At 36.3% G+C, this 144,179-nt stretch overlaps 1 protein-coding gene across 2 annotated transcripts; it reads left to right on the top strand.

Moving 5' to 3' along the window:
• Positions 1-69,421: 69,421 nt before the first annotated feature.
• SPOPL (speckle type BTB/POZ protein like) lies at positions 69,422-134,555 on the top strand. Of its 2 annotated transcripts, none has more exons than XM_044242557.1 (11): positions 69,422-69,584; positions 108,938-109,074; positions 109,256-109,377; positions 109,625-109,776; positions 111,657-111,784; positions 117,757-117,847; positions 118,016-118,071; positions 119,466-119,588; positions 127,743-127,885; positions 127,975-128,028; positions 130,248-134,555. In XM_044242557.1, the coding sequence occupies exons 2-11, from the start codon at positions 108,997-108,999 to the stop codon at positions 130,390-130,392; spliced, it is 1,092 nt and encodes a 363-aa protein (XP_044098492.1). In that variant the 5' UTR covers positions 69,422-69,584; positions 108,938-108,996; the 3' UTR covers positions 130,393-134,555. The 2 variants fall into 2 exon arrangements, with proteins under 2 accessions (XP_044098492.1, XP_044098491.1); XM_044242556.1 differs by having other exon boundaries at positions 69,423-69,584; positions 117,757-117,934.
• Positions 134,556-144,179: the final 9,624 nt, after the last annotated feature.

Here is a 144,179-nt window from a genome sequence, read left to right as displayed (position 1 = left end):
ATACTTAGAGTAATCTTGTCTTTAATATCTCTAAATTGTAAGCGTCTAGGGTAGATTGTGTTTCCTGCCAGAATCCTGAGTTGTAACAACAAAATTGATCTTGGTGATTTTAAGAAAAATAAATAAATTCAGAAAAGCAAAAAAATTTTTAAAGGCTCTATTGAATATAGAACTGCTCTCAAAGAAAAGGCTAGAAATAATAATGATGCCCAAAAAAGGAAGAAAGGTATAAGAGATTAGAAAGAAGCTAATAGATATGAAAGATAGACAAAAAGAGTCAAACATAAAGGTATTAAATCATAAAAAAATCAGACAAATAAAGCAAAAAGAACATATTTGAAGATACGAAACAGGGGATGCCTGAGTGGCTCAGTCAGTTAAATTCCAACTCGATCTAAGCTCAGATCTTGATCTCACGGTCGTGAGTTCAAGCCCCACATTGGGCTAGGTAAAAGAAAAAAGAAAGAAAATATGAAACAGAAAAATTTCCCTGAAATGAAGAAAATAAAAGGAGTAGACTGGAGGAGTACACTATGTTCAAAGTAAACTTGATGCAGAGTCAACACCAATTTATATTCTAGTTGTGCTATTCTCTATAAGAGAGTTAGGTTATGAAAAAATATTCAAGCATAAAACAGTTATTATCATGAGGGAAAAAATCACCCTGGCCTTTTCTTTTCCTTCTTTCTTTTTTGTTTTGTTTTTCTTTGTTTTGTTTTAATACCAGAACTTGGTTCTACAAAGTTCTAAGGGAAAGAAAATCATCATTATAGTACATAATATAAAGTTTTTTTTTATTTATTTATGTGACAGAGAGAGATCACAAGTAGGCAGAGAGGCAGGCAGAGAGAGAGGGGAAGCAGGCTTACCACTAAGCAGAGAGCCCGATGCAGGGCTCAATCCCAGGACCCCGAGATCATGACCTGAACCGAAGGCAGAGGCTCAACCCACTGAGCCACCCAGGCGTCCCATATCTATATGCTAAAAAATAATGTTTAAGTAGGAAAGGGGATAAAGTGGGATGAGAGAAAATAGATGACTGCTAATATCGTTACAAATATAGCAGGAAATCAGTTTCTTTTATTAAAATTAAGATCTTAGGGGTGTCTGGGTGGCTCAGTGGGTTAAAGCCTCCACCTTCAGTTCGGATCATGATCCCAGGGTCCTGGAATCGAGCCCCGCATCGGGCTCTCTGCTTAAGGTGTGCTTGCTTCCCCGGCTCTCTCTGCCTGCGTCTCTACCTACTTGTGATCTCTGTCAAATAAATAAATAAAATCTTAAAAAAATAGATAAAATTAAGATCTTAAAAAAGCCAAATGACCCCAATTTCTTATTTTTTCCCAAATTTCTTTCATAAGCTTAGATTAGCCTCTTTTTTTTTAAGATTTCATTTATATATATATATGAGAGAGAGATTGAGAGCAAGAAAGAGAACATGAGAAGGGGGAGTAGCAGTGTCAGAGGCAGAAGCAGACGCCCCACTAAGCAGGGAGCCCAATGCAGGGCTAGATCTCAGGACCCTGGGATCATGACCTGAGCTGAAGGCAGAGGCTTAACTGAGCCACCCAGTCACCCTATAGATAAGCCTTTTAGGAAATATCTTATATGTAGAAAGAAGAAATATTTGTTTGAAATTTACACTTTCATCAGGATTTGGTGGGGTGGGAGTTCTTGTGTTGTTTTTTTTTCTTTTTTGGCCAAATAGAAGTCTTTTTTTTTTTCTTTAGAAAAACATCTGTAATATAATCACATATGACGATGAAGTTAATCTAATATTAACACAGTTTCTTTCTATGCATTGATAATTAACTGATATTTAAATCTTTGTGATTTTCTGCAGTATTTGAATTATTTTTTTAAATATTATTTATTTCAGGGGGTGGGGGAGGAGGTAACCCAGTGATGGACATTAAGAAGAGCACATGATATAATGAGTACTGGGTATTATATAAAACTGATGAATCACTGACCTCTACCTCTGAAACCAATAATGCATTATATGGTAATTAATTGAACTTAAATAAAATAAAATATTATCTATTTGAGAGAGAGTGTGAGAGAAGGTGCAGGGAGGGGAAGAGTGAGAGAATCTTTCAAGCGTACTCCCCACCAAGCACAGAGTCAGACAGATTGATCCTGAGATCCATGAGATCATGACCTGAGCCAAAACCAAGGGTTGTACACTCACCTGTCTGAGCCACCCAGGTGCCCCTTGAACTATTTGTATAATACATATACTTAGTATTTATAAGAAAGATAGAATAATTTATTTTATCAAAAATAAGCCTGGAGAGGTGCCTGGGTGGCTCGGTCATTAAGTGTCTGCCTTCAGCTCAGGTCATGATCCCAGCGTGCTGGGATCGAGCCCAACATTGGGCTCACTGCTCACCAGGAAGCCTGCTTTTCCCTCTTCCACTCCCCCTGCTGTGTCTCTCTCTGTCAAATAAATAAATAAAATCTTTTTTTTTTTTTTTAAATAAGCCTGGAAACAAGCCAAAATGTTAACAACTAGTAATCTAGTGTAGAGGGTAATAAATTGTTTTGGTGTTCTTTTCCTTTTTAATAAAAGTTACATATTTCATGTTTTTGCAAAACAACATGCAAGATTTCAGTAGAGGAGATATAGGAAGCCTCAATAATCTGAGACAGCATGTTGTAGGATAAAGAGTACTCCAGCTTTAGACTGAATGTAAATTAAATATCAATTACTACTGTTGCATGATAGAGTCACTACAAAGTTAGATGGTATAAAGTGACAATTGTTTGATTTACTTATGACTCTGTAGGTCAGACATTTACACAATGCACAGTGAGAATGACTTGCTTCTGCTACATGATGTGTAAGGCCTCAGCCGAGGTGGCTTAAATACCTGGGGGATGGCTAGAATAACTCCACTGAGGCTATATGTCTGGAATCCTGGTTTCTGAATCTCACCTGGGTACCTCAATTCTCCTCCACATGCTTTCTCTAGGGTCTCAGGGTTGCAAGAAGAAGCACAGCAGAGAAGACAAACAACCAAAGTGCAGATGCTTATTAAGCCTCTGCTTACATCAGGCTTGCTAATATTCCACTGGTCAAAGAAAATCACATGGTCAAGCCCCGACCCAATATGGAAAGGCATACAGACATACCTTGGAGATATTGCAGCTTTGGTTTCAGAAGACTACAATAAAGCAAATATTGCAATAAAGCAAGTAAAAAAAAATGTGTGTGTGTGTGTGTGTGCATATATACACACACACACATTTTTTATACATACCAAAAAAAAGTGTGTGTCTGTGTGTTTGTGTATATATATATTATATATGTGTGTGTATGTGTGTGTGTGTATGTATATATATATATATACTTTTTTTTGTGTTTCCCAGGGCATGTAAAAGTTATGTTTACACTTTACTATAGCCTATTAAGTGTGCAAAAATAGCATTGTGTCTAAGAAATTTGCACATACTTTAATTTAAAAATACATTATCCAAAAAATGCTACCCATCATTGAGCTTTCAGCCAGTTGTAATCACTGATAACAGATCACCATAACAAATTTAATAATGAAGAAAAAAAGGTGAAATACTGTGAGAGTTATTAGAATGACACAGAGACATGAAGTGAGCAAATGCTGTTAGAAAAATGGTGCCCATAGACTTGCCCAAAGGAGTTGCCACATTCAATTTATAAACACAGTATCTTTAAAATGCAATAAAGCAAAGTGCAATAAAATGAGACATGCCTGTACCCAAGGAATTTGAATCTCAACTCTATCATTTTTTACCTTGACAAGTAATTTAATTTCTAAGTCTCAGTTTCCTCCTCTATAAAATGAATACCCAGTTTACATCATTTGGGGGATTAAATGAGACAGTAAAAATATAGCTAACAGAGGCACTAAGAAATAGGTAGGTAGTTAATAGATAGTAATTCCCACTTACTATACACTTGTAAAATGTGCTTCTTGGTAAAAGGAAAATTGGTTGCTCTATTCATAAAATTGCCATTAGAAGAAGCCTCACATTTTTGTACAGTTGTGATTAGCATTGTTTTAAATCTGCTTTTCAGTTGTTTATTTATTTTGGGGCTCCCATGCAAATTATGTAAATCCTTCCATGTGGTGATTACATTACTTTCTATTTCTTTTGTTCATTATATGATCTTACTCTTATTTTTATGGGTTCCTAATTTGAAAGTACATTTCCTATAAATGTTTGTCACAATAAGGTTAATTATATATCCTTCACCCCACATAACCATTTTGTTGTTGCTGTTGTTATGGTGAGAACATTTAAAATCTATTCTCTTAGCAAATTTCAAGTATACAATAACTATTGATAACTACAGTCACAAAAGATCTCCAGAATTTACTCATCTTATAACTATGTTTGTGCCATTTAATCAATATCTCCCAATTCACCCAACCCTAAACCCCTGAAAATCACCATTCTACTCTGTCTCTATGAGTTCAATATTTTTAGATTCCATATATAAGTGAGGTCACACAGTATTTGTCTTTCTCTGTCTGACTTATTTCACTTAGCATAATGAGAAGAAATCTCATTTGATCTTCATACAACTTTGTGAGGTTGATAAAGAAATTATCAACTTCACTCCACTATTGGGAAAACTATGATCATGAAAAGTCAAATGAATATCAAAGTGACAGAGGCAATGACTGAGGCAAGACTAAGTCCAAATTCTTAGGCCTCATAGGCCTCATATTTCCAGACCATATATTTTTCAAGATTCTCTTAAGCCTCTTAAGGAATCTATGCTGACATTCCAAAAATGTTGTTATGATTACACTTCTACAATATTTTTAATATTACCTTGAAGAAAATTCATGGTAGTTAATAGAACTTAACTAGTTATAAGTTCTTTCTCCAGGTACCAAACACAACTCTGTTATGAAATTAGTGTCTCGCATTGTTTAATGAAATGAAAAGAGCTTTCCTCATCTCATTCAACCCTATTGTAAAATTAGGGCTTACAAACTCACCAATGAACCTGAGAAAATGCTTAAGGAGACTCCTTAGAATACACCTATTTTCTGTCTTGAGTCCAGTAATTTCCCCTAAGTAAGAAAGATGAAGATCTCATTAAGATGCTGGCGTATTCCTGGTGTTTTCTTATGTGTCTTACATACCGACACACATGTGCACAAGCATGTACACATATAAACACACATCGATGGAAGGGAGCAAAACTATTTCATATCTATATATTGATATAAAGTGTTAAATTCTGCATTATCCTTTAGAAAGATAACACAGATTGAGGAGAAGTAAGTTCTTGTGCATCTATCAGGGATCTTTAGATGCAATAGTCATGTCCAGCTTTGGAAAACTTGAGAAATAAAAAAGGACTTAGTAGAAGGATATGGGCGACTCAGAACAAGAGAAGCAACTGCAGGAGTGTGCTTAGCAAAGAGACCCAGTGATGCTGGTAGCAAGACTCACCTATTAGGAACCAGTCAGACTGACTTTATTTGGGTCCCCTTTATGAAGATAAATGGAATCTATTTTTTTTCTCTAGCATTCCTTTCAAGAGTCAAATCTTGGAAAAGAATGAACATCTGATAGGTTCATGGATTTACCCCTTAACCAGGGGAAGGTAGGGAAATTTGACCCTTAAGACCACAGAAAATGGGCAAGAAGAAATTCCCAAAAGGAAAGCATGGTGCTATAATCAGAAGGAAGAGAGAGATGCTAGACTGCTAAACATGAAAGGAAATAAAATAAAATGCCAAAATATCTTAGTTAGAATTACAACATTTTATAAGGGAAAGATCTGCCTTATGTAAACCCAATAAATTAAGGTGATATAAGATTGTCCCATTTAATCATTTCAGAGACTTATTCTAGAAAGTCCTCAGTACCTCAAGTTAGATGTTTTATATTCTTCTCTTAGTATGCTACTTACAGTTACCTGTTTTATTGTTATTAAACCTGTCATTTAAAAACATAAGCAGAACAATATAGTTCATTTTTAACTACACTTTCTTTCATCACATAATTACATTAGAAAACACTAAGCCTTCTGCTACAATGAGATAATACAATTCCTAGGTGTTCAAAGACACATGGCAAACAATGGCTAAAAGGGGAATGTTATCTTACAGTAAAATATGCTTAACTCTAAGGGCTTTGTTTTACCACTGCTAATGTGCTTTTGGAATTCTGACAGAGATGTACCTATAGGAATGCCATTGAATAACAAATCATTACATACAGAACACTCAAAGGAAAAAAAAAAAGACAGTAAGAATTCAAAATAAGACAGTGCATTTTGAAATTAATTTTGAAGGCATTTTACATGCAAATTAAAACCTTTTTTGCAAACTGCAATAACTGTTTTCCTTGATTATAATGAAGCATTTGGTAGAATTAAGTATTTGATATCTATAAATCATTTAAAAGATGGAATAAAGACCTGGGGTTATTGGTGTGTGATGTGTTGTTCCTGAATTTACTCACAGAATGAGTTATAGAGATGTGATTCTGTGAATTCTCCAGTAAATACGACTCAGCTTTCCATAAGGGTAGATAAAGACTCCGTGCGAAATCATAGAGTTAGAATTTTACAAAACTTAGAATTAGACAGCAAATCATCCAGTATAGACTTTTCATATAACAATTTCTCTTATCGTGTAGTTTATATGCAGTGTTCAAAGTTTGTAGCAATCCAAGTTTTACACTCTGGTTCACTCTCTTATTAACCACAGTAGGGAGGAAATTTTTAGCAGAATATCTGGGAAGAGTTTCAAATTGCTCTACCCCACCAGAGAGTCCCTGGGTTGAAGGAAAGAGAAAACTCATGATGATAATATGAGCCAGTCCTCAGTTTTTTTCAGGTCATTAAAAACAACTTAAATTACCTGCTGGTCGGTAGGAACCTAAAGAGATTACTTCTTGGAAAGCCTGGGTAGTTTGGTCAGCTGGGTGGCAAACTCTTAATTTCAGCTCAGGTCCTGATCTCAGGATTGTTAAGATTGAGCACCCCCACCAAGCCTCCCATTAAGCCCCTCAGTGAAGCCCTGCATGGGGCTCTATGGTCAGTGTAGTCTGCGTATCCCTCTCCCTTCCTCTCTGCCCTCCCCTGGCTCCACTCTCCACACCCCACCATGTGCTTGTGCTCTAATAAATAAATAAATAAATAAATAAATAAATCTTTTTAAAAAAGAAAAGAGATTATTGCTTTATACATTTCCTTCTTTGTTTCCAAATATAATTTAGGTGGCTTTAGAAGTCAGTTAACAAAACCTTATCTCCCAAACAGGAAATCTGTGCCATCTCAAACTAATGTTTTCTTTTTTGTTTTTCCTAGGACAAAACACATTTACAAGCAGCTTTCCCATCAAGCTAGTTATTAGAAAAACCTCGATTGTATGGACTCACAAACTAAGTGTAACATACACTTAGTTTGACCTAAGACAACCCATTTCTAAGACTTCTTCAAGATCATAATCTCTCCATAAACTTTCCACAAACATTACAAACATCTACCACTCCCACCTCTCGGAGCCACCATCTTCTCTCATCTGGATTATTACAACTGCCTCCTAACAATTGGTTTCCCAGGTTCTACGCTCATCTTACTCTAATCCATTCTCAACACAAAAACCCAGAGTGTTCGTTTAAAACTAATACCAAAGATATCACTCCACTGCTCACAATTCTCCAGTATCTCCTTATCACACTTAGAGTAAAAACCAAAATCCATGCCATGGCCTACAAGGCACTACACCTAGTTCCCCATGACCTCTAAAACTTTGTAACCCACTACTGTGAACCCTGCTTATTCTGCCCCAGCCACCTGGACATGGCCTCCCAAAGATGTCATCATGCTCCTGCTTAGGAGCTTTGCACAGGCTTTCCCCAGATATTCTCATTCTAACTCCTTTACCTTATTCATGTTATTGATCAAAAATGTCACCTTGTTAAGGAAAACCTCCCTGAATATCCTATTTAAAATTTACCCAGTGGCCCCAGAACTCATTACCCTCTTTCCTGCTGATGTGGTTTGAATATCCCTCCCCCACCTCACCCAAATTCATATGTTGAAATCCTAATGCTCGATGCAATATTATTGGAAGGTAGAGCCTTTTGAAGGTGCTAGGTCATGAGGATGGAACCCTGATGAATGGGATTAGTATCATGCTCTTATTAAAAAACAAGAAATCAACCATCAGAAAGGATGAATACCTACCATTTGCATCAATATAGTTGGAAATGGAGGGGATTATGCAAAGTGAAATAAGCCAAACAGAGAAAGACAATTATCATATGGTTTTACCCATCTGTGGAATGTAAGGAATAGTCCAGTGGATCACAGGGGAGGAAAGGAAAAGCTGAATGGGAAGAAATCAGAGAGGGACACAAACCATGAGAGACTCTGAACTATGGGAAACAAACTGAGGATTACAGAAGGGAGGGGGGTGAGGGACTGTGGTAACCAGATAATGTATATTAAAGAGGGCACATGTTGTAATGAGCACCGCATGTTATACACAACTAATGAATTGTTAAACACTACATCAAAAATTAATGATGTACTATATGCTGGCTTACTGAACATAATAAATAAATAACCCCACAGAGTTCCCTAGCCCCTTCTAGCATATAAAGACACAGTGAGAAGATGCCAACTATGAACCAGGAAGGGGCCTTCTCCAGAATGTGATCATGTTGGTGTTTTAATCTTGACTTCCACCCTCTAAAACTGTGACAAGTAAGTTTCTGTTATCCTTAAGTTGCCCAGTCTGTGATATTTTGTTGTAGCAGCCCAAACAGACTAAGACACCTGTAATATTTTTCTCTCATGTGTTGTCACCATTTTATAAAGTATGTGCATGTGTATGCATGTGTGTGTGTAAACAAACTCTACTGAAGCAATGATTTATGTGTTTCTTGCGCCACCACTGCCCTCCCCCACCCCCCGCCCCTGGCTTGTTGTATTTCCAGTACCCAGAATAGTTCCTGGAACAAAATAGGTTTTTCAAATAATTTTCTTTAATAAATCAGTTAATAATTAAGAAGACTAACTGACTCCATGGCCCTGATAGTACAGGTAACTCAAATTCACATCCTTTATCCTCATTTGTAAAATGTGATTCATGATCCTTAAGATTCACTCCATGCTTTAAAAGTAAAGTTATACTTTTACTTATACTTTTATCCCCTGTACCCCTGTGGATAAAAATATATGCTTATAAAAAAATAAAATAAAATAACAACAAAAAAAAATAAAAGTAAAGTTACAGTCATAGATCCACAGATATGGCAGGAACCCTGGTGAAGCTCTGAGACAGTCTCATTGTTCAATACTGTTGTAAAACCAAGCTGGAGTGACTGTGAGGAGGGTACCCAGTGGCCCCTGTGACCACGTTTCAACATAACCAGGTGTCAAGGTGGATCTGAAGTTGCACTGTCTTGTCTCAAAGAGTCATAAAGAAAATCTGTCTGATGGTTTTGTCCTTTCCTCCATTCAGCATGATTTTGTAAATGCTAGCCACAAGACAGAGTTTCAAGAGATGAAATATCTAATTAAAATGATATTTCTGGTGGGAGTAACTCTTGGGGAGTAATGATATGACTAGACAATATTAAACAAAAGAGTCTGAAACTAGGAGTCAGAGGAACTCAATCCTAAATCTAGTTCTGTCTCTATCTGTGTGACCTTGGTGAAGTTGCTTAATCTTTATGCCTCAGTTTCCTCATTTGTCCAAGGGATTTGGCACAATTTGTCACAGGAAATTGTGGGAATTGCAGAAGATAACAGACACAAAAATACTTCTAAAGTTTATAAATGCCCTATACCTACATATGTTATGGAATTGTTTCATATTTTTAATGCACTAACAATGTGTTAAATGCTGAAAATGACCGAGAATTAAATGTGCTCTTTGCTCATAAAACGATGAGATGCAGTCCTATAGACTCAAAATCTACCTAACAGGATATGACACACACACTGGGAGACACTCCAGAGAAGAAGCTGTTGACAAAGTGGAAAAGTCAGGCATATGCAATTATGATGTTGAATCCAATTATCATCAGGAGTTCAGGGTAGGTATTTACGTGTCATCACAGGGATTGGGAGAAATTCTGGGTGGGAAGTAAGACTGGATTTTCTTTAGGAAGGCTAAGTTATCAAAGACAAAGTCACTTCGAACTTGAGAATTAGAAACTTTACTGGTTGTACAGCTCATCTACTTAACAGGCCCTAATACTTGCTGCATTCAGAAACTGAGTTTGGTTGCCATGAGACCACAGTAGAGTGCCACACTTGGTACTAGCACAGCTGTAATCAGGACAGATTGCAATCAGGGCACTTTTCTCTGGCTCTATAGATACAGACAAAATCCATGTTTGCTTTTTCCAGGGCCCAGTTCAGAAATCAATGCTGGTCAAACACAGCACACATTCCCTTTGGCACTAAATTTGACTCGGCAGAGTGTGTATGGAGATCCTGGCAAGCAAAAGACTCATTTTTTTAAGCCATGGCCAGTCCTTGGAAGCAAATCTAATCCTAGTATGGTGTTCCAAGAAGAAAAGAGAGAAATTTTCCGAGATAACCAGAAAGGAAAATATAAGAATAACTGTAACAAGATCCTTGGGGGGGGGTTAGTGAGGAGGGGAGGATGCCATATTGGATTAAACTTTATATGCCCTATAGTACCTATACAATGCATAAGTCAAACTACATATTTTAATTAATGAAAAGATGAAAGCTTAGTCAGGATAGACTAAATACAACCAAATGATTGTATTCATTTGGTTGCAGAATCAAATCATTCAGCCTTTAGAATCACCAGGGACTAGCCCATCACAGTATGGAGATATAACTGTTATTTCTGAATGCTATCCTTGTGGCACAGCCACCAAATGGAAGCAACACTAGGAAGAAGCAAATGTATGATCTTTGCTATGCCCAGTCTGATTTGACAAAGGTCATTCAGATAGGACCTAGAAATGAAGCGTTAGTGCCATTAACAGATCTACTTTTGAAAAACAAAAGGCTTATAAATATTGAAAAATTAAAAATGTAATAAATTTAAGCCTATGTAAACAAAAGAATATATTTTTTTAAAAATTTAATTTAATTTTTAATTTTTTCAGCTTTATTGAGATATAATTGACAAATACCATTGTGTAAATCTAAGGTGTATAATATGGTAATTTGATACAAGTATAACTTTGTGAAATGATTACCACAATAAAGTTAAACAAATTTTTCACATTATACAGTTAGCAATGTGTGTGTGTGTGTGTGTGTGTGTGTGTGGTGATAACATTTAAGGCCTATTACCTCAGAAATTTCAAGTATACAATACAGAATTGTTAACTATAGTCACCATGCTGTACATGAAATTCCCCAAACTTAATTACCTTATAACTAATGCCTTCTTACTCTTTTTTTGCCAACCTTTGAACCTTTAAAGTTCACAGAACCTTCCTGTTTCATATCCTTGATATTGGTTCCTTCAATGACTTTAGCTGTTCTTTAGAAGTTGTACAAAGAACATCTCTCATATAATATAGTCGGCTAATAAAATATGCAGGACTACAAATATTCTAGTTATTGCAAAGTTATGCTTCTGACATACTATATAAGGTTTCCAACAGATTTCTAACAATAACAATACATAGCTGTATGTTTAATATATTACATTATATTATAATCATAACTATACCTCTGCTGGACATAATGTAATCATCTCTGGTTGACTCATAAAACACTTCAGGATCCTGGTGTGTCTGTTTATGCTCACAGCAAGCAAAACATCTGGGCTAGGGTGCTAGTGAGTGGAGTATTTGTTTAATAGATCTCTGGTAAGCACAACTTTATAATAAACGGTTGCTCAAAAACTGTTTCTTGTGTAAATAGCTCTTGGTAACTCTAGACATGTTCTGCCTACAAACTTACAAAGATTAGGTCTACTTAGTTCCCCATATTAAACAAGATCAGTTGTGTTTTATTTAGTATGTCTTAAATATTTTCTTGTGATTATATTCATTTGTGCTCCTTTTTTTTTTCCATAATAGTGTCCTTTTTAATTTTTTATTTCAGATTCTCTCTAGGCTTGAAGGTTTTGTTTTCCATGAAATTTTCCAATTTCTTCCCTCAGATGTTTACTTTAAGGCTATGTGCAATAAGTCCTCCAAAAGCTTTCTGGCTATATCTTTATATAGCAAAAATACACACACACAGACACACACACACACACACACAATTAAGCAAAATGTTATTGGAAATAATATAGACTTATGGTTTCTCTAATATGTTCTGCAAAGTTACAAGATTCTATAGATATGCTTTGCTGGCCACCATGATATGAAGAGAAAAATAGACCCACTTCTTTCTTTGCATCCCATACTCAACCTCAGCAATTCCATTCTTATCAGTTTTACATATTGGGATTCCACAGCATAAAAATAGTTTGCCAATAGTAATGTTTCCCCAACTACTGATTGTGACTATTTCATTTGGGTGATCTAGTTATGTCCTGACAAACTACCATTGAGTAGTAGCAGTGATGCTAACAAGTCTTTTATTTAGTGTATAAATAGTTTTGAATACTTACTAAGTAAGGGTAAAATGTTGACTTGACTAAAGCCAATATACTCCCAATGCTTACTATCCAGAGTAACATTATGCACAATATTTAACTGAGCTCCCACCCTACAATTGTAAAAGGTAAGCAAGATTATCTTATTACCTTAAAGATTTAGATTAGAAATTATTGGAAAAGCATGTTCATATGCAGTTTGACTCTTTTCCACACTAAAATAATTATCCAGCATTGTAGCTAGACTCATGGGATTTTGAATGTAGTAATAAATTATTGCAAACCTTCCAAAAAATACAGAATCATATGTCTCTGGGACTTGGTTGGAAGCTGAAGCTATAGGTAAGGATGTGGGAAGAAAATGTTAGTACTTCTAAAGCCAACTGTGTAAGGTTATGAATTGGAATTTGTTGTTATAATGGATGAAACTAGAATGAATTTCTCCCATGTTGTAGTAGGAAATTGGCAGCTAAACTTTATAATTTACCTTCTAATGATTAAAGAACAGAATGTCCAGATTCTTTGAATTTTCATTATGGAAGTTCAAATTTATATATGGTTTATATTACATGGATGGCTACAATGAGAAACTTTCAAAGTTTAGGTAAGATCAGAAAAAAGATAAAAATATGAAACTGAAAGTAATGAGAATTAAAACACTGTAGATGAAAGTATCCAGCTATAGAAGATATATTCTATCTACAGAGAACATATAGATCCATATTCAAGAGATTTTTTTTCCCAAGAAGATCTAAATCCAAGCAAAGAATCAAATGTAAATAAGAAAAGCAGTAACTTAATCGATCAATGAATTTATGGAAGCAAAGTCATTCAAACTGAGGCTTAAAAAAGGGGGAACAAAAAAATAAAGATTCATAAAAAATTATCCAACACTATCTAAGAAGAGATTATTATATCTAAGTCACCTGAGGTCAACTCTCATTGAACAAGGATGGCTTACCAAGCTTTTCTTATAGCCTTTAGACAACTTCCATGTTATCAAGAAAGAATGAAAAAACAGACATATATAATGAGTTGACCTTAAGTAAAATAAATTATTCTACACTAATGGGCCTGATCTAATCATTTGAAAGGCCTTAAGAACAGAACTGAGGGTGCCTGGGTAGCTCAGGTGGTTAAGCAACTGCCTTCAGCTCAGGTCATGATCCTGGAGTCCTGAGATCGAGTCCTACATCAGGCTCCCTGCTCACTAGGGACTCTGCTTCTCCCGCTGACCTGTCTCCTCTCATGCTTGCTCTCTCTCATTCTCTCTCTCTCTCTCTCAAATAAATAAATAAAATCTTAAAGAAAAAAAAAAAGAACAGAACTGAGTCTCCCTGCTTGACTTATTTCACTCAACATAATCCCCTCCAGTCCCATCCATGTTGATACATGTTGGGTATTCATCTTTTCTGATGGAGACATAACACTCCATTGTATATAAGACCATACCTTCTTTATCCATTATCATATTGGTTTCACTTAATTGTGGAGCATAAAGAATAACACGGAGCACAATGGGAGGTGGAGAGGAGAAGTGAGTTGGGGGAAATCAGAGGGGGAGACAAACCATGAGAGACTGTGGAATCTGATAAACAAACTGAGGGTTTTGGAGAGGAGGGGAATGAGGGGTTGGTTGAGTCTGGTGGTGGGTATTAAGGAGGCACGTATTGCATGGAGCACTGGGTGTGACGCATAAACAATGAATTTTGGAGCAGTGGAAAAAAAAAGAAAAAGAATAGAACTGAGGTGTCCTGGAAAAAGAAAAGAATTCCACCTGTCAATTGCAGCTTCACTTCTGAAACATCTATTCTGCCTTTCCTGACAGCCTATCCTATAGATTTTAGACTTGCTTAACTACCTACCACAATCGCATAAGTCAGTTCCTTGAAATAAATCCCCTTACTGTATATCTTCTATAAGTTCTGTTTTTTCCTAGTTGAACCTTGACTGATACATACCCACAAAACCTTTCTCAAGCAACTAAAGGAGACTATAGTTCATCAAAAAGGAAAAGGAACACTAGGATCAAGCACACAGGAAATTTAACAACAAAAAAAGAGAGATAGAGGTGCACCTGGGTGGCTCAGTGGGTTAAAGCCTTTGCCTTCAGCTCAGGTCATGATCCAGGGTCCTGGGATTGAGTCCCACATCGGCTGTCTGCTCAGTGGGAAGCCTGCTTCCTCCTCTCTCTCTCTGCCTGCCTCTTCACCTACTTGTAACCTCTGTATGTCAAATAAATAAATAAAATCTTTTAAAAAAGAGAGAGAGTTAGAGACAATTCCTGGATGATGGTGACAAAAATTCCCCAGAGGATAACAGCTATGAACCATGTTGAATAGCATGTCTTACAACCATTAGGGAAACAGGCATGAATATTTCTAAGGTGAAAATTACTAGTATGTCATAGATAAGCAGAGATTAATAGCTTAAGAGGAAGACAAAATCCAGATTTTAAAACAATATTGATAGGAGTTCTTGGTGACCAAGACAAAAATAAGTTGCCTGACTGATTATTGACCATAGAATTTTATAGTTCACTGTGATCACAGGAGTAGGAACACCAGTGAGATGCTTCCAGTGCTCTAGATGTGCATAATTTTGCTTTTGCCTGAGATTATTATCGATTTTGTGTTCTGTGTTCTGTGTTCTAAAGAAGAATATAATCTTCTTTACAAAGGACAAGGTTTAAAAAAAAAAGTCTGAGCAATGAATGCTTCTCTGACTTGATATTTTAGAGAAAATGAAAATTTCTGAATAGGGCTGAAGAAATTACCTGGAAAAGATACCAGGAAGGGAAAGAGTTCTAGGAGGCCAAGGAGAATTAAAACTTGTGTCCACAGAAAAATGTTTTTAGTAAATGGGAAGAAACTCAGTACTATTAAGGTTGTACTGTGGGAAATAAAACTCCAGTGCTAGAGTAACGACTTTGATACGTCTCAGCTGCCAGTCTGTAAAATAAAAACACATTGTTTAGATATCAGCATCATGATTTTGCTCAACTGGGTCAAAGGCAAAATTTAAAGCAACTTTAGGTATGAAATGGATTATTAGAAGGAATGCCTTCTGAAGTTATGGGCAGTCTGGAAACCATCAAGTGATGGAATATGAGCAGTCATTTCTATTAGCCTCAGGTGGATATATGAATTGTCATTCATTAGCCTCAGGTGGATATATGAATTGTCATTCAGGCATGTCATAGATCCAGAAGAGGAAGGACAAGTATAAACAATAAGTACAATAAGTAAAATTCTCTAGGTCAATTGAATAGTGGCTTCAAGGGCTTCAAAGGGCTTCAGACTACCTCCTACATTAGTATTTGAGGATTCCAGGGAAAGTTAGAGATATAATACTTCATCTTTACTGAGCCTATCTTAGAATACTGGAAACAAATGCATTTGTATGTCCATATAGAAATAAATGCCATGCTATCATAAATTTGGCAGATTAAGAAATGAGGCATACCTAGCAACATGTGTAACTGAGGGTTTCCTTCAGTCGGGGGAGAAGAACACTAGCAATCCATCTGAAGTTGATTATAACTCTCTTCACAGGAAGCCTCCTGTCAGGAGCCAGGGTCCAAAGAAAAGAGGCCGGATGCAAGCCAAATAAGGAATTGGAACTATAGCCAAGTAAACTTCAGTTCAGGGAGTTTCTCAAGTCCAGCAAAGAAAGCAGGGCAAATTCATGATCTAGACTAAGATTGTAACAGGGAGGGAAAAACCTGCAATAAAATATTCATATGCTTCAATCCAAGAGCTTCCAAGGATCAAGCCAATTATAAGCCAGGAAGACTATTTGTAGGCTCTACCTACAGTGGTGCTAACAAAACTGCTCTAACTTTTTGACCTGGTCAAGCTCTGCTATGGAACTGGGGTCAGCCTGGTCCAGCATAAGAAGGACACTACTATTTCTGGCATGGAGGAACTAGAGACAACGAAAGTAGGGAAAATGAGATCATTAAAGACAACAGGTAGATGTCTGTAGCTACATAAAAAGAAATGATGCTTGAGTCTTATTTCAAAGCTGTTATATATGCTGAGAGTCATGGAACCCTTGTCAGTGACATACCAGTTCGTAATGAATAGGGATATGGGAGTTCTATGTTATATATTTCTAAGAACTCTGCTCCTGAATAGGCCAATGAAAAGAAACTCAGCACACTTACTCAGGCAGATACTCGTTCAGAATGATAACAGAAATTGTTGTGTTTTGATCTTAGTATTAGTTTATGAAACTGACTAGAGAGTCATGGAAAGAATGATCAAAGCAAGGACAAAAATAACCTATACTTTCTTTTCCCCCATGAGCCTGAAAAATCTTTTTTACCCACCTTTCATTATCCTTTGAAATAACTTGTAGGAAAATAAAAGCAGATGTCTGGAAAAGTCATCGAGAAAAGCCACAAATCAAAAAGAGATTTCAAACATATGTTTTTAATGAACTGGCTTAAGGTTTGTTCTTTTTCCCCCCTGTTCCATCCCAACTGATCCCAGAGTGTTAGCGGCAAGGTGTTCTATCAATCAGTACTTTCCCAAAACTAAATGTACTGTCATTCTACTCTCTTTGGGAAGAGAAGACTTAAAGTGGATGGAAACTGCCTTAGAGTACGAAAACAGCTTTCCTTCTCAGTCTAGACCCACGGCTTTTCTTTTAGTCCACAGGTACAGCAACCTGCACCTGGAAAACTTGGAATAAGTCCTTACCCATACTTCTGTACCACATGCAAGGGAAAAATATGAAGTCATTCCTTATAATACCTGTCTGATTCACATTCATTTGCTTTTCTTCTTCTTTCTTTCCCAGAACCACAGTATTCACTAACAAAATGTAAAACATCTTTTGTTAGCTTGAGTACTTTTCTTAAAGGATCAGTAATTTTTTCTATCTAGCAAGGCATTTTGGATAGATAGACATGTTATATCTGGCCAAATAAATCTCCACCTGAAAGACAATTTCCAGTTCTTAATATGACCCTAAGTATAAGTCAGCTAATGGTTTTATTTTTAGATGAGGCCTGAAAAGATCATCTTGCCATAACCCGCATTCTAATCAGTAAGATGTAACTATACCTGTATCTTCATTTTATGGAGTGAAGTTCATTGTTATGCTGAGACTTACTATAGCTTAAGAGGCATGAGAATTCAGAACAGCAGCTTCTATAGAGATACTTGGTCTACCACCACACCATGCTGTTTCTTTTTTGGAATCATGGCTAATTTAAGACATATTATTATAAACCAGGCCATAGACATTACCTTAGTAATTGAGTTTATGAAATTTCCAAGCTAGATGATGATGATTAAAGAGTGTCTTCACAATAACAACTTCATAATTAAAACAAATGAAGGGTTTGTAGAATACTGTAGGCAATAAAACACACTTTTTTCTTTTTAATACAATGGTAAATAATAATAGAAGCCATTATTGGTAATCATTTAGGTTCTCTCACCAATATATATAATTATAGAATTCCTACATATCATAGTGAATATATTCTTGTCTGAGATAATTCAGGATCAAGAATTGTAAACAGAAAAATAAACTGCTATACAGAAAGATGTGGTAGCACATGTTGGTACAATATGGCAAAAAATTTGCCCTGGTCCTGTGTCTCTTGGTGAATGAATCTAGAAGCAATGGATATAGGATATAGGACTGGACATTTCCAAATGGAATGATGAGCTTTTCGCTATGCTACCTTTGCCTCAGAGAATGCCATCACTTCCCACTAACCATAGCTCAGTCAAAACTCTGGTTCTCCAAGGGAGCAGATTACTGTATAGCATGCACAAAGAAGAGGGAAGTAGCATTTCCACAAATAGTCTCAAACCAAACTTTGAGAAATCCTCATATTCAGTGGAAGATGGGAATATGGAAAATATAGTTTATTAGTAAAAATATATCTTGCTAAAAATGTTATTAAAGTAACTAAAGCAGGTATTTGTAGGACATGGTTTTAGCATATTTTATCAAAATGAAGATTTGATTCTTCACCCAGAGACACCTGGGTGGCTCAGTGGGTTAAAGCCTCTGCCTTCAGCAGCAGACCATGATTTTAGGGTCCTGGGATTGAGCCCTGAATCTTTGCTCAGCGGGAAGCCTGCTTCCCTGCCCCCTCTCTGCCTGCCTCTCTGCCTACTTGTGATTTCTGTCAAATAAATAAATGAAATCTTAAAAAAAAAAAAAGAGTATAGACAAATGCCTTCATCTGATAAATCAATACTCCTAACTTCAAGTGTATTCTTTTCATGTTTTAGAATAAAACAAGAAAAGTTTTTTTTAATATGTTTTTCATATTTTTTGCAAAAAATTGAGACATTTAAAAAATAAGATCTACAGGGGTGCCTGGGTGGCTCAGTGGGTTAAAGCCTCTGCCTTCAGCTCAGGTCATGATCCCAGGGTCCTGGGATAGAGCCCCACGTCTGGCTCTCTGCTCGGTGGGGAGCCTACTTCCTCCTCTCTCTCTCTGCCTGCCTCTCTGCCTACTTGTGATCTCTCTTTCTCTGTAAAGTAAATAAATAAAATCTTAAAAAAAAATAAGATCTACAGGCTGAGTTTTTAAATACTACGGTTATGATATTTTAAAACAAATTAGTATAAACTCTATATGATTGATAATATTAAGGAATTAATTTAATTTTCAAAAAAGTCATAGTTTTAAAATTTTATACTTATAGGTGAGTTATAGGTGAGGATATTTCTGAGCAGCATTTTCAGAGTTACTTATTTATATAAGCATTATTTTATACATTGCTTTGTCCTTAAAAGAATGTAGGGGAAATTGAAAAGATATAAACCGTGTGAATCTACCTTTAGATGGCTAGGCTGACTCAAGGTTATATTGTAGATAGTTGAATTTGTATAGCCTGTATTATACTTTGGTAAAAAAACAAAAACAGAAATAAAACCGTACCACCCCAAGTCTTCATAGCTTATAAAAACAAAAATTTTTTTCTTGTTTGTTATAAATTTATTTTGAGTCAAGCTAGCTCTTCTAGCAAATACGGTTCATAAGTAGACTCAAGAAATTGAGGCTTCTTTTATCATCTAATAGTTTTCAAAGCATATGATATTACTAAAATTATTTGAATGAGAGCATTTTAAAAATGTGTATAATGGTATCAACTATAATTTTTTAAAAAGATTTTGTTTATTTGACAGAGAGATCACAAGCAGTCAGAGAGGCAGACAGAGAGAGGAAGGGAAGCAGGCTCCCTGCTGAGCAGAGAGCCGGATGTGGGGCTCGATCCCAGGAGTCTGGGATCATGACCTGAGCCAAAGGCAGAGGCTTTAACCCACTGAGCCACCCAGGGGCCCCAACTATCATTTTTATTCTAAGATACAAGTATCTAGTCATTTATTAGGACAGGTTTTTAAAAATCTATCTCCACAATATTTGTACTTGTAACATTGCCTTTTTTTAAACTGACATGTGATTGATATACAATACCTATTAGTTTCAGGTGTACATCATAGCAATTCAATATTTTTATACAGTATGCAATGATCCCCATAAATCTAAATACCATCTGTCATCATACAAAGTTGTTGCATTATTATGGACTATATTCCTTATCCTGTACCTCACAACCCTATGACCTCTTTATTTTTAATTAAAAATTTGTATCTTTTGATTCCCTTTACCCATTTTACCTGCTCCCCTACATTGCTTTTTAAGTGATATTTGAGAGGCATGTTTCTGATTGACTTCATAGCTTTAAAGTCATAGCCTCCTCACACCAAAAAACTAAATCTGTTTACATTATTGTGTCTCCTCCACCCCCCCTTTAAAATAGTTCAGCCAAGTGACCTATATAAACATAGTTTTAAAACTTTTTTTTTAAAGATTTTATTTATTTATTTGACAGAGAGAGATCACAAGTAGGCAGAGAGGCAGGCAGAGAGAGAGAGAGGAGGAAGTAGGCTCCCTGCTGAGCAGAGAGCCCGATGCGGGACTCGATCCCAGGACCCTGAGATCATGACCTGAGCCGAAGGCAGCGGCTTAACCCACTGAGCCACCCAGGCGCCCCTAAACATAGTTTTAAAACTAGCACTGATTTTGGCCATTTCAACTTAATTGTATTCCCCATACAATTTTGTTTAAAATCATTTAGAAAATACCATAAATTATGAATGACTTATAAGAATCTGAATGTAAGAAATATCCTTTAATTCTGAGACATACTTTTGGGTAAAATATTAAGAGTCTATTACATTCTAGACATTACGCGAAGTACAACAACAAAGATAAAATATAGAGGTGGGGAGAGACCTGAAAACTGGAAGTTTGGTATAGGTGTGTGTGCCATTTTGACTCTTATGGGGTGGGTAGGCCCCTTTCAGGGGGTGATGTGCATGCTGATGGCCAAATAGGGAAGAAAGAGAACCATGTGTAGTTTGGAGAGAGAATATTCCAGCCACAAGGAATATTAAATACAAAGCACAAAAGCCATAAAGCATAAACAAATTCAGCTTGTTCCAGGGTCTAAAAGAAGGTCATTATTTGCACAGAGAGATGAAGATTAGTTCAAAGAGTAGGAAAGGTGTGAACCACACAGGGCCATGATGGCCATGGTGTAGGGTTTAGATTTATGTGTGCAGAGAAGTAGTCCTTCGGGTATTTTTAGTAGGGATATGGTACGATCTGATTCATATTTTATGAAGGCCATTCTGTTTTGTACAAAGAGAATAATATCCAGGAGGAGTAGAAATTTGGTAGTAGGCCAGAGCTCTAGCCCCAGTGGGAGCAATGGAGGCATGGACCAGTACTGGAGAGAGTAATAAACAGAATTCCATAAGGATTCACAATCAAGACACAAAATAAACTAGAAAAATATTTCCACCACATATCACAAATTCTGGTTTTCTACAGATCAATAAGAAAAAGACTGATAGACAAAAAAATATTATCTTGCAGAAAAGGAAATAAAAAGGCTTCTAAATATGTTAATCTCCCCAATCTCATAATAAGATAAATGAAAATTAAAATTACACTGAAATACTCATCTAACCAAACACTGGAAAAAGCAAAGAGTTTAACAGATTATAAGTTTGGGGAAGGCATGAAGAAATAAACATACATTTCGGTATGAATCTAAGTATATGCTATGTGATGAACAATTTGGAGATGTCTATCAAAATCACAAATGTACTTGTCCTCAGACCCTGCAATTCTGTTTATTATAATTTATTCTACAGATAAACCTTTATTATACATCTTTGATAGAGGTGGTTAATGCTTTGCCTATATCCCTCAACCAAGTATCTGTATCCTTCAACCAAGGACTCTCAGATGTTGGTGTGTATCTACTTCAGTCTCTCACGCTTGACACTGAATAATTGTGAGAAGTGTATTTTTCTCCTTTCTCAGTTTCCCCCATTTTTAACTTCCCATAATACTAAGCTACAGTTACTGACTTAGGTACCTGGCTTATAGTGCACCACTGGTTGATTTCTTTTCCCTATATCACTTTCTTCTTCCTTTACTAGTTTTCACAGCACCTCCAAATAAATTACTTTACAATCAATGTTGCTTCCTGGAGGAATCCAACTAAGAGAATCCTCCAGCTCCTCCTTAATATATGTTCTACCTTTAGATTCCTTATAGGGGATGTTATTGGCATTTGGGCAGATACAGCCAATGTTTTACAGGTCTGTCCCTACCTTCCAGTACTTTTAGCATTCCTCTTCCCTGCACACTAAACTTCTATAGCACTCTAGTTACTAGTCCTTGTGACAACTCAAACCTTACTCCTTGCATTTTCATGTTTCTTACGTCTCCTTCTCATCCGTGGGAACAAAGCTTCTCCTCTATCACCCTCATTAAAGTGCCACTTATTCCTTTCAGGTTCCTCAATCACCAGGTCGGGAAGTGGGCTAAGTGTCTTCTTATGGCTCTTTACTGCTTCTAGATCATTTTCCTACCCTCTTCCGGAAAAACTCCATCTTGAATCTCATATCTTTCCACCATAATACCACCATCTGTCATCCTAGGAGTGCCCCTTGAAGAATCTTCCTTATTCCTTAAAGATTTTGGCCATGAGCTCATTGTCATTCTATCCAACACTGATATTATAATTCTTGGTGATTATAGTATTTACCATGTCCTCTCAGTCCCTTGATCTCTCTTCTTTTATCTGTCTGTCAAAAGAGAATCTTGAGAACTTCCCACCACAGTATCTACCCATAATTTGGTATCTGTGCCACATGTTACCTTCCTTTTTGCTACAATGAATGCACTGTCCCTGCCCCTATCTAGACCAATATGTTGTCTAGTATTTTAATCCCATACTTTCTTTCCTATTCAAGGACATCACTCCAGCAATTTGTATCTCTCTTCCTGAATCATTAATGTTCCCATTTCCACTAGGTCATTACATTCAGGATTCAATTATACTGAAATTTCACCCATTTTAAAATGGTAATACACTCACTTGGTTTTTGTCCTTCTCCACTGAACATTTTATCACAGTCTTCCTTGTTGGTCCTTCTTTATCCCTCGGTCTAGCAATGATTGGAGGGCATCAGGACTCAGTGCATAGCCTTTCCTATATCCATGCTGCCTACATTGATGATTTCATCCAGTTTCAAGATTATAAATACCATTTATATACTGACAACTCCAAAGTTTATTTCTCTAACTAGGTCCTCCCTTCAAAATTCATAGTTCATATATCCAATATCCTACCTGATATATCTATCTGGATATCTGATACAAGATTTTAACTGGAAATGTTCAAACTTCTTATCTCCTATCCAAACATTCTTCTTCAATGGTCTTCCCCTACTCAGGAAATGGCATACCCCTCCTTCCAGTTGCTCAAAACATATACGAAGTACCATAATTAGATTTTTATCTTCCTCTCATGCTCCATATCTACTTTAGTAGGAAATTATTTTTGGCTTTACATTAAAAGTATATATAGAATTCAACCTACACCTTACACCTCCATTGTCAATACCTTTTAAGGTGTCGTTAAACAATAAAATTGTTTATTTAATGTAATTGTAATGTAATGTAATTGTAATTATGTAATTATTATTGTGTTAAAACACTAACACTTTAAAGACATTTTTTCAAGTTTTTATTTAAATTCCAGTCAGTTAACATACAGTGTAGTATTAGTTTCAGGTTGTAAAATATAGTGATTCAACCCTTCCATACATCACCTAGTGTTCATCACAACAAGTGCATGCCTTAATCTCCGTTGTCTACTTCACCCACCACAACCCACCTCCCTTCTGGGAACCATCAGTTTGTTCTCTGTACTGAAGAGTCTGTTTCTAGTTCATCTCTTTCTTTTTTTCTCCTCTTGCTTATTTGTTTCATTTCTTTAATTCCACATAAGAGTGATATATATGGTATTTGTCTTTCTTGGACTGACTTATTTTGTTTAGCATAACTCTCTAGTTGCACTCTCTAGTTGCACCCATGCCATTGCAAATGGTAAGATTTCATTCTTTTTTATAGTTGAGTAATATTCCAGTGTGTGTGTCTGTATCTGTGTATGTGTACACACACACCACATCTTCTTTATCCATTCATGAATTATCACATGCTGTATACTTGTATACTTGTATATTGTAGATAATGCTGCTATAAACATTTGAGTGTATGCATCCCTCTGAATTAGTATTTTTGTATTCATTCAATAAATACCTAGTAGTGCAATACCTAGATTATAGGGTAGTTCTATTTTTAAATTTTTGAGGAAGCCCCACACCGTTTTCCAGAGTGGTTGCATGAGTTTGCATTTCCACCAACAGTGCAAGAGGATTCCCTTTCTCTATATCCTCACCAATGCTTGTTGTTTCTTGTGTTGTTGATTTTAGCCATTCTGACAAGTGTGAGGTGATATGTCATGGTAGTTTTGATTTGCATTTCCCTGATGATCAGTGATGTTGAGCATCGTTTCATGTGTCTGTTGGTCGTCCACATGTCACCTTTGGAAAAATGTCTGTTCATGTCTTTTGCCCATTTTTGTTGGATTATTTAGTTTTGAGATGTTGAGTTTTATAAGATCTTTATACATTTTGAATATTAACCCCTTCCTGAATATATTATGTGCAAATATCTACTCCCATTTAATAGGTTGTCTTTTAGTTTTCTCAGTCATTTCCTTTGCAGTTCAGAGCTTTGTATTTTGATGTAGTCCTAACAGTTTACTTTTGCTTTTGTTTCCCCTGACATAGGAGACATATTTAGAAAGAACTTGCAATGGCTGATGTCAAAGTACTGCCTGTGTTCTCTTCTAGGATTTTTGTAGCTTCAGGTCTTAAATTTAGGTCTTTAATCCACTTTGAGTTTATTTTTATGTATGGTATAAGAAAGTGGTCCAGTTTCATTCTTTTGAATGTTGATGTTCAGTTTTCCCAACAACATCATTGGGAGACACTGTCTTTTTTCCCATTGGATAGTCATCCTGCTTTGTCAAAAATTAATTGACCATATAGTTATGGGTATATTTCTGGGGTTTCCACTCAGTTCCATTGACCTATGTGACTAATTCTGTGCTACTACCAAACTGTTTTGATTACTACAGCTTTATAAGGTAATTTGAGGTCTGGAATCGTAACGGCTTTACTTTGATTTTCTCTTTTGAGATTGCTTTGGCTATTTGAGGTCTTTTTTGGTTCCATACAAATCTTATGATTGTTTGTTCTCTGTGAAAAATGTTATAATTTTGATAGGGATTGCATTAAATGTGTAGATAGTATTGGGTACTGTTGGCATTTCAACAATAATTGTTCTTTTAACCCATGAACAGGGAGCAGACTCCCTGTGCTTCTTGGAGCCTGATGCAGGACTCAATCCCAGACTCCGGGATCATGACCCAAGCTGAAGGCAGTTGCTTAACTAACTGAGCCACCCAGGTGCCCCCAGTTTGCAAGTATTTTATTGAGGATTTTCATATCGATGTTCATCAGGGATATTGGCCTGCAGTACTCCAATTTAGTGGTGTCTTTATCTAGTTTTGATATTGGTAATATTGGCCTCATAAAATGAAAGTGGAAGTTTTCCTTCTTTTTCTATTTTTCAGAATAGTTTGAGAAGAACAGGTATTAACTCTTCTTTAAATGGTTGGTAGAATTTGCCTGTAAATCCATCTGATCCTGGACTTTTGTTGTTAGGAGTTTTTTGAGTACTGATTCAGTTTCTTTGCTGGTTATCAGTCTCTTCAACTTTTCTATTTATTCCTGTTTTAGTTTGGCAATTTATATGTTTATGGGAATTTATCCATTTTTTCTAGGTTGTCCAATTTGTTGGGCATATAATTTTTCATAATACTCTCATAATCATTTGTATTTCTATGGTGTTGGTTGTTAGGTCTTCTCTCTTTGTGATTTTATTTATTTGGGTCCTTTCTCCTTTCTTTTTTGATAAGTCTGGTTGGAGGTTTATCAATCCTATTAATTTTCCCCAACTCCTGATTTCATTGATCTGTTCTATTGGGTTTTGTTTGTTTGTTTTGTGTGTGTGTATTTTGTTTTTAGTTTCTATATCATTTATAGCTACTTTAATCTTTATTATTTCCTTCCTTCTGCTGGTTTTAGCCTTTGTTTGTTGTTCTTTGTCTAGCTCCTTGAAGTGAAAAGTTAGGTTATTTGAGATATTTCTTGCTTCTTAAGGTAGGTTTGTATAATTACTATATACTTCTGATCTCTTAGGACCAGGACTGATTTTGTTGCATCCCAAACGTTTTAGACCATAGTGTTTTCACTTTCATTTGTTTCATGTATTTTTTAAAATTTTCATCTCTGACTTCTTGGTTGACCCATCATTGTTTAATAACATGTTGTTTAACATCCTTGTTATTGTGGTCTTTCCAGATTTTTTTCTTGTGGTTGACTTGTAGTTTCATAGCATTGTGGTCAAAAATGGTGCTTGGTGATTTTAGTTTTCTTGTTTTTGTTAATGTCACTTTGTGGACTAATTTGATTATTCTGGAGAATGTCCTATGTGCACTTGAGAAGAATGTGTATTCTGCTCTTTCAGGATAAATATTATCTGTTAAGTTGACCTGGTCCACTGTGTCATTCAAAGCAATTGTTTCCTTATTGATTTTCTGTAGGTGATATGTCCCTTGATATAAGTAGGGTGTTAAAATACTCTACTACTATTGATTATTATCAATGGATTCCTTTATTTTTCTTTTTATTCTTGAACTTTTTAAATTAAATGACATTTATTAATTTTATTTTATAAATGAATTGTAAAGAATATGTATGTTGCCAAACATGCTTACTGAACTTTGTCATTTCTTTTTTTTTTTTTTTAATTTAAATTCAGTTAACTAACATATCATGTATTATTGGTTTCAGAGGTACAGGTCTGTGATTCTTCAGTCTTGTATAATACCCTGTGCTCTTTACATCACATGCCCTCCTTAATATCCATCACCCAGTTACACCATTCATCCACTCTTCACCCCTCCAGCAACCCTGTTTGTTTCCTTTGATTAAGAGTCTCTTAGGGTTTGTCTCCCTCTCTGGTTCACCTTGTTTTATTTTTTTCCCTCTTCCCCTATGATCCTCTGTTTTGTTTCTTAAATTTCATGTATCAGTGAGATCATATATAATTGTCTTTCTCTGATTGACTTACTTCATTTAGCATAATACCCTCTAGTTGCATCCATGCTGTTGCAAATGTCAAGATTTCATTTTTTTGGGGGGCGCCTGGGTGGCTCAGTGGGTTATGCCTCTGCCTTCGGCTCAGGTCATGTTCCCAGGTCCTGAAATCAAGCCCCGCATCGGGCTCTCTGCTCAGCAGGGAGCCCGCTTCCCCCGCTCTCTCTACCTGCCTCTCTGCCTACTTGTGATCTCTCTGTCAAATAAATAAATAAAATATTTTAAAAAAAAATAAGCCTGCTTCCCTCTCTCTCTCTCTGCCTGCCTCTTTGCCTGCTCGTGATTTCTCTCTGTCAAATAAATAAATAAAAATCTTTTAAAATAAATAAATAAAATAGATAAAAAAAAGATTTCATTTTTTTTGATGACTGAGTTATATATATATATGTGTGTGTGTGTACACATATATATACATATATATGGTCTTCAGATAATTGCATTTGTATCTTTGGGGTAAATACCCAGTAGTGCAATTTCTGAACTGTAGGGTAACTCTATTTTCAACTTTTTGAGGAATCACCATACTATTTTCCAGTGTGGTTGTACCAGCTTCCATTCCCACCAATAATGTAAGAGGGTTCTCCTTTCTCTACATCTTTGCCAATGTCTGTCATTTCCTGACTTATTAATTTTAGCCATTCTAACTGGTGTTAGGTGGTTATTTCATTGTGGTTTTGATTTGTATTTCCCTGATGCCAAGTTATGTTGAGCATTTTTTTCATGTGCCTGTTGGCCATTTAAGATGTCTTATTGGAGAAATATCTCATCATGTCTTCAGTCCATTTTGTTACTGGACTATTTGTTTTTTGGGGGGTGTTGAGTTTGATAAGTTTTTTATAGGTCATGGATACTAGCACTTTACCTGATTTAAAAAAAAAAAAATGTGAACATCTTCTTCCATTCTGTCACTTGTCTTTTGGTTTTGTCAACTGTTTCCCTTGTTGTGCAAGAGCTTTTCATGAAGTCCCAAGAGATGTATCCAGTAAGAAGTTGCTGAAGCTGAGTTCAAAGAGGTTGCTGTCTGTGTTCTCCTCTAGGATTTTGATGGATACCTGCTCATATTAGGTCTTTCATCCATTTTGAGTCTATTTTTGTGTATGGTGTAAAGAAATGGTCCAGTTTCATTCTTCTGCATGTGGCTGTCCAATTTTCCTAACACCATTTGTTGAAGAGACTGTCTTTTCCATTGGATAGTCCTTCCTGATTCATCAAAGATTAGTTGACCATAGAGTTTGGGTCCACTTCTGGGTTCTCTATTCTGTTCCATTGATCTATTTGTCTGTTTTTGTCCCAGTACCTTAAGTTCTTGATGATTACAGCTTTATAATAGAGCTTGAAGTCTGGAATTGTGATACCACCAGCTTTGGTTTTCTTTTTCAACATTCTTTTGGCTATTCGGGGTCTTCTAAGGTTCCATACAAATTTTAGGATTATTTGTCCCAATACTGTGAAAAAAGTTGATGGTATTTTGATAGGGATTGAATGTGTAGATTGGCCTGGGCAGCATAGACATTTTAACAATATTTGCTCTTCCAATCCATGAGCATGGAATGCTTTTCATTTCTTTGTGTCTTCCTCCATTTCTTTCATGAGGGTTATATAGTTTAATGAGTACAGATACTTTGCCTCTTTGGTTATGCTTATTCCTAGGTATATTATGGTTTTGAGTGCAGTGTAAATGGGATCAACTTCTTAATTTCTTTTTCTTTTGTCTCAATATTAGTGTATAGAAATGCAACTGATTTCTGTGCATTGATTTTATATCCTGGCACTTTGCTGAATTCCTGTAGGAGTTCTGGCAATTTTGGGGTGCAGTAATTTGGGTTTTTTACATAGAGTATCATGTAATCTGAAAAGAGTGAGAGTTGACTTCTTCTTTGTCTAATTTGGATGTCTTTTATTTCTTTGTGTTGTCTGCTGAAGCTAGGACTTCTAGTACTATGTTCAACAGCACTAGTGATAGAGGACATCCCTGCCATGTTCCTGACCCTAGAGGGAAAAGCTCTCAGTTTTTTCCCCATTGAGAATGATATTTTCTGTGGTTCTTTCCATATACAGCTTTTATGATATTGAGGTATATTCCTACTATCCTTACACTGCAAAGAATTTTAATCAAGAAATAATGCTGTATTTATTCAGATGTTTTTTCAGCATCTATTGAGTAGATGATATGGTTCTTGTCCTTTCTTCTATTTATGTACTTTATCACATTAATTGATTTGTGGGATGCTGAACCACCCTTGTAGCCCAGGAATAAATTCCACTTGGTTATGGTGAATAATCCTTTTAATGTACTGTTGGATCCTATTGGCTAGTATTTTGGTGAGAACTTTGGCATCCATGTTTATCAGGGATATTACTCTGTGATTCTCCTTTTTGGTGGGGTCTTTGTCTGGTTTTGGGGTCAAGGTTATACTGGCCTTATAGAAAGAGTTTGGAAGACTTTCTTCCATTCTGATGTTTTGAAACAGCTTCAGAAGAATAGGTTTTATTTTTTCTTTAAATGTTTAATAGGTGTATCTGTTTCCTCTAGCATCTTGGGTTGAGTCTGAAATGAAGAAGATTGTTGTCTTGTTTGGAGGGCTTATCATACTTTTCATGTTGATTCGTGGTTTTGAGGATGTGTCTGTTATCTATAGGCAGTGCTAGTTTCATGTCAGAATTAAACAAAAGCTTTATCTGTATTACCAGAAACCCCGAAATTATGAAATCTGTTTAGGAACTGGCTGTCCTGTATCTGGAGGGATGTTGGATTTCTTTGAGTTCCTTTACCATCTCTCTTTTGTGTAAACAGGTTGAAGACCATCCATGGGTCACTCTCATCGAAATTTCAATCCCTTATGTGCCAGCAAATTTGAATATAACTAGTTACCTCCTGATATCCTGCTACATTCAAAGAAATTTTGTATTCACTTTTGTTCAAAAAGAGAAAAAGAATAACAGCAGTAAACGTGGGGCAACATCCCAAAAGCCAGTGGGACAGGAAAAGTCAACATTACCTCAAATGGAAAATGTAAGGACTCATCCAGAAGTGTCTTTTGGAGCAGGAATTAACCTATAAATTCTGGATGGTGAGGCAATCTTGCTGACCTTGGCATGGTGATTGAGGACTGCACTGCCTACTAGAAGCTGACTGGTGTCCATGGATATCATCTTTTACAAATTCATAAATGATATTTTTAAATGAAGAACTTGCTCCAATGTTTATGTTAATGAACTCATTGGGTAGAGGGGAAAGGAACTTCCCTAGATTTTAAATGTGTAATGAAAGCATTTTTAAAAGAACAAAAATAATAAAATAAATAAATAAATGTTTGGTAGAATTTCCCTGGGAAGCCATCCAGCCCCAGGGAGGGGCTGGGAGATTTGGGAAGATTTTTTTGACTACTGCTTCAATTTCCTTGCTGGTTATGGGCCTGTTCAGATTTTCTATTTCTTGTTGATTCAGTTTTGGTAGTCTGTATATCTCTAGGATTGCGTCCATTTCTTCCAGATTGCCTAATTTGTTGGCGTGTAGTTGCTCATACTATATTCTTATAATTGTATTTCTTCAGTGTTGGTTTTGATCTCTACTCTTTCATTCATTATTTTTTTTAAGATTATATTTATTTATTTAACAGAGAGACACACAGTGAGAGAAGGAACACAAGCAGGGCAGCAGCAGAGGAGAAGGAGAAGCAGGCTTCCTGCCAAGCAGGGAACCTGATGGAGAGTTCGCTCCCAGGACTCTGGGATCATGACCTGAGCCGAGGGCAGATGTTTAACAACTGACTCACCCAGGTGCCCCTACTCTTTCATTCATGATTTTACTTTCATCCTTTATCTTTTATTTTTCAAAAGTCTGGTCAGGGGTTTACAATCTTATTAATTCTTTCAAAACACCAGCTCCAAGTTTTGTTGATCTGTTCTACTGTTCTCTTGGTTTCTATTTCATCAGTTTCTGCTCTTCTCTTTATTATTTCTCTTCTCTTGCTGGGTTTAGCCTTTATCTGCAGTCCTTTTTTCTGCTCCTTTGGGTGTAAGGTTGGGTTGTGTATTTGAGAACTTTCTTGTTTCTTGAGAAAAGCTTGTATTGCATATACTTCCCTCTTAGGACCACCTTTGTTGCATCCCAAAGGTTTTGAACAGCTGTGTTTTAATTTTCATTGGTTTCCATTTTTTAAAAATTCTTTCTTAATTTCCTGGTTGACCCATTCATTCATTCTTTAGCAGGATGCTCTTTAGCCTCCATGTATTTGAGTTCTTTCCAAATTTCATCTTGTGATTGATTACAGTTTCAAAGCATTGTGGTACAAAAATATGCAGGGAATAATCGCAGTCTTTTGGTAAAAGTTGAGACTTGATTTGTGACCCAGTATTTGTGATCCAGATCTATTCTGGAGAATGTTCCATGTGCAGTTGAGAAGAATGTGTATCCTGTTGCTTTAGGATAGAATGTTCTGAATAATCTCTATAAAGTCCATCTGGTCCACTGTGTCATTCAAAGCCCTTATTTCCTTATTGATATTTTTGCTTAAATGATCTATCCATGGCAGTGAGGTGGGTGTTAGAAGTCCGCTACTATTATTGTATTATTATCAATGTGTTTCTTTAATTTTGTTATTAATTGGCTGCTTCAATGTTAGAGGCATAAATGTTCACAATTGTAAGAACTTCTTATTGGATAGACCTTTTAACTACAATATAGTGTCCTTCCTCATCTCTTACTAGTCTTTGGTTTAAAATTGAATTTTTGTGATATAAGGATTGCCACCCCATCTTTCTTTTGATGTCCATTATTAGCATGATAAATGGTTTTCCACCCCCTTCTGTCAATCTGGAGGCATCTTTGGGTCTAAAATTATTCTCTTGCAGACAGCATATGAATCGGTCTTGTTTTTTTATCCAATTAGATACCCTGTGTCTTTGATTGGGGCATTTACCACATTTACATTCAGAGTAACTATTGAAAGACATGGAGAGGAGGGGCACAATGGTGGAGAAGTAGGAGATCTTGTTTCAACCCATTCCCTAAAGTGAACTAAATATCTACTAGAACACTCTGGCACCCATGAAATCAGCCTAAGATGTAGGATTATACACTTCTGGATTTCTGTGGGGGAGGAAGACACAGTGGAGAGGTAAAGCAGAGTGGGAATGCTTGGACTGATTGCAGAGAATAAACAGAAGAGGGAGGGAGCCACCAGAAGTGACACACCGGAAAGTAAGACTCCAATACAAAAGCACCCTATGATTGGGGACAAGCATTAAGTTGGAGTCTGGTGAAAAGCACTCAAAAAGAACAAAAGATTGTAAGGGGCAACTGGTGAAATCAGGCGGTCACAGGCACACACCTAAGCCCACAGACCCAGGACAGCCACTGCCAGCGACCACTGGTGCAGAGTGTGAGGGAGCCTCTAGCTTCTGGTCCCTGAGCACTCAGGGTTGCAAAGCTTGCAGCACTACTCAGTTGAGTGTACTCCCATCCCCGCATGAGGGAGTCTACTGTGGATACCAGCCTGCACTCTCTAGAACTACAGCCTTTTGTGCTCTGTGAGCACTGTGCGACCAGGGTCTGACCCACTCCCATCCCCGCCTGAGAAAGCTCCGTGCAAGTGCTAGCCAGCATTCCCTAGGACTGGCCAAGAGTTTGGATGCTTCTAGCCCGGGCCTGAAGGAACTAAGTGCAATCTCTGGTTGGGATCCCTTAGCAGTGGTCTATGCAACTGTGAGGTCTGGATCCCAGACAGCAGTCCTGGCAAAGTTAGCCACTGGAAGCAGGCTCCCTGTACCAATATTGCTCATTGTTTATGTGGCACAGGGGTGCAGAGACAAGCGGGCACTTGGGCAACCTCTGAGACAGTGGCTGTGGACATGCACTGCCTGTGGGAGGTTGCACAGTTCAGAGGAGTTTGCAGAGGGGGAGTGTGTTCTGGACCACCCAGAGGGGAGCTGCCTGAGGCTTCTCTCTGAGAAGGAGGTCTGGGAGCAGTTGGTTTTCCACTAAATCTCCAAAAAGCTGCTAAAGAATGAAAACTTCCAAAGAACAAAAGCCTGAAAAACCAGTTTCCACAGAGCCCAGCCCCTTGATAGTGGGCAAGAGGATTCAACCCAAGCAAGACTGACTGAAAAACAATGTGGCAGGCCCACTCCCCCAGAAAGCAAGCCAAAAGAATGAGAGAGGATAACCACCACAGGGTCCTCATGAAACTGTAAAACCCCAATAACGGGAAAACAATATATTAAGCTTCCAATATTGCTCTAAAACCTGTATATTTCATAGTTACAACTTTTATTTTTAATTTGTTCCACTATTCTTGTTCTTTTTTTTAAACCTACTTACCATTACAACTAGAAGTTTAATACAACACATTCCATAATAACTTTTAACTTGAACTTTTTTCATACATATACCTGTGTTTTTCTTTTTCTTTTCTATTTTTTTAATATACATATAAGCTTCATGGTAATCCTCTTTTCCTAATCAATACTACCCCTATATATAAAACAGTTTTAATCTCCCTTTAAATTTGGAAAGATGAGTCCTTTAAAAAAGATATCAAGATACACCCAGGAAGAATCAAAATAAACTTCCTCACCCCTATTGAGGATTTATAGCCACCCTCTCATCTTCTTCTTCTGTCATTGTTTCTGTGTATTTGTTTTTGTTCTGGTATTATATAAATCTTATACTTGGGGTTCATTTTGGCTGGGTTCTTTTTTTTTTTTTTCCTTCTCATTTACTTTTGTCAGTCTTTTTGTTTGTCCATTTTTGTTTGTATGCCTTATAAATCCTACTTTTAGGGCTCATTCTGGCTGGGTCTTCTCTTTTTCTTTCTCGCTCTCTCTTTTTTTTCTTTTCTCTTTCTTTGCTGGTGACTTCCGATTGCTTTGAAGCCTTCCAGGGTACACCTTGCCTGGATTGTGGTTGATATTTTCAGCTACACATGCCCTCAACCACCTCTCACCAAGTTAACTAAGAGAAGGAACACCCAATAGGGGAAAAATTCAGAGACTGTGCCCTCTCCATAAGAACTATTTGATATGGACATAAACAGTATGTCAGAAAGGGAATACAGGGTAACAATTATCCAGGCAATGGCTCAGTTGGAGAAAACCATTAATGACCACATAGAATCTCTAACAGCAGAAGTGAAAGCCACCCAGGAAGAAGTTAAAAATGCTATCAATGAGTTCCAATCTAATATAAATACTCTAACAGCTTGGGTAAAGGCAGAAGATAGAATTTGTGATCTAGAGGAAAAACTGATAGAGAAAAAGGATCAGGAGGCATGGAAGAAACAACTTACAAGCCACAAAAACAGAATTAGGGAAATAAATGACACCATGAAATGTTCCAATGTCAGAATTATTAGGATCTCTTGGGGTGGGGGGCGGTGGAGAAAGAGAGAAGACTAGAAGATATAGTTGAACAAATTCTGGATGAAAATTTTCCCAGTCTGGGGTATAGAATCAGCATTCATGTCCTAGAGCAGAAAGAACACTCCCCCAAGATCAAGAAATCTAGAAAGACCTCAAGACACTTGACTGTGACTCATGAATCATAATTTTAGACAAGAGGTTCTGAGGGCAGCTGGGGGAAGAGATTCCTTATGTACAGAGGACGGTACATCAGAATAACGTCAGACCTGTCCACAGAAACCTGACAAGCCAGAAAGGGCTGGCAAGATATATTCAGGGCACTAAATAAGAAGAACATATAGCCAAGAATACATTATCCAGCAAGGCTCACATTCAAAATGGATGGAGAGATAAAGAGCTTCCAAGACTGGAAAGGTTTAAAACAGTATGTGACCACCAAGCCAGCACTATAAGAAATATTAAGGGGGGTTCTATAAAAACAGAAAGAAACTAAGAGTGACATAGAACAGAAATTTACAGAGACTATAGAAATAAGGACTTCATAGGCAACATGATGTCCATAAAAATGAATCTTTCAATAATTACTCCCAATGTGAATGGCCTAAATGCGCCCATAAAATGGCATAGGGTTGCAGATTGGATAAAACAACAGGACCCATCCATATGTCATCTACAAGAGACCCATTTGGAAGGTAAAGATACAGTCAGACTGAAAGTGAAAGGACGGAGAAATATCTTTCATGCCAATGGGCCTCAAAAGAAAGCTGGGGTAGCAATTCTCATGTCAGATAAATTAGATTTTAAAGACTGTAGTCAGAGATAAAGAAGGACACTACATCATTCTTAAAGGGTCTATCCATGAAGAAGATCTAACAATTATAAATATGTATGCCCCCAATATGGGAGCTGCCAACTACATAAGCCAACTGTTAATCAAGATAAAGGGTCATATTGACAACTGAACCAGGAAGAAATAGAAAACCTGAACAGACCCATAACCAGTAAGGAGATTGAAAAGTCATCAAAAATCTCCAAACAAACAAAAGCCCAGGGCCAGATGGCTTCCCGGGGGAACTCTACCAAACATTTAAAGAAGAACTAATTCCTATTCTCCTGAAACTGTTCCAAAAAATAGAAATGGAAGGAAAACTTCCAAACTCATTTTATGAGGCCAGCATCACCTTGATCCCAAAACCAGACAAGGATCCCATCAAAAAAGAGAACTACAGACCAATATCCTTGATGAACACAGATGCAAAAATTCTCACCAAAATACTAGCCAATAGGATTCAACAGTACATTAAAAGGATTATTCACTACGACCAAGTGGGATTTGTTCCAGGGCTGCAAGGTTGGTTGAACACCCACAAATCAATCAATGTGATACAATACATTAATAAAAGAAAGAATAAGAACCATATGATACTCTCAATAGATGCTGAAAAAGGATTTGACAAAGCACAGCATCGCTTCCTGATCAAAACTCTTCAAAGTGTAGGGATAGAGGGCACATACCTCAATATTATCAAAGCCACCTATGAAAAACCCACCGCAAAAACCTTTCTCAATGGAGATAAACTGAAAGTTTTTCCGCTAAGGTCAGGAACACAGCAGAGATGTCCATTATCACCACTGTTATTCAACATAGTAATAGAAGTCCTAGCCTCAGCAATCAGACAACAAAAGGAAATTAAAGGATTCCAAATTGGCAAAGAAGAAGTCAAACTATCACTATTCACAGATGATATGATACTCTATGTGGAAAACCCAAAAGACTCCACTCCAAAACTGCTAGAACTTGTACAGGAATTCAGTAAAGTGTCAGGATATAAAATCAATGCACAGAAATCAGCTGCATTTCTCTACACCAACAACAAGACAGAAGAAAGAGAAATTAAGGAGTCAGTCCCATTTACAGTTGCACCCCAAACTATAAGATACCTAGGGATAAACCTAACCAAAGAGGCTAAGAACCTATACTCAGAAAACTATAAAGTACTCATGAAAGAAATTGAGGAAGACACAAAGAAATGGAAAAATGTTCCATGCTCCTGGATTGGAAGAATAAATATTGTGAAAATGTCTATGCTACCTAAAGCAATCTACATATTTAATGCTATTCCTATCAAAACACCATCCATTTATTTTCAAAGAAATGGAACAAATAATCCTAAAATTTATATGGAACCAGAAAAGACCTCGAATAGCCAAAGGAATATTGAAAAAGAAAGCCAAAGTTGGTGGCATCACAATTCCAGACTTCAAGCTCTATTACAAAGCTGTCATCATCAAGACAGCATGGTACTGGCACAAAAACAGACACATAGATCAATGGAACAGAATAGAGAGCCCAGAAATAGACTCTCAACTCTATGGTCAACTAATCTTTGACAAAGCAGGAAAAGAATATCCAATGGAAAAAAGACAGCCTCTTCAATAAATGGTGTTGGGAAAATTGGACAGCCACATGAGAAAAATGAAATTGGACCATTTCCTTACACCACACATGAAAAATAGACTTAAAACGGATGAAAGACCTCAATGTGAGAAAGGAATCCATCAAAATCCTTGAGGAGAACACAGGCAGCAACCTCTTCGACCTCAGCTGCTGCAACATCTTCCGAGGAACATTGCCAAAGGCAAGGGAAGCAAGGGCAAAAATCAATTATTGGGATTTCATTAAGATCAAAAGCTTTTGCTTTTGAAACAGTAAACAAAACCAAAAGACAACTGACAGAATGGGAGAAGATATTTGCAAATGACATATTAGATAAAGGGCTAGTGTCCAAAATCTATAAAGAACTTAGCAAACTCAACACCCAAAGAACAAATAATCCAATCAAGAAATGGGCAGAGGACATGAACAGACATTTCTGCTAAGAAGACAACCAGATGGCCAACAGACACATGAAAAAGTGCTCCACATCACTTGGCATCAGGGAAATACAAATCAAAACCACAATGAGATATCACCTCACACCAGTCAGAATGGCTAAAATTAACACGTCAGGAAATGACAGATGCTGGCGAGGATGTGGAGAAAGGGGAACCCTCCTACACTGTTGGTGGGAATGCAAGTTGGTGCAACCACTCTGGAAAACAGCATGGAGATTCCTCAAAATGTTGAAAATAGAACTACCCTATGACACAGCAATTGCACTACGGGGTATTTACCCTAAAGATACAAACGTAGTGATCCGAAGGGGCATGTGAACCCAAATGTTTATAGCAGCAATGTCTACAATAGCCAAACTATGGAAAGAAACTAGATGTCCATCAACAGATGAATGGATAAAGAAGATGTGGTATATATACACAATGGAATACTATGCAGCCATCAAAAGAAATGAAATCTTGCCACTTGCGACAACGTGGATGGAACTAGAGGTTATCATGCTTAGTGAAATAAGTCAATCGAAGAAAGACAACTGTCATATGATCTCCCTGATATGAGGAAGTGGAGATGCAACATGGGGGGTTAAGGGGGTAGGAGAAGAATAAATGAAACAAGATGGGATTGGGAGGAAGACAAACCATAAGTGACTCTTAATCTCACAAAACAAACTGAGAGTTGCTGAGAGGAGGGGGGTTGGGCGAAGGTGGGTGGGGTTATGGACATTGGGGAGGGTATGTGCTATGGTGAGTGCAGTGAAATGTGTAAACCTGGCTATTCACAGACTTGTACCCCTGGGGATAAAAATATATTATATGTTTATAAAAAATTTAAAAAATAAATAAATAAAAGAAATGGAGCTGAGCCTTCTGAAGTGATAAAGTAGGGCTAAGGAGAGGTCAGTTTATATACACACAAGACACACTATCTCTTAAAAGTAGGAATTAATAAAGGTTCATGCATTGTAACAATAATCAGATTTGGTATAAATCTGACCATCATTAAATCATCTTTATCTTTTTTTCCCTAATAAATTAAGAAGTGCCTTTCACATGGATCATATTTTATGGTTCACCACTCCTTTTATGAGTAAATGATTAGCATATGCATGAACCCCTAATAAAACCACACAACGAACTTATACTACAATAGTCTACAGTTCTCAACAAACAAAAGACAATCTCTGGGGACCAACATGGAAGTATGATTAGAGATTATACCTATTTGCTGTCTTTTTTTTTTTTCCTTTTTTTTTCCTATTTGCTGTCTAAACATTGTCTATAAACTGAGTAAAATATTCTTTATACAATTCTGTATTCTTTGCCATATATATAAAAATGACCTGGTGATTAATAAAATACATTCAAAATCCTTTAAAAAAAAAGAGTCATATTGATATGAACACATTAATAGAAGGGGATCTTAACACACCACTCAGCAACAGAGATCATCCAAGCAGAAAATCAATAAGGAAAAAAGAGCATTGAAGGACATATAGGACCACATGGACCTCATAGACATATACAGAACATTCCATCTTAAAACAACAGACTACTCATTCTTCTCGAGTCCACGTGGAACTTTCTCCAGAACAGACCACATATATGGTCATAAATAAAGGCTCAACTGATACCAAAAGACTGAAATTATTCCCTGCATATTCTCAGACCACAATGCTTTGAAACTGGCACTCAACCATAAGGAAAAGCTTGGACGGAATTCAAACACTTGGAAGCTAAAGACCACCCTGGTTAAGAATGTTTGGATCAACCAGAAAATCAAAGAAGAACCTAAACAATTCATGGATACCAGTGGGAATGAAGACACATTGGTCCAAAACCTATGTGATAATGGCAAAGGCGGTCTTAAAGGGGAAAAACATAGCCATCCAAACCTCACTCAAAAAAAGAAAAATCCAGAATACACCAGCTCTCATTACATCTTAAAGAACTGGAAAATCAACAACAAATTAAGCCAATCCCACTCACAAGAAGGGAAATCATCAAGATTAAAGCAGAGATCAATGAGATAGAAACTCAAGATACAGCAGAACACATCAATGAAACTAGAAGCAGGTTTTTTGAAAGAATCAATTAGATCAATAAACCACTGACCAAAGTAATCCAAAATAAAATAGGACCCAAATTAATAAAATTGTGAACGAAAAGGGAGAGATCAAGACTAACACCAAGGAATAGAAACAATCATCAGAAATTATTATCAACAGTTACATGCCAATAAGTTAAGCAACCCAGACAAAATGGATGCATTCCTGGAAACCTATAAACTTCCAAAACTGAATCAGGAAGAAATTGACAGCCTGAATAGATCAATATCTAGTAATGAGATTGAAGCAGTGATCAAAACAGTCTGAGGGGTTTGAAGTGGCGGAGGGGTGGGAGGTTAGGGTACCAGGTGGTGGGTATTATAGAGGGCACGGCTTGCATGGAGCACTGGGTGTGGTGAAAAAATAATGAATACTGTTTTTCTGAAAATAAATAAATTGGAAAAAAAAGAAATAAAAATTTTAAAAAATTAAAAAAAAAAATAAAAAAAACAAAACCTCCTCAAAAAACAAGAGCCCAGGATCTGATGGATTCCCTGGAGCACTCTACCAAACATTCAAAGAAGAATAATACCCATTTTCCTGAAGCTGTTTCAAAAAATAGAAACAGAAGGAAAACCTCAAGAGTCTTTCCATAAAGCTAGCATTACCCTGATCCCCAAACCAGGCAAAGACCCTATCAAAAAGGAGAATTTCAGACCAATATCCCTGATGAATATTGATGCCAAGATTCTCAACAAGATCCTTGCTAATAGGATCCAACACTACATTAAAAAGATTATCCACCTGGGATGCCTGGGTGGCTCAGTCAGTTAGCCGTCTGCCTTCGGCTCAGGTCATGATCCCAGGGTCCAGGGATCGAGCCCTATGTCGGGCTCTCTGCTCAGCAGGGAGTCTGCTTCTCCCTCTCCCTCTGCCCTTCTACCTGCTTGTGCTCGCTCACATTCTCTCTCTTTCAAATAAATAATAATAATAATAATAAAAGATTATTCACCATAATCAGCTGGGATTTACCCATAGGATGCAAGGACGGTTCAACATTTGCAAATCAATGTGATAGAACAAATCAGTAAGAGAAGAGAGAAGAACCACATGGTCCCCTAATTTAATGCAGAAAAATCATTTGACAAGATACAGCATCCCTTCCTGATTAAAATGATTCAAAGTATAGGGATAGAGAGAACATTCCTCAACTTCATAAAATCTATTATGAAAAACACATAGCAAATATCATTCTCAATGGGGAAAAGCTCACAGCCTTCTCTTTGAGATCAGGAACACAAGGATGTCCACTCTTGACACTGTTGTTCAACAGTACTAGATGTCCTAGCAACAGCAATCAGACAACAAAAAGAAAAAAAAGGTATTCATATTGGCATAGAAGAAGTCAAACTCTCTCTCTTCGAAAATGACAGGATACTTTATCTGGAAAACCCAAAGACTCCACCGCAAACTACTAGAACTCTTACAGCAATTCAGAAATGTGGCAGGATACAAAATCAATGTACAGAAATCAGTTGCCTTCTTATACAGTAACAATGAAAATATAGAAAAAGAAATTAGAGAATTGGTTCCATTTACTATAGCATCAAGAACCATAAGATATCTGGGAATAAACCTAATGAAAGAGGTAAATGTTATGTACTCAAGGAACTACAGAACACTCATGAAAGAAATCGAAGAAGACACAAAAAGATGGAAGACCATTCCATGCTCTTAGATCGGAAGAATAAACATTGTTAAAATGTCTATACTGCCTAGAGCAGTCTATACTTTCAATGGCATCCCAATCAACATTCTACTGGCATTTTTCAAAGAGCTGAAACAAACAATCCTAAAATTTGTATGGAACCAGAAGAGACCCCAAATTGCTAAGGAGATATTGAAAAGGAGAAAGAAAATTGGGGGCATCATGTTGCCTGTTTCAAGCTTTACTATAAAGCTGTGATCACCAAGACAGCATGGTACTGGCACAAAAACAGAAACATAGACCCAGTGGAACAGAGTAGAGAGCCCAGGTATGGACCCTCAACACTATGGTAAACTAATCTTTGACAAAGTAGGAAAAAATACACAGTGAAAAAAAAAAATCAGTCTCTTCAATAAATGGTTCAGGGAAAATTGAACAGCTATGTATAGAAGAATGAAACTCGAATGTTCTCTTACACCATACACAAGGATAAACCCAAAGTGGATAAAAAACCTCAAGTGGGCAGGAATCTATAAAAATCATAGAGGAGAACATAGGCAGTAACCTCTTTGACTTCAGCCACAGCATGTCTTCTTTCAAGACAAGTCTCCAAAGGCAAAGGAAACAAAACTGAAAATGAACGTTGGGGACTTAATCAAGATCAAAAGCTTCTGCCCAGCAAAGGAAACAGTCAACAACAACAAAAAAAAGGCAACCCAAGGAATGGGAGAAGATATTCGCAAATGACAGTGCAGACAAAGGGCTGATATCCAAGATCTCTAAAGAACTCCTCAATCTCAACACACACAAAACAGATAATCATGTAAAAAAAAAAAAAGAAAAATGCGCAGAAGACATGGACAGACACTTCTCCAAAGAAGATATATGAATGGATAACAGACACAGGAAAAAATGTTCATCATCATTGACCATCAGGGAGTTTCAAATCAAAACCCCTTTAAATACCACATTACACAAGTTAGAATGGCCAAAATCAACAAGACAGTAAGCAACAAGTGTTGGAAAGGATGTGGAGAAAGGGGAACTCTCTTACACTGTTGGGGAAATGCAAGTTGGAGCAGCCACTATGGAAAACGTATGGAGATTCCTTAAGAAATCAAAATAGAGCTACCCTAGGACCCTGCAATTGCACTACTGAGTATTTACCCCCAAAGATACAGACATAGTGAACAGAAGGGCCATCTGTACCCGAGTATCCATAGCAGCAATGACCATAATAACCAAACTGTAGAAAGAGCCAAGGTGCCCTTCAAAAGACAAATGGATAAGAAGATATGGTCCATATATACACTGAATTATGCTTCCATCAGAAAGGATGAATACTGTCCCCCTTTTATATCAACATAGACTGGACTCTAGGAGATTATGCTAAGTGAAATAAGTCAAGAGAGAGTCAACTATCATATGGTTTTACACTTGTGGAGCGTAAGGAATAACATGGAGGACATTAAGAGATGGAGAGAAGTGAGTTGGGGAAATCGGAAGGGGAGACAAACCATGAGAAACTGTGGACTCTGAGAAACAAAGAGGGTTTTAGAGGGGAGAGGGTGAGGTGTTGGGTGAGTCTGGTGGTCGGTATTAAGGAGAGCACATATTGCATGGAGAACTGGGTGTGGTGCATAAACAATGAATGTTGGAACATTGAAGAAAAATAAAATTAAATTAAACTTAAAAAGAAGGTGAAAAAAACTATTGAAAGATATGAATTTAGTGCCTTTGCATTACCTGTAAAGTGACTAGTGTATGTTGTCTTTGCTCCTTTCTGGTCTGTTACTTTTAGTCTCTCTCCTTGCTTAGAGGACCCGTTTTAATATTCTTGTAGGGTTGGTTGGTTGATCACAAGTTCTTTAGACTTTGTTTGTCGTGGAAGCTTTTTATCACTCCTTCTATTTTGAATGACATCCTAGCTGGGTAAAGTATTCTTGGCTGCACATTTTTTTTTCATTTTATACCCTCAATATATTATGCTAGTCCTTTCTGCCCTGCCAGGTCTCTGTGGATAGGTCTCCTGCTAATCTAATATTTCTACCTTCAGAGTTTACAGACCTCTTTTCTCTGAGCTGCTTTCAGGATTTTCTCTTTGTTTCTAAGATTTGCAGTTTTCACTATTATATGTTAGAGTGTTGATCTTTTTTTTTTTTTTAATCCTGGATTTTGATGCCTGTTTCCTTCCCCAGATTAGGGACATTCTCTGCTATAATTTCCTTCAATTTACCTTTCTGTCCCCCCCCCCTTTTCTTTCTTGTTCTGGGATCCCAACTATTCTAACCTCGTTTCCTGTTATGGTGTCAAGTATTTCTTGAATACTCCCTTCATGCTTCAGGAGTAGTTTACCTCTTTTTTCTCAGCTTCTTTATTCTCCATCATTTGGTCTTCTATATCACTCATTCCCTCTTCTGCCTCATTTTTCCTAGCAGTTAGTGAAACCATTTTTTAAAATTTATTTATTTTTTTCAGTGTAATAGTATTCATTGATTTTTGCACCACACCCAGTGCTCCATGCAATCCGTGCCCTCTCTAATACCCACCACCTGGTTCCCTCAACCTCCCACCCCCCATCCCTTCTAAACTCTCAGGTTGTTTTTCAGAGTCCATAGTCTCTCATGGTTCACCTCCCCTTCTAATTTCCCTCAACTCCCTTCTCCTCTCCATCTCCCTATGTCCTCCATGCTATTTGTTATGCTCCACAAATAAGTGAAACCATATGATAATTGATTCTCTCTGCTTGACTGATTTCACTCAGCATAATCTCTTTCAGTCCCGCCCATGTTGCTACAAAAGTTGGGTATTCATCCTTTCTGATGGAGGCATAATTCTCCATAGTGTATATGGACCACATCTTCCTTATCCATTTGTCCGTTGAAGGGCATCTTGGTTCTTTCCACAGTTTGGCGACTGTGGCCATTGCTGCTATAAGCATTGGGGTACAGATGGCCCCTCTTTTCACTACACCTGTATCTTTGGGGTAAATACCCAGTAGTGCAATTTCAGGGTCATAGGGAAGCTCTATTTTTAATTTCTTCAGGAATCTCCACACTGTTCTCCAAAGAGGCTGCACCAACTTGCATTCCCACCAACAGTGTAAGAGGGTTCCCCTTTCAACACATCCTCTCCAACATACGTTGTTTCCTGTCTTGCTAATTTTGGCCATTCAAACTGGTGTAAGGTGGTATCTCAATGTGGTTTTAATTTGAATCTCCCTGATGGCTAGTGATGATGAACATTTTTTTCATGTGCCTCCATTTTTTATTGCATCTCATTAACAGCCTTTTTTATTTTGACTTGATGAGATTTTTAGTTCTTTCATTTTTCCAGAAAGGAATTCTCTAGTGTCTTCTATCTTTTTCAAAGCCCAGCTTGTATCTTTATAATCATTATTCTCAAGTCTAGTTCTAACGTCTTACTTATGTCCCTACTAATGAGATCCCTGGTAGTCAGAATGTCCTCTTGTTCTCTTTTTGAGGTGAGTTTTTATGTCTTGCCATTCTGTCCAGAGTAGAATAGATGAATGAGAGAACCAAACACTAAAATGGCAGCAATAATCCCATACAATAAAAGGATAAAGTGTAACTGTAAAAACGGAAATTAAAAGACAAGGAAAAAAACAATAGAAAGACAACAACAAAGGCCAGTATATAAACAGGTGAACAGAACAAAGCAATACACTATCTCCTCAATGAGTGTGTTTTGATCAGTTTGTCAGAAGAAACTACATCTCAAAACTGTAAAGAAAGAAAAACTAATATATACAAAAATAAAATTAAATACATTTAAAGTATAGAATATAACTGTAAAGATTTAAAAACCTGTAAAGATGAAAAAACAACAAAAAAAAGAAAAAGGAAAAAAATGACCAAAAAAAAAAAAGAGAATATGATCAGACAGATGAATAGAACAGAGTCATAAACTAGATTTTGAGTGCATTTTGTTCTGTTAGAATAAGCTGCATCCCAAAATTGTAAAGAATGAAAAACATATATATACACACAAAAATAAGCTTAAATACAATGAAGGGATAGAATGAAATGGTAAGAATGAAAATTTAAAAAGATTTTTAAACAAAATGAGTTGATAAGAAATTGGTTGAAAAAAGAAAGAAAAAAATAACACCTATTTTCCTGAAGCTGTTTCAAAAAATTGAAGCAGAAGGAAAACTTCCAGATTCTTTTTATGAAGCCAGCATTACCCTGATCCCCAAACCAGGTGAAGACCACATCAAAAAGGAGAGTTTTAGACCAATATCCCTGATGAATATGGATGCTAAGATTCTCAACAAGATCCTAGCAAACAGGATCCAACAGCACATTAAAAAGATTATCCACCATGACCAGGTGGGATTCATCCCTGGTTTACAAGGATGGTTCAACATTCACAAATCAATCAATGTGATAGAACAAATCAATAAGAGAAGAGAAGAACCACATGGTCCTCTCAATTGTTGCAGAAAAAGCATTTGACAAAATCCAGCATCCATTTCTGATTAAAATGCTTCAAAGTATAGGGATAGAGGAAACATTCCTGAACTTCATAAAATCTATCTATGAAAGACCCACAGCAAATATCATCCTCAATGGGAAAAAGCTCACAGCCTTCCCGTTGAGATCAGGAATACAACAAGGATGCCCACTCTCACCACTCTTGTTCAACATAGTATTAGAAGTCCTAGCAACAGCAATCAGACAACAAAGAGAAATAAAAGGTATCCAAATTGGCAATGAAGAAGTCAAACTCTCTCTCTTCAAAGATGACATGATACTTTATATGGAAAACCCAAAAGACTCCACCCTCAAACTACTAGAACTCATACAGCAGTTCAGTAACGTGGTAGGATACAAAGTCAATGTACAGAAATCAGTTGCTTTCTTATACACTAACAATGAAAATACAGAAAGGGAAATTAGAGAATCGATTCCATTTACTATAGCACCAAGAACCATAGGATACCTGGGAATAAACCTACCCAAAGAGGTAAAGGATCTGTACTTGAGGAACTACTGAACACTCATGAAATAAACTGAAGAAGACACAAAAAGATGGAAGACCATTCCATGCTCTTAGATCGGAAGAATAAACATTGTTAAAATGTCTATACTGCCTAGAGCAATCTATACTTTTAATGCCATTCCAATCAAAATTTTACCGTATTTTTCAAGGAGCTGGAGCAAATGATCCTAAAATTTGTATGGAATCAGAAGAGACCCCGAATTGCTAAGGAGATGTTGAAAAACAAAAAGAAAACTGGTGTCATCACGTTACCTGATTTCAAGCTTTACTACAAAGCTGTGATCATGAAGACAGCATGGTACTGGCATAAAAACAAGACACATAGACCCAGTGGAACAGAGTAGAGAGCCCAGATATGGACCCTCAACTCTATGGGCAAATAATCTTTGACAAAGCAGGAAAAAATATACAGTGGGGGTGGGGGGAAAAAAGACAGTCTCTTCAATAAATAGTGCTGGAAAATTGGACAGCTATATGTAGAAGAATGAAACTCGACCATTCTCTTACACCGTGCACAAAGATAAACTCAAAATGGATAAAAGACCTCAACATGAGACAGGAATCCATCAGAATCCTAAAGGAGAACATGGGCAGTAACCTCTTCTATATCAGCCACAGCAACTTCTTTCAAAATATGTCTCCAAAGGCAAAGGAAACAAAAGCAAAAATAAACTTTCGGGACTTCATCAAGATCAAAAGCTTCTGCACAGCAAGGGAAACAGTCAACAACAACAACAAAAAAGAGGCAACCCATGGAATGGGAGAATATATTTGCAAATGACAGTACAGACAAAAGGTTGATATCCAGGATCTATAAGGAACTTTTCAAACACAACACTCACAAAACAGATAATCATATCAAAAAATAGGCAGAAGATATGAACAAACAGTTCTCCAATGAAGACATTCAAAAGGCTATCAGACACATGAAAAAATGTTCATCATCACTAGCCATCAGGGAGATTCAAATTAAAACCACATTGAGATACCACCTTACACCAGTTAGAATGGCCAAAATTAGCAAGACAGGAAACAACGTGTGTTGGAGAGGATGTGTTGAAAGGGGAACCCTCTTACACTGTTGGTGGGAATGCAAGTTGGTGCAGCCTCTTTGGAGAACAGTGTGGAGATTCCTGAAGAAATTAAAAATAGAGCTTCCCTATGACCCTGAAATTGCACTACTGGGTATTTACCCCAAAGATACAGGTGTAGTGAAAAGAGGGGCCATCTGTACCCCAATGCTTATAGCAGCAATGGCCACGATCGCCAAACTGTGGAAAGAACCAAGATGCCCTTCAACGGACAAATGGATAATGAAGATGTGGTCCATGTACACTATGGAGAATTATGCCTCCATCAGAAAGGATGAATACCCAACTTTTGTAGCAACATGGGCGGGACTGAAAGAGATTATGCTGAGTGAAATCAGTCAAGCAGAGAGAATCAATTATCATATGGTTTCACTTATTTGTGGAGCATAACAAATAGCATGGAGGACATAGGGAGATGGAGAGGAGAAGGGAGTTGAGGGAAATTAGAAGGGGAGGTGAACCATGAGAGACTATGGACTCTGAAAAACAATCTGAGGGTTTTGAAGGGGTGGGGGTTTGGAAGGTTGGGGGAGCCAGGTGGTGGGTATTAAGGAGGGCATGTATTGCATGGAGCACTGGGTGTGGTACAAAAACAATTAATTCTGTTACGCTGAAAAGAAATTTTTAAAAAAATAATTAATTAATTAATTAAAGAAAAGGAAAAGGGAAAGAAAAAAATTAAAATTGAAAGACTAAAGAATCAATGGAAAAAAGGCATGAGTTCTATGTTCTGTATTCCACTAGCAGTGGAGTTTTGCAGTTCTCATTCATGGGTAAACTTGGCTGGATGTTCCTGCAGATCTTGGGAGGGGCCTATTGCATTGAATCTCAAGTGTCTTTGCCTTAGGTGAAATTGTACTACCCTTGCTAGGGGCCGAAGCTAAGTAATCTGCTCTGATTTCTTCTCTGTGGCTTTTGTTCCCTGAATGTTTTAGAGGATGAGAATAAAAATGATGGCCCTCCTATCTCCCATCCCAGAGCTGAAAACTCAGGGCCCCACTCCTCAGTGCACTCCTAGAGAAAAGCAGGCCTGTCTTCTTGGTCTCTGACTGCACTCTCTTCAAACCTTGCAGACTCCTGTGGTGCACTCTTGCACTGCTCCCCCCACCCCAAGGGTGGAAAAGAGGTATCACCGTTTCTGCTGCTTGTTGGGGCCCTGCTCAGAGAGCAGTTGCCTGAATGTGCCGCAGTTTGTGGGTTACGCCAACCCCAAGCTAAGAGCCCACTGCTGGGCTTCCCCACTCCTATAGCTTTGAGCCCTGTCACCCTCAGGCACTACCAGTCTTCCTTGACCCCAAGGATCCTGAGACCACACTATTCCAGCTAGGATTTTGCCCCCGCTTAGACATTTGAATGACTTCCCTCACCAGAGCACACTTCTAAAAGTTCTGATTTTGTGCTCTGCTGCTATATCTCTTGCCAGTAGCCAGCTTATGGAGGCTCCCTGACCCTATGGCTTATCTTCCCATATATCACCTCAGATTCACTCCTTTGCATCTCCTCCCTTGAGGAAAGTGGTCACTTCACTATTTGTAGAGTTGCAGCTATTCTTTTCTTAGAGCTCCTGTTGAGTTTAGTGGTGTTCAGAATTATTAGATAGCTGAATGCCTGGGACCAGATGAAATTAAGGTCTCCTACTCCTCCATCATTGGATTCAGTCCTCTTTTATGTTTTTATTAATTGTTTTATTTATTTGGGTGCTTCCATGTTGGGTGTATAAATATTAATTTTTTTGTCTTCTTGTTGCATTGTCCCCTTTATTATAATATAGTGCCCTTCTTTGTGTCTTGTTGCAGTCTTTCTTTTAAAGTCTAGCTTGTCAGACTTTACTGAACCTGGGTGGCTCAGTCAGTTAAGCATCTGCCTTTGGCTCAGGTCATGAACCCAGTGTCCTGGGATCAAGTCCCATGTGGGGCTCCCTGCTCAGCAGAGAGTGTGTTTCTCCCTTTCCTCCCTGTTCATGCTCTCTCTTGCTATTTCTGTCTCTTTCTCTCAAATAAATAAATAATATCTTTTAAAAAGGCTTTTAAAAAGAAATAAAGATAATAAAAAAAAATAATAAAGTGCAGTTTGTCAGATATAAGTATTGCTTCTCTGGCTTCCTGTTGATATTCATTTGTAGGTTAATTTTCTCCATCCCCTCACTTTCAATCTGCAGGGTTTTTTAAATTTATTTTTTTTAAGATTTTATTTATTTATTTGATAGAGGGAAAGACAGCAAGAGAGGAAATACAAGCAGGGGAAGTGGGAGAGGGAGTAGCAGTTCCCTGCTGAGCAGGGAGCCCAACACCAGGCTCAATTGCAGGACCCTGGGACCATGACCTGAGCCGAAGGCAGATGCTTAACAACTGTGCCACCCAAAACACCCTGAAGGTGTTTTTAGATTAAAATGAGTGTCTTATGGGCAGCATATAGATGGCTCGGGTTTGTTTGTTTGTTTCTTTTTAATCCATTCTGACATTCTATGTCTTTTGATTGGAGCATTTAGTCTATTTATACTCAAAGTAATTACTGATAGCTCTGTATTTATTGCTGTTTTGTTACTTGTTCTGTCATATTTTCTGGAGATTTTTCTCTGTTCCTTTCTTGTCTTTGTTACTTTTGGGCTCTCCTTTGCAGAGTACCCTTTAATATTTTTTGCAAGGATTGGTTTAGTGGTTAAGAACTCCTTCAGTTTTGTTTTTCTGGGAAACTCTTTTTCTCTCCTGTTCTGAATGAAAGTCTTGCTGAATAGACTATTCGTGGCTGCAGATTTTTCCCATTCAGCATTTTGAATACCTCATACCACCCCCTCTGGCTTGCCACGTTTCTGTTGAGAAATCCCCAGCTAGCCTTATAGGACATCCCTTATAAGAACTTCATTTGTTTTGCTGCTTTTAAGAGTTTTTCTTTATCACTGTGTTTTGCAAATTTAATTACAATATGTCTTGGTTTTAGCCAGCTTTAGTTGATTTTGATGGGAGTTCTCTATGCCTCCTGGATCTGCAGGTCTGTTTCTTTCCCCAGATTAAGGAAATTTTTAGCTATTATTTCTTCAAGTAAATTTTTTGGCCATTTTGCTCCCTATTCTTCTTCTGGGATTCCTATAATAGGAATGTTATTACATTTGATGAATACACTGAATTCCCTGGTCTATTTTCATGTTATATAATTCTCTTTCATCCAGTTTCATTATTTTCCATTATTTTTGTCTTCTAGTTCACTAACCTGTTCCTCTGTTTCTTTCAACCTTCTGTTCATTGCATCATGCCTATTTCAGATCCTATTCATTGTAAACTTCATCTCTGATTCTTATTTTAATTCTTCTATCTAGCGGTAAGGGTCTCGCTAATTTCTTCCATTCTTTTCTCAAGTCCATTGAGTATCCTTAAGATCATTGCTTTAAATTCTCCATCAGGTATGTTACTTACATCTGTTTCACTTTGATCTCTGGCCATGACCTTATCTTGTTCTTGGATAATTTTCTCTGTCTTCTCACTTTGTCTAAGTCTGGGACTGCTTCTCTGTGTTAGAAAAGCCAGTTATGTCTCCTGTTCCTGAGAGTAATGGCCTAATGAAGAAGAGGTTATGTAGTGCCCAGGGCCTGGCACTTCCAAGGAGTCTCTCCAGTGTGTTTTGCATGCACTGTTGTGTTCTGGCTACTTTGTCCTTTAGGCCAGTTCTCCACAAGACTTTCCTTCTCTGCTAGAGAAAGTATTTCTTTTTTTTTTCTTTTTTCTTTTTTTTTTTAAATTTAATTTCATTTTTTTTCAGTGTTCCAAAATTCATTGTTTATGTACCACACCCAGTGCTCCATACAATACATGCCCTCCATAATACATACCACTAGGCTCGCCCAACCCCCCACCTCCCTCCCCTCCAAAATCCTTATTTTTCAGAGTCCACAGTCTCTCATGGTTTGTCTCTCCCTCCAATTTCCCCTATCTCACTTCTCCTCTCCATCTCCTAATTTTGGAGGCAGTGGTTTCATCCCTGATGTGACTATAGTGAGCTTTAACTAGGTGTGCTCTAGGTTGCTTGTAAAATGAAATCTGTCACCACCTCCACAAACTGAGGCCCTACAAAACTGTTTGGGAAACATAGTGTGGGCAATTTTTTATGCTGGGAAGGGGTCCACCCACTGGGACTAAAGTAACCATGACTGAGAAGGACACAGCAGCACAAGGGTGTGGGGGTTAGCAGTTAGGCAGCTACTGTCCACACTGCACTACTTCCCACAGGTGGCTCTGTGGTATGCTGAGGGTGAGGAAGGGAAATGGCACTGGCCAGGCAGTTCCTTTGTTCTCAAAAAGGTAACTCTGTGAATGCTGCCTCTTACTGACATGGTCTAAGAGAAAATAATCTCCTTACTATGTGCCCCCAGGTGTTCTTCAGTTCACTGTTTCTGCACTGTCCATCCCTAGGTAGTTGGCCTGCTTTCCATCCTGCAGCAGCACAGTGCCCTATCCCAGCCAAGACTGCTAACCTTTAAAACTCCACGCTTTAAGCTCTGCTGGTTACAAGACCTCACAATATTCAGCACCTCTCACTTTCCAAGCCAATAGCTATGGGGTGATGTTCTCCTCTGCATTCCCCCATATGCTCCTTTCTCTTGCCCTTATCCATGACCACAGTTGTTTCCCCTCAGCAGCAGTCAGGATCCCTTTCTTCCCTAAATCATGTCTCCACACTTTCTACCTTCTTCCATGTGGCCTCTTCTCCTTAGTTGTGGAGGTTGTTCTGTCAGTCTTCCGTCAGGTTAACTTCTGGGGTATTTAAGATGAGTTCACAGTTATATAGTTGTATTTATGGGACAAGGTGAGCTTACGGGCCTCCTACTCTGCTGCTGTCTTCCTGTCTCTTCAGCATTTTTCCACTAATTTTGCTTCAGAAGACTCTTAAGAATGAACTGGTAATTCTAAATAAGTGGAAAATTATTTCCTTCCATGATGTCAGGAGAGTTACACTTTATTATCTTCAGCAGAATACCCCCTCCACACACACCCTCAATATATACAAAATATACCGGTCTTCCACTTCTGGCACAGATTTAGTAGGAGCCAGGCCTGACTGCCAGAATACAGCCAGGCATGCACTCAGGCCAACCTGATGATCCGCACTTTCAACACTTGAAAAACCTTCCTCACCATGGTCCCTATTTTCATTTTTGCATTACCCCCATATAATTTAACTTCAAAACAGAAATCAGAGTATTCTTTAAAGATGTAAGCTGGATCATGTTACTCTTTGGGCAAAATCTTGAATTCCATTTGAACTAAAGGTAAGAGTCTTTACAGTGGCCCAGGGGACCACATAGAACCTAATATCCCAGGCACTGCTCCACATAGACTCTTTGACATCTTTGAATAAATGAGAGTTGGACAGATTCAGCAGATTCTATTTTGAGAGTAGCACTATTAAAATCTGCCAATGAATTTGCTGTGGTAAGATCAGGGAAAGGGAACAATCAAATGTGGTAAATGACTCCTTGATTTTTGGCCTGAGCACCTAGGTAAATGATTATGTGTTAACTTTTCATAAGAAAGACCAGGACTAATATACATATGTGGGGTTATAGGTAATAGGTAGGAATTCTATCACATACATTTGAAATTTTAGGAGCCTATTAGAAATCTAATAGAAGAGTAAAGGTATGCAGTTGGTTATACAAACCTGGTAAGAGAAAACTAGGTGAGTGTGATTTCACGGAACCCCAGAAAAAAAATGTTGTATCAAAAAGGATGCAGTGGCAATCTATTTTTGATGCTACCAAGGTTGAGTAAAATTATGGCGAGGTTAAAAATGGATTAAACAAATGCAGGCTATTGGTGATCTTGGGAAGATGGTGTCATTTGGTTGGTAAATGGATTAAGGAGAGAATGGGAGGAGTTAAATGGAGGAGAGCTTATACAACTGATTTGATGGTAGAAAGGTAAGTCAGTTCCCCCTTTATTATATCCATTTTTATTGTGAACAAGGAATAAGTTTAAACTTCAAAGTGTATAATTTAGTGATTTAGTGGCATGTACTATATCTAGAAGGCTGTACAACAATTACCACCATTGTGATTTTAGGACATTTTCAATATCTCCCACCCCCAAAAAACACCATATAATCATTAGCAGTCCCTTTCCATCTTCTCCAACCCATATCCTAACCTCCAACCCCTGGCAAGTACTAATTTATGTTTTATCTTTATGGGTTTGCCTATTCTGGACATTTCATGCAAATAAACTCTTCCAATATGCAGTCTTTTGTGTATGGTTTCTTTCAGTTAGTATTTTTTCAAGGTTCATCTATGTTATATATGTCAAGATTTAATTCTATTTTTTTAAAGATTTTAATTATTTGAGAGTGACAGTGAGAGCGAGCACGAGTTGAGGGGGATGGGCCGGGAGAGACGGAGAAGCAGGCTCCCCACTGAGCAGGGAACCAGACATGGGGTTCATTCCCAGGACCCCAGGATCATGACTTGAGTTAAAGGCAGATGTTTAACAGACTGACCACTCAGGTGCCCCTATTTCATTCTTTTTATGGCTGAATATTTTTCCACTATATGGTTTTACCACATTTTGTTTATTCATTCAACAGTATATAGACAATTGAAGTTGTTTCCACCTGTTAGCTATATGAGTAATGTTCATATAAACACCTATGTATGACTGTTTGTGTAGACATGTTTTCATTCCTTTGTTATACTTAGGAGTGGAATTGCTGGACCATACAGTAGTTGTAATTTTGGCAATTTGAGGAACTGCTAGACTGTTTTTGAAAAAGGCCATACAATTTTATATCCCTAACAGCATTGTACAAGGAATGTCTATTTCTCCACATCCTTATCAACATCTATTGTCATCTGACTTTATGATTACAGTCATGCTACTGAGTAGGACACGGTATCTTACTGTGGTTTTGATGTGTATTTCCCAGATAACCAATAATGTTAAACACCTTTTAACAGATTGTTTACTGACCATTTGTATATCTTTAAAGAAATGCATATTCAAATGATTTGTCCATTTACAAGACCAGTGCTCTAACCCCGGAGCTATGGAGCCTCTTTGTCCATTTAAAAAATATATATTAACTCATTTACTATTCACAAGAGCTATAAGATATGGGTGGTACAGTGGTCCCTATTTTACACATAAGGAAACTAAAGCAGTGTTTCAGTACCCTGCTCAGGAATGCATAGCCACTAAATCCTGGTTTGAGGTTTAATGCTTTGAACTACAATGCTAAACCCCAGTGTACAGACTCCTGATTCTAAATTCTATCCAATCTTCTTCAACAATATCTCTGTCTGCACCAACTCCATATTTCTACAATTGTATTTTCACATGTGTTTTAATTTCTAAAGAGAATTTTCTACCTTTCTTTTACTTCTGCATTTTCAGGATATTACTTTCTATTTTCTCTACCATTTGACCTATAGAATCAGCTTAACTTCCATAAATGATGATTAGGATTACATTTCTAAATTACCTTGGGGAGGATTTATATCTCAAAGGTAGTGTCTGTTAGGAAGAAGCTATGTATCTACATTTATTGGGTCTTTTATTGTTTCCAAAAATATGAATCATATTTTTGTTAGATATCTTACAGTTTTGTTGTTGTTGAGAATAGGTTCCTTTTTCTGTTTCACTCTTTAACATATTGCTGATAATACATAGGAAAATATTCATTTTTTAATACTAATTGTGTATTTAACCATCATACTGAACTATTCATTGATTCTAGTAATTTTTTCCTGGATTTTCAAGATAGTTGTTTTCAAATAATTATATAACTGTGTCATCTGTCCATTTTTAAATTGTTATTCATCTTTTTTTGTTTTAAAAGTTTTTTTTAATTTTAAAAGTTTTATTTTAAAAGTATTTTTTTATATTTTCTAGATCAAAGTTCCTTCCAAATATTCCCTTAGTATCCTTTCACTGTCTGTAGAATCTTTAGTGATGTCCACTCTTATTCTCTATATTGATATTATGTATCTTTCTCTTTTATTTCCTGAGCAGTCCAACTATAGTTATATCTGTCTACTGATCTCAAAGGATTATCTTTTGGTTTCATCGATCTTTCTCCATTGTTTTTTACTTTTTATTTCTGTTTTGATCTTCATTATTTCATGCTTACTGCTCACTTTGGTCTTAATTTCCTTTACTTTGTTTCTCATGGTGGAAGGTCAATCACTTCAAACCTTTTTTTTGTAAATATAGGTTTGATGGTATAAATTTCCAAGGGAAATATCCCACTGATTCTTTTTTATGTTTCTATTTTCATTTAATTCAAAGTAATTTTGACATCTTTGATTAATGGGTCATTTAAAAGTGCATTATTAATCTTGTAATATGTGGGAATTTTCAAGGATCTTTACATTATTGATTCCCAGTTTGATTCCATTGTGGTCAGAGAACAGATTCTGTATGACTAATTTTTTTTTTAATTTCTGAGATTGTATTATGGCACAAAATATGATCTATCTTGGTAAATGATTCCTATATACTTGAGAAGAATATGTATTCTACTCTTGTGTATAGGGTTTTATATAGGTCAATCAGATCAAGTCGGTCATGAATGTTGTTCAAGTCGTCAAGTTCATTTGTCTATTCCTCCTTGTGGTTCTATCAGTTTTTACCTCACTTTTTTTTAAGTACTGTTAATAGCTGCATAAATCTTTAGGATTACATCCTTTTTATGAGTTGACTACTTAATCCTTATGAAATGACCATTGTAATCATTACAAAATGAAAATTTTACAATAGAAATAAAAATCATTTCATAAGAATTATGAAGGATTGAGCCTGGTAATACTCTCCTCTCTGAAAATGTCTTTGTCTAATGGCCACCTCAGTGTTCTTTTGACTAGTTTTGGCTATGCTGTATCTTTTTCCTATCCTTCTAACATATTTCTGTCTTTATGTATGAAGCGTACTTCTTGGAGGCAGCATATAGTTGGATCATGCCTTCAAATCCAATCTGATAATTTTACTGTTTTAATAGCAATGTTTACACTATTTACATTTAATGTGATTATTTATATGGTTAGGTTTGTTTTCTATTTATCTTTGTTAAATATGTTCTTTGTTCCCCCTTTCCTTTTATCCTACCACCTTTTGTATTTTTTTATGAATTTGCTGCTTTGTTGGGTTATTCATTATGTCTTTCTTTACTTATTTTATTGATTGTTTTATCTTGTAATAGTCTATGTTCAAGTGATAGTATAACACGTAAGGTCTACAAAAACTTTAATTTCTACTCCCTGACCTTTATGCTAATGTTGCATGCATCTTACATATGATTATAAATCCCACAGTATACTGTTACCATTATTTAAACAGTAAGCTATCTTTTTTTATTATTACTATTATTAAAGAGAAAGAGAGGGAAATAACAGAGCAGGGGAGAGGGAGAAGCACAGCTGAGCAGGGATCCTGACCTCGCTCTCAATCCCAGGACCCTGACATCATGACTGGAGCCAAAGGCAGATGCCTAACTAACTGAACCACCCTGGTGCCCCTAAACAGTACGTTATCTTTTAAAGGATTTGAGTAGAAAAACAGATATATATTTACCTATATAGTCACCAATTATAGAGTTCTTTATTCCTTTGTGTGAATTTACATTTCCACCTGGTGGTGGAAATTATTTTGTGTTTGAGGTCTTTCTTATAACATTTCTTACAGTATGTGTCCACTGGTAATGAATTCTTCTAGTTTTTGTATGTCTGAAAATAGCTTTACTATTTATTTGAAAAATATTACTATTTATTTGAAAAATATTTTAGCAGGACATATAATTCTAGGCTGACAAGTTTTTTCATTACTGTAAATATGTTCCACTGTGTTCCCATTTGGATTATTCCCAATTTAAAAAAAAAAAATGTTTTCATTCTTATCTTTGTTGTTTTGTATGTGTCTTTTATTTTTGGTACTTGTAGGTTTTTCCTTTTTTATCACCATTTTTTTTAACAATTTAGTGATAATAGACCTTGCTGTAATTTTCTTCATGTTTCTTGCACTTGGGCTTCATTGAGCTTCTTGGATATGTGGGTTTATAAAGTTTGGAAAGGTTTTGAACATATTTCTTGAAAAAATTTTTCTGCTCCTCTCTCTCTTCTCTGGTAACTCTAGGCCACTTGAAGGTGTCCCACAACTCACTAATACTCTTTAATTTGGGAATTCCTTTTTCTCTGTGTGTTTTACTTTGGATAGTTCCAATTGCTATGCTTACAAACTCTTATCTTCTGTTATACCTAATTTGCTGTTAATCCCATCCACTATATTTTTGATCCTAGACATTGTAGATTTCAACTCTAGAAATCTGATTGGGGTCTTATTTTTTAAAATCTCTACTTATCTCTTTGAATATATAGAATGTAACCACAATTGTTTTGATGTCCATTGCTAGTAATTATATTATCTGTGTCAATTTGGAGATAGTTCTGACCAATTGGTTATTCTATTGTGGGTTGTATTTTCCTATCTCTGTGCAGGTGTGGTATTCTTTGATTGCACGCATACTTTGTGATTTTATTTTGTTGGGTGCTGGATACTTTTAATTCTCATAAATCTTGAGTTTTTCTCAGGAGTAATGCTATTATTGGAAACAGTTGATCTGTTCAGGTTTTGCTTTTATGGTTTTTTTGACAGATTGGGAGCAGTTCTGAGTCTAGAGCTAATTATTCTCTGCTAGTGAAGAAGACATTCTTGAGTAATCTACCCAGTATCTTATGAACTATGAGTGTTTGTAGTCAGGTTGGAGGGAACAGACACTATTTCTGGCCCTTTATGTGCTCCAGGTATAGTTGTCTTTATTCCTTCCAGATTCTTTCCTGGGCCTCAGGTAGCTTCCTTACAGCATGGGCTGATCAGGACTTCACTGAGCATTTTCACACCAGTACCCCTACACATTGCCATTTTCCTTTCTGTGTAGCTCTCTGCCCTTTTCCCCTCAACCTATCAATTCTCACTGCCCTAATGTCCCTGGACTTATACATCTGTCTCTTCAATTTTTGGTCTTAACTGGGCTTCACCTCAGCTTCCCTTCCATATGTTAGGGCCTGAAAACACTCTCAAGTTAATATCCTGGGGCAAAAGTAGGTCTCATCTCTTGTTTCTTGTCTTTCAAGAATCAATTTGTAATAAATTGTCCTTTATTACCTGGTCTCCAGTGTCCTAAAAGCCACTGTTTAATTTGTGTTGGTTTTGTTTTGTTGTTTGTTTTGGTTGTTACAGGTGGGAAGGCGAATTTAGACCCTGTAACCCCACCTGTGAGCTTTTCTTAAGCAGAGGTAGCAGGAAGCACTCTGAATGGCTCCTCATCAATGTCTTTTCTTCTTTATTTATGATGAGAATGAGAAATTTGGCCTACACACACAAACACACACACACACAGAAACACACACACACACACACACACATCCCATTTTTTTGTTTCTCAGATCTTTAAACACACACACACACACGGAGCAAACACTGATACCACAAACAACTTCCTTTTCCAGAAACAAGAGAATTCCACTGGGGAACACTCCTTTATGTTGTGGTATGCTAGCCCAAGCTTTATCCTGATAGTTTACAAATCCAAATTTCTCCCATAGATGGGAAGTTATAGGCCAGATATAATATACAATTTACTGGGGAAATCACAGTGAACGTAGAGGTAGGCCTGGCCCAAAGTCATTCAAATTCAGTAGTATGACAGCAAGTAAGAGAGCCTTAACTTTCTGGCCCAACTTTATTGCACATCTTCACCCTCAATTCTTACCACCTACCTCAATCATAAGACTTTTTACTGAAATACCCTATGGGGGAAAAAAATCCTTAAAAGAGGAGCACTATATAATATTAATAATTATAGTTGTATTATTATTAATGCTTATAAGTCCTTCAAAGAGGACCTCTAGCCCCCCAAAGAAAAGTTAATCAGGAGGATACAAAATCATAGATGAGGAAATGAATCTAGCTGCCCTGAAGCAGTAAGTATCCTTTTTACCAGTCTGGGAGAGGCTGTGTGTCCACAAAGTTTAGCAATACAGTCATGTTAAGGACAGTACATCTCTCTGTCTTCCCAGCGAAAGTACCCTATTACTACTATCCGTTTCTCCTGTTTTACAATCTGCTTTGGTCAATATTTCCTTAAGCTAGGAAGAATGCTAACCAACACAGAGATGAGAAACTGCTCTTAGAAACCTGTTGACAATATGAGCTTAAAAAGACAAGTTTGGTTAGAGAGGAGAAGGGAGTTGGGGTAAATTGGAAGGGGAGGTGAATCATGAGAGACTATGGACTCTGAAAAACAATCTAAGGGGTTTGAAGTGGCGGGGGGGTGGGAGGTTGGGATACCAGGTGGTGGGTATTATAGAGGGCACGGATTGCATGGAGCACTGGGTGTGGTGAAAAAATAATGAATACTGTTTTTCTGAAAATAAATAAATTAATTTTAAAAAAAAGACAAGTTTGGAAAGCTAGAATCAGTATTTTAAAAATAATAAATTCTATTTTTTAAATAGCTATGGTTTGCTTGCCAGTGGTAATTTAGTGATAACTAAGAATATCATATTAGGAATTATAATATGAAGGAGTCTACTGATTATGGGCTAGCCAGGATGCTCGTAAAACTCTAACTCCTATTGCTACTAAAGGTAGTCTACACAAGTACAGACCCAGAATATCGAGTCATATTATGACTGAAATATATGTTTCTACTAATATTCAATGATGTCTTAAAGGACATCAAAAGACAGCAACATATGGTATTCAGATATAACATATTAGTGTGTTTTTTAATACCTAATATAAGTAACAGAAGAAAATAATTTTATGAAGAAAGCCCATCTTGGTTAGGTAGTTCAATCACAATACTAAGCAGCAAGATTAGTCTCTCCAACGTAAATACTTAGTGAGACTCACCACTGCTGTTACAACAAACACTAACTTTCCCTGCAAGGTTTATTGATCTCTTAAGACAAGTTATGTTTCATGGCTGCATTTTTAAAAGTCCTTCCACATAGTCCTCATTTTTAAAAGTCCTTCCTCATAGTCTTCTTTAGAAAGCCAAACTCCATTTTTTTTTTAAACAAGTTAAATTAATAAGAGGTGACATTTTTTCCAAATAGGTTTGGTTTGATCAGTGATTTTGCTTCTCTTTTTCTCCCAGGGACATTTGCCAATGTTTACAGAAGTTCTGGTTGTCAAAACTGAAGGGGAGGGTGCTACTGGCATCTACCAGACAGATGCAAAGATTCTACTAAACCTTTTACAAAGTACAGAACATCCCCCTACAACAAAGAATTATCTAGTCCCAAATGTCAACAGAACTGAGATTAAGAAGTCATATGTTAGATGTAATGCTACTAAACTTCACTACAAATTCCAATTGGGGAATACCTTTGCTGCAACTTTTAAAGTTACATTTGTTTTAAGAAAAAATAACTAGTCTTACTCACAGTTTTTAAATAACCTCTTGCATTTGCTTCGCATTTTATTGCTTCCAAGATTTTTTCATACGTTTTAATCTCATTTGTTCCTCCCTCTGATGAAGTCATCTTTTCCCTGTTATACTACCAAGGACGTGCTGTATAAGAGGAGGCTTGGGGCGGGGAGGGGGACTGTGCCTGGGTGGCTCAGGTCATGATCCCAGGGTCCTGGGATCTAGCCCTGCATTGGGCTCCCTTGCTCAGCGAGGAGCATGTTTCTCCCTCATCCACTCTCCCTACTTGTGTTCTCTCTCTCTCTTTCAAATAAATAAATAAAATCATTAAAAAAAAAAAAAGAAGAAGAAGAAGAAGAAGAAAAGGGTTAGGCAAGTAAGGTCACACACACAGATTCAAATTCTGGATGAAAAATCCATGCCTTTTTTGCTTTCCTACAGTTGTGACACTTGTTAAGAACAGTATATAAAAATGAATTTAAAAATTTTAAAAAAGCAAATAAATCATCGGCATCCATGAGGGTATGACTCCAAAAGACAGATGTCATATGCTCTCAAAATGGAAAGTGGCAGAGAACAGTGAATGGTTGGGTGTTTTGGGAGGTGGGAAGCAAGTATGGGAGATAAGAAGCAAAAAGAACAAAGACATTAGTCAAGCCATGAGGATAAGCACAGATAGATCCCTAAATTTAAAATGAACTACTCTGTGAAAATCACTTTTCCCTTATAAATAGGATAAAATCCTTATGAAAACATAAAATGGACAAAAGTGCTGAATCCGACCAGTAAAAGAGAAACCACGTTCATTATTTCAGAGAATTTGATACAAGGAATCTATTGTACAGGTGATGGAAAATCTGAGAATAATCTAGAGATTAGTAACCACAGAAAGCCACAACAGTTTTAAATGGGCAGGAGAGTGGAAACAGTATTGCCAGGGCTCAGGGCCTGTCCAGTAGGAGATGGAACCTGAGAGGATAAACAGTTGTTGCTCCGAACAATGCCTAACGCAGAAAGAGAGGGGGAGAAATACACTGGTTTCTCCCTTCTTCCCACCCTCCAGGCGTCTGACGTGCTTCTAATTGGCCTAACTCAGCAGGAAGCCAGCTGACACAGGGCACAGGAAACAGCTGGGAGCTGGCTAAGATTGGGAGCACAGAAGAGCCAAGGGATGAATCTAAAGGAGACAAGCTTAGAGTCATCACATTGTCCTGTGGGCATTTTGCCAATGCAAGGACACCACAAGTTAGTTCAAGGCAATAAATGAATATTCCCATACTAAACTGTTTTCCTGCAAGGCAAGAAAAACAGGTCTTAAGTCTATTCTGGACCCAACAAATAAGTAAACTAAAAATCAAACTCAGAAAAGGAATCTGACAGATGAAGCACAGAATAATTTTTCATAAATATTTAGACCTAAGTAGTGACAACTGAGAAAAATAAAAATAGAGAAAAAATCCTGCTATAATAGATGCTCAGAAAGGAAGCTTGGATTTTGTCACACCTATTTTGCACACAGTAGGCTCCATATTCAAAACAGAAGCAATTTCTGAGCTCTTGACAACATGAAAATAAAAACATTCATCATCTTTCATCTTAAATTTGTAGACTGTAGCAGAACACGATTTTTAAAAGGCTAGCCTAATTTTTTTTTTGGAAAATAAAATACTCAGAAAGTAAACTAAAGAGGCAATACTGCATTACTGTAACGTCTCCCTTTTAACTGGTTCACCGTGTGTACTGAATGTGCATAATTCAATTTAAGAAGTAGGTTGAAAAAGACAAACCATAAGTGACTCTTAATCTCACGAAACAAACTGTGGGTTGCTGGGGGGAGGGGGGTTGGGAGAAGAGGGGTAGGGTTATGGACATTGGGGATGGTATGTGCTTTTGGGTAAATTGGAAGTGGAGATGAACCATGAGAGACTATGGACTCTGAAAAACAATCTGAGGGGTTTGAAGTGGCGGGGGGGTGGGAGGTTGGGGTACCAGGTGGTGGGTATTATAGAGGGCACAGCTTGCATGGAGCACTGGGTGTGGTGAAAAAATAATGAATACTGTTTTTCTGAAAATAAATAAATTGGAAAAAACAAAAAACAAAAAACAAAAAATCTAAAAAAAAATAATTAAAAATAAAATAAAATTTCAATTAAAAAAACTTTAAAAACAAAAAAAACAAAAAAAAACAAAACAAAAAAAAAAGAAGTAGGTTGAAATTGTAGAAACACTAGTATAAAACTAGAAATCATGAAAAGTAAAAGCCAAACTTCTAATGGTTATTTCAGCTAAGGAATGGTTAATATTTAAAAGAGATATTATCTAGGGTAATTCCTGGCCCATTTGGTTTCTTGTATATACTCTCAATCTGCAATAGCGAATGATCATTAAAACCTTCAGAAAAGTATAACAGTGATGCTGTTGGTAACTGAGGCATAAAAGTCCCCCTTTAGGGAAGGGGATACCTAAAGCAGATAAATATAAATAGGCACTGAAGTAAAAAAAAAAAATGTAAAGTGTGATTTCTGGTAGCTCTCCTGCCTCAGACACAAGTGGGCCTTCCTGGTCAGTCCCAGCAGACAGGGTAAGACTGAAGCATCCAAAATACAGCACTGGACCTGTCTCTTTGAGTGGAAGAGCCACCAGACAGCTGGATGCAGCTGCAGGCTTATGAGAGTTCAGTGTGTAGAGAACATCATCATAGCTGCAGGGTCAAGCAAACAGATGCCATAGTCCAAAGCTGCAGTTTCCTAGCAGGGAGGAGGCTTTAAGATTGTAATGGTGGGCCCACAGTGGTAGAAGCACTGTGAAAGCAAATCTAGGGTCTTGTGATGCTGTGAAATCCCAGGAGGCTATTTGGAATAAAGGGAGTGTCTATGTGAGCAGCGTGAATAAAAGGTGAGTGACCTAGGCAGGGACTCAAACAGAGAAGCCCAGTTATTAAAAACTAGAAAAGAAAAAGATTTAATTGATGATAGGAGGTAGAGGGGAGGGCTTGAACCTGAATCCAGTGTGGAAGAGTTTATATCCTTCCCTCCCAGAGCCATTTTTTAAATCCTTTTAGGGTTCAGGTTCTAACTATAGGCACAACCCATACAGTCCTTATGCTTTTCCAGGTTTTACCAAATGGAGAGCTGGAAAAGAAAATATCTTGGCTCTAAAAGCTACAGAAAACTGTGAGGTGAAATTAATATATATTTTAAGAGGAAAATTATATGAAACTTTCATTTTGCATGACTAAACATTGCATTTTTCATGTGGGATATGACTGTATTTTTGAGTTTCACAGAATAAGGAATAAGGCCTCTAAAAGAATATCCAGATATTATGGCAGCCCTTTAGTTGGCCCTTCTTTAGCTTGGCGTAGTTCAGGCAGGGAAGGTCAAGAGTGTGTCAGAACTTTGGCAAGGATGGACAGGCAAGAAGAGGAAGGCAGAAACCCAAATCACCAAGATCAGATCGGGGTAGGGAGAAACGGGAGGCTTGGGAGAGGGGTGTCTGAGACAGATGCAGAGGTTGGGCTTGAAGGGGAGCTGGGAGGGGCAGTGCACTGTCCCCGGAGATGGCACAGCTTGGTTTCTAATTTTGGAAATGGCCATACCAGGATTTCCAAACTGGCAGGCAGGCTGGCAGCAAAGGGCTCTGAATAGTAGAGAGAACCATCTGGAAGCAGGTGGCCACTCAGTGTTATGGAGGGGTATGATGCAGAATCAGTAACACCTGGACAGTAGGGCTTAGTTTCTAAAGGGGGTTAGAGGCAGAAGGGAAGTAAGGACTGAGCCAGAGAACTCAGTCCTTCTAAAGGAGCAGAGAAGTGAAAATCAATGAGTCAAGGAACACTGGGGCACAGAGGTTCCAAGGCTCCCAGGTTCACTTAGTTTGATTGGCTCCTGGGAAACTCCAGGAACACTGCCAGAGCTCAACCAATGGACCTCCAGGACTTCTAGTCTGGGAGTCTGGAGCAGGGCCCAATTCTATATGCTTTGCCCTTGAGAAGAGGGGTATCTTAGTCTAAGTGAAACAGGGGGTCATCAGAGATTACTCTGGAAGCAGGGCCCCTTAATGTGCCCAGAGAAAATAGCTATAAAGCTATTGCTCCTTGAATCAGGGTCAGAGGGAGTGAAGTGAAGTGATCTCAATTTTCAGGGAGAAAGCTAGAGACAGGAACCACCCAGCAGGCTTCGCAGGGGCAGATGTTTAAATAAACTCTTCTAGCCAGAAATTGCCCTGATAGGCAGACGGGTGTGTCTCTCTGGGAGGGGACCAAAGACCCTGACCCGGAGACATTGTGATGACTGAGCAGAGATAAAAGAGGAGGAGACTGAGCAGCTGTACCTCTACAGTCATTTGAGGCTGCTGCAGGGGCTGGTGACCTCTGGCTGGAGAGAACAGTGGAGAGCTCTAGGCTTCCACTGGGACGAACTCCAAGGTCCAGGATCAACCACAACTTCTCAGGTTACCTGACAGCAGAGCAGGGCCAGGGCACCAGCAAAGGAGAAAGAGCTTAGCTGGCCAACCTGAAGAAGAGAGAGGTCATCAGGGACTACTAGATCATGGCAGTAGCAATCACTTGGATCCTGGCACACTAAAAGATTTCCAGCAACTGTAAGTGACCCCGATGAGAGTGAGTTCTCAGGGCATGCCTGGAGGGATGGTTTAAGGGCTTTGGATAATGTTGTCAAGGAGATCATTTTTGTTGTTTTTGTCCTATTACGTTGTAAACAGGGAATTTGTAGATTAACCAAGATTTTTTTCCAAGCAATTTATTGCCTAGGTAAAAGTTTGCTGTTTCCCATTTATTGTGTATTAGTGATCCAAAATCTAGGGATAATTAATGTTTTAAGAGCCTCAAAAATGTTTCAAAACTGATTAAAATTAATATTTAATTGAATGGCTATAAAATTTAACAGTAAGCCAACTAGTGAACTGCAACTCAACACTTAACTCTTCACATGGTGATAGAACAAAAATAACAAAAATCACCTTTCTTGTAGTAGAGCCCACAGATTATCCAAAAGACCAAAGCATTAAATACATGAGTACATATTTAATTTGAAACGAGTATCTTGAAATATTTGACATAATGTGGCTGGGGACATGAAAATGAAGGTGCCAGAGGAGGACGTAAAGGACACAAAAATGATCCTGTTCTCAAGATTCTGGGTGGACCCTATCTCAGTTTTCTGGGAATGTCTTTTGAATAAAAAGTACATCAAGCTTTCTGGCTCTTTCTTGCTATAGGCATCACTACACAAAGGTTGTAGTACTTAATTCTAGAATTCTAAAGTTTTTGGATCCTTAATGAGTATCATATAATGCAAAAGTACTACAAAACTAGGAATTCACATGCAAGGTGAAAAGCCAGAGACCCAAGAAAGAAATGGAGGTATGGGAAAAGGAAATGAAATTACGTGTAAATAACTCACAAGTTATTAAAGAGTTTTAGTGTTTTCTTCCAAATAAAAGACCTAAAATTTATAACAGTGAAAAATAATTAGCAACCAAGTTGTTCTTTTCTTTCCACATAAGTTCCAAAACATAAATGTCAAATATTTGTCTGATCACAAGTATTAGTTTATGGAAGTAAAGCCTGAGTTTGGTTCCCTTGAAGAAAATTTAAGACAGAAAGGGATAATGGCTAGAAAACTATGAGGAAGCCAGCTCACCAGGAAAGAAGAGCTTGGTGGACATTGGGAAGGTTGGGTATGAGCAAAATGTCCAGGGAAGCACAGAGTACTTCACTTGGGATTCATGAAATATATCATGTTTACCAAAAAGCTTAATACCACTTTCTTGACTCTAAACAGAATAATGAATTTGGGAATTATTTGCAACTGCATGCTTTAGTTTTTGTTTTTTTAAGATTTTATTTATTTATTTGTCAGAGAAAACAAGCAGGGGGAGCAGCAAGCAGAGAGAGAAGCAGGTTTCCCACTGAGCAAGGATCCTGATACAGGACTTGATCCCAGGACCTGGGGATCATGATCTGAGCCAAAGGCAGATGCTTAACCAAATGAGCTGCTCAGGTGTCCCTGCTTTAGTTTTTTTCATAGCTAGAACTGGAAAATAATAGTACAAAACAGGTGATGGTATGGAAGGCAGTAGTGAGTCTATTGTGTGTACCCAGTCACGAAATGGGAGCATTTGTGATTTTAACTTAGAAAAGAAAAATAAAATGTTGCAGTCACTAAAATACCAAAGTGGGACGCATGGTTGGCTCTTCAGATGAGCCTCATAGGGTTAGGTCAAGAAGATCCAAAGTCTAGTCCTCATCTGTGCTCATGACGCTCAGAAAACAACTCTTCTGATTTTTACTAACTGCCAACCTATTAATTACAATGAGTAGAACTTTCAAGTCATCCACTGAGGAGTGTGAATGGTTTTCTACAGAAAACTAGCACTGGAGAGAAAAATGAGTATCAAAAGTTTCCTGGTATTTAAGGAGTTAGAACACCTTGCATTGCTTTGAGCAATGCAAACCTGATAAATGACTAGTGGAAGTACACTATGCACAATACCAGTGATAAAGCTGTTACTTATTTACATATTTATAAAAATCACTTATGGCAGTAATAAACCATAGCCTGTAACAGTTTAGTTTTCCAGTAGATATCCAGTAAGTTCGAAATCAAATCAACAAAGGTAGTTCTTTAGGGGATTGGTATAATAGCATCAAGAGCATCAAGCTTTAATCCAAGCTTATTGACCACTGTGTCATCTTTTACTTTGTCAAACCATAAGTTTTATTGGCATTAGTTATAAGCCATATTTACTCTTACTCTTTCCTATTACTTTATCAGTGGATAAAGTCATCAAAAAAAAAAAAAAAAAAAAAAAAGAACGGCATGTCCCATCACTGCAGAGAGAGCAAGCCTAGGGAAAGGACTTTATGAAAATACCCTGAGGAGCTATTTGACATTCTTGTGGTGAAACCACCTTCAACAAGAACCCAGTCAAGTGTCAAAGGTCACCCAAGTACCACTCATTCCTTAATTCCCAATTGAAAAATCTACTTCAAAGATTTATTATAATGATTGTTTGGGTGTATTACATGTATCAGTGCCTACCAATGACTGATAAGTGGAAGAGAGGGTGTGATATAATTTAAGGGGTTGAAAGAGCTAAAAGGGCTGGGCAGGAATCTTACACAATTTTCGGTGTTTCTGTCACATAACATAAAGTTAACACAGACCTACAACGAGTACAGCAAATAATTTAACTGTTCTTTGTGTTTGGAGAACACGAAATTTTGCACTAATATTTGCTTTCCCCACTCACAAGTCCCTAGCACACTAATGCTCACTTCCACTTTTGCTTTTTAACCCTTGACTACTTTTGAACTTTATGGTTATGGTGATCTTACCTTTTTTTTTTTTTTTTTTCCTGATACTCTTTGGCGCTGGTTGTAACCCTCGCATGTTTTGTGTGTTATATCGTGAATAACACAAAGTAGTATCAATTTGAAGTGAAGGAGATCTGCTTTCCTGGTATTCAAACTCCATTCACCCTTGAATGAATTACTTACTATTTCTGATCCTTAGCTCCTTTATCTGTAAGATGGGAATCATTTCTACCAGGAAACTGTAAAGTTGCTGAGAGGATTTTAAAAAGATCATCCAAGTCTGTGCTTACAGTGCTTGATACAGAGTAAAATAGTATTTTTCTCCCACCTCCCCTTTTCTTGGAAAAGCAGGTAAACAGTGGACTGATGCGCAGTTTTTAAAAAGTTAAAGAAACTGGGGGGGGGGGCTGGCTTTAAATGATATTCGTGCCTGCACTGTCCCTCAAAAGTCTTTAAATGAGTGCATTCTCGGCAGCTAGAGCAAGTTTTCGCTCACGAGTGCTGAAACAATGTTCTGTAGGGAGTCACCTTTCTTTGAACTCCATGAGGAAGTCTCCTCATGTCTTAAGACGTTTGCTTAGATACAGCATTATTTACCGACGTTTAGTCATGGGATGCCACCTGTTCTTTCTTTGGCAAGCAAGCTCAGTCGCCTTTAGGCGGACCCCTTCCTTCCTAGGCCTGAGACTTCCACTGCAGGCTCGCCTCCAACCAAAAACCGTTCCACTGTGGCATTTCATTTGCCGACCTGGAGTTGTCTTTATTTCTCCCTGGAGACTGTATATTGCTGTTTTCATTTTCGCACTTCACATAGTTAGGAGCTCGCAACAGGGGCTCCGTAAAAGTTGCACCTTGGCTTTCGTGTCTGGTGCAGCACCAAGGAAATCATACCGAGAAACGGTTGCCGCCTATAGCACCTACGTCTATCCATTTAAGAGACGTTATCAGCGGACTTTTTAGGCAAGGAAAGTTTTACGCTGGTCGAAGGGAGGTCCCGCAAGACAACCTGGGAACTCCTGGTTCCCAGTGCTGCGGGCGCGCACAGCCGAGGGCCCACCGCCTGGCGCAAGCCGCGGCAATAGCGGCTGCGGCGGCGGCTCCCAAAACCCGGCGGTGGATCCCGGCCGGCCCGGAAGTGCCCGGTGAGGGAGGGAGGAAGAACCTTGCGAGCCCACGCCGCCGCCGCGCGCACGCGCCCTCGCTGGCTGGGGCTGGGGCTGGAGTCGCAACTCGGAAGCCGGAGCCCGGACGGGCCCGGGGCGGGGAAGGGGGGGCTGCGCGGGGGCGGGAGCAGCCGAGGCAGCCGCCCCTGGCGGCGCGTTTGTTTATCCCGGGGAAGAAGTTTAGGAGCGGGAGACAGGGAAGGAAGGCGGGCCGGGGAGGAGGGATGCGGCTCGGTGGAGGCGGCCGCCACAGGGACTCGCCGCCATCACCTCCGCCGCCGCGGCCGCCGCAGCCGCCGCCTCAGCGGGAGAGAAGTCGCTGCCGGGACTGCCCGCCGCTGCTCCGCACGCCCGGGTAGGTGCCCCTCCCCCTCTGAGGTCCCCGCCGCACCTTGGTTGCTTGCTCTTCCAACTCCCAGCCCTTTCAGCTCGCTTGCGCTGGACCGGGGCGGCCTCCTCCTCACCCACTGCACCCCCATTCCTCCTGGCTCCGGACCCCCTGTTCCTGCGGCGTGCCTTCCCTTTCTCAGGGCTGCTTTTCGCCCCCGCCCCTAGCCCCACCCGCTACCTCCCCCCCCCCGCCCCCAGGCCTTCCCTTCGCCAGTCTTGGCTTGCCCCTGACGACCCCCCCCCCTTATCGATTTCCCAGCCTCCGCCTACCAGGATCCCCGAGACTTTCCTCCACGAACCTCGCCCCTTTTCCTTCTCCAGTCTCGCTCCTTTATACCTATGTATCTCCACGCCCGCCCCTTTATACCTGGTCTGTGTTCTTCCCCTCTTGGAGTAGTGCCCAAAGATGGAAGCCCCTTTGCCCTTCTTCTCCCCCCGCTCCCCAGCGTCCCCATCACCTCTCATCCCAAACGTGTGAAGTTATCCCTATAAGCCTATTTTAGCGTGAATTCTCTGCTCTCCAGCTAGACCACTCAGTGTTTACTGCGGTGTTCAGGCCCTCAGCCTACTTCCCTACCTCCAAGCACACCTAGCCCTCTCACAAATTCTGTCACGTTCACAAGGGAACATCAGACTAGCTCTGAGGTTCAGGGTTCCAATCTTCACTTTCCTCTTTTATTCCCTTGAGCTATCTTTTCCCCTGACTCCTCTTTCTTTGGAGTCCCTGTGTACTGAGTAAAGGGGAGAGGATGGTCGAGTTTTCTTCCTCAGGGCAGTAGATCCAGTAGAATTAAGATTTACCTTTTACTTATCTCAACTTTTGACCTCTTTTTCTGTGAATTGTGTCATTCAGCCATACTTTTGAGGCTGTTGCTGCTTTGTCTATACTTGAATGATCCTGGGCCTAGATTATTCCATTATAATACTTGTCTTCGCAGTTTTTCCTTATAGCTGAAGCCACTGTTTCTTAGGAAATTTAAGTAATAAAAGGTTTATACCTTGGAAAATTATATCTCTGCTGCTGTAATGGGAAAGCTGGAATATTTCAAATTATCATCCTGTTATTCTTAGGAGAAATGGTGCCTAGTGGTTAAGAGCTCAGATATGGCTGAACTGCCAGGATCTAAACCCCTGCTTTGCCATCTACCAGCTCTGGCCTTGGGCAAGTTATTTAATTTTTATGCTTCAGTATTCTTACACATCTAAAAGGGGATAGTGGTATTCTTGATAAGATGGTGGTGATAATTGTATAACTTATTGCAGGTAAAATACAACAGTTCCAGGCACCTGGTAAGCATTCAGCAAATGTTCTTTATCATCATCTCTTAGCTTGACTTCTCTTGTCTATTGGTAGGTGAATTTTGAGGAGGGAAGGTGGGAATGGAAGGCTGCTTTTTGCTCTTTTTCATTTAACACCTTTTTTGATGTAGTTATGATTCATATTTTGTTACTGTATAAATTAATTCCTTCTGGTGTGAAAAGTACAGAGTTTTAGCTCCTTGTTTAAGGGTAAGTTACTAGGCTACAAGCAAGTCAGTCCCAGCTTCAGGTGTCCTTAAAATGTTACATTTGTTTTGAGAATAGATGAAATGCATAGCAAATTTACAGTAGTGAAAAATGACGGTTTTACTGGTAAGTAAAACTGATTGTTCACACTTACCAGTTCTTTATGTTGAATTGGTACTCAAGAACTTGGCTTCACTCGAAAGACTTGTGGCTTTTCTCTCTTAACATATTATGTATGTATGTATGTTTGTTTGTTTGTTTGTTTTTGAAAGATTTTATATATTTACCTGACAGATCACAAGTAGGCAGAGAGGCAGGCAGGGGGGTGAGGGGGGGAAGCAGGCTCCCTGCTGAGCAGAGAGCCCAATGTGGGGCTGGATCCCAGGACCCTGACGTCATGACCCCAGCGGAAGGCAGAGGCTTTAACCCACTGAGCCACCCAGGTACCCCAACATATCATGTTTATTAATACAGCCATGCCTTGATGTTTCCCAGATTTTACTCACTCTTTAAAACCCTGATAGTTTTTGTCATATTTGCTTACATCCTGTGCATTATTTTCTTGATTTTTTTTTATAACAACTCAGTTAAAACCCAAATAGGTGCCGTTGGTATTGTTATAAATAGTGCCATATGTGCTATCAAAATAATGATGTTGCCCATGTATAGCTTAAAATCATATTTTATGTCATCAGTGGAATGTACTCCAAACCTTGAGTGACAGTGACTTTGCCTATGCTAGTCTCACCTAAAATAACCTCTGCTCTTTTCCCCACATACCCAGGTTCTACCTATCTTTCACATAGTTTTCTGCCAACACTGGTTTCTTTGTCTCTTGGTTTTCCTGCTGTCTGTATGCTGCATTTTTTTGGCTTTGAGTAATATAAGCCCTGGTTCAAGAAAAATGACTCCCTTAGAAGAAGACTTCAGAAGTTTATAGGAACTTTGAAGGGGTGGATGAAATGGACACTTAGCATCTACTTTGTGCTAAGCACTCTTGCTTTGGTTTTGTACATATTCATCCTTTCTAAAAATATTTAATGAGCACTTACTTCATGCCAGGCATTGAGGATATGCAAGAGCAGTCTTTCTTAATCAAGAGTTCTAGTGAGTATCAAGCGCTAATGCATACAGGGTATGTAATGAATTAACTCCTCTCCCATGTATCTAAAATGGTACTAGCTATGTACCTTGAGAGAGAGAACTGAGGAAATAATCACTTAAGTCGGTTTCTGTAGGGCTTAATTCTCACAGAACCCTGGCTGAGAAAAACCCTATCAGAGAATAATAACAGACTCTGCTTTTTTATAAGTTATTTTAATGTGGCACTGACAGAAAATAAGCAAGAAGGCAGATAAAATTACTTTATAAGAGACTAGTAATATTGAGGATGATGATAATCACTAATATTTACAAAACACTGTGCCAGGCACTGCTTAAAATAATATCTTTTTTAATCCTTATAACAGTCCTTTGAAGACTTTATTGTATCTCAGTTTCACAGATAAGGAAACTAAAAAAATTATTTAACAGCCACAAAATCACACAACTTTGTAAGCAGTGGAACCAGACGATATTGTTGTAGTCTATTACCTTTTGTTGCCTCTCAGATCTTTTAGTTCCTTGTTGGTTACTTTAGACAAAGTTCTTCACCTTTTGGGGGAAGAAAGAAAAAATAATTTCGACAGTGAGGTTTCCCTGTCTTTTTAGGTGGTTTAGGGAAGTAAAGGAGATATAACTTTTGTAAAGCAAGGGGTGCATAGACTTATCCAAGTCTTATACATGACTAGATACTGAAGGCATTTGCATTTTTGTGGTCCTGCTCACCATTATGTTTCTTGACATAGGTTTATTCACTTACCAAAAATTTATTGAATGACAGATAATGTGCCAGGCACTGTTCTAGGCTCTGATGATATATGTTAATGAAAGGAATGTACCTGTATTTATGGAGGCAAAAGCTATTGGGATAAAGAAGCTAAACAGCTAATTACAAAAATAATAATTACAATTATGATTACTGCCACAAAGGAAAATTATTTTAAGCATTGAAAGCCCACTAATGTTAATAGGGAATGCTTCTCTGAAGAAATGACTTTTAGGCTAAATCTGAAGGATTAACTGAAGTTACCCTAGTGTTGTTGGTAGTTTCAGCTTTCTAGAACTGAAAATCCTGTCCGTGCTAGACCTTAGCATATGAAGCTGATGATGGAAAATGACACCAGAGCAGATCACAATGGTCAATCATTGTTAAACATTTTGTACTTAAATTCTGGCAATGGGAAGCCACTGGATAATGTTAAAAACCTCAATAAGTTACTTAAATTTTTACTTTAAAAATATGACTTGACTGCTCTGCAGAGGACACACTGGAGAAAGGCAAGTGTAAAGGCAGGGATACCAGTTAGGCCAGTCCTTCTCAAACTTAATGTGGAGAAGGACCAGTTTTGGTTGGTTTGGTTTGGTTTGGTTTCTAATCTGTACTGGTACTTTAGTGACACAATAAAATGGATGTTGTGGCAGTTGTCAAATTGCTATAAAAATTTCTAAATACATCTTTCAGTTTCTGTATTTACCTTGTCTCAGACTAGTAACAGTAGTTCATGGATGACTGTTGGTCTACAGAACACACCTTTGAGTAGAATTGAGTTCAGCTATTATAGTAGATTAGGTAGGAGACGATGGAATCCTAGTCCAGGATGGCAGCAATAGAAAGTAGCTGGATTGGGGGAAAGTTAAATTGTTGGGATTTGGTGATGAGTTAGAGTAGTGGGTCTAGAGAGAGGAGAAGGCAGGTTTCCGGGGTTGGTGGTTCTTGTTGGTAACACAGGGAATAATACTAGGGAGAGGAGCAGTTTTTTGTTTGTTAGTTTTTGGGAAGTGAAGAGAGTATTGATCATAATTCAGCTCGAAATCTTCATTATATGGCTTACAGTTGATATCTTACGGTGGGAGCTGGTGAATGTGATTTCCCAGAGAGATGGTAAAGGGATATAATAATCCCCTGTGAATTTTCAGCATTTAAACATTGGGAAAAAGAAATGAAGCAAAGGAGACTGAGAAGGTGTAGCCAGAGTTGGGAAGAAAATTTCCTTGACATCGCTGAAGCCAAGGCAATAGACTGAAAAAGGAGTGGGTAATCAACTATTTCAACTATGTTGAATGAAGCTGAGAACTCAATTCAGTTGGCAACTAAAAAGTACTCTTTGGATTGAGCAACATGAAGGGAATTTAATTTTATTATTTATTTATTTATGGGGGGAGGGGCAGAAAGAGAATTTTTTTTTTTTTTAAGATTTTATTTATTTGATAGAGACACAGCAAGAGAGGGAACACAAACAGGGGGAGTGGGAGAGGGAGAAGCAGGCTTCCCATCAAGCAGGGAGCCCAACGTGGGGCTCAATCTCAGGACACTGGAATCATGACCTGAGCCGAAAGCAGCTGCTCAACCACAACCACCCAAGCACCCCCAGAGAGAGAGAGAGAATCTTAAGCAGGCTCCATCTCACAACCCTGAGATCATGAGCTGAAATCAAGAGTTGGATACTTACTCTAATGAGCTACCCACAACATCAAAATTTTTTATTTCTTAATAAATAGTCTGTCCATAAACTAGTTGGTGATGAATTTTGTTTTAACCTGCCAAAGCAACAATCCTAAATTTAGGATAAAATTATCGTATCTATAGTATGAGCCATCTTCATTCCTCAGTTTAGACCTCATGTTAGACCCATGTTTCTATTTATCACCATGTAGATGTTCTACAAGCATCTTAAATTCTTTCTACAACTCACACATCAGAACATATTCAAACAGTGTTTTTTAAGGTGTTTAATACTAAACTTGTAGAAATGTGATTAGACTTAAGAGACTAGGGTCACTGGACAGTTAAATATTGTTACAGTGTAATTAGTATTGTCACTGCAGCTTATTCAGGTTGCCTTGGAAGCACAGATAAGGCCTTAAGGAAGACTTGAGTAGTGTCTGAGAGGTGGAGAGGTGGAGCGGGTAGTACAGTGTAGTTAGTGGTAGAGGAGTTTAAAGAAATGATAAAGAAAGGCTACTAAAGAGGTGATACAAAATACAGGTATTTTGAAAGCATGCAAAGGCAAGGAATTGGGACACTAGCATGTGCATGATAGTTTGGAGAGGTTAGTGTGCCATTCAAAAGTTTTTCTCTTCAACTTATGTACCTCTTTCTGTTTGCTGTTTTGATTAATATCACTACCCATGTAAAGGCACCAAGCTTGGAGATAGCTACTGAATATTTTCAAAAGTTAAAGATAACTATGTTGTAGCATTTATTGTTCAAGGTGATAATTTATTTTTATTGGTTGGCTTTATATTTCATACATTAACACCCATACTTACAGAATCATTAAGTAATTTATAGCATAATTTAAAAATATTTGGTTATGCCTTGGGTTTTTTTTTTTTTTTAAGATTTTATTTTATTTATTTGCTAGAGAGAGAAATAGCACAAGCAGGGAAGTAACAGGCAGAGGGAGAAAGAACCAGGCTTCCCACTGGGCAAGGAAACAAATGTGAGACTCATCCCAGGTCCCTGGGATCATGACCTGAACTGAAGGCAGATGTTTAACCAACTGAGCCACCCAGGCATCCCTGCTTTGGTGACTTTTTAACGGGAGAAATTTAATACATATAACTTTTTTCAAACTTGGGAGAGTTGAAAATGAAGGCCTTGGTAAGGATTGCTAAGAGTTTACTACTAAACCTCAGGTTATGGTTAATGATGGTGTTTTTGGACAATGAAGAATAAGAAGAGGCCCCTGATACCGTAAACACTATTTTAGATAGTTGTCTAAATGTTCCTAGATTTACCCTCTTGCACCGTAGTAGAACACAGTTCATCTGCTGGGATTACTCTCTCAAGAATACTGTAGTTGGCAAAACCTTATTGGCATGATCAAAGGCTCATAGAAAATAGTGTGTTAAAAGGGAAAATTAAGTTAAATGTATTTTAAACTTTTAAAATAGTAAAGGTTCTAAAATTTATCTGCTTTAAAATAAAGGAAGAATGGGTTTTATCAAAATTTGCTTCTGAGTTCAGTGAGTTACTGTGGAAATGTTATTCTGATCTGCTAAGGTAGTCTCCTTTAAATTTTGTACTAGAAAATTGTAACTCTTAATTGTTTTTTTTTTTTAAAGATTTTATTTATTTATTTGACAGAAATCACAAGTAGATGGAGAGGCAGGCAGAGAGAGAGAGAGAGGGAAGCAGGCTCCCTGCTGAGCAGAGAGCCCGATGCGGGACTCGATCCCAGGACCCTGAGATCATGACCTAAGCCGAAGGCAGCGGCTTAACCCACTGAGCCACCCAGGCGCCCCTCTTAATTGTTTTTTAATATCTTTTGCTTTTGCCTTCTCCCTGGTTTTTAGTTCCTTAAATCTTGCTGAATTCTTGTGTAACAACTGTATATTTTTCATATGTTACCATGGTTCTTAGAGGCATACTTTTTCAGGCCTCTTTTTTATATACATATGTAGAGCTCTGATGTTTTCAGACTTGCCTACATGTTCTAAAGGAGGACAGAATAATTACTAGCATTATATTTTGAATTGTGCTCTGTAACTACTATATATGAAACAAAACTTTACATAGATAAAAGATAGCAGATTAAAAAAAATTATCAGCAGATAGAAAATTGTGTTACCTCAAACCATGATTGGGATAGGTTGTTTATACACTGAGAACAAACGTATGATGGAAATAATACATTTATACAATATGAACATGCTTACAAAATACTCCTTTGAACTTGTTGTATTTGCTTTCATTCTTAATTGGATATGAGAATAAATAAAATTAGGAATGACAATTTAAAAAGAGGTACTTTACACTCCTATTGAATAATGCGATATCTCAAGGGTTGTGGTATGATGCTTTTAAAATACTACTTGAGATTTATTAGTAAAGAAGAAACCACTGTTTCCTGTCTGGATATGTTTTTTGAAGCAAATTTAACAATTTTTTTATTATGTATAAATGCATTTGTACTTCTCCCACCACCCTGTTCCCCCAAGGTAAATTAAGTGACTTTAAGGTAAAGAGTGCAGTTGATACAAGGTGTTTTTTTTTCAGTTGTAATTTGGATACGATTTTTGGTATTTTAGTGGGAAATTCCCCTAAAGGTAAATAGTTTTCATCCTGTAAAATTGAAAACAAACACACAAAAAATCATTGAATATAAATTCATTCTGAAATCATCAAGGCAGATGTCAACACAAGATGCTTAAATTAATTGAATTTGTTTTAGTTATAATTTTTGGTGGCAATTCTTAGGATCAGTTTAAACCTTTTTTTAGTTATTCAGCATGGAGGTTGAGCTTCAAGTTTCATATGTCCAGTTTTGTTAGAGCTCGAGTGGGCACACAACTAAGCAGATTGGTCATTTCTGATTGCATTCAAAGTGTATTTTTTATTATGATGATCATTATTTATTTATTTATTTATTTATTTATAGAGAACATGAGCTGGGGAGAGAAAAAGAGAGTCTTAAGCAGGCTCCATGCCCAGTGTGGAGCATGTCGCAGGGCTCGCTCAATCTCATGACCCTGAGATCTTGACCTGAGCCAGAATCTAGTCAGACACTTAACCTACTGAGCCACCCAGATGCCCCTATACTGTATTTTTAAAACTTGAAATATTTTTTTTATGTGAGCATTTTATCCGTGGCTTGAGAACTGGCTTGAAGCAAGTGGGATTTGGGAGTATCCTAATTTATGCTTTATTCTTGATGATTTTAATTTTCTCAGATGTCTTATTTTTAATTGTTGTTTTGTCTGTCTGCTTCCCCCCATAGCATATCCCTTATCAAAGAAAATTTCCTCACCAAGTTATATAATGAAACCAGTATTTTTTCCTCACAAAGAATATAACATGGTCTTTCTACATATATAACATTTGCACATGGTCTGAGAAACTGACAGTACTGTAAAGGTATTTTCATAGAATTTTCTTAGAGATCATTATGGTTTAAAGGGAAGAACTGCCCTTTAAAACACTTGCACTGTATTTTTTATATTTTACTACCTTAGGTATAGATAATAGCATAATGTTTTGAAATGTACTTGCCTTCAATTACTGGATGCATCATTATACATGTACCCCAAAGAGAGCAAATAGTATCAGTTACAAATATAAAATGCCATCAATTTTAACCCATTTTTTTTTAACCCACTGAGCCACCCAGGTGCCCCTAAAACGCCATCAGTTTTAGAAATGTTAAAATATGATAGAAAACGGGTATCTTAGAATTAATGAAATGTGGCATTAATGTACCTCATTTTATGGTTATCACCCAAATTCCTCAAAATAACTAACGTCCCAACATGAAGTGAAATTTTATCCTGCTTTACCTTAGAGCTTTCTGAACTCTAAAATTCTGCTTTACTTCAGAGCTCTTTAAGCAACATAGCACAGAAATTAAGAGCATGTAACCAGACTGCTATTTAATAGCTTTGTGAATTTAAGCAGTTAGCATCTTTGTCTCAACATTCTCATCTGTGAAATGGAAATGGTAATAGTATTTACCTTGAGTGTTTGTTTTATAAGAACCAAATGAGTTATATTTACATTTGGAGTTGTGCTTTATACATAATTAAATGTTTTGTGTAAATATTATTTCTGTTTTAGGATATATAAGTATATATAGGATATATAAGTAAATGATGTGTTTAAAAGGGAGGGACAAGGGGCCTTATCAAATGGGTCATTGGTATTTTGGGCACCCAGTGAAGATTAAAGTATTTTGTTGATTTGTCTTCTTTTTTTGTTTTTCCTATGTCTTTTAACTAAATGTGAGATTGCAGTCTTGACAACTTTGATAACAAAGTTGCATTTTTATTTTCATGAAAATAATACTAAATAAAGATTCAGCTGAAACTTGCTTTTTTTCATCTGTATTAAAATAGTTAGAATTTGACATACTATGACAGATGTCTTGAAAATAGCTTGTGATACACTTATGATTCCTGTTAACCTCATAAGGAATTCATTCAGATATTTTTTAAAGCATTTCAAATTAAAGAACAATGTTTTAATTTTAGTTTAAAACATCATACTTTGACATTGTGAAATACATGGGGGAAAATAATGAGACAGTTTTTGTTTATTTTGATCGTATATTTTATATGTTCATGATTTTGTTGGTTCATTGGAGATTTAAAAATATTGTCATATGCTTTAATAGTAAAAGTAGATTAAGACTTTCCTTTGTACTTCCGGATTTTTTCCTCATTCTCACTTTTGCTTTGTTTTCATTTTTTCTGTTCTATTTTGAGCTCACATGATTCATTTATTCTGTAAGTGGTTATTGACCCAACTACTAAAGATCAGGTTCTGTGTTTACACCATTGTATTGGAAATAGCCCTTAACCTGAAAGCCTCATTATTTGGGATATAATACTGTCTACTCATTGAGTGCTTAAGCACAGTGCTGCAAATTGTATATGCACTCTTTGTTTTAATCCTTATAACTACCCTGCTAGGGCAGGTTATTACTTGTCAAGTGTTTCTTCTAAGTGATTGGCAGAAGAGTGAACTCTGCTGATGGAAGGAAGGTGAAGGTCTGAATGGTCAAGGTTATGGTGGAGGGGAGAGCTTTAGTGGTAAAATTTTTTTTCAAAAATTTTTAGTGTTTTCTTCTGGAAAGGATTTGGCTCTTGCATTCTATAACCTTAATACAACCTTCTTTGTTTTCATATAAAAATGGTTTTAAATTAGCAAGAGAGAAGATTCAAAAAAGTGTTCTCTCCCAATTTTAGACTGGAAGGAGCATGGCACTGGGAACATGATTTTATTACAGACATCCAGGCATCAAGCTGCTTATTTATTTATTAATTTTTTTTAGGTAACTTTTTATTGACATTTAATATTCAAAGACGTACATACTACATCATATAGCAAATACACCCTTGTGTCTGGCTTCTTACACAAAACATTTCTATTTTTTCTTATTTATTTATTTGCTTATTATTTATTTTTGAGAGGGAGAAAGTGTGGGTGTATGTGCAGGGGATGGTGGGGAGAGGAAGAGAGAATCTTAAGCAGGCCTCACGCCCAGTGTGAAGCCGGATGCAGGACTTAGTCCCACTGCCCTGAGATCATGACCTGAACTGAAATCAAGAGTCAGATGCCTAACCAACTGAGCCACCCAGGTGCCCCCCAAAACATTTATTTTTATATGGTCCATTCATGTAGTGTGTAGCAGCAGCTTATTCATTCTCACTGTTCTGTAGAATTGTTTGACTGTTTAGCTATATACCATAAATTACCCACTCTACTGTTAATGAACATTTAGGTTCTTTCCAGTTTTGAGCTACAGCGAATAGTGCTCCTGTAGAATATTCTTGTGTATGTAGTATACATTTTTGTAGTATATGTTCCTTGTAGTGCACTGTTGGGTCATGGTATGTGCTTGTATTCAGTTTTAGTATGTATTACTCAGTGTTTTCCAAAGTGGTTGTATCAGTTTATACTTTCATTAGTAGTGAATGAGAATTCCATTTGTCCCGACTCTGCAACATTTGCTTGATATTGTCTCGTTTATTTAGCCATTCTGGTGGGTGTAAAGTGGTACTGCATTGTGGATAGGCTAGGTTTTCAAAATAAACGTGATTTCCTTCCCCACTAATACCCACATACCCTCCCACATGTGCACCAAGGAAAAGTGGAATAGAGACATGTTTATTTTCACAAAACCCATCAGATGATTCTGGCTGCATTGTTAGTTGATAAGATGCAGGAATATAAAGCAAATTTAAGTATAGTTTAGGGAAAATGAGCAAAATGAGCATGTCATGAAAATGATAGTTTCATTGTATAGTTCACTGACTTTCTGACAGATGGCGCATTTCTGCCTAACTGTTGCTAAACGTGGGAAGGTTTTAAGATTTTGCAACCTGGTGAAAAGTTTTGTAGGCTAGTTTATTGAGTGTGTCTGTGACATTGGCTCAAAGCTTCCGTTACACAATGCTGGCATGCACTTGCTCTTAACTTGATTTCTACCCAGACTGCGGGTTGTGTAGGTTCATTTCTCTTGTGAGGTTCTGCTACCTCTTAAATAAGGGAAACGCTGTGTACGCAGCAGGATTTACTCAGTTTTCAGATCTTGAATGTTGAGAAAATTTTACCATATGCCCACAGCATGCTGTGTGCTGTTTTATATTTAATTTCTTGTTATATATGGAGTTTTTTCTTGTGTCAACAGAAGGTAGTGTTGCTAATATTATTTTTTTTCAAAGATTTTATTTTATTTATTTGACAGAGAGAAACCACAAGTAGACAGAGAGGCAGGCAGAGAGAGAGAGAGGGAAGCAGGCTCCCTGCTGAGCAGAGAGCCCGATGCGGGACTCGATCCCAGGACCCCGAGATCATGACCTGAGCCGAAGGCAGTGGCTTAACCCACTGAGCCACCCAGGCGCCCCGCTAATATATTTTTTGTCATCAGATTGTATAGTGAAAACCAGGGAATGCAAAAAATGTTCCTACCTGTGAATCCTTTTCAGTGTTAGGATTGTGGTTATTCCTTATTCTTCAGTGAATGGAGACCTTAGAATTGATGTAGGGAAGTGCCATTCCTGTACCTTTTATTCTTAATTAGTTGTTGACTTCTGCTATTAAAACACACATATAAATTCACAACAGCAGAAAAGATAGTTTAACCTTTTTAACATTCTCATATGCTTTTTCATAGCTAATATTTTAATGTCTGACTTCATTTCTTCTGCAAAATACCGTTCCTGGGTAGAGCAGCTGTTTGATAAATACTTGTATTTATATGTCTACATCATTATACCCTGCACGTACATCACCATTAAAATGACTTTATTTTCCTTAAAAATATTTTCTTGAAGAAGAACATTTCACATAGCTGCTTAGGTTACAGGAATAAAAGAAGGAAAAGAAAGAAAAATAAATCAAAAGGAAAAGAGAAAGAAATAAAGCAAAATGATCCATGAAGAACAATGTGTTAGGAGATCCTAAATTTTAAGCCAGTCTTTTCTGAAGTGACGTAGCACATCGTTCAACTGGACTTAATAAAAGGAGGTTATTGCCATCCACCTACCAGCCCTACCTCTCTCATAAGGAAATGCTTTGCAAAATAAACTGAATCGTTTTAATACCTCATGGGAACACTTTAAAGGACATGAATGCCATCTCAGCTCTTCTCATGAGCTAATAACTCCAAGATTCTTAGGACTAGCAATAATCAGTAACAATTTAAGAATATGTAGAGTACAGGTATTTATCAAACAGCTACTCTACCCAGGAACGGTATTTTGCAGAAGAAAGAAATGAAGTCAGACATAAAAATACTAGCTATGAAAAGGCATATGAGAATGTTAAAAAGGTTAAACTATCTTATCTGCAGTTATGAATTCATATGTGTGTTTTAATAGCAGAAGTCAACAACTAATTAAGAATAAAAGGTACAGGAATAGCACTTCCCTACATGAATTCTAAGGTCTACATTCTACATATAGACTACTACCCTTTATCCTAAAGCATACTATTTTGCCAGTTTATTCCCAGAGATTTTAATAACTGAAAGGTCCAGTTAGTGTAGTTTCTCTTATCTTTTTCAAGGATGATGGTTTATCCTACTTTTACTTAAGATAGTACTAATTTTAATTTACATCTTGTGTCCCAGTATCCTGGTCTTATTCAGCATTTGTAATGTTTAATTTTTAATAAAATACTATTAATAGTTGAATTAAAATAAGCCTGGGTTGGTTTGGCAGATTTTTTACTTCAGCTGCTGCCACGGTCTAGTGTAGTAGTATGTGAGATACATGTGTAGTAATGAGTTCTGTCTTGAACAGGTGGTAAAATCTGTAATCTACTAAGTATACCTCTCTTTTTCTAACCCTTCTAAGATACAGTGCAACCAACACCTTCCTTTAATAACCATATCAGGATGGGGATTTCCATGATTAGAAGTGGGCTGGGGTGCAAATGACTAGGAGCAACAAACTCCTTTTGGTCTCAGGTGATTGTAAGAGATAGGTGTGATGCCACTGCCCTTATTGACTACTTTAGGAACCATTTCTTCCGTGTCAGGTGCTAGAGCTTGAAGTCACAAGGAGGGCAATAGATAGTGGGAAATTACAGGTCATGTGAGCCAATATAGTGACTGAGTAGTCCTACAATGGAGTGTGTAGAGCAGCAGTATTTAATAAAACTTTGTGCAATGGTGGCAGTGTTCTATAATCTCCACTTTCCATTTTGGTAGCCACTAGCTGCTTGTGTCTATAGAACACTTAAAATGAGTCTAGTACAACTGAGGAGCTGAACTTCTAATTTAATTTAATTTAATTTGTTTTATTATTTAGTAAGATTTATTTTGCAACAAACCCTTTTGACAATAGTTACAAATAGAAATATGTACTTAATGAAAGCATCCACTTGAAACTACTCTTCTGCTTATAAAGATTTTTCACATGCTCAGAAACCTAAATAAAGGAGCAGACCTTGGGTAGTTAGGTTGACGAGGAGTAGAGGGGGTTTACAGAACGGTTGTAGTAGAAGAGAAAGGGAATGAAATGTGAAGCATGCTTGCTAGAGAGTATTTGGAGTGAGGCATTGTGGGTTTTGAGTTTGATAAAGAAGGAAATTAGCCCAGAATGGGCATAATGACTTAAGAATGGAGAGGGCTCAATGAAGTATTGGGAATAAGTATTGGGGGATTAAATTGGTGACAGATGGGAATAAGTTCTCTTATGAAACTGATATACTGAGGCTTAACTTTCATAGTTGGCTTAAGCTATTTTAGGTAATAAGTTCCAAGTCAGGATCTTTGAAAAAGATTGCTAAAATTTCAAGTGGGTGAAATCATTCAGGAAGGTGAAGGAGTTCTGATGCTGGTAGATTGGAAATCAACAGGAGTGCAGTCCTCCAGTGTGATGGCAGGAACTGCGAAGAAGACATGGAGACAGGTATTGATGTCTTCCACTGTAAAGGAGCCTATCTGGAAGAAAGGTGAGAAGAGGAGAGAAGGGAGAAGAGGGTAAGAGAATATAACATTGGAGTCAGCAGTTGCCATACAGTTTTGGCAGAAGATTAGAAAAGTGGTCTGGAAGCAACTCTGGTTGGAAGCAGAAGTGGTTGGAAGAGGGGTGCCTGGGTGACTCAGTTGGGTAAGTGGCTGCCTGCCTTTGGCTCAGGTCATGATCCCAGGGTCCTGGGATCAAGCCCCACATCAGGCTCCCTGCTCAGCAGAGAGCCTGCTTCTCCCTTTCCGTTGCCTGCTGCTCTGCCTGTTTGTGCACTCTTTATCTCTCTGTCAAATAAAATCTTAAATTAAAAAAAAAAAAAAAGTGGTTGGAAGAACTGTACTTCCAACTCCTTTTTCTAGATTCTTTGCAGGTATAAGGAAAGGACCTTATTTTAGCAATTCTATTTTATCTGCTTTAGTTAGGTATTTATTTCTCTGACCTTATATTTGTTTCTCCAGTGCCTGACCTATTTAGATACTTAATAATGTTTGTTCAGTAAATGCTAGATGAATGTGAAATTGTTCCAGTGTGCTGGAGTTCTAGAACAAAGAGCATTGCTTAGACACTTTCAGAAAATGATTTGAGGGTGCCTGGGTGGCTCAGTTGTTAAGCGTCTGCCTTTAGCTCCAGTCATGATCTCAGGGTCCTGGGATGGAGGCCCACATCCAGCTCCCTGCTTGGCGGTGGAAGGCCTGCTTCTTCCTCTCCCATTCCCCCTGCTTGTGTTCCTCTCTCTCTCTCTCTGTCAAATAAATAAACCTTAAAAAAACTGATTTGAAAACTAGTTAAAAGGAACTGTTACTTTTACACAATTACCCCAATTTAATTAGGTATGTTTGTATTTGAAAGGGCAATACCAGAAGTAAATTATGTAACTTTACATAAATCAATGGATGGTAGCTTCTTAATGGGTTATTAAGGGTAGTTAAAATATTTGGGGAACCATTCTTGATTTTTAAAGGTTGACAAGAGGATATTGCAAAATTGATATATGTCTTTCAGATCTTTAGACAATTATTAAAATTGTAATATCTGGCAATACGTTACTGTGTTGTTTTTGTTATTGGAACATTAAACTCTTGGAGAAAGGAATTGTAGCAAATTGATTAACTTTGCACAAGACAGGTAAAGAAGTCTTCACTTATTTAAGGTAAAAATTTTTGATCCTCGCTAAATGAGCAGGAGGAGAAGTATGAAAGCAAAAGATTCCATTATGACTTTGTAAACAAACAAAACACAATTGGGGGCAAAAACTTTAATGAAACAAAATGGGGAGAAAGTAGGAAAAGGGAAATACAGCTTTTATTTTAGATACATGTTTTAGGACTTAGGTAAATTTGAAAAATGTCTAGGGTTAATTTTAGTGGATCCAGAATTGGCAACTAATGGCAGAAACTACTGTAAGTACTTTTCTGACCTTCTCTCCTTCAGTACTAAAATCTTCCTGGGTGAGTAATTACTCCCTTTCTGAAGATGAGAATGCTAAGAAAAGGAAAGTAACTTGTTCAAAGGTTGTAAGTCCTAATTTTTTTTTAAATTTGCAGTGTTTTATATACAGGTCTTTCAGTTATATTTCACCAAGTTTTAAGAATATATTCACCTGTGTAACAACAGCCCAGTCAAGATATAGGTCATTTTCATTACTCTAGAAAGTTCCTTTGAATGTTACACAATCCCCAAGAGATATTTGGACATCAGTCTTATCTTTTTCCCTCTATGCTTCCGCATTACTTGCATTAAAAGGGAACTGAAACTGTTAGAAATAGCGATGTGAAAGCAACAGAGTTAATAGTTGATGTAATATTTATTGGAGAGCCAAGTGATAAAGGTTGAAAAACAAAAATAGAACCTGAAAATACACATTTAGGGAAGTTTCACTCTGCTTTTCTTAATAGTTCATGAGATTATTACTGTTTTGTAAACTACTACTATCTATGAGTTTCATATTGATATTCATATACATTAAACTAATTTATTGAGTGCTTTCTATGTACCAGACACTATCCTAGGTGTTTTATATACATTCCCACTCAACACAGTCATTTGAGGTAATTACCATTTATTATTCCATTTGTTGAGATATTACCATTTATTATTATTATTATTACTACTATTATATGAACAAGAAAACTGAGGCTGAGAACCCTCACACAGTTTTAGGATTTGAACTTAAGTCTAATAATCAGAAACCAAATTTTTAACCCTGATGGTAGTCCCTGGATCATTCTGTAGTACTAAATTATATTTGGTACTTTGCTTTTTAGGAGGCAATAAATTATACACTGCCTAGGAAATATATAATACTTTTCAAGTAACTAACTTCAGATCCAGTCAGTATGTCTTTGCTTACTATCTGCTGCCTTGTATATGAAGCAACGGTTACATAAATGTGAAAGTATAGTACTTAACACATTTGATTAATTAGAAAAATTGTATTATCAACGAAAACTCTTGGATATAATTTTTGACTAATAGGGGTTTTTTGTTGTTTCTTCACTATATGACCTTAGAGCACATTGCTTCTGTGTTTCAGTTTCCCTAACTATAAAATAGAAGTAAATATTTCAGAGGGTTGTTTATTTAGATGGTCCCATGAGATAATACATGTAAAAGTAAAGTTCTAAAGTGTGAAGTAAAATCTTACAGATAATTGTACTAATAGCTACAATAAGTTTGATTAATTATTTGAGAGAGAGCGCGCAAGCACAAGCAGGGGGAGAACCAGAGGGAGAGGGAGAAGCAGGCTTCCCACTGAGCCAGGGAACTTGACATGGGGCACCATTCCAGCACCCTGGGAAGATGACCTGAGCCAAGGGCAGATGCTTAGCCCACTGAGCCTACTACACACCCCTAAATTTGATTAATTCTGTGCAAGAGGCATTGGTTATAAAAGTACTTGAGTGGCTAGGGAATAATTCATTTTACTGAAAAAAATCGTATGGGGTTATAGATTGGTTAGTAAAAGTTTTACGAAAGAGGTGTCACTTAAGATGGGCAGATTAAAAGGTGTTGGTGCTTAAGGGTTAAGACTAAATTATCCTTTGTTAATTAAGATAATTTACTACTCTGAGTTGGGTAAAAGAGTGGTATGGTACTATAACAAATTAATGCTTGGAATAAATAAATTAACTTTAAATTTTTAAAATTGTATCAGAAGTTTATAACATCGTATATAGTGCCATGCTGTCACACATGTTTTAAATAAATTATGCATTGGTAATTTCTGATTAAGTGTCTTGTTTGGACCTTTAAGCCATTGCTAAAATTTTCAAAATTTAGGCTAATATCTAGGTAAACTTGCTTTTAGAGACTGTAATGAACTCAGAGTTACTGCTTTGGTATTAAGAGTATCTGGATGATCTTGTTCCCTTAATCATGTTTGTGCTGCTCAAAAATATTACGGGGGCACCTGGGTGGCTCAGTTGGTTAAGCGTCTGACTTTTGATCTTGGCTCAGGTCTTGATCTCAGGATCATGATGGGTTCAAGCTCTGTGTTGGGCTCCACACCCCTACTTTAAAAAGAAAAGAAAAAAAAAAGACACACACACATTTGGGTAACAACATTTAGTTTTAGTTTTCTGAAATTTTTACCAAAAAAGACATGATTAAGTTTTTACTTTGTTCTCTTAAGCACATTTATTACAGATTTTCCCTGGGAGACCTATAAGATCTCGTTCAAATGATGAGGTCAGGGGCTATCTGTCATCCTTCCTTGTTTCCACAGGCTCTAAGTGTACGTTCTTCAGTGGGTTAGTACATAAGAGAATGACTAAAGGAAGGAAGGAATGATTTAAAAAAAAAAAGATATCTTGTAATTTGGCCATATTGAATGAGTAGTCTCCTGACTGCTGGTCTCACCCCTTTTTAGTTTACCACAGTTTATACATTACTACAATTTAAAATCTTACCTTATGAGGTTATTATCCATACTTTAAAAAACTATCATGTTAACTGAAGCTGATTTTTGAAAACCCCAGTACCATCTTTATGAGATTTCTGGAAATAATCTCCTTTTAAAAAGTGAAATATTTATTTGTAGATAGACTTCTGTTTTTCTTATTGTGCCTTGTATATGATGTATCACATAAGTAATAAGAAAACAATTGAACTTGCAGCAACTAACAGGAAGTATAATTGTCGTTGTTTGCAAATGGTGATTTTTAAAAAGTGGCTTCCGAAGAGCCAGAGTGTCCTTATTATTTTATGCTGTAGGAAAAGCAGTCAGGTTCTGAAATGATCTATAGTTGATTTTTTTTTAAAAGACATACATTGCAGTTTGAGGAAGTTAATGTGATGATACCAAGTAAGTCTTAGTCTTAGTGTAGGGTATGAGACTTAATGATTCTTGCCTCAAACTCTTTGTGTAGCTAAAAGCTCAGTGCTGTGCAAAAGGGCATGTGGCCTAAAATCTAAAATGGCTGGGAATAGAATCCAGATCTCTCAACACATGGCCCTCAGAGATTCCCCACCCACCCACCCATTTTTACTATTCTTCAGGAAAATGACATATCTATCTCTAGAAATGCTGTTAAATGACTTCTTACTTTTAGTCTTTTCTTTGAAATTACAATAAAGAAACAGAAAATGGAGTGATTTGGGTGGAGTTACAGTGTATGTATACCCAGGGGTTGTGTAGTTTGTTCTTGGTTTTTGTTTTAAGGGAGAACTTTGGTGTTGAATGACAAGGCAACAGTAAACAGAGGCTTTAAATCTCTGTAGAAACCTTCACCAGCATGTATTAATGGCCTTTAGGAGTTACCAAATAGAAAAAGAGTTGACATTAAATGTCTATAAGTATTTTGCCTATCCTTGTAAAGTTTCTGTGAATGTCTTCAATTAAAATTACCTGCTTACTTTCAGTGTCTGATGTTGAGGATTTCAAAAGAGATTCCATAACATTGGAATAATGTTATGGAAAAAAAAAAATTGAAAGCTAGCCCAACTCCACAGGATAACGCTTAGATAAAATGGAAGATTCAGTCAGAGCTGAAAGGACACATGGGCAGTGATGATGAGATTCTTGTGTTTACGGTATTAAAAGCTTTCTGGTCTAACCCTCAGACTAGATCAGTGGTTCTCAAGGTGAGATCCCTAAATCAGCAGCCATCAACACCCATTGAGACCTTGGTCAGAAATGCACATTCTAGGGCCCAGTTCAGGCACACTAAATCATTAACTCCGGGTTTAACGAGCCTTCCAGGTGATTCTAATGCACACTTAAATTTGAGAATCACTGCCCTAGAGAACTATAACCTGTAAGTACCATTTGTCATCCCTTAGAGACTGAGACTATTAAAGTGGACCATATAAAATGTTCTGCTTTAGACTTATAAGAAGTTCAAAGTGTAAGACCCATTGTTTTACTTAGGTCTCTCAATAGTCAAAATAGGAAAGAAATTAAGAGCCTAGGTAAGTAGACTATAAAGTAAGCAGAGGTATTGGCTCAACCCCATTCATTTTTTTTTTTTTTTTCTTTTTTAAGACTAAGGCCCTGTGTAATTTCTTCAGCAGCAGCCATGGCTCTTGGTGTACATCTCCTACTCCCTGCAGCTCTTTTGGTTTTCCCCTTATAGTCAGGAAGAATTGATCTTCCCTTCCTTAGCCAATTTTTTTCTTGAGGGTTTTTCATCACCTCCTGTTCCTTACCCCTAAGATTCTTCTCAATAGCACCTGTGTCTAGAAATACTGCCACTGAGTGAAATTATTATACTGAGTCATAGCTGTTTCTATTTGGAAGAAGAGACCTTCTCGCATGGTATGCACATTTTAGTGAACTTTATATTTTTAAGCAATGGCAACTACAAGATGACTTTTCTGTTTTCGTGTACATATATTATAGCCATAATTAGCTATTCCATTAATCCCTTAGACCTTGTAATTAATCCTCCTTCTTCTTTAAACACTAAGGCTTGCACTATAGTAGATAAAACACAAAAAACCTTCAAAAGAGATCATAGTAGACCAAGTAGTAAAATGCACTAAATGAAAGGGGTGATGGAGGTGATCGAGTAGTAGGAGTGTTTAATGTGAGCTCACTATGGCAGTGAGTAAGCAATTTCAGTTTTCTAAATGAGCATACTAAAAAATAGTAATAAAATAAATGGGCATACTGTGTTATATACCGCTCCCCCCTCCTGGCTAATAATACTTTTCAAAAATAGAAGTCCTAATTGTGTTGAGATTCATGTTACATGAGAATAAAAAAGATAGAGGATAAGGTAGGGCTTCCCTCTTTCCCCTCCCAGTTCCACTTTTCACGATAAATGGTGCCTGCTTTTATTTCTGTTAGTGGTTTTTATTGATAATGTTATTTTTTATTTATTAGCTCTAGACAGTAGTACCTTCAGGAATGATAGTCTTGGTCCTCTCCTTACCCCCCCATCTCCCAATTATTCATTGTTAATTTTATATCTACATTTTGTTTTGTAACTAAAATTCTTTTTTGCTTTACTTACAGATCAGTTCTAAAAGCTTTAGACCTTGAAATATGTACAATGTGATTATATAACTTACTGTAGAACAAAGTAGAATGGTCTTACAGAGAACAAAATGTAATCGTATGTACATTAAAACTTTACAATTGAAAATTTTCCAAATATCAAATTCTGGGGGATTCACCTTTAGTTTTTTTCAATTTCCTCCTCTTCTTCTGAGACCTGTTCAGTTCAGTTGTTTCTTCAGTTCCATGTTTTTTTCCCCTTGGATTTCTTTTTCATGTGGTTTAGAGCTGTGGTCTTCAAAATGAGGCATCCATCCACATTAAAGAGGGTACGTGGAATAATTTTGGGGGGTGTTGGAATATACTTGAAATTACATGTTTCATCTGACGATTATTTTTTTAAAGGTTTTATTTATTTATTTGACAGACAGAGATCACAAGTAGGCAGAGAGGCAGGCAGAGAGAGAGGAGGAAGCAGGCTCCCCGCTGAGCAGAGAGCCCCATGCGGGGCTAGATCCCAGGACCCTGGGATCTTGGCCTGAGCTGAAGGCAGAGGCTTTAACCCACTGAGCCACCCAGGCCCCCTGTCTGATTATTTTTTAATTTTTACTTTAATGTGCTTTATAATACACAAACATACTAGTATAATGGTATGTTAATTTATAAATATAAGATATTATAAAATATTTATAAATATGAGAGCATATGTTCATATGTTTTTTACTTATAAAGGTGTGTCATAAACAAAAACATCTGGATTTCTTTGGATTCAGAATACCTCATTGAGTAATTATCAATATAGACTAGCACACTTTCCAAGTATTTGCTGTCTGAAAATATCCTGTATTTGTCTTGCATTTATGAATACATTTAAGTATGGAATTCTAAGTTTACATTTTTTCTCCTTATAAATCTTAAAAGCATTAGTTCTGTGTCTTAACAGCATTTAGATTTCAGTGTGACTTGTTTCTTTGTGGATAACATGGTGAAATGGAACACTTTTACTAAGATGTGTCTATGTATAGATTTATTTTTCACTAAGCATTTTGGTACTTAGTGAGCCCTGTCTATGAAGTTGTGTCTTCCTTCAGATCATGGTAATAGCTTCGTTTTGTTTTGTTTTCTTTTTATATGTCCCTATTTTTTCCTGTTTTTATCCCCCTCAGGAAGCATCTATTAGCTATATTATATCTCTTCAACCTGACCTTCAGGTCCCTAGTTTTTCTTATTTCCAATATTCTTTGTGTTTTAGTCTGTCTCGTCAAAAATAGTCTTCAACTTCCTGGCGATTCACAGACCTGTACCCCTGGGGATAAAAATATATTAAATGTTTATTAAAAAACATTTTTTAAAAATAGTCTTCAACTTTTATTTTGCACTCATGCATTAGTTATGGCCATTTACAAGAATTTTAAGAATTAATGTTTTCTGACCACTTTTTCAAAGCAGCTTATTCTTGTTTTATTCAGGTGTACTTTATGAGAAATTTCTTTGAGTGTGCCATTCTGTCCCCTGTATGGTCTCCATTTCTATCAGTTGTATGTTTTCATTTTTGGATCTTTTCCCAAATGTCTGTCGTCCTTGGTTTTTCATTAATATTTTGGGATGAAGAGCTAGGTTATTAAATAACGGTGTCTGGCTGGCATGGTTTTCCCTGAGGTTGCATAGGTCTCTTCCCCATCAGCCTTCTTCCCTGAATGGGAAGGCTGTGCAAGAATTCAGTGTAAGGGGACATAGTGTTAAAACATTATCTACTTCTCTGTAGATTGTGTCAGTAGGTTGGGGACTACCCCCTTCCCCATTCCCACACATTTCAAAATAAAGAGAACTTTATTTCATGTAGTAGAGTATTTAATTTCTGTTAGGAATTGTTTCTTCTTGTCCCATTCCTAATGTCTTTTATTATATTCAGAGTTTGTCCAGTCTGTGTCCTGTTTGTCTCTTAAGCACTGATAACTCTTATAACAGGTGGCCAATTTCCATTAGGAAGCAGTTCTTTGACTTTGGCATGATGGTAAAAGCCACAGCAGCGAGCCTTGGGAAAGGGAAGGTCACAGCTGTCTCAGCTAGCCCAAATACTGTTTCTAAAATAATTAACTTTATTATTGCCACTTGGCCTTTTCCTGCTTTTTGTATTTGGTGAAAGGTTGGTTCTTCTTTGGGCCTCTTTGAAAGAACTGTGGATACTTCTTCTATCTTGGATTGTGATTTTTCTCCCTTAATTTTTCCATAATTTTCCCATATGATTGATGTCTTTGCTAACTTATTCCCATTTATGGGCCTTGAATTTTTCAGAATTTCTGATCCACCATTATTACCCTTATTTTCCAATCTTACTAATGTCTTTATTCTTTTGTGAAAACTTGTCATCTCATTGATAATGTTGGAAAGTAAGAGACAGATAAATGTGCTCAGTTCTCTGCCTATAGCTATGTTCTGTTTTTGAAGTTCCATCCTAAGTGCAGAATTTGATCTAGGTATTTAGAAATTAGAAAATTGATAGAAGGCTCTATATCTTTCACATGAGTTTGGAAGAGGGTATGAATCTCCTTTGTTCTGTTTTTCTTTTTGTTTTTTTAAGTATTTTTATTTATTTTTGCAAGAGAAAGAGCGGAGGAGGGAGGTGGGCAGATAGAGAAGCAGGCTCTCTGATGAGGAGGGACCCTGATGTGGAACTCGATTCCAAGACCCTGGGAACATGACCTGAGCCGAAGGCAGATGCTTAATCCACTGAGCCAGCCAGGTGCCCAATGTTCTGGGTTTTTTAAACCAGGCTTAAAATTACTTAAAAAAACATAACTTACCAAAACTGACACACAATATGAAAGGGAAAATCATTAACAGTCCTATTTTGATTAAAATTGAATTCATTATTACAAACACTCCCACAATGAAAACTTACACAGATGGCTTCACTGTATAAGCTCTTCTGCAGAATAGGAGACAGAAACAAACTTCACAGTATGTTTGAAGAAACCAGTGTTAACTTTTATACCAAAACCAGTCAAGCACTATCATAAGAAAGGAAGGTAAGGAAAATCTCTCATGAGCACCATATGTAAGAACCCTAAATAAACTAACAGCAAATCAAACCTAGGCCTGCATAAAAAGTGTTACAATTTCATGACCAATGGGATTTTATTTGAGGAATGTAAGGGCAATTAATATTAGAATCTATTAATGTGATAGATTCTATTAACGAAGAAAAATTGATCACCTTGATACATCCAGAAAAAGCTTTTGATGGAATTAAGTGCCCTTTCAGAACAAAAAAATCTTTACAACTAGGAATAAAAAAAAAAAAAAACTTCCTTAATTTTACAAGTGTCTTAAAATATACACCAACACCCCTACATTTTGAGATGAGATAAGGGGCCATTATCAGTGTTTTCATTCAATACTGTACTGGAATTCTAGCCTTAAGGCAAGAAAAATAAAAGGTATAAGAATTGAAAAAGAAAAGAATCAGCACTCATAGATAACATGATTGTATACAAAATAATGAAATTAACAGGCAGTTTTGTTCATGCTATTGCACACAAGGTCAACAGACAAAAATTTATTTTATTCCTATAAGTTAGCAACAAATAACCAGAAAATAAAAAATCTTAAAAAGATGCCATTTATAGCACAATTTAAAAACCAACTTCTAGAAATAAATCTAGTTAAGGATGCTCACAATTTCTACACAGAAAACTACAAAATGCTGTAAGAGAGCAAAGTTAAGGATCATACTCTGAATGATCTCAATGACCTGAAATTTGTTTGCAAGGCTTTCTTTATCATGCAACAATATGATTAGTTTTGGTAAATGTTTTCTGTGTAGTTGAGATAACTTTATTCTTTTGCTGTTGGGTGTTGTGTTCTGTCTCTGTATATGTATGTATGTATATATGTCATTAAGGTTGTTCTTTCACTTGTTGAGGAAATTAGTCTCCTGCTATAATTTTTAGAAGCAGTATTATTGTATGCAGACATATTTAGAATTATGTTCTTGTGTGGGTCAATGAGTTGAGCGTTCAACTCTTGGTTTCCAGTTTAGGTTTTGATTTCAGGGTGTTAAGAACCTGGATAGGTTCTGAGCTTAGGGCAGAGTCTACTTGAAATTCTTTCTCTCTTTCTCACTTCCTCTTTACCTCTCCCCCATGCACATGCATGTTCTCTCTCTCTCTCTCAAATAAATCTTAAAAAAAGAAAAAAGAATTATGTTCTTGTGATTGTCCTTTTTTCTCTTTTTATTACTTTTCTTTTTATCTTTCCTAATGTTTCTTGCTTTAAAGTCTGTTCTGTCTGATCCTAGTGTAGCTATACCTGCTTTGTTTTGGATAGGATTTGCAAAAAAGTATATATTTTCCCATCCTTTTAATTAAAAACTTTCTTACCCTCATATTTTGTCTTCTGCAAACAACAAACAGTGGCAATTTATTCTTTCCTCACATAGTTTCCCATCATGTTAACACCATATTAAGTTTCATGTTAAACAGCAATTAAATGTAAATGCTTTGTTATTATTGAATAAAACAACAACATTAAATTAAAAAAAAAAAAGAAATTACCGTTTGTATAACATACGGTTAACTAACTGTAGACTTGAATCAGATTTTTGCCAGTATTCCCACTACTGCCTTTTTACCATTCCAAAATCTGATATTGAACTTAGTAGTTATGTCTTTGAGTATATTTAATCCAGTCTGATAATTGGCATAGGTAACATACTTATATGTAAATGTAGTATATTTACATTATATATTTAGTATATATATAAATAGTTATTTATATCATCTATCATCTTGCTATTTCACTTTTGTATTTTTTTCCTTTTTTGTTGTTTATCACATATTTTTTAAAGATTTACTATTTTGGGGGAGAGAGAGAATGAGCATACGTGCACACGAGTTGGAGGGGCAGAAGGAGAGGGAGAGAGAAGACTCCATGTTGAGCACAGAACCTGACCGGGTGGGCAGGACTTGACTCTGGGCTTGATCTCACAACCCTGAGATCACAACCTGAGCAAACCAAGTCTGAAACCTAACCCACTGCACCACCCAGGCCCCCTTGTTTATCATATTTTTAGTTAAGCTATCTCACTTCTCTTTTAGTGGTTACCCTAATGATTATAGTATGCTTCATTTACTTATTACAGCTAATACCAGTACTTAAACTTGCCATTTCTCCAAGAATACTAGAACCTTAGAACACTTTTTATTCCATTTATCCTGATGTCTTTTACATTCTGGAATTTTGGGATCCCCTGTCCTGATTCCTTGAGCAGCTCTAGATAGATGCCTATAAACAGATTTTATTTTTTATGTCAAGTTTTCTACTTAACAGCAGAATTTAAGTTGACTTTTTATATACATTAATTACTTGTTTTGGTTATCTGCCGTTAACCACCATTTACCCTCAAATGTCACTTGTGAAGTTTTCATTATTATATGTGTATTCTGGTATTCAGTTTGTGCAAAGTGTAAGCATGTACATACTCATCCACATTTTACAAATGAAGGAATCTAAAGAAATTTTAAAATTCCATTAATAGAGAAAGGAAAGGACCAGTGAGTGTAAGATTAAAGAATCCATGACAAAACTGTGATCCAAGGTGGTCTCAGCATAGAACACTTGCTATTAAAATCTGTGCTGTAGTTTGTGGTCGTCCTGTCATTTATTTGCTTCTTCCCAGAATCCAGCTCAGGGACTATCTTCAGGATATCCTTCTTGTCCTGAAAGTGTTCATTATTACTGTGTACATTCCTCCGTCACTTTATCATAGCAGAAGTATGCTACCGTGTATCTGTTTCTCCTACAATATTACGGTCTTCTCCAGAGTAGAGACTATATGTTACTTCTTTGCAGTTAAAGGTACATTAGAGTGCATGATACATATCGAAGCATATAGGAAATACTTTTGTTCTCTCATGAAGTCATTGTATGCTTAATTCAAGAGATTTAAGAAATATATGATACATGTATTATTATTTTAGCATTTTTATAAACATTTATTAGTCTAGTTATTCTTATTTCTGTGATAAGTCTTAGCAAAACTATTTGAACATGATATATTAAGTTACATATTAACTGATCTCCTTTATTTTGTAATCGTAGTCATCATGTATATAAAATTGCTTGGGCAATTTCAGACTATTTTCAGTTATAACTTCATGATGCAGTTCAGAAAACTTTAAGCATAAATATGTTAGTATTTCACAGTTGAAGAATGATTTACAGTTTTTAGTTGAAAAATTAATAAAAATGCTTCCTAAGTGTGCGTATATCATTGTTTTCAGTAAAGTTGAGAAGTTTTTAGTCATTTCTTCAAATATTTTTTCTCCTTTTTGTCTCATATTTCCTTTTTATGTCAATGTGCTTAATAATGTCCTAGATCTCTCTGTCTCTATTCCTCTTTCTTTCTTTCCTCTATTTCCTCTTTCTATTCTCTCTCTCTATTCCTCTTCCTCTCCATTCCTCATTAGGAAAGATAAAAAGAAAAATAATAAAAAGAGAAAAAAGGACAATCACAAGAACATAATTCTTTTTTCTTTTTTTGATTTATTTGAGAGAGAGAGAGAGAACATGCACATGCATGGGGGAGAGGTAAAGAGGAAAACCTAATAATAAATATTTATTTATTTATTTTTATTCTCCTCTATTCTTTTTTCTCTAGATTGTATAATCCCTATTGATTTCTCAGTAAGTGTAATAATTTTTCTCCAAGTTTGTATCTGCTTTATATGAACATAGCCCTTTATGTGAAATTTTAATTTTAGTTACAGTATTTTTCAACTCCAGAATTTCCTTTTTGTGTATATATAACTTTCGACTCTTTATTGATGTTCTTTACTATCAGTTTCCTTTTGTTCTTTGGGCATATTTATAGTAGCTACTTTGAAGATTTTGTCTGTTAAATTCAACATCTTCTTGGAACCATAGTTTCATCTCCTTTTTTATCCTGTTATGTGAGCCATACTTTCTTATTTCTTAGCATGTCTCAAAATTTTTGTTGAAAACTGGACTTTTTATACAATGTAGAAATTCTTGGAGCTGGTTTTTCCTTTCTAGTGCCTGTTACTGTATCTCACTTGTTTATTTATTTGGTGACTGACTGGGTTAATTTAACGGAGTCTACATTCCTCTTCTTCTATCCTCACATTCCCTTACACACACACACACCACCACTACCACCACCACCAACCCCCCCACCACCACCTCCTTCCTTCAGATGTTTCTCCTAAAGGGGCACAACCTTGAGTGTTCCTACAGTTACTCTGGGATTGACAGTAGTTTGAACAGGGCTCTTTTAGACTATATCATCCTGACTGCATGTAACTTTTAAGGTCTCCTAATACAGTGCTAATTACAACCTTGTTTTCAACAGTGCCTCTGGCTTTAATTGCTCTACAGATTAAACTAACCAAATTTGAGTTCCTTTGGAGGGATAGTTTCTTAAATCAGTGCTTGAAGCTTGTTCTGACTCCAGGTAGGTTACTTATATTATCTCTTTTTTGTTCAGTCTGGCAAACCAGCCAACCAACCAACCTATGGTTTAGTCTTTATTTCCAGTGATTTCTCCAGACTCCTCTCAGTTGCCTTTCCACCAGGGCCTCCAGTGTTTTTCATAGCACGTTTGTCCATTTGCTTGCAAATGAAGTATTTCTCAGAGAAGACATTTGAATCTGTATGTTTTATGGCTTCCTTCATCTCACAGGCAGTATCTCCAGATCAGGTCTCAAGTATACAGTGGGGACAATGATGCATTTCTCTTCCAGTTATATCTCTGCTATAGGATCTGAGCTGTTTGTGTAATGAAGGGAATAGTATACACATGTCTACTTGGGTTGGGTCTCCCAGTGTGGAATTCTCACCTTAGAAGCTGGAATAATAGCAGTCAGTGCCCCAGCAGCGTTATGGGAAAGTTAAAGCCTACATCCCATCAGTGTAGGTTGTATGGAAAAAGAGAGCCTTCCCTCCCCCCCATATACTTGGTGGCATTTACCTAATACTTTACCTTCAGCAATAGGTACCTGGAGGCAGGATGAGAAATGATATCCTGACCTTCCCAATAAGATAGACTCCTGAGCCCACAGGGGAAAGAGGGAGCCCTGTTCTCGGCTGTACCAGTCTGGAGTGGAGTTGACACTTTCTAAGCTAGGGCGAAGGGGCCAGGCGAGTCCTGGTACTAACATCATAGACTCTCATTTGTCGTAAAATCCTTAGTAGATTTTCTTGAGTAAATCTTTCCTCATTTGCCCTCTGTCCCCAGGACCATTTCCAGGAACTACAATAAATGGTTGTAGTTTTGTAATTTTCAGTGGAGAGCAAATCTGTGTTCTTCAAGCTGTCATGCTTCGAAGTTTTTTGTTTTTGTTTTGGGGTCTGCTTGTTTGTTTGTTTGTTTGTTTGTGTTTTTTTTGATTAATAATTCAGTGTCTTTACTGATTATAGGTCTGTTCCAGTTTTCTGTTTTTGAGTCAGTCTTCATTTGTATTTTGTTTTTTTAAGGAATGTGTCTATTTCCTCTAGGTTATCTAATCTCTTGGTGTACAAGTAATTAATATTATTCTCTTAATGCATGTCATTTCTGTCAAGTTGGTAATGATGTCCTCACTTTTGTTTCTGATTTTAGTCATTTCAGTCCTCTTTTTTGTCTTGGTCAGGTCTAGCTAAAGGTTTGTCAGTTTTGTAGATTTTTTTCAAAGAACCAACTTTTGTTTTACTCCTTTTGTTGTTTTTCTATTCCTATTTCATTTTTCTTCCCTCTAATTTTTGATATTTCCTCCATTCTGTAAGCTTCCAGCTTAGTGTTTTCTTCTATTTCTGTATTTTCAAGGTGTAAAATCGATTATTGGTTTCAGATTTTTCTTTTTTTATTATAGGTATTTAAAGCTATACATTTCCATCTGAATGCATCCTTCATTGTATCCTATAAATCTTGGTATGTTGTATTCTCATTTTGTTTTGTCTGAAAGAAAATACTCTTTTCTAATGTTTCATGTGCTGTTTCTTTTTTGCCTGTTAGTTGTTTAAGAATATGTTCTTTAATTGCCAAATATTTGTGAATTTTTCAGTTTTCCTCTTACTGATGTACAGTTTCATTCCATTGCAATTAGAAAAGATACTTTGTACAATTTTAGTCTTTTAAAATTTATTAGACACTTATTTTATATCCTAGCATATGGTATAAATGGAGTCCGTTTATGTGCACTCAAAAAGAATATATATTCTGCTGTTGATAGGTAGATGTCTGTTAGGTTTAGTTGTTTTTTTGTTTGTTTGTTTTTGTTTTTGATTTCACTTTTTTTTTTTTTAATCAACATATAATGCATTATTAGCTCCAGGGGTACAGGTCTGTGAATTGTCAGGCTTACACACTTCACAGCACACACCATAGCACATATGATTCAGTTGTTTGGTTTTTGTTTGTTTGTTTGTTTGTTTGTTTTTTAAAGATTTTATTTATTTATTTGACAGAGAGAGAGATCACAAGTAGGCAGAGAGGCAGGCAGAGAGAGGGGGGGAAGCAGGCTCCTTGCTGAGCAGAGAGCCCGATGTGGGCCTCAATCGCAGGACCCTGAGATCATGACCTGAACCGAAGGCAGAGGCTTAACCCACTGAGCCACCCAGGTTCCCGGTTCAGTTGTTTTATAATGCTGTTCACATTCTCTATTTTGGTGTTTATGTTCTTCCTGATGGTTCTATGCATTATTGGAAGTCAGTTATTGATATGTTCAACTATTTTTGCAGAATTGTGTATTTCTCTCATTCTATTGGTTTTCACTTAATATAGTTTGGAGCCTGTTGTTTGATGCATATATGTTTACAGTTGTTTTATATTAATCCTTTTATCAATATGTAAGTTCTTCTATGCATTGTAACAATTTTGATGTCTGTTTTGCTTATTTATATGAAGTATGTTTTTCCATCTTTTCAATTTCAACTTATTTTTGACTTCCATAAATACATGGAAACCACTTCGAGCCTCGTAGCCAACACTCTCTGTTAGGACATTACTTAGGCAGGCTATTTAGAACTCTACTTTCATCTTCACTTTCTATATGGTACTCGAAGGTGAGCCAGAGTTAATAGCTTATGGTGTTCTCTCATATTTGGCAAGCATGTGTTTGTTCCCAGATATGCACGTGGCCTTCTAGTTCCCTCTGTTTACTCAGGATCTTGTTTCTTTCTTCCTTTCTTTCTTTGGACTGATTTTAGAAAGAGAAAGAGAGAGAGCATGAGCAGAAGGGACAGAGGGATATGGAGAGAAATCTCAAACAGATTCCACACTAAGCATGGAGTCAAATGTGGGTCTCATTCTCACAACCATGAGATCACAATCTGAGGCAAAACCAAGATTTCAGGATGCTTAACAGGCTGGGCCACCCAGGTGCCCCATGTGGGAACTTTTCAAAGCCCTTTGCCCCCCACATATCTCTTTTAGTTTTTTTCTTCCCAGACTTTCCTGTCTGGGTATTGCTTATTAACTCTTACCCCGTGTTCCAGGCACCTGCAGCTAGGTAATACATTGGGCTTTAAATGCTTTGACAAAGGCTGCCACCCAGAATACTGCTTCTACCCTGTGGAAGCTCCAAGGCATGTGAAACAAAGGCAGGCTCTTGAGCTGATCCTTCAGGGAGTTACAGACCTAGAGAAAGCACATAACCACAGTTCTTTTGGAATAAGTCTGTATAGCTCCCTCTGGTATCAGCAACCTGCACCAGAAATGTGGGCTCATGTCTTCATGGCTGCTGCTTAACTGAGGAAGGGGCCATGGTAAGTACATATGTTAAAACGTACTCCCTGAAATTTTAGCAGCTGCATTCTTCATCAGGCATTTTCCTGATTGTAAGTTTTCATTTGATTTCAGAGTTCCAAAACATTTTTCCCAGCTTATTCATTGCATTTTTGAAGGGATGGAGTTTTGGAGTTCACCACTTTGCTAATTTTGATGACATCTATGTTCATATACTTTATTATGTTATCTGTGAGCTTCTCTCTATATAGTTCAGAGATTCATAAGTGGGTAATAAGAATGTGAAGGAATTTCATCACTGTGAGGACAAATTCAGGATATAGATAACATTGTGGGGAGAGGAGATTTGGTGGTGGGAGGGCACACAAGGATAGTGGGAGGAAGATGGTTGACATTTTTTGAATATTTGAAGTTCTTTATAATTTATGGAGTTATGTGTATGTCTATGACATATACATTTGAACACTAATTTGGCACTCAGACATTTTGTTAAGGTAGAAAATTACATGTGTTTATTTCAATAACAAGAGACTTGTTTTCCTTTAGTACGTAAAACTAGGAAACACTACTTAAAATTTTTAAAAGCCTATGTAGAATATGGAAGAAACTTTTACTTATTTGTTAATATGTGTTGATTGATTATCTTGTATTATTCTCTAGATTTTATTTTAGTTTTGCGCTCTCTTTCTGCAAGCTCTTCTGTGAGAACAAGATTAGGAAGTCCTGAATGTCCTGGACATAGTTGATAGTTGATAGTCTACTGTGCTTTTTTTTTGGAAGAGAAAAAAAAAATAGAATACTGGAAACAGCACTGAAATAGACTTTGGGAGTTCTTTTCCTTTCTTCTAATAATTACCTAACAGTATAAGCTTGGACCAGTTATTTCTGTACCCAGTCTCTCTCTTGGTCCTCCTCTGTGAAATGAGAGTTGGACCAGTTAGGTATGGGCTGTTTCAGCTCTGTAATATCAGAAGGGGCAGCTGATTCCATATAGGCTTTGAAACCCATTAAATTTGTGTTCAACCATTTTCTGGTTATCTGTAGTCTAAAGTAAGCTTTCTAACCTGCCTGATGATTTTCTCATGGTTAAGATGGGATTATTACCACACATCTCATAGATTTGTTGAAGAATAAACAAGTATGTAATGTCTTGTAAGCGCTCAGCGGCATTCTCCATACTCCCATTCCATAACTGCATCATTTGCAAGAATAGTTGGAAAAGAAACAAAAATCTTTGTAGCCTCTTACTTAGTTGGCTTTATATATGAACTATGTTGTGAGTTACACTTGAGGAGGTAATAGCTCTTGTAGAGGCATTAAAGAACTCTGTTCTTTATGATTCTGGTTTTTTAAACTTACTTATGTATTTTATTAATGTTAAGTTAGTTGGTATCTTATGAAAATTTAAATATTAGGAAGATTAACATTAACATTTTCTTTGAACATCTCAATCTCTCCTACTTAGAGAGTAATACATGCACACACACACATTACATGTTTTCTGTGTGTTCATATGGCATGCAAATAACTGTATTTTCTACTTTTAAAAATAATGACTTAAATTTATTTATTAATATAGAGAAAAATTAGAAAATCTTACCATCCAGATACAGCCTCTGTTAATATTTAGGTGTATAACTTATCAGTGTTGATATTGCAGTGCCAAAGTATAACTCAGTGATCTTTGTGCCAGTCTGGGTTTTTTTGTGCATCTATACTTGTATTGACTCTGGATGTTATTTATATAAGTAAAATCCTTTTAGGCCTACTCCTTATGTACATATGTATGTATATAAATATAAAATTATATATCATTAAATATATTAATTAAAATTGTATATACCCAATGCACAGCAGATTTGAATACTTTCCCTGTCATTAAGAACATTTAATGCTCTTAATGGTTGCATAATCCTACATGTATATCACAAAAGCATACTGTATTTACACTTAATTTTTTTTTTCACAGTTGTAATACTTTTCTCAGGATAAATATGTAGGCTGAATCTGGTAAAGAGTTTCTTTAGATACTAATCGTAAAATTGTTTTACAGAAAAGTCTAACTGTGGGCGCCTGGGTGGCTCAGTCATTGAAGCTGCTGCCTTTGGCTCAGGTCATGATCCTGGGGTCCTGGGATCAAGCCCTGCTTCTCCCTGTCCCTCTGCCCCTCCCCCTGCTTGTATGCTCTCCTCACTTGTACTCTCTCTCTCATAAATAAAATCTTTAAAAAAGAAAAAAAAAGACTAAATGTCTGCCTCTCTGCAATTTTGTTGGCTGTAGAGAGATTAATGATTTAAAATAATCTTTGACCATAGTATAGGTAAAAAATTGAATGTGTTCTTTTTGTATCCATTGATTACAAAGGAGGTTAAATTTTTTCATGTGACTTGCTTTTATATCTAGCTATTTTTCTGAATGTTTTTTGAAATCATTCTAAGTTGCCAGAAATTATATAAATTGTTCTCAGGGCCATCAAATAATGCCATAGGTGTTCTCATACTTAAAATAAAATTTTTATCTTTTTTATTAACATTATTTCCTTCTCTTTTGCCAGGAATTTCACCATTAAAAAAAAAAATGAGAAGGGTGATTATTAAAACAGCTTTATAATTTATATTCCCACTAGAAATGTATGAATCTTGTGGATTGTTGTTGCCAGTCTCATAGGTTAAAAAATAAATTCTTAATTTTCTTTTAAGTTGTATTTCTCCAATAATGAGTAAAGTTCTTTTCTGTGAACTATTTGTATTTTTTTTCTAATTTTCAGGAATTTGTTACATACTGGGGAAATTAACCCCTCGTGATGTAATACAGTGCAAATATTTTTCTTGGTTTGTGTTTTTGCAACTGTTCATAATGGTTTATCAGCTTGCTTTAGAGCAGCTGAAATTATTAACTAGGACCCCTTTCACATATTTCTAACAGGTAACTGATAATCATTACTCTTTTTAGTACATTTATTAATTGAATTTGGTCAAGAGAAATATCCAGTTCATATTTCTGCTCCTATTTCCACTCCCAGCCCAGTAAACAACAGTGGCAGTTTTATCAGTCTGGGCCTAGCCAGGAAAACAGCAGTTTTGCCACCAGATCAGGTAGATTTGATTTGGGGCCAGAGGGTGGGGAACCTGTAGTTTAGTCAACTAAAGGTAGCAGACTCAGTAGAAGGAAGGGGAACAGCCTGCAGTTTTGCTAAGTAACTAGAAAAAAAAAAAAAAAGGTAATAAAAAGCCAGGAGGAACATCAGCAGCCACACAATAAGTATGGTGGCAACAGATACTAGTGTTCATTCCAGGCAAGTTACTAAAGAAGACAATAATCCATAGAAAAACAAATCAGAATTCAGAGTTACTACAATATATTAATCATTGTCCAGCTTTCAGCCAAAAATTATGAGATATGCAAAGAAACAGGAAACTATAACACACATTCAGGAAAGAGAGTAGAAGCCAGACTTAAAACTACACATGATACAGTTCTATTTAAATGGTACATCTAGGTAAGGTATAACTATGGAAAGCAGATTAGTGATTGCCTAAATGTGGGGGTACAAAGGACCTTTGGGGATCATCGGAGAATTATAATACTGTATTGCACTGATGAGTGCACAACTGTATAAATTCACTAAAAATCATTCACCTATAATGAGTGAACTTTGTGATATGTAAATTATACCTTAATAAAGCTGTTAAATATGTAGGGGAACTAGTATCTTTAAAGTGATTGTTAGTGATCTTAACTTACTGTTGTGAGTGCTTGTCTTATGTTCTGCTTTCAGATAAAAGTAAATAACCATATGTGTTTTATAAAAGTAGTTGAAGGTGACAGCTTGGAGGTATTTAAGACCAGTACCTAATTTTTATGCATAAATGAGAAATTCTTGTTAAAGTGACAATGGGCAATGCTTTTAAATTACATATTCACTTTTCTTTGAGGCATGCTGTTTACCATCATTCATCGCTATTTTGGCTTTTTTTTTTTTTTTAAAGATTTTATTTATTTATTTGACAGAGAGAGATCACAAGCAGACAGAGAGGCAGGCAGAGAGGGAGATAGAGGGAAGCAGGCTCCCCGCTGAGCAAAGAGCCCGATGCGGGACTCGATCCCAGGACCCCGAGATCATGACCTAAGCCGAAGGCAGCGGCTTAACCCACTGAGCCACCCAGGCCCTTTTTTTTTTTTTTTTTTAAAGATTTTATTTGACAGAGAGAGAGCGCGCACAAACAGGGGGAGCAGTAGAGGGAGAGGGACTCAGAGCTCTATCCCAGGATCCTGGGATCATGACCTGAACCAAAGGCAGATGCTTAACATGGCTGAGCCACCCAGGTGCCCCTATTTTTGCTTGTTTTGTTAAGGAACATCCACTTTTTTTTCTAACCTCTCCTTTAATGCTGTTGTGATTTTTAAGTACTCCTGATAGAATAATCCCAATGTTATTATTCTGACTCTCTTGCTGGATATTTTGGTGATTCTCACATTTTGCTGTGCTTCAGATACATCATGTGACAGGAACTCTTGTATGTGAGGAACTTGCACAGGTATAAGTACATTTGTGTGAGTGTATTAATTTAGTTGTCATAGTTTAAAGGAGAAATGACACAGTTTACTCATAAAGGGTTAATTTTAAAGTTATTTCATTTGAAATATTTTTATCATTGCATGTATCACTTTAATGAAGTTGCATCCCCCATCCACCCCAAAATTACTCTTTTATCTCAGTCTTTCCCATCTGAGTATGGCATTGCCATCCTCCCCGTTCCACCAGTCCCAAGCTAGAACCTATCTTTGATTTATCCTTCCTTTAGTTTTATTCCATCACAAATTCTGTTGATTTTTGTGGTTTTAATTTTTAACAGTTTCTTTTTATTTTTAATACTTATTTCAGTTGATAGGACCACATTCCTCACCTCCACTGTTATGCTGTATTAGTCTGTTGTCATTGTCTCTTGCCATACAATTCTTAATACCTCTCCAATTTGTTTTCTTGCTTTTATTCAGTTTATTTCCTGAAAAGTTGTAATTCTGATCTTACTACTATCTAAATTACATTGTTAATCTGCTAAAAATCCATCAGTGACATGACTCCTTTCTTTTTTTTTTATTAATTTTTTAATTTTTTATAAATATATATTTTTATCCCCAGGGATACAGGTCTGTGAATCGCCAGGTTTACACACTTCACAGCACTCACCAAAGCACATACCCTCCCCAATGTCCATAACCCCACCCCCTTCTCCCAACCCCCCTCCCCCCAGCAACCCTCAGTTTGTTTTGTGAGATTAAGAGTCATTTATGGTTTGTCTCCCTCCCAATCCCATCTTGTCTCATTTATTCTTCTCCTACCCACTTAAGCCCATGGTGATGAGGACATGACTCCTTTCTTTTCCTTAAATTTTCTCAGATTCTTTCTTGCCCTAGGGCCTTGACAATGGCTGCTCTTTCTCCTCTTACACACACCTTTCCCTTGACTTGTCTTTGCTGTTTTTCTTACCTTTTAGTTCTCAACTCAAATATCAATTCTCAAAGCATAAGACATAACAGATTTTCCCCATATCTAGTTGAAGAATTTTTAGCCATTGCATAAAAATTACTTTCCCTCTCTCTTTTCTTTTAGTTTCATTTACTTTCGTTTATTGTCGTAGTAATTCATTTAATTTATTTTCTTCCATGTTTTCTGTTTTTGAATGAATTAGTTTTCAGTGGTTCAGTGAATTATAATTAATTTGTCAGGTTTTTTCCTTTAAACTAAACCTTAAATCATTTAAGTTAGTGAGTTTTTCCCCACAAACCTGGCTTTTGATTTGAAGTAGCTATTTCTTGATCTAAGGATCAGATGAATAGTACCCCTTCTTTTATAGATTTCTACTGATTTTGTGCCTTAAGAATAACTTCATAATTTTACTTAATATTTTATTCATTTGACTTACTTTGTCACAGTGCTCTAAGAATTTTTTTTTTTGATGTCTGTGAAATTTTAAAACAAAGATTTGTTTTACATGTTCAGAGGTATGAAAATGAAAACTTAACATCATGGTGGAAGTTTTTGTCTCTGTTCTTGCTCTTGAGTCATCTGACTTTGGCTGGAAAATAATTTGCATGAATTAATCCCTTTATTAAATAGCTCTGGAGGTGGTTTACATATTTTTACACATCTGGAAATGAATTTCTGCTGCTTTAAACATGAATAAAAACATGATAGAGTGTAGAATCCTTGTGCTACAGCTCTTTTTCCCTTAGAACTCTATAGTAATTATCTTGTTACTCTCAGGCATTTCACAGTGAGGGGAAAAATAGGGCCATCTTGATTTTTGTTCCTTTAAAGGAACACATGTATACTTGTAATATTTTCTTTCTCATTTTGAATTTCACAGAAATATATCTTTTATAGGTCCTTTTGTTTCTGTGCATCTCTCCAATAGCTTTCTTCCATCTTTGTTTTCTTGTTTCATACTACAGTTTCATTGTAGACACAGAACAAATATTTTCTTATGAATTTTGGATGATGTGCCTATGTTTGAATGTAATCTTCAAACACCCCCACACACACACCTACAAACTACACTTAGATCCTCTTGAGTTTCACTTTTCTTTTATAGACTTTACATGTTGCAAAGAATCATCCTTTAGTCACTAATATCCAAGCAAGATTATGCTGAATTAATTATGTTTCTAAATGAATGTAGTAAGACAGCAGCTAACTAGGAGGAAATTTTATGATAAGTACATATTATCTGGTAAGGGACACTCCGACTGGGACAAAATCTTCAACAGAGACCTGTTTATATGAGATAGACGTAGACTTCTGTGGAAATCTATGTTATTCTTCACATAAAATATTGCTTGTTAGTTTCTACTCCAGTATTTTGACCAAAACTTAGACAGATGAGTGACTAATATTTGTAGTTTTTAGGACTGCTCTAACTTCGCAATCCTTTTGATATATCAGAAGATAAAGGTGAATCAGATATTAGTTGACGCTTGAATAACATGGGTTTGAACCATGCAGGTCAACTTATATGAAGATTTTTTTCAATAAATATTGTACAGTAAATGCATTTTCTTTATGATTTTCTTAATGACTTTTTTCTCTAGCTTTATTTTAAAGATACAGTATATAACATATGTAAAATATGTGTTACTCAACTGTTATGTTATCAGTAAGACTTCTGGTCAACAGTAGGCTATTAGTAGTTAAGTTTCTGGGGAGGCAAAAGTGATATGTGCATTTTTGACTGTAAGGAGGTTCAGTGCTCCTAACCCCTTTCTTGTTCAAGGCTTAATCATAATATTATCAGTAAGCGCCCATGTTATTTTGTGCTTTTATGTTTTTATTCTTACTATTAAACTATGTTATTTTTTGCTTTGTGGTATTTTGATAAGTATACCTTTATAAAAGAATATCTGTAAGCATTAAGTTTGTTTAGATTTTAAGTGTTACATGTCACAAAATGTTTTGATTTTTTTCTTTTTTAATTATTGAAATAATGAAACCCTTGCACGTTCCCTCATAATCAAATTTGGGAAACTAATTGTCTTATGACTGTTTAAATACTCCCTCTTGATTCAGTCAAACCTTTTGATCAGTAAATGGAACTTCTTTTCTTTGTAGTAAAGTATTCATCTGTGTGGGATATTGCATAAATCTTGGAAGACTGCAGTAAAGTGGCAATGTCTCGGGAACCCAGCCCACCTCTCCCTGGAGATATGTCTACTGGTCCTATAGCAGAAAGCTGGTGTTATACACAGGTACGTGCTGTTAAAAATGCCTTACTTTATATCACTTAAAATTTTTATAGTATTTTGAAAATATTGTAAAGCATTTTGTTAGAGTTACTACAAGTGTTAAAAAAGTAGGTCATGGGATTTTAACATGACAAGTTAAAGCAAAAAAGTCATCATTGTAAAAGTGGTTTTCTGAATCTCTTAGGTTAAAGTAGTAAAATTTTCCTACATGTGGACCATTAATAACTTCAGTTTTTGTCGAGAGGAAATGGGTGAAGTGTTAAAAAGTTCAACATTCTCATCTAGCCCCAGTGACAAAATGAAATGGTAAGATTTTTGTTTTGAATTTTTGTTTTTGATATTATCAGCTACTTTATGGTTTTGTTACTGTTTCTTAATGGGTTATATTAGATTAATAGTAAGTTCCTAATAGTATAGAGAATTATAAAGAACTGGAGATATTTAATAGGAGTGCTATTTGTGATATTTAACAACTAATTTCAGCATTGCCTCTCTCTTTTTTGAATGTTTTAAGTTTTATATTCCTCCATATGAGCTTGTTGTTTTATTTTAGGTGCCTGAGGGTAAATCCAAAGGGATTAGATGATGAAAGTAAAGACTACTTGTCCTTATATTTGCTTTTAGTCAGCTGCCCAAAAAGTGAAGTTCGAGCAAAATTCAAATTTTCCCTTCTAAACGCCAAAAGGGAAGAAACAAAAGCAATGGGTAAGTGGTTTGGAGTAAAGTCTCTGAGTAACTATGTGTTAGCTTATGTACTTTTGCCTAGAAAAGGATATATTTTTTTTTCCCCACTGAAATCTGCTTAACCTCAAACGTGCCATGTAGCCATTGTTTAATTCTAAATGCTGGTCTTGACTTATGGTTATTTTAATGAATCTTAGACTTCATAAGACATGTAAAATTTGTTAAAAATAATATTAAAATTCTACTTTTCATGCCCTAAAACAGTATATACTTGTCACTTAGAAAAATAGTTGCTTTTAGGGTATTGTGCCTGCTTCAATTCCTGGCAAATATAATGGGTGTTCAGGAAATAGTTCTCCTTTGCTGTTTTTCCAGATAATAAAATCTGAGGAACAGTGTGAAAGGAGATTGAATGTTTTGGTATTCTGTCACTGGAATTTTTTTTGAGGGATGGACAGAACACTGACCAAGGAAATCAGTTTTTCTTAGTCTCAGGACCTATTAACTTCATTTCAAAGCTTCATGTATATAGCCAACTGAAACTCCTCGTAATAGAAGAGCATTGTAGGAAATGTATAGTGTGCATAGTAGGAAAATATATTATGAACTGCCACATTAAATTTTTTTAATTTTACGTGATTTCTAGAAGTGAGTCCTAGAATCAAGTACTATCATTACCAAAAATAAAAAAACCTTCCTCCAGATAAAATTTTAAATAATATCTTTTATTGTCAAAGTAATACATAATTTTATATATATTTTCCTCATGTCTGACATTTATGGTAGTGGAGTGTCTTGGTTTAGGCTGCTAAACACAAAGTACCATAATAAACAACAGACATTGGCTTCTCACAGATCTGAAGGCTGAAAGTTCAAGATGAGAGTGCCAGCATGGTCAAGTTCTGGTGAAGACCATCTTCTGGGTTGTAGATTGCTGAATTCTCACTGTCTTTATATGGCTGATGGAGCTAGGGAGCTTTGTGGAGTCTCCTTTTTAAGAGCACTAATCACATTCCTCACGTCTCTACCCTCATGAACTCATCTAATTCTAATCACTGACCTCCTAATACCATCCTTCAGGGGCATGTGATCACAACATAAGGATTTTGAGGGGATACAAACATTCATTCCATAATGTGGAGTCTTTCTATTAAAATTTATTACTTGTTTTTCACCTCTCGTTAATACTTTGTGTAACAGATTGTAAATACTTTCTACTGAGGATCTTGTTTATTTTATAATACACAATTCTGTAGTATGCTAGGCATTTGAAACATCTACCTCAGACATTATTGGTTGTCTTTTAAAAATTGTACTAAAACCATCTTTTAGACTTCATGGAAGTTGTTTTTAGGGATGAGGGGATAGATCTAGGAGTGATAAGAGACTTGGTTTTGTTTGATCGGTTGATGGATCTTTCTCTAGTTGAGTAAAACTTAAATTAGTAGGATAGATGCCCCAGGAATGTTAAAGGATGCCCTGGTGATACAGAGCATCTATTTTTAGAGCGAGAATAAGAAATGAGGGGTATGTGTCTATAATCAGGTTTTGATGAGGAGGAATATGGCTGTGCCAGTGTATTTTGTTCCTCCTCCATTATTCAAGGGCCCGCACTGTTAGAGAGATGTCTTTCTTCTCCAAGAGTTTTGATACGGCTTTTCTTCCACTTAGAGATACAGAAATCTGAATGTGAGCTGATTGGTGGTGGCCAGAATTTGAATACTGCTGTGAAACAATCTTGTACTGTGTGATATAACTCTTAAGACATTTCATTTATGAACACATACATCTATAATTCTCATAATGGATATATTGGCCAAGTTTAATTTTTGTGCATTCATTTAACTATGTTATCAATTAGATGACTTTTTTATTTGAACTTCTATTCTGTTTTCCACCAGAAAGCCAAAGAGCATATCGGTTTGTACAAGGGAAAGACTGGGGTTTTAAAAAATTCATTCGAAGGGATTTTTTGCTTGACGAAGCTAATGGTCTTTTACCAGATGACAAGCTTACATTATTTTGTGAGGTGGGTATATTTTTTATTTTAAGGAACTCCAAAGTTATATCTCATGATAAACAAAAATACAAAGTAGAACAATATCGGTTATACTTTTTTAAATTTAAGGGTATATTTTTAAAATTAAGTAATTGGAATAATTGATAAGGTTTCATTTGTAAGTGTTTTACTAGTAAGACTAGATTGTTTCAGAAATTAGTGTAGTAAGTAGCTTATCCTGAAAAAACTGTCATGTATATAGCTATAAATTATATATGGTAGTTACACTACATCATACTAAGTACTTCTTCCTCCTAGGAAGACTATGGATATGTATATCTTTTTATGAAAATGTGTAAGTATGTTCTTCATTCTGAATAATTCTGACATAGATGTTCATCATTTTTTTGTCATTTTCAGGTCGACTGTATTAAACATGATTAGTAGTATATCAATTTGAATACATACTGAAATAGATAACATACATAATGAAAGTGCCTGAAAAGATTGGGAAGCTTTTTGTTTATTCAGACATTTGGGTTCATTTTAAATAGATGTTAGCATTATAAGAAATAGCATCCCAAATTTTTAAAATTTGCCCATGTCTGTTCACAAACTTGCAAGGTATATTTATTTGTACAAAATGTCATATTTTAATAGTACCAGCATAGCCCCTGAAATAATTTACACCTATGATTTGTCGTAATTTGAGGTTGGAATTTGCTTTTGTCATTGTTACCATTACATGGTTTTACTCATACAAATTGTTGAGATTCCTCTTTGGAGTGAATTCAAGGATTATGTTATGTTACCAATACAATTTATAGAGAATATACATAGTTTTATCAAAATGTTTAAGGTAGTTGGTAGTTTTCATAGGAAAACTGATTGAAAAGTTATGATCAAGTAAACTCAGTGTAAAATATATTTCAGACCAATGAGTGTCTTGGAAGTATGGTAACTTATTTTAACAGCTACAAAATTAGCCTTAATCTCATAGTAGGAATATGTAGAATTTCTTGGCAACATTATAAACTAATTGTATGATTTTATGCTGTGTCAGAAAAATAAATTGAAATGTGGCTCTAGAGAGTACATAATGCAAATACAGTGCATCTTATTTCCACTTAGGCAAGTTAAATGAACTGTAGGATGAATTTGTTATGAATATAATTATTTGGTTGGTAAAGCACATACCACTAGTGTCTTCAGCAGAGTTTATCATTAAATAATTTGTAGAACAAATACTAAAACATTTGTTGCCAATAGACATATATCCAGAGTAATATTTTAAATAAATACAGGTTATATTATTTTAAAATTTTAGCATCCTTAATGTAGACTCTTCCAGAATTTTAGCAGTTATCTTAAATTCCAACATGTTAAATTTTTTAAGTCATATAATCTTTAAATTTAAAGGACCTTTAAAGTTATGTAATCCAGTTTCAAAAATTTATTGCAGTTAAAAGTCTTTATGTAAATAAACTCTTACAAAAATAATTTCTTTTTTGTTGTTGTTCTTAGAATTCAAATAGTGTTAACAGATATTTTCCTAAGCATATTATATTGGAACCTAGTCAACCAAGAAATTCAGAATGAAGGCTGAAATTAAGAATCTTTTTTCAATATATACTTTTGAAGTATGTTTTTTATCCACCTACTAGTGAACTCCTAAAAATATAACCCACCATGACTTGTAAGTTGGCATTGGTCAGATTCAGTTTTGGATAGTTGTAATATGTACCTTTTTACTGATGTAGAGACTTATACTCTGGGCACTGTATTTAGCATCGGTGGGCAAAAAGTAATCTGAACAAACATTCCTCATGCCCTCCACCATTTCTTCCATACCTCTCATTGATGCCCTTCCTTCTACAGCACCTTCAGCACTGCTTGCAGAAGAGGAGGAAGCATTGCACTGCCCTACCTAAAGAACTGCCTCCTCCCCCTCCCCTGCAAGTGGTGCTGTAGACAGGTAAGGCAGTTTGGTGCTACCCTTTTTCTGCAAGACCTAACTTCATCTTGCAACTTCCATATCATGAATCAAGTAGCCAGAGGTAGATATTTCTAGCAGTGTAAAGATCTCTGCCCCTTCTCCCCCTCCCAAAATGATGCAGAAAACAAGACTTGAGGAATACCTTTGAGTGCCGAGGAATACCTTTGAAAAATAGAAAACTGTTTAGATTAGTCCATCTTTTAAAATCCAATAGATTTTTTTCAAAGATTTTATTTATTTGACAGAGAGAGAGATCAGTAGTAGGCAGAGAGGCAGGCAGAGGGGAGGCGGGGAAGCAGGCTCCCTGCTGAGCAGAGAGCCTGATGCAGGGCTTGATCCCAGGACCCCGAGATCATGACCTGAGCTGAAGGCAGAGGCTTAACCCACTGAGCCACCCAGGCACCCAGTCCAATAGATTTTAAACCTCATAGTCTTTAGACCCATAGTATTCCATGATTGCAGAAGATTATGTATATACAGATAGAATATATGTATGTATTGAGTTTTTCTTGAAGTTAATTCATTTAGAAGGATACACCGTTTTTCTCATCCTATCTTTTTGTTGCTAAGTTATCACTTCTGTTTTAAAATATTTGTGATAATGGATGGAAGTTAGGTTTTATTCTTTAAAAAGCCCTTTTATGGGGGCACCTGGGTGACTCAGTGGGTTAAAGCCTCTTGCCTTCAGCTCAGGTCATGATCCCAAGGTCCTGGGATCGAGCCGCACATTGGGCTCTCTGCTCGGCGGAAAGCCTGCTTCTCTTCCTCTCTCTCTCTCTCTCTCTCTCTGCCTGCCTCTCTCCCTACCAGTGATCTCTTGTTTGTCAAATAAATAAATAAAATCTTTTAAAAAATTAAAATTAAAAAAAATAAAAGCCCTTTTATAACAAAATGACAACCTTGTTTCTGTCAACCAAATTTTTAAGAAGGATACCTACCTAGGACAGTCAGAAAGTCTAAGATCTGCTATTTTAGAAAATGTGAAATTGGACTATCGAAAGTTTCTCACTGTGGAGCCACTGTGAGGGATCATTAGATAGTTGATTAAGAGTGGCAAAATTTGTACTATGGGAACCATTGTAAATTCCTAGCTTTTATTTATTTGACAGAGAGAGAGATCACAAGTAGGCAGAGAGAGAGGCAGAGAGAGAGGAGGAAGCAGACTCCCCACCAAGGAGAGAGCCTGATGCAGGGCTTGATCCCAGGACCCTGGGATCATGACCTGAGCTGAAGGCAGAGGCTTTAACCTTCTGAGCCACCCAGGCGCCCAATTCCTAGCTTTTAAAACTAGTTTGGAGAATTGAGATTTTTTAAAACTGGAAAAACACATAAGTCCTTCAGTTCACACTATGAGAGACCCAGATTTCTAGGGTAGTCACAGTTGATTAGAATCTGTACATGTTCATCTTTAGTCTAAATCATAATTCTCACAATTGAGCTGAAACCAGATTTGAAGAAGAGTTTTCAGATGTGTTTCATGTTTTGCTTTGCAGCATTTGTCAGTTTTGAATATTATAACTTTGCCTTTTTATTTTGAAAGAACAATAATTTAGCCATAGGAAAGAATCTCAGACTTTTTTCTGAATTTTTTACTCTAGGTTCCATTCAGTAAGAATGTTCATTACCTGTGTTTGAATATGTGCTAGAGAAAACTAAATGTTACCAATTTCTTAATTATAGGTATCAAGAAAATAATCAGATTTTGTTCTGTTAATTCTGTTAATAGGTTGTTAATTTTTGCTGCATAATATACCTTGAATATACCTTGAATATGTGAAATTGGACTATCGAAAGTTTCTCACTGTGGAGCCACTGTGAGGGATTGTTAGATAGTTGATTAAGAGTGGCAAAATTTGCATATACCTTGAATATACCTTGAAGTATGAAATCTTAATTAAGTCTTAGTTAAAACTTGTGGTCGCCATGATGATACTGTGTAGATGAATGTTAATAATACAACTTCTGAATTATGATTACATATACAAAATAAAAATAAAACATTATCAATATCTGTGCCTCATAAAAATGGCTGTATTTTTTCATTTTATTTTTTCTGTCACCTGATTATGGCCAAATTTTTCTATTTAATATATTATTTTGAGTTAGGATAATAGACAATAAATAAAAATTTAAAAATCCTTCCCTAAATTATGTTGTCACATTTTTATGACTTGACTGCATACTTTATGCAAGTAATTGAACTAGTCCACTTCTACTGTCTAGAAATTTTTAAGAGCAGTGCTTGATAGGAAGAAGTGAATATTGTTTCTGTGATTAAAAAAGTGATCTATAACTAAACCCTGAATATCAACACCAGCATTTTTTAAGTATCATTAAGTTATAGTGGGTGGCAAAACACGGTAATTAGGTAGGGATTAGTGAAGTTCTTTTTTTCTTTTTTGTAGTCATTTTAGAAACGATTTAGAAGTTTAAACAATTAACAGAATAAAGAACCTTTATGTTGGATTTTATGTATTTATGTATGTATGTACATACACAATATCTTGGCTCTTATATGTAGAAAATCATCTCACAGTGTTTTTGCAATAAATCCTTTTTGAACCATAGTTGCATTAAAGTAACACTACTGATTTTAAAAGATATCCAAAGAAGTATTTGTGTAGTATAAAGAATGGTCTAAAAAAAAAATATCTTGAGAATTATAGTCTCTAGTCTTCCTTTGATACTGATTGCTAGTGTGATTGACACATTAGTTACCTTCTTTGATCTTCCTTTGAAGTCTGTCTGTAAAACAAGGTGATTAAATAAGATGATTTCTATGATATACAGGATTCCAAATAGTTAATAATACAAGTTGTAAAAACAATGGCTAATAAAAATATCCTCAGAAAAATAAAATTTTTCTCTAGAAGTATCTGTTTATTTGCATGTGATACATGTTTATATCATCAGGATGAAGGAGGACTTCCTGAGATTTAATATCTTCAAATATTTTATACTGGGCCATTATTACACGTTCTGTGTTAGCTAACAAATGACCACAAAACTTAGAAGCTTAAAACAGTAGATAACTAACACGTAGCACTAATGCACTAATGGTTCATTTACTCTGAAATATTTGCTTTACTAATTGACTGGTATTTTCTTCCACTTATTAAATGTAATATGAAATTTCTAATATTAGTAACATACTTTTTCTAAAAAGTCATGCACAAGAATCAATGGTCTTTTAAGATTTTTCAGTACATAGTCATCTTTAATGAGAGAAAATTTAATCCAATTATATTGAAATCTTTATAAAAGCAGTGTTTTAATCATACTAAGTTTTATTTATTATTTCATAGATAAACAGAAGGTCTACAGATTGAACTAAATTGTATTTGTATTATTCTTACTGTTGATTATATTAAAAGATTTCCATGAATTTTAATGAGCACAATGCTTTTGTGAGAATTCTTGTATTTTACAATTTAAATCAATATTACTAGATATTTAAATCAATTTTACTAGAGTCAAAACATGTAGGAATTACACTTAAAATACTTCAGAAATTGCTTGTCATATACTGTAGTTGTATAACATTTTTTTAATACTCTTAAAAAGTCCTTTTGAGTGTGATGCCATGTTTATTACATGTATAATAAACTTTAAATGTTGATAGGTCTTTGGTGTAAATGAGAAGAATTAAAGAAATTTCTTCCTTCATCTCTCTGAAATGTCTCCTGCTTGTTCAGTTCACCCTCATCTTATGACTTTTATTTTCCTGAGAAATAGTTTTTGTGATTAATTTAATGACCAAGCATTCCAACCAATCGCTAAGCCATCTATTTACATAAAATGTCACTTGAAAATGATCTAGTGTTTCTGATCTTTTTCTAGTCTCTCCTTTAAATTGTATCCTTAAATTTAGTTGCCAGTGTTAACATTTATGATCAGGAGTACTTTGAATTATCCAGATGATTTTAATGATAAGAAATCTAAGTATAGACTTAATTACTGATACTAATTTATAAAAGTGTTTTTCTTGCTGTCCCTTTTTTATTAGGTGAGTGTGGTCCAAGATTCAGTAAATATATCAGGACATACTAATACAAATACTTTGAAGGTGCCTGAATGTCGACTAGCAGAAGATTTAGGTAATCTCTGGGAAAACACAAGATTTACAGATTGCAGTTTTTTTGTGAGAGGACAAGAATTTAAAGCTCATAAGTCTGTACTTGCAGGTACTTTTAAACTTTTGGGCAATATTGTACATTTTTTCCATACATCTGTGCATTAAATAATGATGCTTAATCTTGTTACAGCTCGATCCCCAGTTTTTAATGCAATGTTTGAACATGAAATGGAAGAAAGCAAAAAGGTAAACATGGTTTAAAGGCTAATATTTAATTTGTGCTAATGTAGAATAGTGAAATGTATGTTTTGAAAGTAACGGTTCATGTTCTCATTGTTACATTATGATTTTAGAAATAGAGGGATAGGGAAAAAAATGTTCTGTAGTAGAACAATAGATGTAGCCTAATGTGGGTGAATATTCCAAATAATAGCTATTTTGATGTCCATCTGGTGGCAAAATAAGTGGGTAGTTCTTATCCAGAAGAGTGGTTCTGGTCCATAGCTATTTGAGATTTCTCTGGTTAAGATGTTTATTCTTCTTTTCTAAACTATCTATTGATTTTGGAATTCTGCATTCTTTTTACCACTAAAATAAGATATTTATTAGATTTTTTTTTAAAATGACATAAATTACATCAGTGTTACTATATGTCTGCTGTAACCAGTATCTCTTTGGTTTTCCCAAATGTTTGTCCTTCACTGTTGTCTTAAAATGTAGTCAGATTAAAGATCAGAAATGGATTCTTTGCTGGTTACATTACATAGCAACCTTCATGCTCTAACTAGATAACTCCAGTTTACTTATATGGCTCTCCTTCATTCTTTCTGTAGAACTTAAGGCTGCAGCAAATAGCTGCTTTCTTTCCTTGGATTGTTGTTCTGCCAGATACTATGATTAGCTTTCTGATGACTACCACACAAGGAAACATGAATAATGTCAATTATTGTCAGCAAAGGGTCAGAAAAGTCTGGTATGGTTTAGTGTTGGATGTTTAGCTTCATTGATCCCTTGAGAGAAATCAGATACAAAGATACAGGAATAAAAAAGGGATTACTGCTCAAAAAAAGGCGGGGGGAGGGATTACTGCTCACTGGACTTGAGTATGTTTTGAGCAAAGAGGTGATATGCCCATAGATAGTATGACATGTCATTTTTGCAAAAGGGAGAGTTCCAAGGTAGTGGCTGTGGAATTATATGAAATACCTGACCCTGCTTTTGCTTAGTGCTAGGAATAGCATTATTGGTTTTGGGGTCATAGGCATTGTGCTATGACCTTGGAATTCAACAAAGAAAAAATTAATAGCTGTCTTCTTCTAAGAGAGAGGTTAAAAACTGAACACACATATTTTGTTTGGCCTAAAGGCTTTTGTTTGTTTTTTTACTCTTTTTTAATTGAAAAATTGAGGTTTTATGTGCCTACATGGCAGTACTTGTCTGGGTATACTTCTTTTAGACCTGCTTGCTTCACTTTGCCTGCTTAGCTTACTGAAGATTTACTTATCTCCATTTTAAAGTAGAGTTTAAATAGAGCATTTGGGTGCAGGCTTAGTTAAATTATTATCAAAGTTTTGCTTTGGTTCATTTGTGCGTGTGTATGTTCTTTGAGTGTAACTTTTTTATGTTGTTTTCAATATCAGAATCGAGTGGAAATAAATGATGTAGACCCTGAGGTTTTTAAAGAAATGATGAGATTCATTTACACAGGGAAAGCACCAAACCTTGACAAAATGGCTGACAACTTGTTGGCAGCTGCAGACAAAGTAAGTAATTAGGTCTTAAAAAGCTGAAAAATCTCCTCAACTTGTTGTATCTAGAAAGCTATCATCAAAGAAAAACTCCAAATAACTTAAAATATTGAAGAATTAATTTATACTATTTATAGATGGCTCTTGAGCATATTATGAAATAGACAGTGAAGATAATATGGAAATTAGATTTATTTTAAATCAATAAGGCATAAAAATATCTTGAACTAGTTAGAATATATAAATAAAATAATAAGATAAAAAAGAAGAAAATATTGGATTTTTTTCTAACTTAATTCCTAGTATTCAGACATTTATTTTTTAACATGATAACACAGAAAGAGAAAAAAATGTTAATGTTATATAATGTTCTTTTGTAATGGTGATTTTTTTTTTTTTTTAAAGAAAATTTATGTATTTATTAGAAAGAAAGAATGTGCCCATGAGTGGGGTGGGGAAGAGACAGAGAGAGGGGGAGAAGCAGACTCTCCGCTGAGGAGGAGTCCAACATGAGACTTGATCCCAGGACCCCGAGATCATGACCTGAGCTGAAGTCAGATGCCCAAACAATTGAGCCACCCAGGTCCCCCTATAATGGTGATTTCTTGAAGTTTGAGAATCAATGCAAAAATGCCAGAAAATCTCAAATCCCAGTAGTTCTCAATCCTGAAGGACATCGGGAGGTTTTTCTGAAAAGTATTGATGTCCATGCCATTTATATCTCTATATATAATATGTAAGTTTATGCATACGCCTTTGTGTGTGAATATGTGCATGTATATATTCGTACATATATACACATACACAGACAGAGGGAAAGAGAGTATGTGATATTGTACTTTTTTTTTCTTTTTAAGATTTTATTTATTTATCTGACAGAGAGTACAAACTGGGAGAATGGCAGAGAGAGAGAGGGAGAAGCAGGCTCCTCACGGAGCAGGGAGCCCAACCTGGGGCTCAATCCCTGGACCCTAGGATCATGATCCAAGCCGAAGGCAGAGTTTAACCAACTGAGCCACCGAGGCACCCCAATATTGTACTTGTTTTATAAAATATTACCAGCGGGGCCTTAGAATCTGTTATTTCTTTTATTGCCCCAAGTTGTTATTTAAATTTTTGTTAGTTAGCATACAGTGTAATATTAGTTTCAGATGTACAACATGATGATTCAGCAATTCATATATCACCTGGTGCTCAACATAAGTGCCCTCCTTAATTCCCATCATCCATTTAACCCATCCCCCATCTACTTCCCTTCTGGTAGCTAGTTTATTCTCTGTAGTTAAGACTCTGTTTCTTGATTTGCCTCTCTCTGTTATTTTTTTCTCTTTGCTCATTTGTTTTGTTTCTTAAATTCCACATATAAGTGAAAACATACAGTATTTGGTTTTTTCACTTAGCATAGTACTCTCTGGCCCCATTCATGTCACTGCAAATGGCAGGATTTTTTTTTTTTTGGCTGAGTAATATTCCATTCTGTATATATCACAACTTCATTACCCGTTCATCTGTCGATGGACACTTGGGCTATTTTCTTAAATTGACTATTCTTGATAATACTGCCATAAACATCAGGGTGCATGTATTCCTTTGAGTCAGTATTTTTGTATTTTCCATTTTTAACTTTTTTGAGAAACTTCCATACTTTCCAAAGTGGCTCTACCAGTTTGTATTCCCACCAACAGTGCAAAAGAGTTCCTGTTTCTCCACATTTTGACCAACTCCTCTTGTTTCTTATGTTGTTGATTTTAGCCATTCTGACAAATGTGAGGTGATACCTCATTTCAGTTTTGATTTGAATTTCCCTGATAATGAGTGATGTTGAGCATCTTTTAATTGGTCTGTTGGCCATGTGGATGTCTTTGGAAAAATGTCTGTCTTCTGCCCATTTTTAAATTTATAAGTTCTTAAATTTATAAGCTCTTCATATATTTTGGATATTAACCTCTTACTGGATATATCATTTGCGGATATCTTCTCCCATTCTGTAGGTTGCCTTTTAGTTTTGTGGATTGTTTCATTTGCTTTCAGAAGCTTTTTATTTTGATGAAGACCCAGTACTTTACTTTTGCTTGTTTCCTTTGTGTTAGGAGACATATGCAGAAGGAAGTTGCTACAGCCAATGTCAAAGAGGTTACGTATGCCTGTGTTCTCTTCTAGGATTTTTGTGGTTTTAGGTCTCACATTTAGGTCTTTCATTTTGAGTTTATTTTTGTGTACGGTATAAGCTAGTGGTCCGGTTTCATTCTTTTTGCATGTTGCTGTCCAGTTTTCCCAACACAGTTTGTTGAAGAGGCAGTCTTTTTCCCATTGGATGTTCTTTCCTGCTTTGTTGAACATCAGTTGATATATGATTGTGGATACATTTTTGGGTTCTCTGTTCTGTTCCATTGTTCTTTGTGTCTGTTTTTGTGCCAGTACCATACTGCTTTAATTATTACAGCTTGTAATACAACTTGAAGTCCAGAATTGTGAAGCCTCCAGCTTTGCTTTTCTGTTTTAAGGTTGCTTTGGCTATTCAGGGTCTCTTGTAGTCCTGTATTAGTTTTATGATTGATTGTTCTAGCTCTCCAGAGAATGCTATTGATATTTTGATAGGGATTGCATTAAATGTGTAGATTGCTTTGGGTAATAAAACATTTTAACAATATTTGTTCTTCCAGTCCATGAGCATGGAATATATTTCCATTTCTTTGTGCCATCCTAAGTTTTTTCATTAGTGCTTTACATTCTTCAGAGTACAGGTCTTTCACCTCTTTGGTTAGATTTATTCCAAAGTACCTTAATCATTTTTGGTGCAGGTGTAAATGACACTGATTCCTTAATTTCTCCCTCTGCCGCTTCATTATTGGTATATAGAAATACAACAGATGGTTTTATGATGATTTTGTATCCTGAGACTTTACTGAATTCATGCATCAGTTCTAGCAGTTTCTTGGTGGAGTCCCGTCTTCTGCAAATAGGGAAAGTTTTATTACTTCCATGCTGATTTAGATGCCTTTTATTTTTTGTTGTTGTCGTCTCCTTGCCATGGCAGAAACTTCCAGTACTATGTTAGTGAGAGTAGACATCCTTGTCTTCTTGTTCCTTAACATAGGGAAAGTCTCTCGGTTTTTCCCCCAGTGAGGATGATATTAGCTGTGGGGTTTTCATATATGGTCATTGTATGTTGAGATGTGTTCCCTTTAAACCTAATTTTTTAAGGGTTTTTATCAGGAATGCATTTTGTACTTTGTCAAATATCTTTTCTGCACCTATTGAAATGATCATATGGTTCTTATCCTTTCTTTTATTAATGTGATCTGTCATGTTGATAGATTTATGAATACTGAACCAAACTTGCAGCTTGGGAATAAATTCCACTTGATTGTGGTGATGATTTTTTTTAATGTATTGGATTCAGTTTGCTAGGATTTTCATATCTATATTCTTCAGGGATATTGACCTGTAGTACTCCTTTTTAACGGTGTCTTCATCTGGTTTTGGTATCGATAATATTGGCCTCATAGAATGAAAGTGGAAGTTTTCCTTCTTTTTCTATTTTTTAGAATAGTTTGAGAAGAATAGGTATTAACTCTTATTTGAATGGTTGGTAGAATTTGCCTGTGAAGCCATCTCTCTGATCCTGGACTTTTGTTGTTGCAAGTTTTTTGATTACTGATTCATTTCTTTGCTGGTTATCAGTCTCTTCAACTTTTCTATTTATTCCTGTTTTAGTTTGGTGATTATTATGGCAGTTATGTCTTCTGTTCCTGAAAGTAATGGCCTAATGAAGAAGAAGTTATGTAGTGCCCAGGGCCTGGCACTTCCAAGGGCACGTCTCAAGTGTGTTTTGCATGTGGTCCACTGTTGTATTCTGGTCACTCTGTCCTTTAAGCCAGTTGTCCACAAGACTCTCCTTCTTTGCTGGAGGCCATGTTTCATCCCTAATGTAGATGTGGCAGATTTTAACTAGCTATGTTCTGGGCTGTTTATGAAATGGGACCTGACACTGCTTCATCTGGAACTGAGGCCCTGCGAAACTATGGGCAGGGTTTGTGCTGATTTTCTGGAGGAAGGGCCTGCTATGCTGGGACTGACAGAAGCTTGACTGAGAAGGGTGGTCCTGCTGGAGTGCAAGGGAGTGGGGCTTGGTGTTAGCAAGTAAGGCAGCCAATGTGGATGCAGTGCTGGGTCTGTATTTATGCTGAGGGGTGGGGGAGTTAACTGGCACTGACTAGCTCCTTTGTTCTAGGAGAAGTGTCGCTGTGAATGCTTCCTCTCAGGGATGTCCTCAGAGAAGAGCAAATAATGTGACCCTGATGTGTCCCAGACATTCTTCAGATAGCTGTTTCCACACAACCTACCCCTGGGTTCTTTGTCTGCCTTCTCTCCAGGAGCAGGGCATTAACCTCCAAACTCTATCCTAGCCAAGCCCACAGAACTCTAGCCCCACTTATTGCAAGAAGTCATGAAATTCAGGTCCTCTCATTTTACAACCCATCATTTTTGGAGAAACATTCCCTTTTGAACTCCTCTGTGTGCTCCTCTCTCCCTCATCCTTCTCCATGACTGCGACTGCCTCCCCTCTACAGCACCCACAGTCCATTCTCCACTAAGTCAGGTCTCCACACTTCTTACCTTTATCAGTGTGGCCTCTTCTCTCCCTTTAGTTGTGGAGTTTTTTCTTTCAGTCTTCTAGTCTATTCCTGGGGTATTTAGGATAATCTGATAGTTACCTAGTTGTGTTTGTGGGACAGGAGGAGCCTAGAGTCCTTCTACTGTGTTGCCGTATTTCTCTCAAGCTGGAATCTATTAATTTCTTAAAACTACACGTGAACCGTAGCTATCTCAATAAAAATTTAAATTAAAAATGACATTTGCAGTAGCATCAAAAATATTAAATATATACGCATATATCTAGCAAAAGATGTCAAAAGACTGAACTGATAATTACAAGATATTGATAAGTGAAATTCAGGGACTACCTGAATAAATAAAAAGAGAAATTTGGGGGGGCGCCTGGGTGGCTCAGTCGTTAAGCGACTGCCTTTGGCTCAGATCATAATGCCAGGGTCTTGGGATCAAGCCCCATATTGGGGGGTCCCTGCTCAGCGGGAAGCCTCCTCCTTGTCCCACTCCCCCTGCTTGTGTTCCCTATCTCGCTGTGTCTGTCAAATAAATTAAAAAAAACTTTAAAAAAAATTGGTTTTTTGTTCATGGATTAGTAGTCTCAGTATTAAAATTTCAGTTCTTAAAATTCACTAGTAGAACCAACATGTCCTTAGCAGGTTTTTTGGTTTTGTTTTGTTTTTTGACAAGTGGATATAAAATTTACATGCAAGTGCAAGAGCCCAGAACAGTCAGATAACTTTGAAAAAGAGATCAAAGTGAAAGGCTAAAACTACATGATAACAAGTCTTCCTATAAAGCTTCAGGATTTAAGGGGCTCCTGGGTGTCTCAGTCAGTTAAGCGTCTGCCTTTGGCTCAGGTCATGATCCTGGGGTCCCGGGATCAAGCTCTGGCATCAGATTCCCTGCTCAGTAGGGAGCCTGCTTCTCTCTCTCCTGCTGCTCCGCATGCTTATGCTCTCTCCCTCTCCCTCTCTCTCCAATAAATAAAATATTTTTAAAAAGTAAATAAAGCTTCAGGAATTAAGAAGTATATTGGTTACAAGATAGACAACTTACTGGAACAGAATGGGAAGTACAGAAATAGACTGTTACATATATTGATACCTAATTTTTGATAAACGTGAAAAGACAATTCAGTGAAGAAGGAATAGTCTTTTCAACAAGTGATACTAGAACAATTGGATACCTATATTCCTGAAAGAAAAAAAAAATATGAACTTCTTATATGAACTTTAAGCCCAATACAAAAAGTAATGCAAAATGGATTATAAACCTAAAACTTAAAACTTTGAAGAGAAAACATAGGATAAAGTCTTCATAGTCTTGTGTTAGGCAAAGACTTTTGAGCTATCACACCAAAAAACAATACATAAAAGAAAAATTGATAAATTAGGCTTAAGTAAAGTTTTAAAACTTCAGAAAACACATAATGAAAAGATTAGACACAAACTAGGAGAAAATACTTTGCAAAGCATCTATACAGTTAGCAGCTTTTATTCAGAATATAGCTGCTAAAAGACTTTTTTTTTTAAAAGATTTATTTATTTATTTTAGAGAGAGAAAGAGCACATAAGCAGAGGGAGGGGCTGAGGAAGAGAGAGAGGATCTCAAGCAGACTCCTTGCTGAGTGTGGGGCCTGATGTGGAGCTTGATCTCACAACCCTAACATCAGGATGTGAGCCAAAATCAAGAGTTGCCTGCCTAACTGACTGAGCCACCCAGGCACCCCGGCTAAAGGACTTTTGCATTCAAACTATATAAAGAACTGCCAAAATTCAATTATAAGAAAACAATATTTTTTTAAAGGAAATATGTATTTCCTTTTTTTTCTTTTCTTTTTTAAGATTTTATTTGAGAGAGAACTCGAGCCAGGGGAGGCAGGGGAGTGGTTAGAGGGAGAAGCAGACTCCCCTCTGAGCAGGGAGCCTGATTCAGGACTCAGTCCCAGGACCCTGGGATCATGACCTGAGCTGAAGGCTGATGGTTAACTGACTGAGCCATCCAGGTGTCCAACAATGTTATTTCTAAAAATAGAGAAAATATCTGAACAGACATTTTCTCAGTTAATGTCAGTTAACTATTTCAAAAGATACTCAACATCATTAGTTATTAGGGGAAGGTAAATTAAAACCATATGAGTTATTTCTACACATGTATTGTAATAGCTAAGATTACAAAGACCACATTAAGTATGGTCAAGGATGTGTAAGTTAGAACTTTTATACACTCCTGATGGAAATGTAACATGTTACAACCACTTTGAAAGATTGGTGACTTCTTAAAAGTTTCACACCATGTGATCTAGTGAGTCTACTATTTTATCTAAGAGGGGAAAAAAAGCATATTCCCATACAGTGACTTATATGTGAATATTTATAGAAGCTTTATTTGTAATAGCTAAAAACTGGAAACACCCAAATGTTTATCAACAGAGGCATGCAGAAACAAATATGGTATGTCTTTATGCAGTGGAATTTTTTTTTAGCAATAAAAAACATTGAACTGTTGATAAAATAGCAGACATGCATGAATCTCAGAATAAATATTCTGAGTAGAAGAAGCCAGTCAAAAATGAGTACATATTTTATGATTCCATTTATAGAAGACACCAGAAAATGCAAACTACAGCAGTAGAGAGCACATCAGAGGTTTAGCCTGGGGTGGGGTGAAAGGGGAGGAGATTACCAAGAGGTAGGAAGAAACTTTTAGAGATGATGAATATGTTCAGTGTCATGTTTTAATAATGGTTATATGTTATAAACTTACCAAAGTATAAACTTTAAAAATGTGCAGTTTGCCATATATCACTTATACTTCAATAAAGCTGCTAAAGTTGTCATAATAACTAAAGAAGTTATCAAAATTATTTTTTCAGCTTTATAATTCATTCTTCAAGATTGAGCAGTGGCAGCATACAGGTACCTCCTGGTACACTTCGGCATTTAAAATGGAGAAGAGAAATTCACTCATTAAGAGTATTGAGCAAGAAAGATTTTTTTAAAGGAATAAAACTGTTTTAAAAATTGACAGTATGTATTTTGCATAAATTGAAATTTCCTAAAGAAAATTAGTCTTTCTCTTGAATTCATTCAAGAGAATCTTCTTAACATTAATCTTCTTAATATTTATTCAAGAGCATCTTTTAATATTAGGTTAAAATAACTTTGAGGTTTTTTTTTTTTTATTCTCAGTCATGGGGCACCTGCGTGCCTCAGTCCATTAAGCGTCGGCCTTAGGCTCAGGTCTTGATCCTGCAGTCCTAGGATCCAGTCTCATATCAGTCTCTCTGCTCTGTGGGGAGTCTGCTTCTCCCTCTGTCCCCACCCCCCACTCATGCGTGCTCACGCGTGCGCGTGCTTTCTCTGTCTCAAAAATAAATAAATAATTTTTTTTAAAATAAAAGTCTTTTTCTTAATTCTCAGTTCAGAGTATAATGTGCTTTAACTTTATTTTCTAGTTTACAGATACCAAGTGTTTTCTGAATTACAAGTACCAAGTATTTAAAACTTGGTAGTTTGAGTAAATGTTTAATTGTTATGTTTTCCTTTTGGATAGTACGCACTGGAACGGCTGAAGGTCATGTGTGAAGAAGCTTTGTGTAGTAACCTCTCAGTAGAAAATGTTGCTGATACCCTTGTCCTTGCAGATTTGCACAGTGCAGAACAGTTGAAAGCACAAGCCATAGACTTTATTAATAGGTAAGCTATGCCTGTATTTCAGTGGGCATGACACCTTCAACATTTTTTCACCGGACTTTTTTTTAAGTGTGTTTAAATCTTCAATGCAGGTGCAGTGTACTTCGACAGCTTGGGTGTAAAGATGGGAAAAACTGGAACAGCAAGTAAGATGACATCAGTTTCTGACTTAAAGTTGATCTGCATACATGAAATTAAGTGTTTGCATAGCCTTTTGCTCATCTGCATAAGTATGAATCCAGATATTAGTTACATGAAGTAAACTGCCAGTTATTTTAAAAATTAGTAATTTGACTTAGTGGATTCTTGAGGCTATGCTTCCTTGTAGATCAGCTTCTAATGTGAACTGGGATCGAGATTTTAATTTCTTATGCATATATGCTTATAGTATATAACTGAGTCCAGGTATTTCAATGGCTATTGGAGATCTTTTTCCCTGCCCCTTCAGAAAGCATTTCCAAAAATGTGGGAAATACTCATTTTATCCTCTAAGGCATGTTCCTCCAGATTTGCTTAGAAAGTCTTTACATTTGAATGCTCATCTACTGCTTCTTAGGTTAGCCAAGTAACTTAAATCATAGAGTATTTTAGACTAGCTCCTGGTTCAGTTTGTTCTTTCCTTTCTCTGATGAAGCTGTAAGAGGTATGATAGTTGTTACATGTTTTTAAGCCTGGGCCTTCTGAGTATGAACCACTAGAACTTATTATTCCCTTCTTATGTTTTCTTCTCTCATTTTTAGAATGATTTGTCTATGTTTTATAATTTTTCAAAATCAAAGAAGCGTTGATATTGTAAAGAATTTGTTCTGCTTTTGGTTAGTTTTTACCTGTAAACCCTTCAGTTAGTTCCATTTTCACATATTATCAAAAGTTGATATAAGTGAAAAAAGACAGTGTTAGAAACAATAAAATGAGTGTTGACCATTTAATTACTTCCCATTGTTTTCATCTTGACCACTTTTAAGTTACTGGTTGTTCTGTATATTGATTGGTGTGTGATAATATATTATCATCATGGCATTTGATCCTAAAAAATATATTTGAATCAAAAATATGTTTTAGCTGTAAATGATAATTTTGTGATCCTTTGTACTTAGCCACTTTCAAGTTCTAATTGTATTCTGTTAAGAAAATATTACATTGAACAACTTTTTTCCACTGTCAACAAATGCCGGTTTATTTCACATCCCTTCAAGAAGCTGTTGTAGATGCAGATCTTCAATAGATATTTTGTTGAATTAAATAAATGAAAATGCCAGGTATATTGATAGGTATCTTTGTGATTCTGAACAATTAGCTAAAATTATAAACAAAATGACATAGAGGTAATATAATGTCAGGCAAATTTAAAAAGTTGTTTTATTGTTACTAGCTACTGTTTAGTTCCACAAACATTTAGTATTCTTGTGTCGCAAGCACCATGCTAAGGAGTTTCATATAAAAATGATTAGGAAAAATCCTCTCGAGAAATTTATCTATTGATACAAACTAAGTACATGAATATGTTATTATAATGTGGTAAGTAATGTGATAAAGGAAGATATGTACAGGGCACTGGATAAAGGTTGGATGGTTTGGGATGGCTTTCTGGAGATGACTTCTGAGCCTTTAAACATGAATAGGAATTAGTAAAACTGAGAAGGAAATAGCAGGCATTGTGAACAGAAAGGATAGCTCCATCCAAAGTATAGAAGCATGAAGCAGTAGGTGATCATTCAATTAACAGGTATTTATATTTACTATCCAGTAAATACCCTAGGCACTGTGCTTATACAAAGAATATCGTGGTGAACATGATGAATGCTCCCCTGCCTTCATGGGGTTTATAGCTTAGCAGGAGGCAAATTGGAATTAGACAAGTAATTGAAATAAAGTGTAACAATAGATACTATATAACATACCCATCCGAGCATATAGCAAAAGAACCTTACCTAAGCTAGAGGAAGAAAGCCTTTTTGAGGAATTATTGAAAAAATGCCTTAAGTATTAGTAGGAGTTGATAGTATTGAAGTAGAGGGAGAAGAGCAGAGGGCAAAAGTTGGAACTCTAGAGAAAACCTGTGTGTAACAGCCAGGGAAAAGAGCTGTTGAAAGAGCTGATACACAAATGGTAACAATGGGAGTTAGGACTATGGAGAAAACTGTAACATAGCTCCAGAGTATAGAACTTCCAGAAGAATTTAAGAGTTTCTGTTGCAGCATAAAATACCAGTAAGGTGAAGATGGTATTTTCATGAATTCATGGGGCCTAATGACATAGAGAAATGAAGTGTTCAAAACATTTTGAAATTTGTAAGTTTTAAAAATAATAATAATGTGTTTTGAAAAGTACTCTTTAGTAAACATAACATAACTTTATTTTTCAGCCAAGCAGCGGACATAATGGAAACATCGGGGTGGAAGTCCATGATTCAGTCTCACCCTCATTTAGTAGCAGAAGCCTTCCGAGCACTAGCATCTGCACAGTGTCCACAGTTTGGCATTCCACGCAAACGGCTAAAACAGTCCTGAAATCTTCCATGAACTGTAGAAAAATGGAATTGACTTTTACTCCTCCAGGTCCAGAAGGATTCTAATATACAAACCATAAGCAAGAGTTGTTTCTGTTGTCTTGTCCACAGAACAGAAGCTGAAAAAGCATATTGCTTGCATTTCAGGTGGATAATTTATGGTTTATTCTTCAGCTTTAAATTAGACTGATTATACTCTAATTCACTTCAAGGCCTTAAATTATCTTCAGTGACTTCTCTTGTTCATATAATACTTTAATTTTTTTATTGTGCCTTGTCATTTTGACTAAGGCTATGCAGGATTGCACTAGGTCCATAATGCAGTAATATTGATAACTGAAGATATTAAGTTTCAAAAGGATCTTCCATGAGTTTGAGAAAAAAGCAAAATGAATTTTATAGGGTTTGTCCTATGCTGTCTCAAAGTTTAAAACTAGGTTCTTCTTAAAAGCACTTGAATTGGAGATTACTGATAATGTCTCCAGTCTAAGTTCTGTACATATAGGAGAACCTGCTTACCTTCAAGGTAAGTTATGGCAATACACTGCTTCAATTCTAATTTATTTTTCATTTCAGGGGGCAAATATGCAATGAGTTGGCCCAAATTTTTAGTAAAATTTGTGATGTTTGTCTGTGTGTTGACTGTCCAACAAACTGAGAAAAGCATAACAAACTTTTGCTTGTGTTTTTTGTGGATTTATTCAAGTTTACAATGATTGAGAACTGATTGAGGTTAAGATTTCAATAAAAAGAAAGCATGTTTTATGCTGAATTAATTTTTTTAATTTATAGTGACATACATTTATATGAAGAATTCTGTCCGTGTTGAAAGTAAGGATGACCAAATGTAAATTTAAGGAGTGGGCCAATTAAGAAAGATATAATGCACTTTTAATGTGTAACTTTTGTATGCTAAATGGTACATATATTTTTTTTTGTTTTTGAGGGAATTAATAAGTATAATTAATTGTGTCTTAACTTTTGAAAGCATTTTTTAAGAACAATGGAGGCAATTGGGATGTTTGTGATAATAGATAAGAACGATAGCCTTGATTGTAGTTAAATTGGTTTAAATTTCAGATATTTATTATTGAATTTATTCCTGTCTTATCACACTTTGGAGAAGGCAACTGAATAAACAAATCCTGGATACTCTACTCTCCTCCTGAAAACAGTGAACTTATATTATTTGCAGACTAAAGGAGAGAGCCCTTAGAAATATGTCAGGCCACACTCTGAACCTTTTTTCCCCCCTAGCTTTCTCCTTTCTGTTTCAGTTACTGTACTAACATTGTGGATGATATTGAAATTCTGCATAATGTGAACAGGATAAACTATTTATAAACTGCTTTTCATGGGCCAGTTCTTTATTATAAATGAATTTAGCTTTAAACACATACACATGTTCAGTGTTTGGATAGCTCTGTTCACAGTGGAGTCTGTTCTGGTGCATTATCCCAGAGAAGTAGGAGTGATCAGTGGCAAGTCACTGCATCTGATTTTCTGTGATAGTGACAGTATGCTTCGTAGGCAAGATTTATACTTGACCACAAGGGAAAAAGTGTCACTGGAAAAAAAAAAACACATATACTTATATATTCACATACATACTTTATTCCCCAGATTAAAATTTGTATGATATGTTTAATTTTTGAATTTAGGACAAAAGGAGAAAAATGAAGCCTGAGGATTTAAAATAGATTTCGTTTTTGTTATCTCTTTGTTAGGTAGTCACTGAAGCAATTTTAATATATAAAGAGTGATTCATACTTACATTAAGCAAGCACTGTCAAATAAGCATTTGTTAACCCACAACAAACTGTAGTTTGAAAAGATCATATTTTCAGATAGCTTCATTTTTTTCTGTGTAGTTTAATGGGAATCTTTCTTATGTTAACTTATATTTGAAATTGGAAAAAATCCCTTGGGATAGAAGGATTCTTACATGTTATTGGACTCCAACCTGTGTAAGAATACTATAGGGAGTAGAACCTCGCTTCCTTAACCAGATTGAATCCATTAAATTTACAATGTACAAATTTTATACACACAACATACATATACACATTAAGATTTTAATATTTTTCCAAGGTCTTAAAACAAAATTCCTCAGGCTGTAGAACCTTGTTTTCAAAAAAAAAAAAAAGTACTGGTGTGTCCATTTATATCAAATATGCACAGGCTCATTGTGAATTAATTCAATGCTTATATGTACATTTCTAACGATAGTGACTTCAGTAATAACACCCATATAATGAACACTGCAGCTTGCTCCTACCTACTTACTTTAGTGTTTATTGCAGATCTTAAGGTTTTTATTATAAAGTTGTTTTTTGGTTTTGTTCTAAGTTTGGTAGCACATTTTGTACCAAAAACGTCAAACACTGTGCTGTGAGGAGATACACATTTGTAGAAATGTCCACTTTTCAGATTATATAATGCCTACCATTATACTAACAGAATCATATCATAGTTGATTTATTTTTTTTATTTATTATGGGGGATTTTTTTTTTTTGGTCTTGTGGGTTCTTGAGGCAATGGAAAAAAAGGTGTATTCTGATGTGAGTGCTCTAATAGCCTTTTTATTTTTTCATTTTGAAACTACACACATTGTTTTCAGTAGGGACAGAATCTGTCTGTCCTGAACAATTTTGCCTTTTATTAGCCTGCTCTTGTTTCCCTTTTGTCACCTAAACAGAGCTTTCCTTAGAAAAGTAGTGACTGGTTTTAAATGTTGTTACATGTTATCAAAGTAACCATTGGAGAGGTGTTCATTAGCTTGAGATACAGAAATACTGTATTTGTGCCTTTTTTGTTTTTAAATTTTAACATACATTGGTATTTAGAGCACAAATATGAAGGTGCCATAATGTTATGGCTTGCCATTGTTACCTCCTTGAATATTCATGTGTCATTGTCTTGAAATAGTAATTGGAGAACCATGCATGTATTGTGTCATCTGGGTGTGTGTGTGTGTGTGTGTACACGTACTTGTGTTTGCCTGGACTTGCGTGTGGTATGTTCAGAAGAGTGAATTTCTGAAAATAGGACTCAGTTAAATGTTGAAAATTCAGGTTAGTTGAAATATTTCATTAAATGAGCTTTATTTTGGGGGGCAGTTGATAGAAAATTATAATTTTCAAAAATGTGACCATTTACTGCATGATGAAATGTGAAAACAGTGCCTTTTTAGGACATCAAGTTTAAAGTTAAGTTTTAAAATATTCACAAAGATATCTTAAAAACTTGTCATGAACATTATTAGCTTATTTTTAAACTAGACCTACGTTAGAATTTAAATTGCCAAAAGCATAATTACTGATTTATTTTCCCATTTAAGTTCTGTGCATAAATGTAAAACCTAAGTAAAAGTTTTTATTAAAATGTGGCTCATACATGCTACCCAGTGTTACTAAATTAGAACACTAGAGACTTCAGTAAATTGTTTTGTTAAAATCCAACTCAACAAGCTTTCTTCCTAGCAAGGTTTTTGAAAGATGAATTATTCTGACGTGGACATTCTTGCTCTTTGATGGATAAAATAAAAATATTCAGTGTATTCTTGCAAAAGAAGGTGGATGAGTGGGCTTTACTGTTTTCAGATTATAAAAACAGCACTTTCAGCACATAAGAGTATTTTTTTTTGTAAACCTCTTTTATACAAATTATGAGCTCTACTTTAAGTGTTCATGGAATGATGTCAATTTTAGATCTAGTTGAACAAATATTGAGTGCCTATCATATGCAAGACTCCTCTTCACTAGGAATGAAATCACCACACCGTGTCTTCTGTTTGCAGTATGTGGACTTTATGTTTAAAAAGAAATTCTTATATTTAAATCTTTTTCTGTTTGTTAGAGTTTATCGTTGTATACTGTAACCCAGTTATTTTCACATCCAGTTTTTTAGAATGAAGATATAACTTAAGTGAGTCCCATTTTTGAAAATAAAATTCTGCTAAAATTATTTAAAAATTAATTCTGGGGGAAATTGATTTTCAAGATTCAAATGTGTAAAGACTTATATGAACTTTTCAGCCTCATTTTTAATCAGCTGATGTTAATGATGAGATACATACTTTTTTGTATCTTGTTGCTGAAAATATTTTTTGCATTTCAGCACGTTGAGTTAAAATAAAGTTGTTACTACTTATTCAGAATTAATTGGTTTATTTTGTGTTTATTTGAAAATAAGAACTCTTTCATTTTCAGTTCCTATGATGTTTTGCAAAAGAGCCATGTGTTTGATGTAGTAACTTTAAATTATGCATAGTAGTTAATTCTCCTACATAGGAAAACTAGTATTTTTTGGAACCTACTAAAGACTTATTCCTTAACTGTGAGTTATACCTATATTTGCTTTTATGTATACATTATCAATATTAGAAGATTTATGCTAATGTCCTGTAGCTTTAATGTAGTATTTAAAGATCACCTCTCCACTGGTCCTCCTGTTCCTTCTTCATTATTAACAGACAACTTAATTATTTGCTGCCATCAATAGACAGAATTGGGGCAATGCATTCCTGGCCTCATTTAGTAACAGTAACACAATTAGTGCATAAAAATTGTGGCCAAAGTGGCAGTATGAATGCATAGTGAAAAAACCTTCCATACACCCAACACACATATACACATGTGCATGCATACTACATTACCCTTAGAAGAATAAAGGAAGGCCTGAAAAACCTAAGAACATTGTCTATTCAATTAAAGTAAAATAGTACAGGTAATGGTTATATTCTAAACTTGTAATGAATTATGTATAACCATTCCCTTTGACTCTGCAGCAGCCAGCATTCTGAATATATATTTTTTAGAACATTGGAATGTAGTGTTTCCTTAGTTCTTCCACCCAAGAATCATTTATTTCTAAGACAATGCCAAAAGTGGTATTTGTTTTGATCACTACTTTTTTTTTCCCCCCAATATCCATTCAATTTTAATTTGGTCATACTTTTAAATAGAAGACACACTGGTAGAAATCTTGCAGATTGTAGAATTGTTGCTACTTTTTTGGTATCAGAAAGGTTTGCTTGTATCTGCAAAGGATAGTGGCAAAAAGGTTTGTCCTTTCTGTTATGAATGCTGCCTTTTCACCTTTGTCTATTGCATTACATCCTTAATTTTTTTATGAAGGATTCAGATATAGCCAGACAATTGTAGGATTTAGGAATAACGATACAGCATACTCACCTGTGTGTGCCGCACACACGCACACACACACACCCCGAAACCAAACAACAAAAAAAAAACCAGTGTCCTGACAATTCTGATACTTACTTTGCTCTAAAATAAATTTATTGCTATGGCAGGTTATTAGAATGTGCTTGGGTTTTTAGCTAAAAAGTTGTGCAATTCATGAAAATGGAATGGGCAGAAATGAGGAAAAATAAAAATGACGTGCAGCTGAAAAAGAGGAACAAAATTAGATGCATCAAACTTGATAAATACCAGAGATGCAAAGCAGGAATTTGAATCAATAGGAAACAAAGCTCATAAGTGCTCCCAGATTACAGAGACAAGAATAGATGAAAATAAAGATGATTCAGTTTAATTTCTATATCCAGATAATTAAATAGAGTGCCAGGCATTGTACCAAACTTGGTAATATAAACAAAATATAAATAGCTCATATCCTCATAAGTGTATTCTTGAAGAAAGCACAGTTATATAATATGTATGTGAATTGTTAAAAAAAATAATATGTATATGTATGTGAATTGTGAAAGGAGTACATGAGGGCCATCTAATCTGGGAGGGTGATGGAGATCTCGGATACCCTCTGAGGAAGTGATACCTAAATTGAAATTAAGTGGAAGTTAGGCAACTTAGTGGGACTATCATCCACCCCATTATGTGAAATGAGGTTGAGCCAAAGTTCATGTAGAACGTGTATGGGAATGAAGATGAACATGGCTATATCCTTACGTGTAAGAAAAGGAAAGAGTAAACCAGAAGATGAAGGTCATGATTTTTTTGAAGGTATCAGAGGAGTCAAGTTTTAACTTGAGGGATTTGAAGTATGGTTGTGTCATGATCAGTAATCTATCAATCTTCAAATGAACTGCTGAGGCCTAGAGGAGACAGTAAGGAAAGTTCTGAAGAGATGAATGCTCTGCTGTGCTAGGCCAGGAGCTCTGAAATGGAACAAAAGGGAGAAATCTGTGAGGAAATACTGCGAGGGCTTGGAAATAAATTGCATATGGTAGAAGGAACAGACAGGATTCAGGAGTGACTCCTGGGTGTTGTATTTGAGCAACAGGATGGAGGGTGGTACCATTCACTGATACAGTAATCACAAGGGTAACAGCAGCTTTGAGAGAAAAGCAGTCATTTTGATTTGGAGGCTGTTAGGCTTAAGATTCCTATTGGACATTCTGATTGGGTATGTGAATCTTAGACATGAGAGTGATCTGGGTTATCAAGTCAGGAATCCTCAACATAAAGAAGATAATCAGTGCATGCAGGTTAATAAAAAGCATAGGGAAGAAATAAGAATAGAGAAAGTGGCTAACAGCGTCAAATGCTGAGCTGTCAAGTAGGAAGCTAGAAAATGAATTCAATATTTGAAAGAGGACCTGACAGGAGTCTGAAGTGAGGGAAGAAGTAGGTAGGATTGGAGTGAGAAAATGGATGCTCCAAGTACAGAACATAGGATGTTCGGTGAAGACAGCAGGAAAGAAACTAGCTATGGGATAGGGTTTAGGATCAGTTTCTTACTTTGATCTCCTTTATGCTAGGAGAAGTGTGTGTATATTAAGGTAATGACAAGGAGTCAGAAAGCAGAAAACAGATGGGATTACTCGGGTTTTAGAAGAGAGGAGAAATGGAATTAGATACCAGACAGGAAGATTGTTTCGAACATGTGCAAGGGAGAAATGATGGATGCAGAGTCAGACTTATACATTGTTTTGTTTTGGTCTGAAAGGTAATATTTTATGTCTCATTCCTTGTGAAGTCAACTATTCAGAATAAAGGCAGGTGATGGGTTTGGAGCAGGGGTCAGCAAACTTCATAAAGGATTTAGATAGTAAATATTTTACCTATTCAATTATGCTATTGTAGCATGAAACTGCCATAGACAGTACGTAAACAAACAGTGTGGTTGTGTCCCGTTAGAACTGTTTACAAAAGCAGGCATTCAGCTGGATTTGACTATTGTGCCATAGTTCGCTGAGTTCAAAAAGTTCGAGAAGACCAGAGTAGTTTTGGAATAACAGATAGGAAAGTACGTGGATGGCCTACTTGAGATTGGAGACCATGACTTTACAGAGGATGAGTTAAGGGTAACAAATCTTTACATAATTGATAATATCAAAGACATAATTGGAAGACAGTGACTAAAGCTATTAATTACTTTTCTTTTAAAAAGATGAAATTTTGGAGTGCCTGGCTGATTCCATTGGTAGAGGATGTGACTTGATCTCAGGGTTGTAAGTTCAAGCTACCCTTTGAGTGTAAAGATTATTTTAAAATATTTTTTAAATGAATTTTGGAAATGAGAAAATAAATAGCTCTCCGGGTAAAGTTCATCAACAGTTATCCAAACCCAGACACACTGGGTGACTTGTAAATTGGAAAGATAGTGTGAGCATCCAAGAAGTAAGTATTTTAAAAGTCCTGTTTCTCTGACGAGACTTTAGTGAAATAAATTCTTACTCAAAAACTCTTAGCTGTGTAATAATTCACTTCTAATGTTAACATTTAAATTATATAGAAGTAGTGTATTAACACAGTTCCTAAAGTGTAGACAATGATGAATATTAACAAAAATTAATCTGAGCATAGGAAGTTGAGGCTTATAAGGACTGGCAATGAGTATTAAACTGTTAGAAGGAAGTCTAACTTACTGTAACATACGTAAACATAAATGTAAAACTTGACAACTCCCTCACCCCAACCTGGTACGTTCCCACCACCAGGTGGGAACTGCCTGCTCCTCCGCCCCTGCCTTCAGGATGACCTATGGAGACAGCTATTAGCCTCCCTGCAGAGAGGTCTTCTTACCTTGCTGATGAACCTTGGCTAGTTTAGAAGTATAAACTACATAAAATGTAAAAATATAAATGTTACAAATGTTAGAATGGTCATCTATTGTAAATATAAAGGAAACCAGACAGGAGGAAGATGGGGAACTGGAATTGCGAAATAAAAATACAAAATTCTTCCTCTTGCATAAATGGGAATTAAAAATATTTTTCTACTGATTTTTAAACATTGAGTTATAAACATTTAAGGACTTTTTAAAATTAAGAAGCTTAAACTATCCATTGGTAGAATTTAAAATAGACTACATATATATGCTCCAAAACATTGTGTGTGTGTCACAGTGGAGGAGAACCCAATTAGGACACCAAAAAAAGGAGAAGGCAAAGAAAATTACAAAGATCTAGCAGAAGTAGTATGACCATTGGAATAGGTTAAACACACCTGCTATAAGAAAAAGTTATTTAGCAATGATCTCATTCAACAGGTTGTGTGAACTCGAAATGTAATAATGAGAGAGAAATGCCCTATTCTGATAGAGTTTACTATAAATCCAATAATAAAATATAAGCCTTGTGAAAGGGAAGTGAAGGATTTTGTGAAGCACATCTCACAGTCCACAATTGTTAGCTGGCATAGAAAAAGAAGAGCATTTTTTATAAAGGGACAAGTGTGACAGCCCAGGGGAAAATGGGGGTGGTGATTTTACTGAAATACAGTAGAGCTGAAGGGTAGTGCTTTTTGTTGTTGTGTATAGTGTCTCTGTGTTTCTGTGTCTTTTCTTGAGGATAGAAATCCAAGTGAGGGAATCCCAGTAGGACTAAGTCAGGGAAACCCTTTTAAGTTCTAAATTGCCCAAATTGACTAGACCAAGGAAAAAAGTGGAAACAATTATCAAATAATTACCTCCACAAAAGGCTTGGAATTAGGTTGACTTTATACGGAAATGATTTCAAACTTTCTAGGAACTGATCATTCCCATAGTACATGAATTGAAGTAAAAGCTGAGAAGTCCTTTCTTTTAAGCTACTATAAACCAGGTAACCTTAGGAAATTGCAGAAAGTAAAGGAAATCATACGTGTAAGACTGATGCAGTGTCCTAGTGGTAGCGATAGCCTAATAAATATTCTCACCAACTGTAATTGTGGATTTGTTCATTTCTCCTTTGAGTCCTGGCAGTGTTTGAATTTGAAGCTCTTTTTATTAGATACACACATAGTTAGGACTTTTACATTTTTCTAATGACTTGATCTTTAATCATAATAAAACAGTCCTCTTTATCACTCAGAATGCTTGAAGTCTAAATTCACACATTAGCATGGTGCATATAATGGCACTCTTTAAATTGCAACCTACTTGTGTTTTTATATCCAAAGTGAGTGTTTTGTAGACACTGTATAGTTGTGTCTTATTTTTTTACCCAGTCTAATCCGTTCTGCTTTTTAACTGGTGTGTGTAAACTATAAAATACATTTTATAAATTACATTATATAATTACTGATATGTTAGAATTTATGTGTTGCCTTAATACTGTTTTTCTTTATTTCGTCTTTTGTTCCTTCGTTGCTCCTTTCCTGCTTTGTATTCTTTTTAAAGATTTTATTTATTTATTTGACAGACAGAGATCACAAGTAGGCAGAGAGTCAGGCAGAGAGAGAAAGAGGAAGAGAAGCAGGCTTTCCGCCAGGCAGAGAGCCCAATGCGGGTCTCGATCCCAGGACTCTGAGATCATGACCTGAGCTGAAGGCAGAGGCTTTAACTCACTGAGCCACCCAGGAACCCCTGCTTTTTTTTTTTTTTTTTTAGGTTTTTAATATTCTATTTCTTCTTTTTATTACATATTCTATGTTATTTTTTCTTTTTGCTTTTTAATCTATACTTTTTTGCATTTTTGGTCATTGTTCTAGACTTTACAATAAGTATCCTTATCACAGTCTACTTTCAGTGTTGATCATTTCATATAAACTATAAAACATGTACAACTGTTTCATCTATTACTGTCATTTGCACCACTCTTGTCATATGCTTTACTTCAACATATATTATAAACTCTAAAAATCATGTTATTTCATGTTATAGTTATTGTTATCATGTTATAGTTATTCTTCTATCATGTTATAGTTATTGTTCTAAATACAATATCATGTTATGGTTATTGTTCTAAACAGTGAATAGCACTTTTAAAGAAATTAAAGAGAGGAAAATTAATGAAAAATATTTTCTATTTACCCATATTTACTGTTTCAATGCTCTTATTCCCATAAATCTGACTTTCCATCTATTTATTGCATTTATTTAGAGAGCTCCAGAGACAGTTTTGGATAAGTTAGTGATTGATAATCTGAAAAGTAAACAAATGTACAAACAAAACCATCAACTCCTGGAACCAAAATAGTCCTACAGAGAGGGAATGAAATCAGCATACTTTGTGCCCCACCTGAGAACGATGTTTTTGTACCAGCATCATGTTGTATACACTGAATAGTATCATAACCACAAATTGTGATTTTACGCTCTCATCTTTCTTAGTGGGAAATTAATAATATCTGAAAATAAAAAGTACAAAATTAGATTAAGAATTTAATAGTCATAACAGCAAGCTTGGAGTTTAGAGAGGGAAGATTGGACAGTTGGCAGAGTTTGCCTCTGGGAAGCAGGAGTGGCAATAGGGGAGGGACTGCTGTTTCTCCTAACAGGTTTAGTTTTACCGTTTGACTTTTCATGTTATATACGTGTACTTATCTGATAACTAAAACAATTGTGAAGCTAATAGGACTATTCCAGTGAGAGGAAAAACAAGTATAGAAGAAACAGACAAATGGACCAGGTAAGATTTCTGACTACACACATTGGTTTGATAATCCAAAAAGTAAATGGCCTTAAATACAAGAAAAGATAGTTCTTCTGGTCTGTTGAACAAGAGGAAAGGATGATAGGATCAGAGCAAATGATGGTAGCTCTCTGTGTCTGGTGGTAGGAAACTGAAGGGTGTCCTGATTCTATTATCTCTATAACTGCAGCATGAGAGTAAAATGTAAGCAAAGTGCTACTGCTTTTCCCTGAGGCCCAGCTGTGATGACAATGAGAGGGGGTTTTTTTTTTAATAATTTAAAAAATTTTCATTCATTTTCTTTGGATTATTTTTGTTATCATGTTCATCCTTATAGCCTGATACAGTACTACTTAATTTATTTTTTATGCTTCCTTTCATAATTTCTTTTCTCTTTCCACTTAGTCTCAGGTTTATTCCCCTTAAGTGACTTCAGTCTTTCGAAGATGTGTTCTTTTCTGTTCTGTGAATAACCAAAGTAAGGTTTGTTTACAGATACCTGAGGGCTATTAGTATCTGCAGAAAGATTACAACTGTCTACGTCATCCCTATAATTTCTTAACTCCTGTGCTTTGGATAGTATATCGTCAAAATGTTAAACAAGTTTAAAATCAAATGGGAATACAAAACAAAGTCTACTGTGCATAAATTTCTATCTTGTAGAGCCTGTGGATGTGCTCTGGGCCTAAGAAAGGATTTGGTATGCCTGATGATAGTGATGACAGAAGGCTGCATAGACATTGAAGGATGCTTGGTCTAAGTCTGACGGTTAGAACTTGGGTCCACCAACCACCAATATTTCCTGCTCTCAGCCCACATAGATGTTATTAAGCAACTGGGAGTTGGTATCACTGCAATTGAATCCTCTATTGCTTACCAGCTGTGTGTTCTTGGGCAAGTTACTGAAACTTTAAATTCATTGCCCCATTTCTTAAAATGTTGATAATAACTTCATTACCTTATAGGAATATTGTGACAATTGAATGACAGAGTAGATATGAATGCACCCGTTACACCTGACATACATACAAGCATATACTTGGCTATAGGAGGCAGTAGCTCCTGTATAAATGTGGGTTTATCATGAAATTAATAAAGCTTCAGCTTCAAAGCTCCCTTACTTGCACAGATGAGCTCCTTCCAGGGCTCTGGGAGAAAATCTGGTAATGTTATTGCATAATCAAGTGTTTTCATAAAAACTGCAAAATGTTTTAACTGCAATTTTAAGACCATTGCCTTTTGCTTCAACTTTCTGTTACTCTTCCCCTTATACTAGGGGGGTGTTGGAGTGGCCACAGGAATTCCGAGGCTCCTACCAAGGAAAGATGATTGGGAATACATTTAGTTTGAGTTTTGTGGGCTGTATGTATGTGAGTTACAATGTTCACATACAGTTAAGCTACTGCTAGTTGTTCTGGTAGGAATGGCTTCTAGGAATAATCCTATACCCACTATGCCACTTCCTTAAAACCTGTAAAAACAACAACAACAAAACAAGTACAGGATCATATGTTGTATCATGATATAAACATGTCATATTACACCTGGCATTGAGTAATGGATAGTGAAGGAGAAACAATTTTTGAAAAGTATGGAGCCAAATGGCTTGTGGGAAAGTCTTCTATCAGATGTGTAAATTCTCCATTTACACAGAATCTGTGTTAAGAATATACTCAATAATTCACCATATATAATTATCAATGCATGATCATTTTTTTCCTCTCTTGATGGAATTTGTGTGAAATTTATCCCAATATCTATATTTACAGCATAAAACCTGTAGCAGTATTGAAGATGTGGTACACCTGGGTGCAAAGTCATGTTTTATGCATCCCAACATACCGCATCTCATCAATAGCAAGTTGTAAGGCTGACTTTAAAAAAAAAAAAAAACAACTAGCAGTACTATAATGAATTTCATCAGCCATGTTTCAGGCTGAGTTATATTTCTGTTACCTCTTTAGAGACAATATACCACAAATTTTCCAATATAAAAGAAGTGTTCAAAGGTTATGCAACCTAAGAAAAAGAAGTATAGCATATGTCAGGCAATTAGTAAAAATATGGTGTTTATATTGATTTTGTGATGTCTATCAGCTTTGATAAGTTTGTAGTTTATTGCAATTTTGTTCCCCATTCAAAATAAATATTCACTTTTCTAACAAATATTGTAGTAATATTTTAGTTATTTTCTCTTAAAGAGCCCCCTCCCCAAATTGTATAAATCTCAAACCTCATGAAATTGACACTGTCTATACAGTGAGATAATGCAGGACAGAACAGTTTTTCCAGAAAGGGACATTAGTTCACTCCTAACACTGCTGAGAGCTTCCAGTTAAGCACTAAACTCAAATGAATCATACCACAGACTGGGCTCCTCTCAGAAATTGACTTCTTTTCTTTTAGTCTCTTAATTCTCCATAATGGATCATCTGTATCCTGGAGCAGATGCTGGCCAAAGCCTTTGGGCATCCTTGCACTTAATGACTTTCTCTTTCAAATTAACATGAGACCTCTCAAGTCTTGTTTCCTTCCAACCAAATGGGGCAGCCAGGACATGGGATCTAGAGATACCCAATGAAAATCTGTGATGTTGTTTTATTACTCCTCTAAGTAAAGAATTTAATTTCTTTCTTCCCACCCCCTTTTTTTTTAAATGAAGGATAAATCTAGGAAGTTGTCTTTATGTCTTACAAATCCGAAATGGGGCTTGAATTGTTTCTGAGATAAAAGCAGGTGCCCTTTGTTGCGGGGATTAGAAATAAATATTAATATTGTGGATCTAAATTTAAGTATCATCTTTATCAAGGTTGAAACCATCAGTCTTTTTAATAAGATCTATGCCCTGGTTTCTCAACTCCCAAAACAAGCTTGTTGAACGAACTTCCTGAGCTAGAAACCATGGGAAAGAAAAGACAGCAGAGGAAACATGAAGCTGCAGCATTTTGTTAATCTGAAAATTAAATGA

Source organism: Neovison vison, chromosome 3, assembly GCF_020171115.1.
Source record: "Neovison vison isolate M4711 chromosome 3, ASM_NN_V1, whole genome shotgun sequence".
Classification (NCBI taxonomy): Eukaryota; Metazoa; Chordata; class Mammalia; order Carnivora; family Mustelidae; genus Neogale; species Neogale vison.
The sequence above is the reverse complement of the archived record's forward strand: the minus strand, read 5'-3'. Positions and strand labels throughout refer to the sequence as shown.

Excerpts from the sequence above, each read along its gene's own strand:
- SPOPL (XM_044242556.1), top strand. The coding sequence starts at position 108,997 with ATGTCTCGGGAACCCAGCCCACCTCTCCCTGGAGATATGTCTACTGGT. Across the intron at positions 109,075-109,255 it reads AAAGCTGGTGTTATACACAG|GTTAAAGTAGTAAAATTTTC; the intron begins GTACGTGCTGTT and ends TGAATCTCTTAG. Across the intron at positions 128,029-130,247 it reads GGGAAAAACTGGAACAGCAA|CCAAGCAGCGGACATAATGG; the intron begins GTAAGATGACAT and ends TTTATTTTTCAG.